This window comes from Akebia trifoliata, chromosome 6 (assembly GCF_017979445.1).
Source record: "Akebia trifoliata isolate Shusen 1 chromosome 6, ASM1797944v1, whole genome shotgun sequence".
NCBI lineage: Eukaryota > Viridiplantae > Streptophyta > Magnoliopsida > Ranunculales > Lardizabalaceae > Akebia > Akebia trifoliata.
In genome coordinates, this window is record NC_141380.1 from 23,772,444 (window position 1) to 23,916,622 (window position 144,179).

The 144,179-nt window shown below is 37.2% G+C and overlaps 3 protein-coding genes and 1 long non-coding RNA gene across 6 annotated transcripts; 2 read left to right on the plus strand and 2 right to left on the minus strand.

Moving 5' to 3' along the window:
- Positions 1 to 12,964: 12,964 nt before the first annotated feature.
- LOC147400449 (uncharacterized) lies at positions 12,965 to 15,538 on the minus strand. Its single transcript, XM_086444593.1, has 4 exons — positions 15,428 to 15,538; positions 13,735 to 13,983; positions 13,513 to 13,641; positions 12,965 to 13,414 (listed from the first exon to the last, which is right to left on the minus strand). The coding sequence occupies exons 1-4, from the start codon at positions 15,536 to 15,538 to the stop codon at positions 12,965 to 12,967; spliced, it is 939 nt and encodes a 312-aa protein (XP_086300719.1).
- Positions 15,539 to 15,933: 395 nt separating this feature from the next.
- On the minus strand, positions 15,934 to 16,623 carry LOC147400450 (uncharacterized). Its single transcript, XM_086444594.1, has one exon. The coding sequence runs from the start codon at positions 16,621 to 16,623 to the stop codon at positions 15,934 to 15,936; it is 690 nt and encodes a 229-aa protein (XP_086300720.1).
- A 1,548-nt stretch (positions 16,624 to 18,171) lies between these two features.
- LOC147400451 (rho GTPase-activating protein 7-like) lies at positions 18,172 to 83,608 on the plus strand. Of its 3 annotated transcripts, none has more exons than XM_086446143.1 (22): positions 18,172 to 18,602; positions 19,536 to 19,572; positions 36,325 to 36,409; positions 47,433 to 47,503; positions 47,614 to 47,692; positions 47,831 to 47,975; positions 48,157 to 48,276; positions 49,512 to 49,589; positions 49,758 to 49,813; positions 49,911 to 49,980; positions 55,187 to 55,274; positions 57,564 to 57,807; positions 67,598 to 67,819; positions 71,035 to 71,385; positions 75,370 to 75,419; positions 77,968 to 78,028; positions 78,123 to 78,206; positions 80,726 to 80,839; positions 80,933 to 81,102; positions 82,553 to 82,622; positions 82,859 to 83,065; positions 83,216 to 83,608. In XM_086446143.1, the coding sequence occupies exons 1-22, from the start codon at positions 18,473 to 18,475 to the stop codon at positions 83,399 to 83,401; spliced, it is 2,718 nt and encodes a 905-aa protein (XP_086302269.1). In that variant the 5' UTR covers positions 18,172 to 18,472; the 3' UTR covers positions 83,402 to 83,608. The 3 variants fall into 3 exon arrangements, with proteins under 3 accessions (XP_086302269.1, XP_086302271.1, XP_086302270.1); XM_086446145.1 differs by having other exon boundaries at positions 83,175 to 83,316; XM_086446144.1 differs by having other exon boundaries at positions 18,173 to 18,602; positions 36,333 to 36,409.
- Positions 83,609 to 101,642: 18,034 nt separating this feature from the next.
- LOC147400452 (uncharacterized) lies at positions 101,643 to 108,619 on the plus strand. Its single transcript, XR_015179003.1, has 3 exons — positions 101,643 to 103,147; positions 107,669 to 107,869; positions 108,208 to 108,619. It is a non-coding gene; the product is annotated as an uncharacterized LOC147400452 (long non-coding RNA).
- The last annotated feature ends 35,560 nt before the right edge of the window (positions 108,620 to 144,179 follow it).

Sequence of the window (144,179 nt, forward strand, 5' to 3'; positions counted from 1 at the left end):
GAAATAGAATCAGGTCAACCAAGGACACAACTTACCACCAAATCCTCTAACTATCAAAGAAGTGGAAGACTTGCTAAGGCAAAAAGAAGGCGTTGCAAATAGAAGAGGACAAGTGGGATGACTCGTTCATTTGGTAGTCAGAGATTTGAAGACATCGCCATTCACAAAGGCGATCCATAATACTAAACCACCGAGAAAGTTCCACATTTCGAAGTTTGATTCCTTCCATAGAACCAAGGATCCGGTTGAGCATGTCATGCATAACAAGTATCTGATGATCCTGTATCAGGGAAATGATGCACTCATTTGCAAGATGTTGCCATCCCCTCTAAGGTCGAGACCCATCACTTGATTCCAAGGCTTACCGTAAGGTTTGATCGGTTGAAAAATGTAATTATAGTTATGTTATTTTTAATGATATATATCCGTTATGATATGGTAATTAGAATACAATTGGATATATGAATTTTGATTATACAGGTATATTTCTACAAGTAAAAAAATTTCATAAGTCCGATTTTTTGGAGAAACTCTGTCGAAATTATTTGGAAAAAATTGACATCGTATTTAAGAGTTGAATATTTTGATTTTTGATTTTAGTTTTTCACACCTCCTCGAAATTTGGGAAAATCTAGATTCTAAATAAAGGCGTGACAATACATTTCATGGTAATTCTTTTTTTTTTGCTAAAAATATGAAAAAAAAAATATTTATGTTTTATTTTTTGTGTTTTCGTTTGACAACCAAGCACCCAGAAATTTTCTCGAGACTTTTCGATTGTTACTACAAAAGTCTAAATTTATGTAAATGTAAATCACCACAAGCACGAAATTTTGCATTTGTGAGATTTTGCAGAACAAACAAACATGTGCTTAAGTATGTGCAAAAAGTACAAAAAATTTATATGGTGGGTACGATATTTAGTAAATACATTTTTAATACATGATTTATATGCAAACCGTAAAAAGATTATTCTCAGCTAATTCAAACTTCCATTGGATTTAATGATTTAGAAATATTTGCGAATCTTCGAAGCACAAAATGGGATTGCGTATTATTCGCTAAATTATGAATATCTCAAATAGAATTCGACAATTTTTTAAAAGTTTTAACTTTCAACTTCCAAATCCCAACATTTTCTCTCTTAAGAATTCTTAACAGAAAAAATCCTAAACTCAAAAACTTCATGTCTTTTTTACCTACTTTTTTACTTGCCATTGTCACCTCTGAAAATTACTCGTTGGCTTTCGATTTCAGTTGTGGATTGCGATTGTCCAAGAAAGATATTCAAGTTCAACGGTTCAATTTAATCACACTAATCTCTCCCTCTCTCTATTCTAACCCTATTTTAGATGAAATAAAAGAAATGATAGATAAATGGTTCCCAAAATCTAGATTAAATAAAAAGAGTTACACTCAATTGATATCTCTATTTCATCAATTTTTCTTCTTTGAATTCCTTGAGAGTAATACAAATTGTGTTATTTCTATAACATAGATTTTTTTAATTTTTAATTTTTTCTTTTGTATAATTTAAAATTTAGAATACCCATCCATTTAGAGAAAGCCTTGTGCTGTGTTGATTTTGGAATTGAGGACAAAATTACGTATCTGAGTCTAACTGGGCATCTTGTGGCATAAAAAACATAACCTAAGTCTACAAGGATGTAGTTGGAAAAATTCTGAGAACTTTGGAAGAAAAAATTAAAAAAAAGTTAATTTTGACTTTTGATCGTTGAATTTTTCATTTGAAACTAGTGATACATAGTAGCCGTCAATTTTCCATAAAGTCTTAATAGCCTTACTAAGTTAGTAGGGATTTTACCCTTACTAAGGGTCCTTGGGCTCATCTTTTAGGGTCCAAAAACATGATCTGATGATTCAAGGTTGTAGAAGACAAAATTATACGAACTACAACAAAACAATTCAAAAGAAATTATTTTTCACCATTGAAGTTCAATTTTAAGTTTGAGAGTTATGTGGAAGTTTGGTAGCTATCCATTTTCAAAACCTCGGATTAAGCCTAATAAATATTGCCTGTTTGATTTTTTTTTTTTATATAGCAATTTAGAGGATTGTGGTGTTGGATTGCTAATGTGGTAATCCATTTAAGTAAAATGTCCCTTAATAAGTCTTAAGATCTTTACTAAGTTAGTAAGGAAAATGTTTCTTTAAAACCTTGGATAGATATATATATTTTTCTTTAATTTTTTTTTAATCTGAGTTATTCCATGAAATTTGAAAGGTGCTAGTGTTGGCTTTGTAGGCCAATAACCTTAGTAAGATTTAAAATCTTACTTTTTAGTTAGACTTGCTTGACTCAATCATGAGTCGTGACGCATAAGTTATAATCATGGTATGAAAACTTGGTAAGATTTGAATGGATTTTGTACTCCCATATTTAAAATTAAACATTCTAAATAAGAAAAATAAATTTCTATCTAAATAGTAAATACCATCAAATTTGAGGGTATGGGTAGTATATGTTGTTAACTTGAATCTTGATCGATGGTATTAGATTATTTACCTTGGTTTATATCATTTCCTTGGGGTCAAATATTTTAGAAGACTAATAAAAAGTGATATTGCAAATAAATTGTCAAAAAAAAAAAAAAAAAATCCCCAATAGATTGTATGATTACAAATAATTTTTTTTATATGAAAATGAATTTCCCTTTAAAAATGTGTTGGCGTGAATAATTCTTTTTATTAAATCAAGTTTAGAACTTCTTCCTAATATGATTCTTACTTTTTACCTTAATATTATTTATTATTACTACAAGAAAAATAAAATAGTGTATAAGACAAAGAGATAAATTTTGGGAATATGCCGAAGATCTAAAATGACATTTTTTTTGCAAATTTTGTAATAAAAATTATCTTGAGGGAGTGACAAGGGTGAAATCTCACTTATGTCAACAATCAGGATAGGATATTACAAGTTGTTCTTGTGTACCAGATGTCATTCAAGTTGCAACCCATTTAGTTATTAAAGGAAATGATGATTTTAATAAGAAAATGAAGACTACATTATTTTCATCATCTACTAGGGGGGAGGGGAGTTGAATCATCATCTAATTTTAACATGTCATCTAATAGTTTGACATCAGGTTTACATCAAATTACAGTACCAATAATGTGTCACATGAAAGATAATGAATTACTGGATAAGGCACTTGCTCAAGCATTTTTCATGAATAATATTTTATTTAATGTTATTCAAATCCACCATTTTTTGAGTCATGTAGGACTCTTTCAAGTTATAATGTTGGTTATTCAGTGCCTTCATATTCAATTTTACGTACAAAATTATTGCATAATGCCAAATTAGAAATTGATCAATATGCTTACGACATCAAAGATTATTGGGTTCAAATGGGATCAGGGTGTACACTTATGTTTGATTTGAAAGGATGATCTTTTATTAATATGATCGCATACTCTATAAAATGAGTTATCTTTTTAAGATCGTTTGAAAAATCAAGTGAATAGAAGGCTAGCATATATCTTGAAGACTTATTTTGTAACATCATAAAGGAAATCGGGGGAAAAGAATATTGTGCAAATCATAACAGATAATGCATCTAACTATAAGAGTGCTACCAAAAATGATTATGAATGTGTATCCACATATCTATATATATGAGGACGTTGTAGAATGTTTTTGTGATATTAAATAAATAGTGGATTACATGTACAAGTATACTACAGTCTTAAATTGATGAGTAACATGACAATTGAAAATGATTTGAAAAAACCTTTAAAACTAGATTCACGTATTATTTTTTGATGCTTCAATTGATTTTAGAAGTTGAAGATGGGTTGCGTCAAATAATTGTATCACACGAGTAGAGAAGCATGAAATATAATACTTTTGAATTTGTAAAAAAAATAACAAATTCAATTCAAGGAGTTACATTTTGGAACGAAGGAAAAGAAGTGATTTCAGTATTAGAGCCCATTATTAGAGTGCTCTGTTTGGCTGATGATGAGAGGTTAACTGTAGGTTATTTATATGAAACAATGGAAAGAACAAAGGAGTCACTAAAACATTGATGTGATGATAATCAATTGCGGTACATGAAAATATGGGAATTATTTAATTCAAGAATGGATAGAAATATAATTTATCATGTTCATGCAGTAGTTGCCTTTTTCAATCCATTATTAATGTCCAGTAAAAATGTTAGGTATGATAATCTGAAAGTTAGAAAGGGCATACTTTTTGTTGTTGAAAAAAATGTTTAGCAAAGTGATGAATATAGAGTATTTGGTAGACAAATAATGAAGTACATTACTCCAAGTTCACATATTTTCACCACTCTTACAAGAGATTAGATGGAAATAATTCATCCTCGTAAGTAGCTTATTATACTAATTTAAGATTATTTAGTAATTATTAATATAAGATAATGTGTATTTACATTTTTTTTAATTGCATGTAGTTATATGAAAGTTGCAAAATGGTGGATCAATTCTAATAGTTCAAAATATCTTCATTCGTATCTTAAGTCAACTATGTAATTCTTCATCATAAGAGTAGAATTGGAGTGCATTCAAAGCTACACAAACAAATAGGAGGAATAGTTTGACACCTACTATGTTTGAAGATTTAATTTACGTAAGAATAAGTTCAAAGATTGGAATTCAAATTGTGGTGATCTTGAAAAGTACAATACAAAAGTAATTAATCATGAACAACTTTGGGAGCTTCCATAATACGTAAATGATGATCGTGAGGAGTTTGAAAAGGAAGATGAAGTTATACCTAATCGTGAAGATGTTCTTTTTGACAAGTTATTTAAATTCCAACATTTAGTTTGTGTCCATAGTTTTAGAAACTCTCTCTCTCTCTCTCTCTCTCTCTCTCTATATATATATATATATATATATTATTTTGAATTTATTCCTTCGAAATATGTTGATTTTCAACATTTTCTTATTATTATTTAGGATGTTTAAATTTGAACATTTATTAGATGGATTATAAATTACTTTTTAATTGTATATTTCTATTTATTGGATGAATGTGATTGTGAATTGTTTATTTATTTTAATATTGATAATTTGATTAGTAGAATATAATTATTTTATCATATCTTTATTTATGTAGATTAATAGATGGATATGAATTATTATATATATCAAAATTTTAAGCGTTTTTAAGATTGTTTGTTTCGAATTATACTCAAACCAATTACTTATGATTTGAATTTTTATTGTTCTTTATTTGTTTGGGTTTTTTTTTTTGTTTTTTATCGAATTTTTAAAATGAATAGGTGAATTGTATTTCGAATAATTCTCGATTTGTTACTGTAGAAGCGATTTTTCGCTCTACCTCAAGATCTCCTTTATTTGTTCTTTGCTCGGTAGGCGGCCTGCAACAAAACCACTCCGACAATCAAGTTAAAATTAGTGCCGAGCTAATAAAGAGTTCTCTGAGAAGAATTTTTCTAACATTTGCGTGAGTTGCATTCTGGTATTTATAGGGGTCCTTATTGATGGATTTCCCAAGATATCCTCAGTGATCTCTCTCAGAGTTGTTGAACCTATTCTCTGACCTGACAATTGTAAGAGTAGATACAACTGCTCTAACAGATATGGGGCAATTGAAACCGATTAGCCAGGTGGTGAGTTGTCGCATGAATCCTGCCAGTGATAATGTTGTCACCTCTGTTACATCAGCATTAGGTGGTCCAACCTGAACAATATGCTCGACGAACTTCCCACATAACTTGGTGGCTCGAAAATTATTCCCCTTGGAAGCCACATGTCAGAAGCTCCGAGAATTACCCTCCACAAAACCCCCTCTCGAGGTCTTGAATACATATTCGAGGCCCCGAGATACATAACTCTGACATGTGGCTGATTTCAATTGGGTGTTGGTTTTCCCTGCTCATTAATTGTGTTGACTTATGACGTCCGATCGTATATTTTTCAAAGACAACGGGCATTATAATTGCCTTCGAAAAATGTGCTCTTCACTGTTGGTTTGGTGCGGTGCCATTACCCGCCGCCTACACGTGGCGCTCTATGACTGACTAACAGTGCACGCGTGTTCGAACAATCGCCTCACTCTTAGAGCCATTAAATGCTCTAGCGTATTCATTATTGTCTTGTCTTTCGAGGAGATCCTGGCCGTTGATCGTCTGTGATTTGGGTTCATATCTTGAGGCTCCTTAACTCTATATATGCCCCACTCCCATTCACCTCTTATTTTTACCTTTTAGTTCCTCTACTCTCTCCCTTCTGTGCTCTTGCGCGAACTCTCCAGCTCAACAACAACAAGCTTCCAGCACGTTCCTTTGAGTGCCTTAAATTTGATTTTTCGGCCACACTCTCCATCAGGTTAGAATACTAGCATTCCCCACTCTCCTCTAAAAGTTTTCTCCCCATTTTATTTTTGTTTTCACTTTTCTACCACAAATGGCCAGGGGGAAAACTTATTCCGTCGCTCACCCTCCACTACCTAAGGTTAGGAAGGCCTACGCCATCCCTAAAGACGTGGAGATAACTTACACGGATGACCCTCCAACCTCCCAAAGTTCTTCCTAGGTACCACCCTGGTATTTTGGGAGCAACTCAAAGTAGGCCTCCGAGTTCTGCTTAGCAAGCTAACTCAGGAGGTACTGAATTTCTATAGGAGGGACCCAGGCCAAATGAGCAGAAACTTCTTCCGTTAATCCATGGCCTTGAGCAAATGAATGCTCGATTAGATGAGGGTTTGTAGTTCGGAATCCTCAACATCAATGCCCAATTCACCTTGAAAAGGTGCCCCAAAAGGCAAAGTTTCTTCTACTTGACTAAGAAGAGAGGGAAGCCGTTTTTGTTTGAGCCACCTAACTCGGACAAGGAATGGTTCTTGCTCCCGATCAAGTAGTCTGGTAGATGGTAAAATGCTCAAGGGGATAAGCTTCCCCCTTTCAGCTACAATTACTTTAACCATCACAATGAGTCTCATTTTTCTTCTAATTCTAGTATATACATAAGGCCTTAATGCCCTTTCTGAATGTTGCAGACCCAAGCAAAGACAAGTATAGTGGGGACTCTATGATCATTAATCATATTTTGTCAAACCTTGACATATACCACCGGGCCACGGAGTCGTTTCTCCCAGCCAGCTGAGCCGCATTCTAACCTTCCGCCCTTCAACTTTCAGACGACAACAACATGTTTCTCTAATCCAAGTGCCCTGCCCCTACTGTTGATTCAGACGATTCCGAATATGAGGTCCTAGAAGTGGCTCTTTTCGGCGTTCGAGTCGTAAATGAAGAAAAAGACCACCAGTTACTTCTTAAGAAGTTGAAGAGAGGTTCTGATCATCAGCCCTTGAGAGCGGTCCCCTATCCAGCTCAGTCTCCTACCCCTCCAGCTGTTGCCACCCCCAACCACACGCTGAGATGTCTTAAGCCTCGACGTAAACTGTGGGATCGGGGGTCCGTGACGACGATGTTTTTCCCTCCCCATGGGTGGTCAACCCGGTTGGGGGGGAAACCCTGTCACTGACAAGGATTCTGCACTATCCAATCCAAGGGTATCGCGGGCCTTCTTTGAGTGTTCGATCCTTTCGAGGGATAGGGAGACCAACAACAAGAACTTTGTCGAAGACCCTGTTCGATTTTTTAACGACGCCTTCTGAGCTATGATGACGGTAAGAATGTTCTAACTAGCTATTTTCGTTGCCTATACACTGTATTCTTTTGCTAATTAACTCTCATATTTTAGGTTCAACTGGTCGTTGCCAAGCTCGGCCAATCAAGGGACACAGCTTTGACTGAGCGAGACAGAGCTGAAGAACTTGCAAAAAGGATTCAAAGGGAGAGGGACGCTGTTGTGGCCCATTATCTAAGAATTCAATCGTGCTTGGACAACACAGAGTCCGAGCTGGGGGAGTTGAAGATAAAATTTACTATAGTGGAAGGGGAGAATGCTCTACTTTGAGGCTAAGGTGTTGGAGAATGAAAAGGCGTTGGAGGAGCAACTTGCGTCGCTACAAGCGTAGATTGATGCCTCGAAATCGGCATGGGAGAAGGCCTACAACAAGCTTAAGGCAAAGTTGAAGAAAGTCGAGTCGACTGACAAGGCACCCCCCATGCCTCTATCAAGCAAACAACCGACCAAGCTTCTCCTAACGACCTGAATAAGCAAGCCCCTGATGAAACCAACGCTCGTGCTGGTGCCTGATTGCTATTTTTTGTATTTTTCTTCTCTTCTTTTTTGTTTCTACACCTGGACTCGTATTGTCGATATGAAAAGTTGCCTTTTGTGTGTAATCAAATGTTTCCATCAAGAAATATGTGTTTTTGTGACAAATTTGCAATTTTTTTTGCTTCTGAAGAGTACAACTTATAAGAATCTAACTTAAATTTCTCAACTCACCTAACTTTCTGGGTGCTAAGAAAAAAAAACAAAACTTCTGCTCCCAAGGTGAATAACTTGCAAGGATCCAACTTAAGTATTCCCGATTCAAATCACTTTTAGCTCATCTAATATTATATAAGTTCCCTGGATTAAGGCTCCCATGTGCTTAGTAAGGAGGGTTTTCGCTTCCCACGCATGTAACTTGAAAGTTTTTCGTAAGAATGTGATAGTACCGACGTATCAAATTCTCTTGCCTTCTATAATAGGCATTTGCAAAGGGCTTAGGCTTTCTGCACCAGTGAAGGCCAAGGCTTTCTGCTGAACCAACTCTTCGGTTGGGTTCGGCACTAGTGAAGGCCAAGGCTTTTCGCCATACCAACCCATTGGTTGGGCTCGACACCAATGAAGAGCCAAGGCATTCCGCTATACCATCCCCTCAATTGGGCTCGACACCAATGAAAGGCCAAGGCTTTCTGTTATACTAATCCCTCGGTCGTGCTTGGTACTAGTGAAGGGCCAAGGCTTTGTGTGAATGCCAAAATGCAATAAAACTCAAAGATAGATGTTTTATTGATAATATATTTTGAGGTTAAAAGTGTAAAATCTTGAGTTTTCAATTCGTATCTCGAGAAAAAATAAATAGTTGAATTTTGAAAAACAAATCCTGAAAGTGGGACTTAGGGTAAAACTTTAGGATGGTTTGGATTCAAAATGATCGAAAAACATACTTTAACCTGTAAGCACGCTCAAATGCGAATCTGAATAGAAAAATTACAAAATCTTCGATTATCTAGTCGGATCAGGCTAAAATAATGACTTTTTGCTAGAAAAAAAAATTATTAAGATTTGATCTTACCATTGGGTTCGTAACGACAAATTATTGAACATGAACTATTTACTTATCATTTTTGGAGATCAAAAAGTCGAATTATAGTTAAAATTCGAAAACGACGTCAATTTTAGGGTCCCATTGGGCCAAAAATGTAAATTTTTGTTAGAGACAAAATTTATAGAAATTGACCAAACCATTATATCTGAAATAAAAAATTAGACATAATAGAATATTCATTCATCACTTTTGGAGCCCGGATGGTTAAGTTATCGTCAAACGAAATAATAGACAAAATACCGAAATTGTCCCAAACTTTTATATAAATAAATTTTTAAATTTTTTTTACTATTCATCTTCCAACTCGTCCAAAACCAACCAACGAGTTTTTTTTTTTAAAAATAAAATTTATTTTTTCTCTGATTTTCTACCTTAGATTCACCGTAATAAGGTCATCGTCGACTTTCGACGCAGAAGGAGAATAGGTCAGCAGTCACGACATCTATAAAACCCACCCAACTTCTTTTCATTTCCTCTTCTCTTTCGTCTCATATCATCAAAAATTAGTTGTACATATATACGGGGGTTTCGTAACTTCGACCTTGGATTTCATATGTTTCAGGGTCAAATCGTCCTCCGTCGCAGAAAGGAGAAAGGACGACGGCGTCAAGATCTTTGAAATTACAGGGTCAAATTAAAAAATCAGCCACCTTGAAGTGTGATCTACCTCGATTTCTGTGCTAACCACCTTGATTTTCGCGCACACACTTCAATTCATTCGCGCAAAGATTGTAAGGACTCTCAATCTCTATTGGTAATCGTAGATTTATGAAAATTGCATTTAGGATTTTATCATAAATTTATTATATATTTTTAATATATAGAATTCTTTTTCATTATTTTAAATTCATGCCAGAACTTGCATATTTGATATGTTTAATTGTATTTTATAATAAATTATACGTGGGTAGAATATTTCACCGGGTTATTTCCGTTTGTTGGGTTCTGTGCACTACTCGGTCCCCGTTTTGATCTAAGTTTTATATTTTTTTATGTTATTGAAAAAAATAAATTTCATAGTTGGAAAAATAATTTAATATTCAGTGAACTCATATTGAGTTGATGAATATCAGAAAGTGGATATTTTATTTTAGAAATTGAAAATTGTAAAAATCGAAAAAGGGTATGAAACGGTAAAATGTCAGAGTCACACACAAGGGATGATGTCTGCATTTTGCATTGTTGTATTGTGTGTAGGTTAGTGAACGGATATCCAACGATAATGTTACTGGTTGCATGTTTCTTTACTTTCTGTTAGCGCGATGCGCTGTTTACGCGATGCGCTGTTTACTTTTCCGTTCTGTTATTTATTTTAGGCGGGGTGGCCATAGTTGCATGGTAGGAAACTGAATATCTATTCTTAACCTTGTAATGTTAATTTCTTTTTTTATTTTCAAATGAAAATAATATAAATATATATATATATAACTATTTTGTGAGCTATTAAAGAGTCTGTGAATGTTTGAAGGGATAACGCGTCATATCATCCGGAGTGGTATACTATCCTAGGCTGTACGGTAGGGACTACCAAGCTCATATGTGGTATGAAACGCGTATGAGAATGGAGTCAAAACTGGAATTCGGGTTTATTCTTCTCTATCTTTACTAGTGAACTTGTAATGTAAAGGTGGTCGTATACGAATGATTTGTATATTTGAAAATCACATGCATGCGTGATAGGCATAGACGAAGATAATTAGTCAGTGATCGCTAACAATATATAGTAGTCGAATGTTCTGATACATTATGTATTATATATATGTTGCCTTATTTTGATATATAAAATGAAATGCATGTTTATACAAAAATATAATGTTTTCATTTGACCAGTTAGATTTGTATAAAAATAAAATATTATAGTGAGTATTGCTGATCGATATAATGTGAGTTTTAAAATGTTTAGTTGCTCATCCCTGGCTATATGTAACAGTTAATCGTAACTTATTCTGTAAAATTTTATATATGTTAAAATGATTTAGTATGCTTATTCGTTCATGTTAGAAGAAGTTATTGGCATAAATTATTTTCTTCCTTACTGGGTAACCATTGTTACTCACCCTTTCCTTCTCCATTTTTTTTAGTTTCAGATCCGAAGTTTGGCAAGGTAGGTGTAGAAAACGAGTGAGAATCATTTGGTGGGTCAGATAGACAGCTAGAATTCGTCACTTGATGAGTATTGGGTTATACCCCCTAGTGGTATCTATTTGTCCAAGAGTATTATAGATTTTGTTCTGAATGATAAGACTTTTGTTAGAGGGAGAAATTTGTGTATAATCCCGTATATAAATTTCTTCTTCCGCACTCTAATCTATCGTACGTTATTAGATATATATAGGCTTCCGCTAGTATCATGTTTTTGTATGTATATATGTAGGATTGTATATTGTTTATCAGGTGCAGGTTGAACGCCTTGGAATGCTAACATAAACAGAGGAAACCATGTTGAAATTTTGAGACACCACCTTGTGCCTCAAGATCTAACATGGGGCTTTGTGTTAGTGTTTAGCGGGGCGCCACATAAAGTATTTCATGTGTTGCGATTACATCTCCCACTTTTGTTTTCAAATAATATACCCTCCTTCTCCGACTTTATTGACAATGTACGACCCTTCCCAATTAACACCGAGCTTCCCACTATTAAGTTCCTTAGTGTTGGCAAATACTTTCCTCAAAACCAAGTCCTCAACTTTGAACTCCATTTTGTACCTTTCTGTCATAAGACCTCTTTAGTTATTAGTGATATCGTGCCAGTCGTTCTACCATTCTCTCCCGAGTTTCGTCTAACCAATTCAAATTTCATGCTATCATCTCCTTGTTAAGACTTGTTTCTGTGATCTGCATCCTAGTGGTGGGAACTTGTACCTCGGTAGGGATGACAACCTCTGTCCCATAAGCTAGTATGAATATCGTGAACCCTGTTGCCTTTCTAGGTGTTGTTTGGTATGCCCACAGTATACTATGCAGCTCCTCTACCCATTTCTCTTTATGCTCGGCTTACTTCTTTTTCAAGTTGTCGAAAATAGTTTTGTTGGAAGCTTCTACATATCCATTGCCTTATGCATATCTCGGAGACGACTGTAGCGAATGGATCCCGTACTCTCTATAGTACAATTGCACTCGACTTCCTTTGAATTGTGTCCTATTGTCGAAAATTAACGCATAAGGGATCTCGAAACGCGTTATGATGTGCTCCCACGTGAACTTGATAACTTCTTCCTCCCAGATTTGAATAAGGGGAATAGCTTCTACCTACTTGATGAAGTAATCCGTAGCTGCCAGGATAAACAACTTACCTCATTTTCCCCATGGTAAAGGTCCTATAATGTCCATTCCCCAAATAGAGAAAGGCTAAGGGGACTTCCTCGGGTAAAACTCGTTAGTAGGTCGGAGATTCATATGTGCATACTTTTGACACTTGTTGCACACCCTAGCGTATTTCTTGCAATCCTCTTGCATCCTAGGTCAGAAATAACCATGAGTTACTACTTTGTTTGCCAACGACCATCCTCTTGAATGATTTTCACATATCCCTTCGTGTACTTCGACCATTATAAGCTCAGCTTCTTCTGGATTCAAGCATTTCAAGAGGGATCCATCAACTAACATTCTGTATAGCTCCCCTTCAACAAGTGTGTACCTTTCAATCTGATAAAAGAGATTTCTAGCTTCTTTCTTACTTGGAGGTATTCTATGTACTTCTGCATCCACTTTAGCTTACGGCCTATTTGCATACACTCTTCCTCTTGACAGTCGATGCATGCTCTCTGCTGGTATTCCATAGGTATAGTTCGACTCTTCGAATCTCCAAGCATGGAGGCAATGAATGCTAGCAAATCCGCTTATTCTCACCTCGATAAACCATGCTGATAATCTTTTTACTGCTACCAAGTACTTCACCATTCGCTCATCTTTCGCCTCATATTCTCCGTTGCACTGATTCGCGATCAATTGAAAGTCAGTAAATACTGCAAGTCTACCAATTTTAAGGTCTTTGGCCATTTTGAGTCCGCTTATAATGGTTTCGTATTCCGCCTCATTGTTAGAAGCCCCATACCCGAGCTTTAGTACTTTCTCGAGTCTATCGTTGCTTGGGGTCACCAACAATATCCCAACACCTGACTCGAAGTAATTTGACGACGTATCGATGAACAACCTCCATCCTGCCTGTCCACTCTAACGTCTACCTCCTCAATTGTTTCATCTTCCTCTTCCTCCTATGCATTATCTTCAATTAGGAAATCCGCTAGGAAATCAGCCAATACTTGCCCTTTCAAAGACATTTGTGCTTCGAACTGTAGGTCATATTTCCCCAGAGTCACTGCCCATTTTGCCATCCGCCTGGATTTATCTGACTTATACATCATATTTTTCAACGAGTAATCAATCACTACCTGGATTCGGTATGACAAAAAAAAATAAGGTCGGGGCTTGTGGTATAAGTAAACTAAGGACAGACCAACCTTCTCAGTCTTAGTATACCTGACCTTTGATGGGTCGAACGTTTTACTGACATAGTAAATAGGGTATTCTTGATCGAGATCTACCTTGAAGAGTATGGAACTTACAGACATCATTATGGTAGCTAAGTAAATTCCCAACTCCTTCCCTTTCTCTGGAGTGCTGAGTATGGGTGACTGCCCTAAGTATTTCTTCAAGTCGAGGAAGGCTGCCTTGCATTCTTCGTTCATGCAAATCTTTTTCCCTTTTTTAGCAAGCCAAACAACTATCGGCACCTGTTTGAGACTCGAGAAATAAACCTATTCATGGCTGCCATCCTCCCTACCAGTATTTGCACATGCTTCTGGTTATTTGGTCTCGGCATCTCGATCAAGGATCGAATTTGGTCAGGTTTGCCTTAATTCCTCTCCTGGTAACGATATGCCCAAGGAACTTCCTGGATTATACTCCAAATACGTACTTTTTTGGATTTAACTTCATCCGATATCTTCTTAGTCATTCGAATGTCTCCTCGAGGTCTCGCAAGTAATCTTCCGACCTCTTGCTTTTTACCAGCAGGTCATCGATGTATACTTTGACTATACTCATGATCATATCCCCGAATATTTTGGTCACTAATCTTTGATAAGTCGCCCCTGCGTTCTTTAGACTGAACGGTATAACTTTAAAATAAAATAACCCTTGCTTGATTGTGAATGATGTTTTCCTTAACGAGGGGGATCTGATTGTACCTTGAATAAACATCCATGAATGATATTCTTTCATGTCTCAAGGTGGCATCCACTAGCCTATCAATCTTTGGCAAGGGGAAACTGTCTTTTGGGTAGACTTTATTAAGATTAGTGAAATCAATGCATACTCTGACTCTCTCGTCATTCTTCAGTATGACGACCACATTTGCCACCCACTTGGGGTATTTTACTTATCTAATAAATCCTACTTTCAACAACTTGCTAAGCTCTTCATTCACCCCCTACCTCAGGCGCGGTGACAACCTTCTGGGTTTCTGTCGAACTGGCAGAAATGCTGTATCAACATTCAATCGGTGGCATGCAACCAAGGAATCTATCCCCCTCATATCTTCAAATGACCATGCGAACACGTCCTTGTTCACCTTTAACAGTTGCACCGACATTCCCTGCTCTTGTGGTTGCAGCGTCGTCCCAATGCTAACGAGTTGCTCCTAATAGTATCGAGGTCCACCTGGTCTACCTCATCGACTGTCGTTATTCGTTCTTACCATGGTTCATGTTGTAACTGCTATAATTGCTCCTTTTCGACGGGTGGCTCTTTTATCTTCTTCTATGGCTCAGCGTCAGAACACTTCATCGGCTTTAGAGCTAAGTTGAAACATCTATGCTCCATTTCCTGGTCTCCCCTGATTTCCATCACACATTTTTTACTCGAAAATCGAATTACTTGATGATAAATTGAGGGTACAACCTTCATCTCGTGTTATCCATCTTTTCCCAAAAATAACATTATAGGCCGAGTATGAGTCGATCACTACGAACTTTGTCATGACCACCTTTTCCTCTACTGCGACGAGGATAGTAATTTTTCCTATTGAACTATAGGGGCTCCATTGAAACCAAACACTATGGACTGGGTCAGAAGCAAGCTTTTTGACACTCCCATCTTTTTTGCTGCGTTTAAGAAGAGGATGTCTATTGCACTCCTAACGTTTATAAGGATTCTTCGAAGGTCCACGTTTCTGACTAGGAAAGCTATAATGAGAGCGTCCTGATGTGGCATGGTAGTTCCTCTCAAGTCATCCTTTGTAAATACTATCGCATGTTCCCCTACTGCCAGACTTGGCCTCCTCGCCATACTTACCCTCATGGTTACTTGGTTAATACTAACTTCATAACGAATCTTCATTACCCTCGTCCTAGCCAGTTGTCTTGACTGTCTCTCTAAACCATGTACCCCCGAGATTGTGTGCACCATGTTGCGCCCCTATGTTCATGGTGCCTGTCCCCCCTGGTCTGTTGGGGTGGCGATTTTTGGTTTTCTTCCCTCTGGTCCTCTCACCTTCCTCCGTTGGTGGAGGTCACATACCTTCAGAGCTTTCTGTCCTTGACCATATCTTAAATGATATGTCGTAGTCTGTAACAATCCTTGGTTGGGTGGTTCTTCCCTCCGTGGTATTCACAATATGGGTTCCCTGGTTTTCCTCGATAATCCCAAGGGGTTGGACGAAACCGAGGTTACTCCGTATGTGTCTAAGTCTCATCGACAACTTTTCGTTGAGTGGGGTATACACCCGACCACTCATCCACCTTGACTGCTCCTTGTCGTCTCTTCTTGCTACCTCCCTCTCTCAGCTCGATTATTGCTTTTTGGACCTCTTGACCTCCCTCACTGTTACCGATTACTTGTACTCCCCGTCCCCTATTTTTCATCGACTCTTCCACCAAGATGTATTTCTCTACCTTCCCATATAGATCCTCGAGCTGCGCGGGATTTGACTTTATCAGTAACTCATGCAACCGTGTCCCAAGGATGATTGCCACCACGTAAGTTGTACACGCGGTTGCCTCGTCCATACCCTCAACAACTATTGCTTTTGTTCGAAATCGGGTGACAAAGGAACATATACTCTCGTTGACTTTCTGCCGTAAGTTGAAAAACGTGTTGACCTCGACTTTCTTCTTTTGCAGGTGCATAAATTGCCCGACGAACGTCTCCTCTGGCTCAGAGAAACTAGCTATCGACCCAGCTAACAGCCCTTGGAACCAAGACATAACCCCATGCCTCAGAGTAGAAGGGAAGAGTTTGCAAAGTAAACGATCATCATTTTGGTACAAAACCATCTGACTCCTATAGTGGAAGACGTGGTTCATAGGGTCATTTGTTCCGTCGTACGTCTCAAACTTCGACGAATGAAAAGCTCTCGGGGGCTCGGAACTCATAATTGCTGACGAGAATGGTGTATCCCTCAGCTCCTAGATTGCATTCCGAGCCTTTTGCCTAAAGTCTTTCCCCTTGCGTGAGTTCTTCATCCCTCCTCCTTAGCATTTATTCCACTTCTTTCCTAGTCATGGGATTCATGTTTTAAAACTCCCCTGCTGCGTTGTTACCGCCGTAGAGTCAACTGTTCGATTCACCTTGGTCCTTTTTGCTGTACGGAGGGTATGATCCTAACTTGCCTCCCTTTTTATGCCTCCTTTGGTCTCAGTTCCCTCACCTAACCTTTGCCTAAGCTCATCGTTTTCTCTTCGTATTGTCGTGATCTCATCATTCTGCTTCTCCAACCCCCTGTGCATCTCCTCCCATATTTTCGTTAGTAAATTATACATCGCAAGCATGGGATCCTGCGATGTTGGGGATAGGTTTGCTGATAAGGGCTCTTACCATGTTGGTTGTTTTTCTCCTTGTAAGATCCACACAGACGGTGCCAAATTGTAAAAGTGATTTTTTGCTCTACCTCGAGATCTCCCTTATTTGCTCTTAGCTTGGTGGACGGCCTACAATAGGACCACTCCGATGATCAAATTAGAATTAGTGCCGAGCTAATAAAGAGTTCTTTGAGAAGAATTTTTATAACTTTTGATGTGAGTCGCATTTTGATATTTATAGGGGTTTTGATTGATGGATTTCCCAAGATATCCTCAGTGATCTCTCTTAGAGTTGTTGAACCTGTTCTCTGACCTGACAACTGCAGGAGTAGGTACAACTTCTCTGACAGATCTGGTGCAGTTGCAACCGATCTGCTAGACGGTGAGTTATCGCATCAATCTTGTTAGTGATAGTGTTCTCACCTCTGTTATGTCAGCACTAGGTGGTCTCACTTGAATAATATGCTCGGCGAACTTCCCACATAACTCGGTAGCTTGACAATTATTCCCCATGAAAGCCACGTGTCTAAAGCTCCAAGAATTACCCTCCACAATTACCATAACATTTTTATGCCTTACACCGAATTGCTAATTATGGTGGGTATAATAAGCACATTTGGTGTGTGTGCAAATAGCCCAATCCATTTGAAGGTCACGGGCGTGGACTAGCGGAGCGAGGTCTCTCAAATATTTACCAAAAATCAGAGGTCTAAGGTTAAATTACCAGTAAAATAAAGAACTTAATTAATAAAACAAAGCAAGAAATGGACGGGAGAGAGCACGGGACCGCGTCTGGTCCGCCTTGACAGGTGAATAAACAGAAACAATTAAAAATAAAATATTTCCGAAATTCAGGGCCAAACTTACTTCCATTCGCATTGTTACAGTCAGCACCAACACACCATCATCCCTATAATCAAACAACTAGATCATCCTCGAGATTTACCAGATCGAGGTAGTATTGTACTAGGGTTAACGGTCCACCCGCACTGACGACAACTGTCCTATTTGAAGACCAGAGTAAAAAAATACATTTTTCTTGGCTTTCGTTTGAAAAACAAAGAAAGAACGAAATTACCATTTTACCAGCAAAGATAATATATTATAGAGTATTGTTTCTTCACAGACTACTGACTACCTAATCCACTAACTTTCCCAACAAGCAAATATTTGTTACTGAGAAGAACACAAAGGAGAAGTGTAGCGAGAGAGTTGGTACTAAGTGGTTTTGGTTGGTTCTCTCTCTCTCTTGGTTTTCGAAACCCTAGCTTCCAAAATCCACAAGTTTGGGCTTATCTCAGTTCAGATCTCAGCCATTTCTCTTTTGAATTTGGTTTTCGATTCGATTACTTGTGTTCAAGAGAGATGAATCTCGGTTGAATTCACTAAATGGGGGGAAATCCAGAGTTTTATTTGGTAAAAAATGTTCGATATTTGCAGGGGTTCTGGTTTGATTGAGCACCTGTTTGAGGCCCTAATTTCAGTTCTATTGTCGAAAAATGTCAGCTTCAATGGGGCCGTTCGAGCGTCCACGAACTGGAGTTGTAAACACGGTATATTTTTTTCTTTAGTTCTTCGTTTCATTTTTTTTTTAGTAATTTAGTATAATATTCCTAAGATCTTAAAGTAGTGGACACTATTTTTGACTTTCACTCTTTAAATGTTTTTGTTGTTGCTGAATTTTCAGTAATTTTTCAATTTCTTGATTTTCAAAGTTTTAGCAGAAATTCTCTCAATTTAAATTTAATTTTCTCGGTGTAATGTGTACTGTTCGGTAAAATATTTTAAGAAACAAGGTTTCTAGGGATATGCTGATTGAGTTGCATTGTTCTGTGATTCATTCAATTGTATGGCTTTGTGTCTGTTCTTTGATTTTCGTTTGCTATCTTACTTTGATATGTTAAAAAATGTAGTTTTTCTCAATTTTCGACATAGTCTATGTAGTTTGTTTCGATTATGCCATTGAATTTTGCTCCGTCAATGTTTGCGTAATATGCAAGTGCACATATTAGCTTGAACAGGATATTAGGTCGGTAGCCCACCTAAAACATATATCTATATATACAGGGTGACGTTCGGAGGCCCCAAAGAGAGCCAAACATTTTTTCAATGTATGAATTAGAAGTTGCAGAAAGAGCTGATTTTTGGCGAGGATGATCTCTGTGATAAGGAGATCATCCTCACCAAAAATCAGCCCATTCCGAAACTTCTAACCCCATCAAAAGTGGTTTACAAAAAATGGACGGTCCACGGTTCGTTAACTTGTAAACTAGGGTTAGAAGTTTCGGAATGATTTGATTTTTGGTGAGGGTGATCTCTTCACCATAGAGATCATCCTCTCAAAAAATCATCCCATTCCGAAACTTGTAACCCCTATTTTGAAAAATGTTTGGCTCTCTTTAGGGCCTCCAAACGCTTCCCATATATATATTGGAAAGGTGGTATTTTTGAGTTGCTTCTTTCTAATGCATCGGTTTATTCCACAGGTTTTCAAGAGCGGTCCGCTTTTCATATCATCAAAAGGTTAGTAGTTGTCTTTTCTTCTTCTTTAGTAAGCATATTTAAATTTGATAAAGAATCAAACCTTAAAATTCTCTATATCCAAAGTATTAAAACTTTGGATGAATCCAAGGTGACTTGATGAGTCAGAACATGCTCAAAGATCTCTTGGCGATTTTCTCATTGACTTGTCTAAAATGCCAGTTGATTCATTCATTTTTTTTTTTTCTGAAGAATTTTTCCGTTTTCTAAAAACTTGGCCCAGTCGAATTGCTTAATTGGTTTTGGTGTTTTTTATTATAGTATATGTAAATAATATTAAGTTTTTAAATGTTTGTGATTGATGTAAAATGATACTTTTTTTATATTTTAACATCTACTAATCTTTACTATTATCATGAGAGAAGGTGGAGTAGAAGTGTATCGACACCAAAATGTGAGTGGCCATAAATGCCCCCATTTTTATATTTATATTTAATATAATTAGAGTCATTTAGTAAAAAACCAATAAAATTATTGCCCACAACCCTGGAATCACATTGCTTAGTTTTCAAAATTACAAAAATATCCTTTTTTACTATTTAATCAATATTTTAAATTGCAAGTAAACCCTTTTGATACATGTGCGTTTGCACATGCACTTCTAGTCACGATTATAATAATTTTTCAATTTTAACATCTACTAATCATAATTATAACAATTCTTTGTTTTTGATAAGTAAAGCAATTTCATTAAAGAGGCGGTCGAGGCAACCGACCAAAAACAAGAGAATACAAGAATAGAGAAAGAGAAGACAACTCTACAAATTACAAAGGGCATCCCATCTAAACACAAAATCCTCAAAAAATACCCCTCTAAAAGACTTGTCCAACTTGGAACAGTGAAAAAGAAGACCCAGAATGGCCAAACTATCTTCTTGTTCCAAACTTTTGTTCCCGGAGAAGATTCTCCTATTTCTTTCCTTCCACACACCCCAACAAATAGCAAATGGGAGCAAGGCCCAAAGACTCTTCTTCTTGCCCGTGAAAAGCTTATGATTCCAACTCTGAAAAACTGGTAAGGTGGATGAAGGCATGACCTAGGAGGAATTGAACAATAAGAATTTAGGCCTTGCTTAAAACAAATCCTATACATGTACGATCCATTTCTACATGCTTAGAAGTTTGAACATACATGTCCTTTACATGTTCGTATATACTCTCACATGGTGCATAATTTAGGATGAAGAAAAGACAAAACTTGAATAGTTTTCAGTTTTTTAGGTGGGTGGCTAATTGTCATCATCACTGTCATCCTAGCCTCATTTCACTTCTTAGGGTGAAGATGAATCTCCTTTCTTCATTTAGTTCTATCTAGAGCTATGTATCTTCCATTAAAACATGCATGGACCAAGAGACCGTGTAGAGCATGGATTGAGGTCCACATGGATTGCCCCATTGGTCCAAATGACAACCCAGTCTCTTCGTTTGTGGTCTAAACTAGGATTGAAAAGAAAAAATCCCCCCCCCCCCCCCACCCCCCTACACAAAAAAAAAAAAAAAAAAGAAAAAAGAGAGAGCATGTTTTGGCATCATAACTTGAGTTTAAAAATGGACGATCATTGAATTCCTAGATTTAAAATTTAAATCCAACAGTGAAAACATTTCTTTTTCAATTATGTTTTTTTTAAGAGCTCATAAAACTTTATGCTTTACATACATGTGGCACCCGATGGTGTATTTGGTCCCTATGTGAAAATGTGGCCCATAGAGATAGATGGTCCTTTAGTCCATATAACGCCATCTATATATATATATATATATTTTTTGGGGGGGGGGGTTGGGGTGATAAACTTTTTTATTTTATTACCTATTCAAGCCTCTCCTATGTTCTCACAAATGACTTTATTATTGATATATATTTTTTTGTGTTCTACTTATCTGGCTTAACATTTTCATCTCGGGTATGCTTTTTTATTTTTTGAGAAGTAGAGATTTTATTGAGAGAAAGAAAAGAATCACCACTTCTAGGAGGTCAAAAAGACACACCAAAGGAAGCAAGAACAAATATCAAACTTGTTACCCTTTTCCATTTATAGTGAGAACCCAATTTACGGTGAACTTTTCAAAGAAAAACATTCTTCACTATTCTTCATTGCCTTAAAAAGCCCTCCTATTTATTTTCTTCCATAGGTTGCAATCTGTAATAACCTTTGAAGCAAGTGAACTCTAGTAGAAAAGGGTGAAGTGTGCTATCATCGAAAAAGGTCCAACAATAAGGCATAATCCAAACATCCTTAGCTAGAGTGCAACGGATCTAGACATGGTTTTAGATGATGCAAAATGAATTGATCCACTTTTCTGCTACATGGACTGACCATGAATGAGGTGGAAAGCACAATCAACGTCGGAGAACATAGAGGACACATGTTTGGAGGTCAAGAGATTATTGTGATCCATGCGATCGCCCATTTGACACTTTTTTACTTAAGATAGAAAATATATCTTAAGTTGATGATAGGATAAGGGCTTTTAAATCATCACCCCACTTTTGCTGATAAATAACACATTAAGGTTATGAAGGAACCCTAGCACCATTTTTCTCTCACAAAGAGGCTCATTTCTTGCCTTTCATCCTCTTCTTTCCCCTTTTCTCTCTTAGAACCAAACCTCTATCCTATTCCCTTGGGATTTTAGATCCACCTCACCCCATCCTCTCCATTTCATCACTCAACACCTTATCCACCTATAGATTTTGGCGACTCCATTGGAGGACGACCGAATGACGTGTATTGAGTGGATAAGGTCCCCCCTCATGTTGGATCCCCTTTTCCTTTTATAACTTTAAGATATAGGTCATAGTCGCCAGGTGGCATTCATTGATTGCCCATTACATGACTTCTTACATGGCGGTACAAACTCTCACCACAATATCCTGTCAATAGTGCACTTCAATCATGATTCACTTCATATCTTGTATGCTTCTCACGTGACTGCTCACATCCTTGAATCCATGACACCACAATTTGGCTCCATCATGCGGTTTGCCATATTTTCTATGGAACCATTAAGAGAATTTTCACATGTTAATACCCTAACAAAATCGACTTCATGATATGGCTCGACGCCTGGGCAATTGTTGGTTCCACGTCAGCGCCTCGTGTCCCCTTGCATGTGGGCGGCGTGTGAGTTGTACACATGCATTTTATGAGGCTTGTCCTTGGGTGGTGTCGTCAAATGGTACCCAATATCTTCTATCACTTTGGTCACCTTGCTGATGTCGTAAGTCTTTCAAAATTGCCGTCATTTATTTAATTGATGCATATCAGCTGGGGCAGCCATCGTCATCTGCACGGCTTATTCTTCGATTTTTGTTAAATAAGTCAGTAGGGATAGTTTAGTCTTTTTCATTTATTTAAGTTATCTTATGTAATTCCTATATAGCCTAATTAGGGCTAATTAATCAAGTTAATCTTCTTCTCTCTAATTTGAACTTGGTATCAGAGCCAAGTTCTCTGCCTCCATCGAATCCTAAAAAAAAAAAAAAAAAAAAAAAAAAATTCTCTTTCATTCCAAACCTTGATCGCATCATGCGATCAGGCTGTTTTGTCTAATCGAAGCCTGCGATCAGGCTGTATCATCTAATCGAAGCTTGCGATCAGGCTGTATCATCTAACCGAAGCCTGCGATCAACCTATTCTCACAACAATGGCTGTATCTAAGCCCTACGACGCTCAAGGTAGTGATTTGGTAATGTGCGATCATCGTAGTTGCTGTATGAGTTGTGCGATCACAGCAGGTGACCTGGTTTTGTGTTTTTGAACATCGGCAGAGGCTGTTCTGGCTTCTGCGATACAGCAAGTTGCTGTTCTGGTGTCTGCGATCATAGTAGGAATCTATTTGGTGCTTGTTTTTTGTTTTTTTAACATCGTCAGAGGTTGTTCTAGCTTCTACGACACAGCAAGTTGCTGTTCTGCTGTCTACGACCATAGCAGGAAGCTATTTGGTACTTCGGATAACTGCAGAGGAGCTATTTGGTACTTCGGATAACTGCAGAGGAGCTATTTGGTACTTCGGATAACTGCAGAGGGCAGTTTGACGACTTGCGACCATAACAGAAGGTTGAGTTGAGGCATACGATCACTGCAAAGGTGCAGTTAGAGATCTTTAGTCACTACAGAGCGTAGTTTGACTGTTTGCGACCATAACAAAAGCCGGGTTCATCGTTTGGATCTGGTTCGAGGGCTACAATTAGCATAGAGGCTGTTTGGAGCCTATACTAACAGCAAAAGTGCTGTTAAGAGCTTTTCCTTGTTCTCTTTGAACTCCCTTCAAACCAAAAATACGGAGATTTTTTTTTTTACATATTTAATATGGCCTCTGAGACGTCATCTTCCTCAGTTATTTGTAATAATAATGACTCAAGTGGTCTTCCTTCTCACTCGACCGACTTTCCAGGCATTCAGATTACCACCGTGAAATTAAATGGTCCTAATTATCTTCTTTGGGCACGATCGGTTGAAATGTTCATTGGTGGCAAAGGAAAGATCGGCTACCTCACGGGAGCTGATAAACAACCTGCATCGACCGATACGTCCTACTCCCATTGGTTTGCTAATGATTCAATGGTCCGATCGTGGCTGGTTACATCTATGCAACCACACATTGCAGCTGGTTTTATGTTCTCCTCTACAGCAAAACAGATACGGGATTCGGCTAAGAGCATTTACTCGCAACGTCAAAATAACGTTCGGATCTTTAACTTAGAGCGTGAGATTTCTCGTCTTTCGCAATGTGATTCTTCAGTTACCACCTATATATCACAGTTGCGTGCTCGGTGGGAGGAGTTGACCTTCTATTCCTCGTCCTATGTTTGGAAGGACCCTCTTGATGAGATATTGTATGCGTCAATTTTGGATAAGAATCGGGGTTTTTCAGTTTCTGGCTGGTCTCCGTGATGAGTTTAGTATGCGAGAGTTCATTTATTGGGAATGGATCCTTTTCCGTCCCTACAGACTGTGTATTCGTATGTCTTGGCTGATGAGAGTCGTCGCGCAGCTGTCCTACCTCTTTCTTCAGGAGATCACTCCGCTATGGTTGCTCGCCTACCTTCTCTACCTCTACAACCCTCCAGTGGGTCTCTGCCTACCCGTCAGCGACATAAGTGTGATCATTGTGAAAAATTGGGTCATGTGAAGGCTCGCTGCTATGCACTTCATGGTCGTCCTAATCATAATCGTCAACAGTTTCAACGCTCTTCAGCTCATGCCGTTTCTCAGTAGACGACTGACTTAGCACCTCCTTCAGCTCCTACTTCCTCTTCGGATTCGGTATCTCTATCCCAAGCCGAACTTGACAAGTTCAGGAAATTCTTCAATCAGATAGAGACTTCATCTCAACCGGTTTCTACCTTCGCTCACTCAGGTACCTTTACATCTGCACACAGTGTTTCTACCACTTCCTCACCATGGATCATTGATTCTGGTGCCTCCGATAACATGACCGGTACGTCCTCTCTATTTAACACCTATAGTGTTTGCTCTGGTCATCGCAAGGTTCGCCTTGCTGATGGTTCTTTGTCTCCCATAGCTGGTAAAGGTCTTGTACCTGTTACATCCTCTTTATCATTAACTAACACATTACATGTTCCTCAACTCACTACTAACCTTGTCTCCGTTAGTAGTCTTACAAAAAATTTGAACTGCAGTATAACGTTTTATTCCTCTCATTGTGTCTTTCAGGATCTGGAGTCGAAGAGGACGATTGGCACTGGACATGAAGTGAATGGATTGTATCTCTTGGACGTTCCCGATTCACCTAGCACCTATTCTGCTCTTCAGCTTAGTAGTAGTAGTCAGTCTCATAAGGCTCTTGTAATGCGTTGGCATTTACGCTTAGGACATATTTCTTTTGGATACTTGAAACACATGTTCCCTAATTTATTTAATAATAACAGTTTGCTTGATTTTTCTTGTGAAACTTGTCAATTAGCTAAACATGTGCGTTCTTCTTATCCTATTAGTATGCATCCTATTACACCTGCTATGTTTGACTTAATTCATTCTGATGTGTGGGGTCCTTCACCTGTCATATCCACTCTTGATTTTCGTTATTTTGTCTTGTTCATCGATGACTACAGTCGTACCACTTGGGTTTATCTTATGAAACACAAAAACGAGGTTTATGGAATCTTCAAGCAATTTCTTGCTATGGTTCATACCCAATTTGGTTGTACCATCAAGACCTTCCGTTCTGATCATGGTACTGAGTACACTTATAGTGAGGTCTTGAAACTTTGTTTAGAGTCTGGCATTGAGCATCAAATGTCTAATGTTCAGACCCCTCAGCAGAATGGTCGATCAGAACGAAAAAATCGCCGTATTTTAGAGTTAGCCCGTGCCATTTCGATTGGCATGAACGTGCCCCAATCCTATTGGGCCGATGCAGTCCTTACTGCTGTTTACCTTATTAATCGGACCCCATCCAGTGTTCTTCAGTTTGTCGCACCCCTCTCTAAGCTCTCTCCAGATCGTCCCGTGTTTCCACTTCCTCCGCGTGTTTTTGGGTGTGTCTGTTTTGTTCAAATTCTTGATCGAAATCGAACTAAACTTGACCTAAGGCTATAAAATGTATCTTTCTAGGTTATTCCTCTACCCAGAAAGGATACCGTTGTTACCATCCTCCTTCTCGACGACGTTTTATTTCTCGAGATGTTTCCTTTTTTGAGCATACTCCTTATTATAGTGGGTCTGTTGGCATTCAATCTGAGTGGTTTCCTTTAGATTCACCTGATGATCCCTTTCCTTCTTTATTGCCCCTTCCCATGCCTGTTTCTCCTTCTCCACTCCCGGTCAGTTCTTCCCTTCCTCTATTGCAGGTTTACTCTCGACGTCCACGTGATACTACCATCACTCCTATGTCTGACCCGCTCGCCTCCTCGCCTCCAGCTCCGCCTCCATCTGTTCCCTGTGATGATCGTCCTATTGCTACTCGTAAGGGTAAGCGCACTTGTACTTATCCTATTTCTAATTATATATCTGATTCAGCACTTTCACCCTCCTATCGGAGTTTTCTTGCTTCTGTTTCCGCTGTTTCTCTTCCTACTACTGTTGCAGATGCTATTGCCCATCCTGAGTGGCGCGCAGCTATGATTGATGAGTTGACTGCTCTTGAAAAGACTCAAACTTGGGAACTAGTTCCTCTTCCGCCTGGCAGGAAAGCTGTGGGATGTCGCTGGGTATTCACGCTTAAGCATAATCCGGATGGTTCCATTGCTCGTTATAAGGCCCGTCTGGTAGCCAAGGGTTATGCTCAGACTTTTGGGCTTGATTATCAGGAAACTTTTGCTCCAGTTGCTAAGATGACCACCATTTGCGTTCTCCTTTCAGTTGCCGCTATCAGAGGATGGCCTCTTTTTCAGTTAGATGTCAAGAATGCTTTTCTCAATGGTGATCTTCAGGAAGAAGTCTATATGGTTCAACCTCCTGGGTTTCTTACTTCTGCTTCGCCTACCTATGTTTGTCGTCTTCGCCGGTCTCTTTATGGACTGAAGCAGTCTCCTCGTGCCTGGTCTGAGCGCTTCACTAAGGCCATGCATCAGTTTGGATTTCATCAGAGTTCTGCTGATCACACCTTGTTCTTGCGTCACTCCCACGGCAAGACTGTTGCTTTGATTGTGTATGTGGATGATATTGTCATTACTGGAGATGATGCCGATGGCATTCTCGAGGTCAAAACTTACTTAGGACGTCAATTTGAGATTAAAGACCTTGGACATCTTCGTTATTTTCTGGGTATTGAGGTTGCCCGATCCCAGTCTGGTATATTTATTTCTCAGCGTAAGTATGTTCTTGATTTACATAGTGCCTCTGGTCAGCTTGTATCTCGTCCAGCTGATACTCCTATTGAGCAGAATCACAGTTTGGCTGATTCTGAGGGGGAGTGTGTGTCAGATATTGGCCAATATCAGCGTCTTGTGGGAAAGTTGATCTACTTGTCTATGACTCACCCTGACATTGCCTATGCTGTTAGTGTTGTAAGTCAGTTTATGCACTCGCCTCGAACATTTCATCTTGCTGCGGTTTATCGTATTCTTAGATACCTTAAGGGATGTCCTGGTCGAGGTATCTTGTTTAACAATCATGGTCATCTTCGCATTGAGGCATGGACAGATGCAGATTATGCTGGTTCAGTGACTGATAGAAGGTCTACTTCGGGGTATTGTACTAAAGTTGGTGGTAACTTGGTAACTTGGCGTAGTAAGAAGCAGGATGTGGTTTCTCGGTCGAGTGCTGAGTCAGAATACAGAGCTATGGCACTTGGAGTATGCGAGTTGTTGTGGCTCAAAATCTTACTAGCTGATTTATGTCTTCCTGTGCCAGCCCCCTTCTTACTATATTGCGATAATAAATCAACTATTAACATAGCTGCAAATCCGGTTCAGCATGATAGAACGAAGCACATAGAAGTTGATCGTCATTTCATTAGAGAAAAGATAGTTTCTGGACAGATTTGTACTCCCTTTGTTCCTACCTCTCAACAACTTGCTGATGTTCTTACTAAAGGTGTTAGTAAAACCTCCTTTGAAGATGTCTTGTCCAAGTTGGGCATTGTTGATATCCACGCACCAACTTGAGGGGGAGTGTTAAATAAGTCAGTAGGGATAGTTTAGTCTTTTTCATTTATTTAAGTTATCTTATGTAATTCCTATATAGCCTAGTTAGGGCTAATTAATCAAGTTAATCTTCTTCTCTCTAATTTGAACTATTTTCATGTCTTAATGTTGGTGCATCAACATTACGATTGCTATCATATCAAACATTGGATCACGTGTGGATATTTGCCTCATTTCTTGTGATGATTGCCATCTTAGTCTTGATAGGTCGTTAAAGGCCACGTTCTTTGTGCTTAACCTTGGGTTACTGCTGGCTGCTCATTAATTCCATCAGTGAGCATCATTATGTTATTGGCCTAAAAGTAAAAAATAAGACCACATCGTTTTCATTCTTGTGTTTTGTATGAAATTTGCCACTATCAAACCAATTGTTGTTTGAAGCAGAAGGGCCTCGACCCACTTGGTGAAAAGCTTAGTGGCCGTAATGATTCATATTTGTCTCTGCGTTGTTTTTGGGTTCATAGGGCTTATCAACTCAAGACCCCAATGGTAAAACGGCCAAGGCGTACCTAGACATTGCAACAATGTTGTTGGGGCATGGATAAGATCACCATGGACTTGGCATTGAGGGTGGTTGAGTCACCCTCCATGGTCGGCCAATAGTATCCCATCTCGATTAGCCTTCTAAATAATTTTTTGCTTTCATTGATGCTTACCTGCACTACTAATGTGGGCCTAATTTTTGTGCATTTGATAACATCACTAACTCCTTGAAGGCAATTTATGGTGAAACACTGATTTGTGGCAGGCCTCGATTTTTAGCACTTGATAATATGTTGCCAATGAATGAATGTGACGCCACCATGATTTGTGACTTCTCATACTTACTAAGACAAAAAATAATTAGTGACCTCTCTAGTTTTCCTAGACCACCAAACTTGCTTGTGGACCTATGTTATTTGCACCATTTACAGTTTTTTTTGATAAGTATAAATTTATTGCAAGAAGAAAAAAAAATTACAGGCGGCGGTTGAGATGACCAACCAAAAGAAAACAACAAAAACCTCATAACTTTCACACAAAGAATCCCATCTAAAAACAAAGTCCTCAAAGAAAACACCCTTGAACTTAGGACATAACTTGCACTAAAAGAACAATAGGGCCCAAGTACATTTAACAAGACCTCCTGAGTTGAAGATTCAACCCCTTTAAAAACTCTCCTATTCCTTTCCAACCACAGCCCCTAACAAGTGGCAAAAGGGAGAAATCTCTACAAGATTCTCTTCCTCCTGAATAACAAGGAAGCATCCTATTAGTGTTTAGAAGATAAAGAGAGAGATTTAGAGGAGAAGTTTAGAGAGAGGCTCTATAGAGTAGTTTCTATGAGCTTCTTCGCTTATATTTATATAAGAGAATTAGGGTTACAGTTAAGTGGGACATGTGGAACTGAAAAAGACTAGTTTGCTCCCACACGTCCTATACATACCAATAACACTCCCCTTTAAGTTGGAAAGTTAATTTGGAACAAACTAAATGAACTACAGAAAATAAACTACTAAAGAAGAGAAAATAAAAGAAACTAAAGAAAATATAACACTCCCCCGCAAGTTGGAGCATAAATATTAAGTAAATCCAGCTTGGAGCAAATAAAATTGAGGCGACTACAATTAAGTGCCTTAGTAAACATATCTGCCAACTGATCTTCAGACTTTACGAATGATGTACTAATTTCCCCACATAAAACCTTGTCTCTAATAAAGTGACAATCTGTCTCAGTGTGCTTTGTTCGCTCATGAAACATTGGATTGGAAGCAATATGAATTGCAACTTGATTATCATAATATAATCGCATAGGAATAGCTATCTTAATACTCAATTCTCCGAGAAAATTCTTAACTCACGTCAGTTCACATGTCATAAGAGTCATTGCTCTATATTCTGCTTCTGCACTAGATCTTGCAACCACATTTTGCTTCTTTGGAAAACAGAAGATTGTGGGTAGGTACCTGGGATGGGAAGTTCACGGTAAAATCATTGTATGATTGCATTTCTCCTAGTAACATGGCGTTATTCCCTCATTTTTTTTGTCTAGGGTTGTAAGGTACCTCCAAAGATTTCGTTTTACCTTTGGTTGGCGGCTCTAGGGAGACTTGCAACTCTAGATCAATTGATCAGAAGATGCTTCATTTCTCCAAACCAATGTTGTATGTGTAGTTCCCAGGTGGAAACGGTAGATCACTTATTCATACATTGTAGATGCATTTCTTGTTTTTATTCGGGATAGTGAGTTGTTTTCCTTGATCAGTTAAGGAGTTGTTGGATTCTTGGTTGGCGTGAGGAGTTTTATTCTCGTTTTCTAAACGGATTTTTTGGTTCTTGATCCATTCTCAATCTGTTGGGGTATCTGGAAAGACCGTAATCGTCGCATCTTTGAGGGGAAAGTCTCTACGATGGAAAGATTAGTTCTTTCTGTTCTGGAGTTCCTGTTCTCTTGGAGTAAACTATACAAAGAGTTCAAAGGGGTCTTTTTCGAAGACTTTGTCGTGCGTTGGGATATGGTGTGTGCGTTTCAACGAGAGTAACTCGGGGGTCATTTATCTGTTTTGTTGTCCTCTCTTTTGTTTTGTTGGTTTTTTTGTTGTGTATCTTCGCTTTGTTTTGGGCAGTCATCTCGACCCCTTTTTTCAATAAATCATCTTTACCGATCCAAAAAAAAAAAAAAAATCAAGTTTCCTCCCAAGAAAGTGCAATACCTAGATGTAGACCTCCTATCAGATGGAGAACCTGCCTAGTCAGTATCACAATACCCCTCTAAGTCCAAATGATCTTTGGACTTATACTACAAACCACGTCCTGGAGATCGTTTCAGAAATCGAAGGATTCAAACAACAGCTTCCCAATGTGGAACCCTTGGCGTTTTCATAAATTGATTTACTACACTTACTGCAAAAGAAATATCTGAGTTTACCAACTAGTCTTCTGTATTTTCCTAGATCATCAAGCAACTCTCCACCATTTACTATCAACTTTGAATTAGGGTCCATTTGGGTGTCCATAGGTTTACTTCCCAACATGCCTGTCTCATAAAACAAATCAAAAACATACTTTCTTTGAGCCAGGTTAGTACCTTTATTGGATTTCGCAACTTCTTTCACTAAGAAATAATGCAACTTACCAAGATCTTTTGTCTGAAGGAAGGCTTTCAGCTCCTTTATTCCATTAGTGTCATCACTTGTGAAGGCTATATCATCAACGTAAATTACTAGAATAATAGTCCCTGGAGAATTAAAGCGAACAAATACAGAATGATCTGTCTGACACTATTTAATTGAACTACTACCTCACTGAATTTTTCAAACCAAGCTCATGGAGACTGTTTTAGGCCATAAATGACTTTTTTCAACTTACACGCCATGTTAGACTCCTCTTGAGCAATAAAATCAGGAGGTTGCTCCATATACACGTCCTCCTCCAAATCATCATTCAAAAAGCATTCTTAACATCCAGTTGACATAAGGGCCATTGAAAGTGGGCAGCAAGGGAGATGACAATAGGAACAAAGGTCATTTTTGCCACAGGAGAAAAAGTTTCTGAGTAGTCCACACCATAAGTCTGAAAATAACCTTTAGCTACGAGACGAGCCTTCAACTGCTTAACAGACCCATCAGGCAAATACTTCACCATATATACCCAATGACAACCAATAGTGCGCACACCAGCAGGTAAGGACACTAACTCCTAAGTACCATTGTGATGAAGAGCATCCATCTCAACCTCCATAGCCTATCTCCAACCTGAATGAGACAAAACATCCTGTACACTACGAAGAATAGACATAGAAGAAAGAGCAGAAACAAAATCACGATACGAAGCAGACAAATGAGATAAAGAAACAAACTTAGAAATGGGGTGCTTAGTACAGCTACGAGTGCCTTTCCTTTGTGCAATATGAAGATCAATATCAGAAGAAGTGCTAGATACCTGATCTCCAGATTGTGAAGATGATGGTAAGGTGTTTGCATCTAGAGGAGGATGGGGGTTTGAAGGTGCCAGTTGCTTCTTGCGAGTATAAGTGAGTGGAAATGGAACAGTGGGAGATAAATCGACTACAGGAAGAGGAAGAGAAAACACAAGATCATCATACTGTACTGGATCTGTAAAATATGATACATAATAAAAAAATGTAACATCTGCATTGACATACACACAACGAGTTGAAGGATCATAGCAACGATAACCTTTCTAGGTATGAGAGTAATCTTGGTATACACACTTCACCGAACGTGGGTCAAATTTGTCAAAACTAAGAGACGACTGATGAACGAATGAGATACAACTAAAGGTCAGTGGAGGTAAGGAAAATAAATGACTCGAAGGAAACATAACAGAATAAGGACATTGACTATCAAGAATAGGCATAGGCATACGATTAATTAAATAACATGTTGTAAGAATTGCATCCCCCCAGTAAGGTTTGAGAACTTGCATCTGAAACATTAGAAAACGTGCAATTTCAAGAAGGTGCTGATTTTAACGTTCAGCAACACCATTTTGTTGAGGGGTGTGCGTACACGAAGTTTGATGAATAATACCAAAGCATGAAAGATAGTCATTCAAAGGTCCAGAATCATATTCTTTAGCATTATCACTATGAAATAACTTGATTTGCACACCAAATTGAGTTTGAATTTTAGTATGGAACAATTTAACAATAGAAAATAACTTAGAACAATTGTTCATTAAATAAAGCCTTGTCATTTTTGAAAAATCATCTACAAAAGTAATAAAATATCGAAACCCATAACGGGAAACAATCCTATAAGGACCTCAAATATCAGAATGAAATAGATTAAACTGACTTGATACTCCACTAATAGACTTAGGTGGATAAGAAACACGATGATGTTTAACTAACTGATATGACTCACAATCTAAAACAGAAATATGACTCAAAGTGGGAATCATCTTTTTTAAAGAGCGGAGTGAAGGATGACCAAGTCGACAATGTCATTGTTGCGGAGTGATTGTGGCATGAAGAGCAGGCCAGCCTCCACCACCATCCAAAAAGTAGAGATCTCCAGATTTATATCCCCCACCAATATTCCTCTTCGTCTTTAGATCTTGAAAAACACAATATGAGAGGTAAAACATCATGGAACAATAAATAGATTGAGTTAACTTACTAATGGACATTAAATTGAAAGGAAATTTAGGGACATATAGTACATAACAAAAAGAAATAGTAGAACAGGGAACGATAGTTCCAATACCAGAAGCCCTAGAAGTAGTACCATCTGCAAGAGTGACAAATGGAGATGAAGAGGAAGAGGAAGAATGTTAAATGGATGAACATACACCTGATGACCCAGTTATGTAATTTGACGCCCCTGAATCAATGACCCAAGGGGATGAAGATGAAGCAAGACAGTATATACCTGAGTGAGCTTGAGTCGCAGTGTTGGAGGACGAGGCACTAGACTGAGGAGGATAAAGTAACTTGGAACACTTATTACGAGATATAGTAACCATATTTGCATGGGAAGCTAGCTGAGGAGGATCAATAGAACCACCACCATTAATGTCATTAGAAATAGCTTGATTGGCCCAGCTTGTGGGCGGACCATGTAAATCCTAACAGAAATCCACAGAATGACCATCAAGTCCACAATGGGTATACTTTCTGGGTGCACTACAACCACGACCCCCTATTAGAATCACAACTTTCTCCATTGCCTCCACCGCAGTTACCACGATACCCACGACTATCACCTCGGCCACAACCACGATCTGTACTTCTAGAAACAGTCAATACTGATTAGTTAGATTCAGACACCAATGATGTACCACCAGAACCACCAACAGAAACTTTTTGAAGGTGAGAAAAAACTTCAGTAAGTGAAGGCAACTCTTTACTGGTCAAAATATGAGATTTAACAGAATTATACTTAGATTTCAAACCAGAAAGAAAACGAACAACATCCATCTCTTCCCGTTGTCGATGTAGTACGGTCAAATCAGTAGTAAGGGGTTGATACACATTGAGCTCATTCCGTATATTTTGAACGCGAGAGTAATATGTTGGTAAACTTTGGTTACCTTGCTGAATGGAAAAGAAATCTTTAGCCAACTGATAAATCCGAGAAATATTATTCGCTTTAGAATACATCTTACTAATTTGAATCCAAATCTCCTTGGCAGAAGATAGGAACATCAAGTTCACAACAATGGTGGAATCCATACAATTTCACAACCACGCCATAATTTGAGCATTTTCTTGAACTTACTCAAAATAGTGAGGATGTTCAGTCTTAAGAGAATCATCTTTCGGAACTTTCCCTTGGCAGTAAGGAACACCTCAACAGATTTCGATCAAGGGATAAAATTATCTCCATTTAATTTGATCGAGGTCATCTGAAGATTAAAGAACTCGGGAGGAGATAGAACGTTGTACTTCATCTCCATCGAAAATCACTCCACAATAAATAGATCGCACCAAATAATCCAGATCTGAAATACCAATCAGATTTGTGCAAATCTCGAGGATTCACAGCGGTGCGGTTATATTTTGGAGAAAAAATTCGATCTGATTCATAAATCAGATTGCAATAACCAGATCTAATCGAATATGGTCTATGTACTTATAGATCAAATCACAGATGACTAAAGTCTCAGTTTTGATAAATTGTGGATATTTGAAAAGTGGATCTGAATCTCCTTAGGAAAAACACACCACCAAACTACAACTTGCACCGCCAAATTACAAAACACCAACTTCATATGTACTCACATACTGTGAGTATTCACCAATTAGAAGATTGAAACCCTAGGTTGTACTCAGAAGCCTAAAATTTTAATACCAAGTATATCGAAGAAGAAGAAGAAGAAGAAAGGGAAATAGGAAGAGAAGGTAGGTTCTCAAACTTAATGATCTAAACCTTACGTTGATACCATCTTGGTGTTTAAAAGAGAAAGAGAGATTTAGAGGAGAAGTTTAGAGGGAGGCTCTATAGAGTAGTTTCTAGGAGCCTCCTCTCTTATGTTTATATAAGGGAATTAGGGCGACAGTTAAGTGGGACATGTGGAACTGGAAAAGACCAGTTTGCCCCCACACGTCCTATACATACCAATAACGCATCCCAACTCTTGAAAAGAGAAGCACCAAACTTGGGACCACCCAAAACTCCTTGAGAAGCACAAGGAAGTCAGACCACACGAAAAGAGAAAACTCACAATGAATCAAAATGTGATTCACCGACTCCCCACTCAAATTGCAAAGGAAGCAAAAGTTTAGAGTCACAAAACTCTGAATAATTAGTTCATATAAAATGGGTAATCTGTTGAGAACGGCTAGCCAAATGAAGAATCACACTTTTAAGGGTGACTTTGAACCCCAAACGGATGCACACGGGAAGTAGTCGAAGGTACTAGGTACCTTAGACAAAGCTGAGGCAAAAGAACAAAGAGAGAAAGCATTACCTCTGGACACCCTCCCATCGTCTTCCATGGCCTCTCAATGGGTGTGATCAAGTTGATTAGTTCGGTCTACGAGCTCTTGGAACTCCTAATTGTTGAAATCCCTCCTGAAACCCGAATCCCACACGGGCACACTTCCATCCATATAACCTCCACAATTGTGTTCCTTTAGCAATTTGATTGTAGCTCCCTTCTCGTATTTGTCTCCTTAACAAATGTTTCTCCGTGCTTTCTTCTGTTTATTTAATGAATTCTTTTTCGACTAAAGAGAAAAAGATGCGTAGCAGTCGACATTTTGACACTCTTAAAACTGACTTGACTATTTTGAGGTGATTTTTACCCTTGAGATAAGCAAGAATTTATTTCCATGTCTGAAAGGTTAGGTAGAAAAGGAAAATGCACTTAAAATCCGATATCTAATTCTTTTGATGCAATGTTTTGTGTTCTCCTATAAAGTCAATGAATACAAGCTGCTTGTCTATTTAATAATTCTTCAAGTCCAGCTTACACAAAAAAATAATTTTTTTCGTCCTAATCATTAACTCAATTCTTCTGCAAGTAATATAATTCTGTACATTATGAATTATTTTTTATTGCTGTTGAAATTTTACTATTTCTTGTTTTTTATTGTTTACTTAAAGTGCTGCAATACCTGCTTTGTATTGTGAAGCAGTACATAGTAATTTTACTCATGGAAATTCATGGGAAAGTCTTGCAGGGATAGGTTGGAAGTCTTGGAAAAAGCGTTGGTTTATCCTCACACGAACGTCTTTGGTTTTCTTCAAAAATGATCCTGTGAGTTGATGCCCATTATATTGTGTGCATTTTGTTTGTGGCTTTAGTATTTTTCTTTGCAACTTTTTATATTGTGTGTAACGTTATTGCTCATCCACAGTGCAAATATATGTTGGCATACATGAACCTTATTTATTTATTTATTTTTTGATAGATTTATTTATTTATTTTGTTAAGAGTTAAACTTTGCTTAAGTCGATCTATTCATGGGGGTGATACCGAACCATACTGCTCATTCATGTTGACTACCATGTTTTTGATTGTAACTTGTCATCAACACGGCCACTTCTAGGGGACACTACTTCGCTTGATTCCTACCTGATTGGTACTTGTTACAATCCAATGCCCATTTGGAAAAGGATCAATTGGTGGAGCTTGTCGGTGCTCTAATTTTGTTTAATTCTCGTAAGTCCTAATCAAGGAAAGGTCTTGCCATCATCATACAATGTTTTTGGATCAAAATGACTGACCTCAAGATTGTGTCAGAAGAAAGCAGATACACCATGCTAATATTGACATAATCATTTAGCTCCAACATCAGTCAGTATCTTTTATTTGTTGATTCAAGAACACAGCCGACTAGTGACTTAATTTTATCATCATCATCATGTACGCGTTATCCCAAATTTTGGTGTTTGATTGAGACGTGAAAAGATAGAGAAAATTGTACTTGGAAGCAGAAATCATGTACACAATCTCACCCAGAAAAAGTAGAATCTGTTCTTGATACTCCGACAATTGTGTCAAGTGCTTTTATACCAAGAGAAGGCAGTACACGAGACTTTAAATATGTTAAGGCTGATGGGTCTAGATGTATAATGTGCTTTCCTACTTAAACTTCAATAGGGAATGTGAATTGCTTAATCTATGATAGTGCTTTTTGGACCTGTACCCTTTTATTTCATTAAAACAAAGGTATTTGCATTAAAGGGATGAATCCCACAAAAATAATGTAGAACTAAATGGTCAAGGCGACCCTTTAAAATTACATCCAGATACGAAACGATCGAAGAAGAGAGCATTGTACTTGAACAACCTAGAATCAGGGGTGTGACATACCTTTGGTATGTGCAGATTAAGAACCAGGAAGGGATACAAGAAAATCAAGGAGGTTGGGAGACCTACCATAGATAAAGGAGAAACAAGGAAAACTCAAGGATCTACCCCACATCATTTACAATCATGCCCTATCACGTTTTCCAAAAAGGTTTAATCACTGGAATAAAAGTGAATTGATATTGAGAATTATATCATAGATCCATTTTTCTTGCTAGAAGTTTTCCTATCTATCACATTCCAAATGCCTCACAAAATCACAATGGGGAGGAGCCTCTAGTAGGCCGTAGAAGGAACATGAATGTACGGGAGATGGAATTGATAACTAGTCTAGTGGAAAGTATTTTGACCATTTAGATTTCCTCTTGGATGAAAGACAAGCCAAAATGGAAAATCAGTCGAGATGGAAAGTTCTTGCATCGTTTTGTACCTCACTTATTCACTCGTCTAATAATCCTTCCTAGGTGTTCTTATTTGGGATCAAAAGTCCTATTCGAAAATAGCATTTTTTTTTTGTTTTGTTGTCCACCATCTTTTTAATAGGCAAGCAAATGAAGGTAGGTTAAGATCCTGGGTCCATGGTAGTACCATCGAGAGATCATCTTGGACTTTTGAATAATGCATGGAGAGAGTGATGAAAATGCTAACCACTTCCTCATTCATTGACCTAGAACAAGTTTAGTTTGGTCTCGTTTGTTTTTGTTTTTCTATTTGTGTTTGATTTTTCCATCTTCTATTTTGTCTCTTTCTTGTTGGTTTGTCTAGTTATACCTTTGATGCTAGGGGTGGAAAATATTGGAAATAATCTAGTTATTTTAGTTCTAGTTGTTATTTAGATATAGCTTTTTATTGAGTTTTTATTTATTTATGATTTGTAAGGGTACTTTTGTCTTTTTACAAATTTATTAATATAAATTTCTACCAAGCTCTCACAAAGAGCCTTGACAATAATTCTTCCCAAATTCTTCTTGGTATTAGAGACAAGGAATTTTGTCCCCCCTCCTTGGTTCCCCTTCCTCTTCTTCTTCCTCCCTTTCTTCTCCTTTTTATTCACTAAAGCTTAACCTTGAGCAACTTTCTTAGACCTTCTCCACTTCGGGGGGCTTTTATTTTTTTATTTTTTTTTATTCCCTTTATCGCATGTTGCGATAGGGATTTAATCACATGCTGTGATAACTTTTCTGCGCTGTGATACTGTCCTACGCTAGGGTTTGTTAATTCAATTGGATAGATTTCTGTGCTGCCGACAGCTCCTATTAGTAGATTTGTGCCCCACTACAACTTCTATTCATAGATTTGTGCCCCATGACAGCAGCAGTTGCTGTGTTTGGTGGATTTCTGCCCCACGACAACTGCTATTATCAGATTATTGCCCCACGACAGCAACAGTTGCAGTGTTTGGTGGATTTCTGCCCCACGACAACTCGCAGTAGCAGATTTGTGCCTCACGACAACAACAGTTGCTGTGTTTGGTGGATTTCTGCCCCACGACAACTCGTAGTAGTTGATTTTTACCTCACGACAGCAGCAGTTGCTGTGTTTGGTGCATTTGGGGCTCTCGTGTGACTTGCGATAGAGTGTGGAGGCTGTGTTTGGTGTGCCAACAGTGTTTGGGGCGTTCTTGTGACCTGCAACAGAGTATGGGGCTGTGTTTGTTGCTGCTGACAGCAACTAGGTGATTTGTTGGGATTGTGATAACCTTGCGAGAACAACTAGGTGGTTCTTTGATGATTTATGACAGCAACAGAGGTGCTGCCATTATTTCTTTTGTCTTTGTTTTTGGCTCTCGACAGTACTATTATAGTAGATCTCCCTTCGATCCAAAGTTTTATGTTTATAGTGCGTCATGACAACTCACGAGACCAAGGATTCCAATACAATTCTTGGGGCAAATTCCTCAGTTAAGCATATAACCAATGCCCTATTAGATGGTATGAATTTTCAGTCCTGGTCTTTGTCTGTGCGACTTTATTTGGGTAGTAGAGGTATATCTGGATGGTTTTTGGGCACCGTTAGTAAACCACCTCTTACTGATCCCAAATTTGAACAATGAGAGATCAATAACTGCATTATTCTTGGATGACTATTTAATTCAATGGAGTAGCGAATCTATACAATGTTTATGTATCATGAAACTGTTCTGTCTTTGTGGTTAGCCCTCACTCAGACATATGCTCACGATAGGAATGACTCAAGGATTTATGAGCTTTATCAAGACATTGCAGAGGCTACCTAAGGAACACAGATTGTAGTTGATTATTTTGGGTTTCCCCAGTCTCGTTGGGAGGAGCTCTCTCATTATGAGTCTATGGTTGAGCTACTGCAAAAGCAGTTAGGTTTGTGGCTAAGAGGATTGCTCGACACCAGACATATCAGTTTACGTCCTATCGTTATACTTGTTTGGATCTCAGCCTATTGTTGTTCCGGTTTCTGTGCTTCCTTCCTCTGGGAGTCCTGTATTCTTTTCAGATTCTAGATTTATGGCATGCTCGCTTAAGACATGCCAATTTTCAGCACTTAGGTCATTTATTTCCTCTTTTAAAAACTGCTTGTAGTTGACACAAATTTCAGTGCTGTGTGTGTAAACTTTCTAAACACACGTACTTCTTATATTTCTCGTATGCATCGAGTTAATGAAATATTTGATTTAATTCACTCTGATGTGTGGGGGCCTTCCCTTATTACTGCTTTTAATGGTCATAGATATTATGTTACATTTATTGATGACTATTCTCGCTGTACTTGAGTTTATTTGATGCGTTCTCGTTCTGAGGTGCTTCTTATTTTTGTTAACTTTCTTAAAATGATTCAAACTTAGTACAATATTATTGTTAAATCTCTTCGATCTGATAATTGGGGGGGGGGGATATATATCAGATGAGATTCGCTCCTATCTTCATGAGCATAGTATGTTTCACCAGTTGACTTGTCCTTATACTCCTGAGCAGAAGTGGGTGGCTGAACGTAAGAATCACCATCTCATGAATATTGTTCAATGTCTTCTCCTAAGAATGCATGTTTCTAAGGCATATTGGAATATGACAGTCCTCACTGCGACTTATCTTATTAACTACGTTCCTAGTCGCACCATAAAGGGACAAGTGCCTCTTCATGTCATTCAATTTGATAGTATATTTTTTCCCATTACACCTCGAGTCTTTGGGTGCACGTGCTTTGTTCAGGATAGGACACACAATTGTACAAAATTGGATGACAAAGCCATTCGATGCATTTTCTTGGGTTACTCCTCTATGTCCAAGGGGTATTGGTGTTATGATTCAGTTTCTCATCGTGTCATACACTCTCTTGATGCTACTTTCTTTGAAAATGTTCCATACTTTCATGCCACATCTACTTTGTAGGACCCGTCTCGTATAGTGTTGTCATCTCTCATTTTTTCTCCATCTTCGTTGACGCTTAAGGTCTACATTTGTCGCTTTTGCCCCCCTACACCCTTGCCAATCTCTTCCTTGGATTCAGGTATATCATCTCCTACCTCCTCACATATACCTGTTCTTATCCCTTCTATTTCTGATTCTCATTTACTTATTGCCTTTTGCAAAGGTAAGCGGGGGTGTGTTATTGATCATCCTATTGCCCAGTTTGTTTCCTATCAGGGTCTCTCTTCCTCTTATTAGGCTTACCTTGTAGCCACTAATTCTATTCGAATTCCTTGGTCTGTATCCGAGGCTTTGCGAGACCTTAATGGACTAAAGCTATGACTGCTGAGATGGATGCTTTGCAGAAAAATAATACCTGAGAGTTTGTCACTCTTCCATCTAGGGAGCAAACCGTTGGTTGTAAATGGGTTTTCACAGTGAAATACCTCGCAGATGGTACTGTTGATCGGTATAAGGCACGCCTAGTTGCTAAGGGGTTTACACAGACTCCTAGGAAAGATTTTGGTGCCACGTTTGCTCCTATCGTCAAACTCTCCATTGTTTTGACTTCTTATCTCTCTAATTGCGTGTAACTCTTGGCCATTTCACCAACTTGATGTAAAGAACACCTTTTAAATGGTGATTTGACTGAGGTTATTTATATGGACCTTCTTCCAAGGTTTCATCTTCAGGGGGAGTATTTTGGGAAGGTATGCTGTCTTCTTAAATCTTTTTATGGCCTTAAGCAGTCCCAGTGAGTCTGGTTTCAACGGTTTTTTGAGGTTATTTTATCTATAGAGTTTTCTAAATGTCACTCAGATCATACTTGCTTTGTTTGTCGAGGAGTGGATGATCGTTGCACCATTGTTTTGGTTTGTGGATGACATTATTGTGATTGGAGATGTTGCACAGTGGATTGACAAAGTTAAGGTGTTATCGGGTTGTATTTTTGAGGTTAAGGATTTAGGTCTACTCAAGTACTTCTTGGGAATAGAAGTGATCCGTACTCACTGTGGTATTTTGCTATCTTAGCGTAAATACACATTGGATATTTCTCAGGACGTTGGGATGTTTGGTTGTCATCCTGTTTCCTCACTTATGGATCATAATCATTATCTTAATGCCAATACTGGTGATCTTTTATTGGATCCTTCTTATCAGAGACTTGTAGGTTGTCTGATTTATCTGACTAATACTACACTGGATTTTTTCTTTGCGGTTAGTGTGGTCAGTCAGTTCATGTATATTTCGCGTACTTCTCACCTTGATGCCGTTTATCGTATCCTTTGTTACTTGAAGTAACGCCCTGGTTTTGGACTTTTCTACTCTTCCACTTCTCAATTGCATTTGTCTTATTTTACAAATGCTGATTATGCTGGTTATCTCACAGACAGGAGATCTATCTCTGGTTTCTGTACTTTTTATAGTGATAACCTTATCTCGTGGAAAAGTAAGAAATAGAATGTGATTTCTTGCTCTTCTGCTGAAGCTAAGTATCGAGCTATGGTTCTTGACATGTGAGCTAACTTGGCTTCGTTCTTTGCCGGCAGAGTTGGGATTTCCTGTCTCTAGTTCTTCTACTGTGTTCTTTGACAACAAGTCTGCTATTATGCTAGTTTCTGACTCAGCCTTTCACGAAAGAATTAAGCATATTGAGGTTGATATTCACTTTCTCAGGGAGAAAATTCGATTTGGTAATCTTCAGACAGTCTTCGTAGCTTATTCAAATCAGCTTGTCGACATGCTTACGAAGTCTGTTGGTCCGTCTATTACTAATTCTCATCTTGTCAAGTTGGGTTTAGTTGATATATTTGCCCTAGCTTGAGTGGTAGTATTGTAAATAATCTAGTTATTTTAACTTTAATATTGGAAATAATCTAGTTATTTTAGTTCTAGTTGTTATTTGGATATAGTTTTTATTTATTTTTGATTTGTAAGGGCACTTTTGTCTTTTTATTATTTTAGTAATATAAATTCTTGCCAAGCTCTCACAAAGAGTCTTGACAATAATTCTTCTCAAATTCTTCTGACATCTTGGGAGCCTCCTATCATTCCCAATTTGTTCGTGTATATAGAAAGAGAGGAATTTTAGAGCTTTTGAGGGGAAGAAGAGGTGAATGCTACAATTAGAGATACTAAAGCAATATTGTTTTATTGGTCCCAAATTCAAGCGGGATGTGAAGAAATCACATGGTTAGACCAGCCTTACTGTTTTCAAGAAATTCACATGTTTGTGATATCTTTATAGGAAAAAAGGCCTTGATTCTTGTGTTGCCATGTGGATGCTTCTTTACACATGTTTGTGGCACGTATACTTGTTGCTCGTGATCCTCCTGGAAGAGGTGATCTCTTACCATGTTTATGCTTTTATGCTAAATGATGACTACATGTCTAATCTAGGAACAAGGATCGTCTTACTGCCCAAATTTGAAATACTTGAAAACCTGCCCCAATTGCATTTTGTGTTCTTTTAGAGTGGAAATTACTTATCTTAGAAGATAATCTAGTTCTATAGTGAAAGTCGCCTTGCCTACTCCAGTGAATCGTGTCCAAGAGTGCACCTAAACCAGCTACTCATCTCTTGCAACAACCACCTTTCACCTGACTAAAATCAACTTTGTTTTGAAATGACTGTTGTACTCAAGAACTGTTTTTCCAATTATCCTCTTCTAGATATTTGTGTTTTCAAATTGTTGTATAGAGCCCAGGTTGTTCTATATTTGTATTCTGTAGAAGTCTTTTATTACTATTCTTATAAAAAGGTCAACATCCAATTTTCTAGGTCTACAATGGCCAACCTACCTTTGGTCTTTAGACTCTCTCCAGATTTGTCCTTGGAGTAGGACACGTGGCTCATTAGCCACACCATTGTTTTCTCTCCTCACTCTGTTGTTACTTTTTCGGAGAAACATAGTATTTTGTGTTCTATGATAATCCCTTCTGCCCTGCTTACCATGTTAGAACTTGATCCATGCCCTAATTGTAGTAACAGGAGAGGGAATTCTGGTTTAGGAGCAAGGAAAATGCTATTGTAAATTGATGTTAGTTGAATTTTTTAGGAAGTAGGAGTGGGAGAAGGAGATAGAAAGGGAGCAACACCTAGGGTATTAGTTCTGGCATGGTTGCAACTATAGTCCGATGCTCATTTAACTATCATAGAGGAGTGGCAAGACACTAAATCTTTGCTCCATCAACTTTATGATTGAGGCCTCATTCAGTTCTTGATTTCTCAACATGGGAAATATATTCTAGGTATCAGAAATATTCACTTACTTGGATATAAAAATGGGGTTGCCGTTAGATTTTATCCTATAGAAATTTAGGACTTGGGATCCAAAAGAGTTCTGATCTAGGGCTGCAACTTGGGCGGGCTAACCTGAAGTCAGCTCGAGCTCAACCCAATTGATGGGTGAGCCTAGGTTGGGTTATATGGAAAATGAGTTGAGCTTGGGCTAGGAAATCTCATCTCGAATTGAATTCGGGTTGAGCTCTAGTTGAGGTTCCGGACAACCTGACTCAACCCAAACCTGATGCTATATATTTGCATATATATATATGGGAAATGTTCAACACCCTACACTTTACCCTACACTTTACCAAACGTGTTTTGTCCTACATGGGTTAGAAGTTTTGGAATGGGCCGATTTTTGTGAGGATGATCTCCTACATGGGTTAGAAGTTTTGGAATGGGCTGATTTTTGGTGAGGATGATCTCTACGATTAGAAGATCATCCTCACAAAAATCAGCCCATTCCGAAATTTCTAGCCCCATGTTTACAAGTTGAAAAATTGTGGACCGTCCATTTTTTGTAAACCATTTTTTATGGGGTTAGAAGTTTTGGAATGGACTGGTTTTTGGTGACGATGATCTCCTCACCATAGAGATCATCCTCACCAAAAATCAGCCTATTCAAAAACTTTTAATCCATGTAGGACAAAACACGTTTGATAAAGCGTAGGGTAAGGCGTAGGGTGGCGAACGGGACCCTAGATATATATATATAGTGTGGATTTGGAGGTTTGTAAATTTATTTACTAATGATTTTGTTTTTTTATATGGTATTTATTTTTTAAGATATAAAATTAAATTTAAGCGTTGATCAAAATGAAATTAGACTTGCTCAATGAGCCCAACCTGCCCAAAATTACCTAACTTGGGCTAACCCGAGCTCAACTTGATTTTAGAAGCTCAATCTCGGGTTGAGCATGGGTTAATGAGCTCTAACCCGATGGTTGGGTTGAGTTGAGCTCGGGCTGAGGGTTCTACAACTTGGGTTGAGCAATGGTTGACCTTCCAACCCGCCTAGGTTGCAGGCCCTATTTTGATCTGCCTCCATGAATCCTAACTAGCTCTCGATTGTGCCTAGGATGTTTGGAGGCCAAGAGTAATAAGGTAGACCATGACTGCGAACCTAAGAACTCCTTAAACCAAATATTCAACAACACTTTAGGGTCTATTGAATTAGGCATGAACCATCTTCTTCGTCAAGGGAAAACATAGATCACACAAGAAACTGAGTTTATTTATCTTTAGCGAACAACCTCTTGTAAGAACGAGAAGGATTAATTGGACATGGAAAGCAGAGCCATTGATTTGAGCCAACGCAATTCCAAGGATGGTCCGACTGGATTTAAAGATTGAAGAATCCCTTTCAATCTAAACATTCAAGGGTTTGTTAGATTAAGTAGTTATGATCCTTTTTATCCTTATGATCCTCATAGGTTCTTGTTTTACACGGAGAATTAGGGTTACTCGTACTTAACTTGGGAAGGGGTTGAGAACTTCCTTCCTTTGAGGAAGCAAACTTAGCTTAGAACCCCCATATTTGACTTTTGTGCCCTTTCCAAAAATTCATAACTTTAAAATTGAATGAGGTGAAATTCATATGTTGTAATAATCTCCCTCTTTCATCAAACTTCATCTCAACTAAATCTGAATTTTGCTCTAGAAAGGCTTGCCTAAGAGCTCACAAAGCAAACCCCAAGGGGTTGGCCTAGTGGCAAGTAGCAAACCGAGCCTTGATAAGCTCCTCAAGAAGGGTAGGTCAAGTGTTCGAAACCCCATGAAGTAATGAATTACTTGGGGCCACTCTCCAGGGTTCGGTTGACCCTTTGATGGGGACATCGAATCTTAATGAGTAAATTTTAGTTTTTATTTAAATTTTTTGTTTTAGGGCTTTATTTTCATGTTTTTTGCGCTTATTTTGTTGTTTTATTGGCCCATGATCTTAGTTTAATGTTTAAATGTAGTTTAGTAACTTTACTTTTGTCTTTTATGTAAGTTTATTAGGGTTTGAAAATTAGGAGAGAGAAAGTTACGAAAATTAGGTTTATTTATTTGGTATTTTAGCTTGACTAGGATTCTTGATTTATTTTCTTTATATAGATTGTATTAGGGTTTATTTATTTATTAACGAACAATGCTGAAAAAAAAGAAAGTTTGAGCTTGATCTTCCCAACAATGGGTGTGGTGTGAGGCTATTTTGGAGTGAGTCCAATATCTCTTTCTTCTTCTAATCTTTATTTTTTTTATTCTTTAATTTTTCTTGATTTTTTTGAAATTTTGAATTCTTGAATTCATCAAGAATCATTTTCTTGATTTTTTTTATTCTTTATTCTTGGAACCCCTTTTTTGATTCTTGATTCTTGAAAACCTACAAACCTCAACCCTTAATCCTTTCCCCATTTTCTTTAACCCTTATTTCATTCATCTCTTTTCCAAATTTTTTACCCTTTATCCTTTTTTTTAACCTTTAACAATTCTTTAACCTTTTTCATCTATCATATTGAAATTGTTGTAATTACGAGAAAAAAAAATATTTTACTTTTGGGTTTACCCTATCTTAGCCCAAATCCTTAACACAATCCTATACCAATTTTCCTAAATTCCCCAAATTTTCTTTTTTGCAGTCACTGTCCTGCATCACCTTGATTCAATTAGTTGCACGTGGGACTTTCCGAGGGTGTAGTGTGTGTGGCCATGGGATTAGTCTCACCTGAAGGGGGGGATACCTCTGATAAGTGAAAAAAGAGAGCCCATAGAGCACATCATCCAAGGATTTGGTAGGCAAGCACCTTCCTTTGTCAAGAAGACCATAATCTTGTCCCAGTTCTTATGGTTTTAGAAATCTAGATTCCTTTGCATCATTAGCCATCCACGTTGAATACTTTATTCTCTAGGTACAAAGATTGAAAAACCTTAGCTCTCAAAAAAGCATGAAGGAAATCTCTCCCATAGATTTTTCCTCAGCTTTGGCCATTTGGAGGATCTTGGGGGAAGACTAGTTAGAGAATGCTCCAACAAACTCCAATAAACTAATCTTGTTTGCAACAGATGTTACTGTTTTTACATGATTAAGGGAATATATTTCTGAAGCTATCTATGCTAGTGGTTTTTTTGGGACTTATATAGCTCTTTTTGGCTCTTCTTTTTGTTCTCTTTTCTTTTTTTGGAGATAAATGTGAAGTATTGATGAAAGAAAGTTAAAAACAAATGTTAAGGAACAATATACCATGTGCAACAAAGTTACTGTTCTTCAAATGATTATGGGAGCGGCTGCTAACTCTTTTTTTTTTTTTTTTTGTAGAGTGCGCTTCCCCAGAGAGGTGGTGAAGTAAATTTGACTTTGGGTGGTATTGACCTGAACAATTCAGGAAGGTACAAATGTTATTGGTGCACATATCATGTTGTAATAGCATCGTAGCCGTTTACCTATAAAAAATAGTGTCTTAGCCTTTTAGCTGATAGCATGAACTATTTATTTGCAGTGTTGTTGTCAGGGAAGATAAAAAACTTTTGACTGTGTTGTTTCCCGACGGACGTGATGGGCGGGCCTTCACCCTTAAGGTTCGTCATTGAGCCATTTGATTTCTGTTCTGTTTTGGTTTCTCTTAGGGTGTGGGCAACACTTCTTGCTCATCTCATAATTCTCTAGCACTGGCTACACTTACAATCGAAGTCTTTCTCTTTCTTTCTTAATTCCAGGCTGAGTCATCTGAGGATTTGTACGAGTGGAAGACAGCACTAGAACAGGCTTTGGCACTAGCACCAAGTGCTGCTCTCGTGATGGGGCACAATGGGATTTTTCGGAATGACACAACTGACACAATTGATAGATCTTTTCAACAATGTTTGTATTTTTCTTCTCAGCCACTATCTCTGAAGTAGTCTATTGATGAACTTCATATGTTTGTCTATTAGTTCCATATCTGCTGCGGTGCTCTTTAATGTCAATTCTTGGACACTGAGCTAATGATATATAAATTTATTTAATACTGAAATGGACTAAAAGTTCCTGTTATTTCATTCAGGGAGGGATAAGCGGATGGTCAAGTCATTGGTTGTTGGAAGACCAATTTTGCTTGCACTAGAAGATATTGATGGAGGCCCATCCTTCCTTGAGAAAGCTCTTCGCTTTCTGGAGAAGTTTGGTGAGTTATCATTCTTTCCTCCGTTGAGGTTTTATGATTTTTGATGGTGTTTATAGGATGAAGTGAGTCACTAGGGTTTAAGTGATTAAAGTTACATTCTTTTAGTTATAATCTTTTGCCTTCTATTCCATGTTTTTCTTAAAGTGCACATCACAATGTGTACATGCCACGGTTGTTGAGTACTGTTCTATACTGGTATTTTGTCAGGATGATCCATTAGAAAGATAATATCTAATTACTATTATTATTATTATCGGTAATTTCTGATATCAGATGTTATACACCTAGGTGAGGTGTTAAAAGTTTGTGTGTGGTAATCCCACAGACCTGAGTCAAAACCCCATCTCGCACTTAAACCTATCGCAAAAAAAGAAAAAGAAAAGAAAAGAAAAGAAAACAAAGAAAGATATATAAATTATATAAACATCTGGTTATAGCTTATTAGATTGCTTACATGGTTGACACTTAACAGTGTCATCGTCAGCTGTTGGTGCCCTGTCCAATTGATACCCCTGATGACATTGGCTTTTATGGTCAACTGGCATTGCTAGAGGCAAAGCATGTCCTCTATCACCAACAACCCATGTAATGGAGCACACATAATCTGAAAGAGTCTTCTCTTCCTGAGTGATTTGCTTGTGTACCAGGCCCAGACGTGGGCTTTGTTCATGGTCTCTTCGTATCACATGATAGGTAAATGATAACTACCTATCAAGAGTAGCATCCCTATAATATCTCAAGGTATTGTAATGGATATCAATTAATTGATAATGGTGCCATCCTTCTGCAACATTTCCATCATCCTTGTTACTTGCTATTTTCGTAATGGAGGGCAAATATGTGACCACTGTACAAGGTATGAGGGCATCAAAAACAGTGTTTATCACATACAGTTTAGCCAAGCAATGCAGATACTACTTCTTTAGGAAAATGTCTTTGTTGGAATGAAAACGTGAGTAACAAAGGACATAAAAATATTTGTTGTGTTTTACCAAACTGTTTACAACTATTATTTTGCACATATTTTTAAAATATTTTTATAGACCCTGCGTATCCGAGCCTGTTAGAGCACCCAAGTAATCCCATGGGGCACACATGTCACCCCTTCAACACGTTGAAAGATCCTATGATTGTTTAATTGGAGCTAGTGATCTTACAATAGGAACAAAAATTGAATGAATTTTATAAGATCATACGATAATTTGGTTGGAACTATTATCTTATTTGTTCAATAGGAACAAAAGTGGAAGGAATTTTGCGACAATCTGCGGATGTTGAGGAGGTTGACCATCGAGTTCAAGAATATGAACAAGGTATTTGTGCTCTTCAAACTCATATGCTGCCTTTTGATTTGTCATGAATCGTTTTCTTTTTCTCCATATTTACTTGGGTTCAGAAGATTTGTTCGTTGTGACATGCTTATATATTCCCTGTTCGTGTGAATGCCTTATAAACTGAACTTGCTGTTTATTCATTATTAGGAAAGAATGAATTCACGTCTGACGAGGATGCTCATGTTGTTGGTGACTGTGTCAAGGTATTTCTCATCATCAATAACCTATCTTGCCATTGTCGTCTCAATGCTTCTCTTGGAATTCATATGGATTCATGCTAACCCTATATCTTTGTTTCAGCATGTTCTTCGGGAGCTACCCTCTTCTCCAGTTCCTGCATCCTGCTGCACTGCATTGCTAGAGGCATATAGTAAGTTAATTTAGTTGTATTGTTATGACTGCTGTTGTCTTTGTTGTTTTTTTCTGTTGTTTTGTTGATTAAATTATTATTCATCTTCAATGGAGGATAGGTTGCTGTCAGTTAGATTGTTAATAGTATTGTTTTTACTTGTTCTCATGATTAGCTTTCTATTGGAAAATTATCATAAGCCTAAGAATTAGATGGTGGAACCTGAAAGGAGAAAATTTAGCCTTGTAGGAAAATCTATACAATAAAACACAACTGTAGGGCCCATTTTGCTACAGTTTTGTGAGTGCGAGGGGCGGGGGGATAAACGTCCCCCACTTTGCTACAGTTTTGTAGGGTCCACCCTACTCACTTGATTGCCTTTCCTTTTTACCCCTTCAACTTTATTGTTTTTCCTCTCCTCCCCCCGCCCTTTTTACAATAATCTCTCTAATTTTATTATCTTTCCTCATCTTCCCGTTCCTTAATAATACCTCTCCAACTTTATTAATTTTCTTTTTTTACCCTCTTAACCTCAAAGATTTTTAATAAGACCCCTTCAACTTTATTAGTTTTCCATTTTCACCCCTCTTAACCTTATAGAGGATGGCTGTGTTGTAGGCACGGGCAAACACTAGTATTGATAAATGAAGGAATACAAAACTTTGACTACAGAAGCTATAGTCATGTAGGTTGAAATGACAGATTGCAGTAGAAGCTCGACGAAAGAAGTTCTCCTTTCGAAAAAACTTATCAAAAAATGAAACTCTCTGGCGGGACAACGGGGTTCAAATCATTATTGGAGAAAAAAGAGGTCATGGTTCAGGGCTTGGGAAGAAAATTGAACTGTAGAAAATTTTGAAAATATAAAATGCTTAAAAACTACAAAAAAAGTTGGTGAGGCAAAATAAGGCATATGATGATTAACATCATAGGTTTGGTACACTTGAGGATGTGAAAGATACTTAAAAAGCTGCAAGAATGAGAGAAGAATACTAGATATACAAATTGAGTTAGATGCATTAAAAGCAAAGATACAAAATTTTAATAAGGGAGAAGGAAATTAAAGAAAGGTATGATGGGATTTTTTTTACTAAATAAAAATCATATGGAGAGAATAAATCTAGAAGAAAACACTACGCATATAAAGGGCAAAACGAGTTGGATCTGCTATAGGATTAGGATTATGAAAGTGATGGAAATTTTTTCTAAGCTAAGGGTGTTCTTTGACGATTTGGTTTTTAGATGGAAATCATAGTGAATAACGTGTTTAGTGTTGTTTTACGTTGCTTCTTTTTAGCTTGCTTTGTCTTTGCCTTTGTTTCTCTATCTTGTTAGGCAGTTCTTCTAAACCTCAATCTAATTATGCACTTCCTTTCCTTCATATTGAATAATTTTGTTGCCCTATCATTAAAAAAAGGTGATTATAGGAAAGGTTTTAGGCCCAAATGAAATAGAAGTTTGGAAGTACAAGGGAGAAACTTAATGGTTTTCGTCAGTAATTAATCTAATGTGATTTGGGGACCTAAGTGAATGCTAGATGATCGGAAATGTTCTATGGTACCTGTGTTAAGAATAATGGCGATGCCCTTAATAAGTTAATTTGTTGGGTAAAGGTTCCCAGTTTGATCCTGGGAAGCATCGATTGGTTTTTAGAGTGAACTTATTTTATGCTTGCCACCGTAGTTTTCAAAAGGTTTGTAAAATAAGGGATTTTCCCTTTTTATTTTTCCACTAATATACTCTTTGCTTCCTTAGCAAAAAATTTAATTTGTTGGGTATTAGGAAAAATTGTTCTAAGCAAGTATATTTACATTGTTAAGGATATGCATGCTGGATTTGTATCTAGTGGTAAAACATTTGGTGGTTGGTCAAGGGAGTTTTCAAAGGTTTTTCAACAAGAATTTTCGTACCTTATAATAAGACAAAAATTATAATCGATTTATGCAACTGAATGTTGGGTTGTAAAGATACATGTTCATATAATGAGTGTGATAGAGACATGGATGTTGAGATGGTTAAAATGGTAAGACTAGAAAAGTTAAAATAAAAAAGAAATAATTTTTTATTTATAGGGTGTGTTTGATTGCATGAAAATCAAAATCCATGGATTATGTAATCCATGGAAAAATGACTAGTATGAAAAATTTAAACTCATTGTTTGATGTTACTTTGGAAAAAATAATAGGGGAAAAAAAAGAGAAGAGGAAGAGGAAGAGGAAGAGAAGGGATGGGAGGGGAGGACGTGGTGGTGGACATGAGGGAGGAAGAAGAAGATGAGAGGACGTGGTGGTGGCGACGGCAGTGGTGAGGGAAGAAGAAGAATAAGAAGAGGAAGAAGAGAGAGAGAGGAGGTGGAGAAGAAACAAGGTTGCTGCCGCTGCCGACGATGGTGACGGTGGTGGTGGTGGTGGTGGGGAAGAAGAAGAGATGAGTTAGGGTTTTAATTTGGGGATGGAAAATAGAGGTAGATTTATGGGTAGGAAAGTGAAATCTAACTTTTGTTGGGCTTTTGGATGTGGGTGGAAAATGATTTTCTATTGAAAAATGCAATCAAACACATAAAAATATCATTTTCCATGGACATTGATTTTCCACCCTATTTTTCATGTGCAATAAAACATAATTGCATTTTTCCATGGAAAGTCATTTTCCACTCACATTCAAAAGTCTAATAAAAGTTGGATTTCACTTTCCCACCCATAATTTCACTTTTCCACCCATATGGGTGGGAAAGTGAAATCCATCTCTGTTTTCCATTCCCAAATTTATGGGTGGAAAAGTGAAATCCATATCTGTTTTCCATTCTCAAATTAAACCCTAACTCATCTTTTCTTCTTCCCCACTACACCACCATAGGTACCACCACATTCAACCTCAACCTTACCATGTTTGGTGCTGTTGCCATTGTTGACCACCTTCTCTCTTCTCCACCTCTCTCTCTCTCTCTCTCTTTCTTCTTCTTTTTCCCTCCCCTCCACCGCCACCATGTCCTCCCCTCTTCTTTCTCCCTCACCTCTACCGCCGCCACCACCACCACCACCACATCCTCCTCTCTTCCTCCTCATCTTTTTTTTTTTTTTTTTTTTTTGTTTCCTCTTATTTTTCCAAAGTAACATCAAACAATGGATTCAAAATTTTTTCCACTACCATTTTTTTTTTCTTCAGATTTTGAATTTCCATGCATCAAACACACCCTTCAAGGAAATTTAGGAATAGTTCCAATAAAAGATAAAATGAGGGAAAATTATTTGAGATGGTTTGGGCATATGTAAAGAAGATTGTTAAAATGTGGTTGGGGGCAAATTGGTGCAATAAAGGGATCTAAACGAGCAGCATAAACATTGAAAAGGACTTGTATAGAGGAAATAAGAAAATATATTTAAGGCACTTTCCTTGTCTGAAAATACGCTTCATAATAGAGTTAGATGGAGAAATAGAATTCATGTTACTGGACCCCATATTTGGGATAAGGTTGTAGGCAACAATAATTATATTTTTCTCTTTTTTGCTGTATCTTTCCCTAAATATATATGTTAGCTGTACTTAATTAATTACGTATCGATCTCTATTTTTTCATCACTTGTCAGTCTTTATTTGTTTATTTATGTTTTAAACTCTATAGTTTGCTGATTGCTTCCATGACAACTCAATTCCATTATTCGTATCTCCTTTTTTCCGAAAGTTCTATCAATCCTATGATACCTTTTGTGCTTATATATGTTTAACGTTGGCACCTATGACATAGAGCAGCTGGAAGGCAAAGCAGCATAATAAGACAAATGCTCCATGTGGAAAATTATTATGTTCACAAATAAATACTTGAAACTCTTCCAGAACAATGTGGCTTCCTTTATATTCTAGAAATTATGCTTGAGTTCACATTTTCTTGAGCTTCAGAGTTATTTAGTTTTTTTTTCCTCTGCCTATCCATGCCACCCCTTGTGTTTTTATAACTTGAAGTTAAGGTAATCGTTTGATTAGGTATAACAAATATGCGAAAATAGCTTAGAACAATAGAATGTTTATTATGGCATCTTCTGGTTGACACTTATATTGGCTTATTAACACTTTTTGTTGGTCAATATTAATATAGACAGCCTCATTCTTATGAATTTACTATGATTTCGTCCGATATCGGTGACATCAATTAAACTTTCTATAATCATGGTTTACGAATAAACTGGTGGATTCTATGTGGAGAAAGGTTCAAATGGACCTAATTGAAGACGAGTTTGAGGCCATGATTGAGCATGCAGAACCTGTTCAACATTGTTTGACAAGCTTCTTTTTTATTGATAATTAATGGGTAATTTGATAGACTGGTCAGTGTATTAATATAAGGATTTCTGACCATGAAATAATGTTTCTAGTCTTATCCTTCAAGTCCAAAAGGCACAAAGAGGACTTGAAATACTTATGTTTCATCATTTATGAAGATATAATATGTTGATGTCATCTTCTTCTTCTTACCATTAATAGTGGGCCCAAAAACACTCCTAAGCGTTTTGAGAACTTTTAGTAAGATTAATGTAGGTCAATAACTTTTGTATGATGGCTGGTTATCTCAACCGGTCTCTTCTCTTTTTTAATATAATTTAGTCTACTTATCAAAAAAAGAAAATGTAGGCCAATGTATTGATGTTTGTGTTTAATGTTGTAAATTATACTCTTGCTTATCGTAATGGAAGGAGAAAAAAAGAAAAGAAAACTTCAGCGAAAATTCACGAGATTTCGAGATTGGGTATTTCTTATCAGGATTCTATGACTTCGTAAGTAAAATTATTAGATGAAAGTTATGGAGCTCAGTTTGTGTTAGAATGCACGGTGGGACCTAGCTTGATTTTAGGCTAGGAGATTGTTTGGTAGTGAGCAAAATGGTGAGAAACTTGGGTCTGACAATGGAATATTGGTGAAATTTCTTGAGAACATAGATCGATTATGTTTGTTAAACTTTCAAAAGTGATGTTTGAGAATATTCTTGGTCAGGTTACTTCTCTGGATCCAAGTATGACAAACAAACTGTTGTCTGTGGTATATCCCATGCACACGGTATTCCATAATTGGAGGTTGATGTTCTACTTTATTCTTATTATGTATATTAGTCCTATTTTTATTTTTAATGTGTTTGTTGTGTATATTATTTCATCGCATTGTTTTTTTTTTTTTTTTCCTTTTATAGCTGTGTAAGATTTATCTGCTCTGCTGCATTGTTGTTGCTCTTGATTAGGAATTGAACGGAAGGAAGCTCGGATTAATGCTTTGCGATCTGCAATATTGGATACATTTCCAGAGCCAAATCGACGATTATTACAGAGGCAGTGCTATCTTTCTTTTCAATTATCTGTCATTTCTTCCAGCTATTTGCATCCTTGAGCGTTCTCTATGTTCTGCACTTTATCTGAAATGTCTGTGATATGCTTTCATTTCTTTTGCATTGAATATTTCTTTTGAAACGACTTTGTTGTTTAATGGGTACTAACTTTGTCATATTAACTACCTATTCCGCCAAATTGTTTTGGGAAAAAAGAAAGCTAGGTAGTCGTCTCCCCTTGTCTACTTAAATTCCACTTTCTATGGAGGCTAGTATTACCTTATGACATGGGTTTTTTTCTAAGGGTTTGTAGATGCTTTGGTTACTCGTATCATTGGCTTTGTATGATAGCGCAAGTTTGAGTGACTTTTCACTTTGGAATTAGCTTCTTTTTACTATTGGAGCAAGTAATTATGGTCTTCGACTGATAAAAAGAGAATTTTTGTTTCATGGACATCAAGAATAACATTTGGGAATCATTTTTAATAATCATGCCTTGAGATGATTTTTATGGTTAATACTAGCCTACATCCCTCTCTCTCTCTCTCTCTCTATATATATATATATATATATATATATATATATATACATGGGTCAGGTTCAGCAGCCAATGTTAAGGATTCAACGCGTTTGTCCTATATGACTTAAAAGTTTTGGATTGGGCTGATTTTTTGTGAGGATGATCTCTATGGTCAGAAGACCATCCTCACAAAAAATCAGCCCAATCTAAAACTTTTAACCCCATAAAAAATGGTTTAGAAATTGTGGCCTGTTGATTTTTTTTTCTGAAAATTAGTAAACCACTTTTGATGAACTTTGAAGTTTCAGATTGGGCTGATTTTTGCGAGGATGATCTCCTCACTATAGGGATCATCCTCACAAAAAATCAGCTCAATCCTGTAAGCCATATAGGACAATGTTGGCTGCCGAACGCCACACTATATATATTCTCTAGCCCGCCATTTCTCTCTGTTTATTATTCTTATTATTAGTATTATTATCTTCCTCATCATTATTTTTCTCATCTTCTTGTTATTGCTGCTAGACCTTGAAGATATAATAGTGGGAGAGGAAGGTGTTCTACCACTAACTCTACTACTATTCTTCTTCTTCTCCTCTTTGCTGTGTCGTCATTGTTATTTTTGCTGCTGCTAGACTGTGAGCATATCTGAATAGATAGAAAAGTGGGAGAGAAAGTTGTTCTTGATTCATCTTTAGATTTGCTAAAAAAAAGTACAAAATGCCCTTTCTATGGTTATATACAAGTTGTTTTGACAAACGCTTACATGTAAAAAAAAGTTTATTGATTTACATTTTTCTATGCTATCAATATTACTTATAAAAAAGAATTTGAGAGTGTCAAGAGAGAAAATGGAGCATGCATGTATTTATATTTATATATTAGGAAGAAATTCCCACTGGACAAAAGATACTAAAGAAGCTTTAAGACTGGACCAATGAGAAAAAATTGACTTTCCTATCAAAAATATTACATCTCTTCTAAGAATTGGTTCTGGTTATTAAAGTTATTTTATTTTTTAGTTTGAGGTTTATGCCTCGAAGTCATAGATTTCACCTTACAAGGTAGAAGCCTTGTACACGGCTAGTGCTTTTTAAACATTGGTTTGAATGAAAATGCCACATTCTTATCATATTCAAGTCTCTGGGATATCTTTTGATCATAGGGTAACGTAGAATGTTAAGAGCGCCAATCAGAGGATCCTAGTGAAGGAACCTTTTAAGGATGCCAAGATATAAGATGGGTACTCACATAGGATTGACACTCAAATGCTAGGTCAAGAACTTCCGAATCATGAGATTGGTGCATCAATCATTTGAATTCCGAAACTACCTTCTAGTTTCGACTGCTTGTGTTATGCTTGTTGGATTTCAAGGAATTATATGCCCAGTATGTGTAAAATCACCAAGGATATTGACAGCTCACTCAGTATCACACACATACACACACACACAACATGCATTCACACATGGGGAATGCTAACGTCCAATGCAAGGATTAAATGTTAGCAACTTCCAAGTAATATTTTTTTGTCTTCTAGTGGTAAAAGCAAGGGTTTTATTGTCATTTTGTAGATATTTCATATTTCTTCAAAAGTTATTTACAAAGATTCCATTGGGCAATGGCAATAAAGCCCTTGCCTTTTTCACTAGAAGATAAAAATTGATAGCTTTATAAGGGTGCGTGCTTGTCCTGAGAATTTGTCAATTAATCTCATAGCGTTCCCTGAATTTCTTACTCAAAACATCTCACTCTTGCATTTTTGGTATCCAGAATTCTGAAAATGATGCATACTATTGCTGCTCATGCGTCTGAAAATCGGATGAATGCATCTGCCGTCGCTGCTTGCATGGCACCCTTGTTATTACGACCACTGTTAGCTGGTGAATGTGAGTTGGAGGATGAATTTGATATGAATGGTGATAATTCTGCTCAGCTTCTTGCTGCGGCCAATGCTGCTAATAATGCTCAAGCTATCATTACAACTCTTTTGGATGAGTATGAGAATATCTTTGATGTAAGGTTCTTTCAAACTTTTCTTTGTTGGTATAGGAAATAATTTTTCTTAAGTTTGGTACATCAGTTAACTGCAATATAGCAGAGTCGTGTATCCTTAATGCCTGCCATTTTATGATCCCTTTTTGTAAATTTTCCAAGCTGAAGATAGTGAAGTGTCTCAAATGTGGTTACTTTAGTATATATTAAAGTCAAGTTGATTTAAGTTACCGCCTATCATATTAAATCTGTTTTGTACGCTGAATGGTTTTCTATTCCTGATTTGGCAGGGGTAAAATATTGGTTTTTCCCCCCTCATTATGTTCGTGCTTAGAATAGAAGAAAATAGAGGAACTAAAGAGTCCAAAATGAATTTAGAATAATTACAAAGTTTAAATTTTGATTTTGTTGTATATTTAGTTTTTCTTGGAATCGGAGAATATTTGGTTTAGATATTTCAATTGGCTTGGTGATACTATAAATTTCTTTAAAAAGAAGTACAAAAATATTATGAAAAAGATGAAAAAACATAATTGAAATTCTAGGAAATTACAAAATAATCATGAAAACACCTAAAAACAATCATTTGAAGTAAGAAAAGGCTGATCAGTAGCAATGCATACATCAATAGACTTTAATTAGAATAGGTAGTTTTGGAATGGTTTTGGTTGCTGTTGAATGCAATGATTTAGGCTCTGATAAGGTACCTCGAGTATCATTGTAAGATCGATTCGAAGATAAACTATGACCATGTAAATTGGAGATTCTTGGCCTATGTTCTTGATAGGATGGATTTTGGTTAGAACTGGGGATGATGGACTCAAAAATGCATTTTCTCTGCCTCTTTTTTTTTTTTTTGTTACTGTTTTTGTTTTTTTTCTGCTGAGTGATACCTGGTTTGGTTATTTCAGAGCTTTAGAGTCCTTAGATAGAGGGACCATTGTCCTCATTCCTTTTTATGATGGTTGTCGAGGCCTTGGTTATGATTGTGGATATTGATGTGTTGAAGGATTTCTTGGTCGGGGTTGTTGGGTGGAGACCTGCATACATTACTCTTATTTTTTAAGGCCTATCAAATAATTATCTGAGATTCCTGAGAGGTTTGTCATGCTATTTCAAAATGGCATCGAGTTTGCATTTAAATCTCAAGTAGAAAACGGACATTTCCAAGTGATTCGAGCCCTTTTGTGTTTTTTATGCATGATCTAAAATCTTTTTGGTCAGATGTTGTTCTTACAATCATCACATCTCATTAATTGAATGAAATTTCTGTTATCAATGATAGTTCTTTTTATTTATTTATGTTTATATCATGTCCTTTTTTGTCTTTTCTTATTTATCATGTAATATATAAATAAGAATGAAGAAATAATAAAGACACTTTTTTGGAATTTCTTCTTCTTCTCTAAACCCTAGATCAATTTCTACATGGTATCAAAGCATTGGTGATGACTGAGAAGATCGAAGAGAGTTCCGAAGCAAGTAGAGGGTTCAATTTCCAATCTTCTGTAGCCCTAGGGCTGTCGCCCACCCTCCTAGGGTTGTTGCCACACAACAACCTTCTAGGGCTGTTGGAAGTCAGCAGCCACCACCTAGGGCTGCCGCCCCAGCCACCTTCTAGGGCTGTCGCAAGTCAGCAGCAACCCCCTCAAGGGCTGTCGCACCACTTAAGCCACCTCCTAGGGTTGTCTCCAGTCACCTAGGGTTGCCTCCAGCACCTAGGGTTTTGTAGATCTCCATCGAGTCATTCCTCACACCTGATTGGCTATTATATTCTATGTCACAGTTGTAATAGCCTTCAAGGTGAGTCAGATTTTCTTTCTTTCATTAGGAATGTGGAGATAGATCCCTATCTTATAAGTGATTCGTTAGTGTTTCCGAGTAATCTCTCGTGTGATCTTGATTTGGATTTTTTCTTAGTAGTTTATTGCTCCCAAGTCATGTTATAAGTAACTTTAGGATAGTCAACCAATGGCGGTTTTGGATCCTTGCAAGTCAGAGATGAAAATCTAAACTTCCAGATCACCATAGTCAAACTCGATGGCACAAACTACCTGGAGTGGGCCCAGTTTGTGAAGCTAGCCATTAATAGAAGGCGGAAGGCAGGCTATTTGAATGGGAAAGAGAAACAACCAAATATCTCAGATGCTAAGTACGAACAATGTGATGCTGAGAACACTTTGGTTATGTCTTGGTTGTTGCTTTCAATGTAACCTCATATTAGTAGAGGATATATTTTCTTGAAGACAGTACAACAAATTTTGAAATCAGTGAGACAAATCTATTCTCAAACTCATAATAGTGCTAGAATCTATCAGTTGGAACAAAATATATTGCATCTCAAACAGGGGGAGAAGACATTGTCGGGCTATTTTTCTGAATTGCGCAGCATGTGGGAAGAACTCGATCACTATTTACCCTTCAATTGGGAAATCTTTAAAGATTGTGCACAATTCATCAAACATGTTGAGACACGTCGATTTCAGTTTCTTGCCGATTTGAATCCCGAGTTTGAGATGGTTAGAGTTCAGATTCTGAACAGAGATCCTCTACCTCCTTTGAACATTGTGTACTCTTATGTTCAAAGTGAGGAGAGTCGACGTTTGGCTATGGGACATCTGGATATACCTGTGAGTGATAGATCTGTAATGGTAGTTTGTAGACATGGAGAAGGACAAGCTCCGAGAGTGAAGAGGTTATGTAAATCCACTTGGGCACCCAATAATAGGGAGAGGCTGGAGTGTGACCACTGTGGAAAATTTAGGCATATTTTAGCAAAGTGTTGGGACTTGATAGGTCGTCCTGATTCATTTTAGCATAAGGGTAGATCTTCTTTCGCTCATTATGCTTCCAATGTTGACATGCTCAATGATTCCCCAAGTTCTGAGCTACCGCTTTCAATGGTACATGCACCATTCTCCCAGGAGGATTTTATTTGTTTGGGGGCTCTATGGGATGGTTTCACTAGGACCTCTTCCTTCACATATGTGGGTACCCCTTCTACTGCTCATCATGTTTCCTCATCTCAATCCAACCCCTGGATTCTTGATTGAGGAGTTTCAGATAAAATGACAGGTATGTCTTATTTCTTTTAGTCCTATAGTCCCTATTTAGGCAAAGAAAAAGTACATCTAGCTGATGGTTCCCTATCATCCATAGCCGGTAAAGGAACCATCAAGGTTCCTCAGAGTTTTCCTTTGTCTAATGTTTTACATGTTCCTAATCTCACTGCTAATCTTGTGTCTGTTATTAGTGTTAAAAAAAATCTAAATTGTTGTATTACCTTATCTTCCCTTTTATTGTGTCTTTCAGGATTTGACAACAAAGAGGGTGATTGGTAGTGTTTGTAAAGCATATAGCTTGTACCTTCTCAACATCCCAACTTCTCAGCACATTCTACATCTCATACTTCTCAGAGTAGTAATAGAGTCGTCAATAAATCTCGAATAATGCGGTGACATATTTGATTGGGTCATGTTTTTTTCAGTATTTATGTCTGTTTCATTCTTTGTTTTAGTTTATGTCATTGTCAGAGTTACAATGTGAAGTTTGTTAATTGTCAAAGGATTGTCGTTCTTCTTATCCAACAAGTTTAAATAAAAGAAGTTACTTTTTATTTTCTCTTGTGCATTCTGATGTTTGGGGTTCCTCCTCTGTTACTTCTTTGTTGGATATTTTGTTACTTTTGTGGATGACTATAGTAAATGTAAGTGGGTGCACTTAATGAAAATAAAAGATGATGTCTATTCCATATTCCAAGATTTTCATACGATGGTCCTAACTCAATTTGGATTAAAGATCAAAATCCTTCACTCAGATAAATGAGGAGAGTATTCCTGTGGAGGTTTGAAACAATTCTGTGCTACTCATGGGATAGAACAACAAACCTCATGTGTTTTCACACCCCAACAAAATGGTACCGTCGAAAGAAAAAAATCGTCATTTGTTGGAATTAGGAAGAGTTTTGTTGATATTGATGAACTTTCCTAAGCATTTTTGGTCTGAAGCAGTTGTTATTGCATGTTACATTATCAATCGTACTCCCTCTAATGTCTTGAACTTCCAACCTCCTCTGTTGTTCCTTTCTCCTAATTGTCCTTTATTTTCGGTGGTTCCATGTGTCTTTAGGTGTATTTGTTTTGCTCATATCTTAAGTCTGGCTCGCTCTAAACTTGATCCTAAGGCGTTGAAGTGTGTGTTTCTTGGTTATTCTAACTCTTGAAAGGGTTATAAATGTTATCATCCACCTACCTGTCGTCGATTTGTCACAAAATGGACATCACGTTCTTTGAAGGCTAGTGTTACTTTTCGGATGGTGCCACAATCTGTTCTACGTACAACAATGTGTTGAACTACTTCAACAAGTTTGCGTGTGAGGTATCTAGCATCTGATGTTCGCACAACAGTATCCACAACCCCTTTACGGGCTCCATAGTAGGAAATAAGCAAGTCTTGATCAATAATCTCTTCAGGGGGAGTGATTCCATCCATCCACTACTCATGAGTCCCTTCCAGAGTCATCTTTCCTAGTTTCATTACCTTTATTAATATTCCAGAATCTAACGTGAAAGCTGTGCGACCAACTGAGTTGGTGCCTAATCGTTTTGGACGCACTTACACCAAAAAGGGAAAATAGGCCATTGTTGATCCACTATGCCACACCACTAAGGATCCAAATCCAATTTCTTCAGATTCCAATGTTCCCATTGCTCATCAAAAAGGTAAATGTACTTGTATTTTGCATCCTATTTCTCAGTTTGTTTCTTATTATGACGTGTCTCGATCCTATTGCTCCTTTGTAGCTACTATGGCTTTTGTTTCCATCCCATCCAGTGTGAAAGATGCTCTCTCTAATCCCAAGTGGATACAAGCTATGGATGAAAAACTGAGAGCTTTAGCAAAGAATCATACCTAGGAGTTAGTCTCATTACCACAGACAAAGAAATCTTTTGGGTAAGTGGGTGTTCACAGTAAAGTACAAGTCAGATGGATCAATTGACAAATATAAGGCTAGGTTGGTTGCCAAGGGCTATGTCTAGACTTACGACATCGACTATCAAGAAACCATTGCCCCAGTAGCAAAATGAATTCTATTTATGTCCTCTTTGGCAACACTTCTCTTGGGAGCTTCACCAACTAAACGTGAAGAATGCCTTCTTGCACAGTGATTTGCAGGAAGAAGTCTACATGGATACTCCTCCAGGAGTTCTCTTTTCCAATGCTGATGCGTAAGGGTGTCGTCTAAAGAAGTCCTTATATGGTCTCAAACAATCCTAGAGAGCATGGTTTGAGCAATTCCGCTCTGTTATGTAGGATTTGAGTTACAAACAATGTCAGGCGGATCATACACTATTTGTCAAGCATAATGGACCTCAGTCTACTATTCTTATTGTGTAAGTTGATAATATTGTTATCACAGGAAATTGCCCTACTGAAATCCAAACCTTAAAAGTGTTTTCTTAGAAATCACTTTGAAGTACAAAAATCTAGGACTTCTAAAATATTTTTTGGGTATTGAGGTAGCTCGTTCCAAGACATGTATTTTTATCTCACATTGCAAGTATGTGTTAGATTTGCTGTAGGAGGTTGGCAAACTTGGGGCTAAACCAATTGAGCCAAATCATCGATTGAGTGAAAATGATGGTGAGGCTCTCAAAGTTATTAGTCATTATCAACGTTTGGTTGGTAAACTATCTACTTATCTCTTATGCGACCCAGCATTGCTTATGCAGTAAGTGGTGTTAGCCAATTCATGCATGCTCCTTGTACAACACATCTTGATGCTACCCTATGCATCCTTTGATATTTGAAAGGATGCTTGTGGAAAGGCTTACTATTCCGTTCACATGGACATATGTTGATTGCGTGGTTTCTATTATTGATCGTCGTTCGACTTCTGGGTATTGCACTATGGTGTGTGGTAATTTGATAACTTGGCGTAGTAAGAAACAGTTTGTAGTTGCTTGTTTAAGTGTGGAAGCTAAGTTTCGAGACATGATTCTTTGCATATGTGAGTTACTTTGGTTACGACTTTTGCTTCGTGAGCTAGGTCGTTACCTCCTACCCTTTTTTCAGTTGTACTGTGATAACAAGGCGGTCATTAACATAGCTCATAATCCAGTTTAACATGATCGCACCAAGCATATTGAAGTCAACCATCATTTCATTCGGGAGAAAATTACTTCCGGTGACATCTGCACCATTTTTGTTCCTACAACACAACAGTTAGCCAATGTCCTCACTAAATTCTTGGGTCGTGCAAGTTTTGACAATCTTATGGGCAAGCTGGGAATGTGTGATACCTTTGCCTAGCTTTTTTTTTTTGTTTTGTTAGGGGGGGGGGGGGGGCGGGGAGTATTATCAATGATAGTTCTTCCTTTTTCGTTGTTTTTCTTCTTCTCTAAACCCTAGATCAATTTCTCCAATTTCAGGTATTGAACTTTAAATCTCCATTTGAGCCTCCTTTGTTCAAATTGTTCTTCTTTCCCTACCCTACCAAAAGTTTTTGGTTTTGTATGCTACATCATGTCCAATATTTGCGTTCTACCAAAATTGATCCAAGGCATTAAATGCATTTTCCTTCTACAACTTTTCAAAAGAGGTATAAATGTATCATCCAAAATCTAGGAAGTTGTGTCTATGGATGATACTTTCGACTCCTTCATTTTTCTTGTTGTGGTACATGTCCAAAGAGTGAATAGTGGTACAAAGATCTCCTTCTTATGCTTGTGCCCTTGTTTCCTTGGCCATTAGTGGTGGCCGTCCTACTAATTTTAAACATGATAAGAATGTTTTGGGGTACGCAAAAGAATTGAGAATTTACACAAGAAGACGTTTGCCAATCCACCATTTTGAGAGCCCCCTCTTAAGGACTCAATAACTACTCTTTCAAAATTCCATTTTGTAGTGCTCTATGGTTGATGATTTGCATCTCATTGTTTGTCATGTGGGAACATGTGTTTGTACTCAATATGTAATATGTAACTTTGTTTCCTATCGTTCCTTCTCTCCTTATTATCAATCTTTCATAGCTTTTACTTCCTTTGTATCCTTGCCTGTTAGTGTTTTAGATGTTTTCTTTTAGTCCAAGCAAAACGAATGTGATGTGGGAAATGAAAGGATTGGAAAAAATGCAACCTGAGAGTTAGTTGATCTATTCACAGAGAAGAAAATAGTCGACTGTAAATGGGTTTATACACTGGAGTATAAGCCCAATGGGCCAGTGGATAAGTATAAGGCCAAACTTGGTCTAAAGGCTACACACAAACGTATGGGATGGATTATTATGCGATGTTTGCTCCAATTACAAAAATGAACTCCATTAGAGTAGTTTTGTCTTCTGCCGCAAATTTTTAATGGCCAATTTACCAATTGAATGCAAAGAATGATTTTCCTCGTGGAGAGTTACAACCTTACAGGAGGAAGTGTATATGAAGGCATCACCTAGTTTTCGATTTACTGATATTAAAGGCAAAATCTCATCAGAAGAAGGCATTATATGAATTGATGCAATTGCCCAGGGTATGGTTTGATAGGGTTCTAGGGGCCTTGAAAAAGGTGTGTATGTACATAGTCAAGTTGACCATACGATATTTGTTACGCATTCTTAGAGTGGCATAGTAGCTCTAATAGTATAGATGATATCATTGTGATAGGAGATGATCAAAGACATTCAAGAATTCAGAATCTTTGCGAAGAGATTCAAATTAAGGATCTTGGGATATTATGTTATTATTATTATTATTATTATTTGATTTGTAAAGATGGGTTAGTGGTAAGCATAAGAAGGGGGTTTGAACCTAGGATGTGGGAACAACTTTCCACACATCTTACCTCTCAGCTAAGTTGCATATTATGATATTTTCTTGGAATTGAATTTGAAAAAGGGATAATTATTTCTCAAAGGAAATTCATAGTACATTTCTCAAAGAGATGGCAAGTCTTGAACCTGATGACAGCTTTCTATTAAGATTATCGGTTAAATGAGAGGATGGGTATTCTTTTATTGATGTTCAATTTCTCTAAGGTGTTAGATTCCTCTATTTCTTAATTGTGTAGATGTTGCATGTCGTAAGTGCAATAAGCCAATTTATTCGTTCACATATGATGACTCATCTTGAAGCTGCTCATAGTCCTTCGTATCCTATGTTATCACCAGCAAGAAGCCTACAATATTCTCAACATTGACATTTGAATGTGGAAGCAGATGCAAATTTTTGATCAATGATCTACCTTAGGTTATTATACTATGGTTGGTGGTGATCTGTTGACATGGAGAAGTAAAAAAGCAATGAATTGTTGCTCTACCGGAGAGAAAGGATGAATACCATTCCATGTCACATGGTCTTTGTGAGTTGCTTTGGCGCAAATTGTTATTTTTTTTTACAGTTAGGATTCAAAACGCAAGGCACTCTAAATTTGTGTTGTGCTAATAAGGCTGCTTGCAGTATTGCTCACAATCTAGTCCAGTATGTGTGAACCAAACATATCAAAGTGGATAAATACTTTATTAAGGAAAAATGAATTATGGACAGTTTTCATTCCATATCACTACAGAATTTCAACTGGCTTATATTTTTCATGCAACTTGAGGGGGCGTATTGTGAAAATGAGGTTTTATCAATACTTTTCCTTTTAATTAATTGATGTTAGACAAATTTTTTTTTGTAAGGGAATTATTATCCCATGTTGGTTATTTCAATTGAACAAGAAGTGATTTGTCTTAGGGGTCCTAACTAATACAGTGTCAATGTTAAGTTTGATAATGCCAATGGCAAACTCTATGTTTATCTAAATTAGTTTTTAATTCTAACCCTAACCATCTTTCTAAGATGATAATTGGTGGTGACGAATCTTTGGAATGGTACCTCTCCCCTCCATCCAGTGAGCAACGTTTATCGAATCACCAACTTCAAACTAAAGGTGCCTAGAAATTATCCTCTAATACTTTTGAGGCCTTGATGGAGAGATTTACTCTGGACTTCACTTGAATATTCTATACTGACTGGGCTCATAGATTCTGAAAATACTCTCACAATCTTGACCCAATCATTTCAGAATTCACATATTTTAGTCAGATATGGATTACTCGGAAGTACTTCCATGAAAGTTAAACTTTCACCATCCCATCCAGTTTTCTCCAGGAAGGTAACGTTAATTAATAATTTTATTGGCTAGTATGTTCTTCCAATTGCAGAGGATAGTGGGCATAGAAACGTCTCGAAATTCCCATGAACCTCTATGTATCAAGTTGTTTTTATCATCTCTCTCGATTGGGAGGTGTTGGGCTTCTTTCTCTCTCTCTCTCTCTCTTTTAATATATATATATATATATATATATATATATATATATATATATATATATATATATATATATATATATATATATATATATATATATAAATGGGCATTCAAAACATAATTGGGAAAGTTCTCTTGTTTTATTATGTCGATGAAGTAAGACTCTGACGGTGCTTTACTATGCCTTCTCTTGAGGTACTTGGAAAGTGTGCAATAGAATGTTTTTCAAGATTGTATTCATTTGGGATTGGGAGTTCGCAACTTTATTTGGATACTATTGGTTGAGGGTTCCAATAGCTTAAAATGTTGTTGTCGAGGCAGATGATTTTGTCCATGGGGGTCTGTCATTCATGAGGCGATACAGATTCTTGCCCCATAGCCAAATTCTTGTATAGTTTTTAAGGAATGGTCTTGCATTAATGTGATGAATTCCTTGGTAATATTACAAAAAAGTCCTTGTGTTTACTTTTCTTTGGGTGTTGCTTAGCTATTGTGCCGTGTCTCTGTTTCAGGATGATAACCTACATAGATGCTCTCTTTCGGCTGATTCTCGGATGGAAAACAGTGGGAGTGAGGTCTCAAGTGATGACGAGAATATGGATGCGAAGGATGATGGATACCACGATGCAGAAAATGAAGTTGATGCTGAAATAGATGATGACCCTGAGCGTGTACTCAGTGGAAAATTGAGTGAAAGCAGTGGTTATGCAGGCAGTGATCTTTATGACTATAAGGTTTTGCTTCTTTTGCACTATCAGAACTTGTACCATATCTTTTCTCTTTGTTGCATGCTTGCACATTTTAATTTCTCATCTTTAATTTTCTGTTCTAATAACACTTCTAATACCAAAGAATGAGATCTTTATATGCTGGTTGGATGGAATGAAATCCACTTATCTGTTTTTATAGATTCTGTACTACTTTATGGTACTAAAATGCGGGCTCTTGCTACATTCTAGTTTCTCTTTTTTCTTATTGCTCAATGTCTCAGAATGTTTCTCGTTAGCAGTCTTAAAGTACTAACATTAAAATTGTGTACATAATATAAAAAATGTTCTCGTTTACTGATGCAAAATCTAGAATTTGTTGTACGTTGTTTGTAGTTCTTTCATTTCAAGGACTGTTGGGTCTTTTTTGTGATTATACGGAGAACCATATATCAAGAATCCACTATCACTCTTGTAGCAGGCTACCACAATGAACACGCTACCAGTGAGCTTTTTGCCGTGTAGTTCCGTTTTGTTTGGGTGTTGCTTAGCTTTAAGATACCTCAAATAATTAAAATAATTTATCAAAAACTCTATGAATGTAACATCGTAAAATGAGACTTTTTGTCTAATATAATTGAGGAATGAGTCTTCTATTGCATTCCTGATCCATGCTAATGATGCAAGCGTTTTTTTTGATAGATAAAGATAAATTTATTGAAAAAGAGAACGAGGGGATTGAGATGATCAACCCAAGAAACAAAGAGAAGCAACAAGAAAAAATAAAACAAGGAAGAAAAAGCAAACAACACGCAAATGACGAGAAACTCTCATGCCAACGAACAAACACTATCCCATCTCACAATAAAATCTTCAAAGAAAACCCCCTTAAATTCCTTATGGAGTTTGCTCCAAGAGTACAAGAGCTCCAAAATAGACATAACTAGACCTTCCGTTGAAAAACCTTTCCCCTCAAAGATGCATCGATTACGTTCTGTCCAAATACCCCAACAAATAGCAAAAGGAGTCAAGAACTAAAGAATCTGTTTCGAAGCCGAGAATGAAGCTCCCCACGTCAACCACGATTCCAATGCCGACTTGACTGAGCAAGGAAAGCAGCCCACTACCCCAAATAAAGACAAAAATAATGATGCAAGCGTTGAGACTACATATCAGGTTCCTGCCCTTTGCCTGTAAATATTAACATTGTGATGGCTCTTGCTTAAGGAAAAATTTATTCTACTGGTGGAAGCAACATTTATCCTATTGGACATGGTTTAAAATATTAAATTTGTGGTATTCTTTGGTAAATTAAAAAACCGAGACAAATTGAACCGACAGCCCTGATAATTGATAGGTGGCCGGCAAATTGAACCGACAGCATATTACAAATCCCAAATAATCAAAAAAAGATTCCCTGGTATTGACGTTGCCGAAGAGTTTTGCCAAAGAGTAGTTAATAATATGATTTTTAGTGAAATGACATTAACTTCTGTAGTACATTTAGTATAAATATGCATTGTCATATATGTATTGTACTGTTATCCAAATAGGGGGATGGTTTTGTTTTCAGATTCTAGTGTTGTTGGAAAGAAAAAAAAGAAAATTCCTATTCCCTCATCTCTGAAATCATCTTTTTAAAATGATTAGGGTTCTGAAAGAGAGATGAGATTCTTTTTCCACACAAAATCCTAGTCGAAGTTAACTTATTTAGGGAAAATTCGACTGTGATTATAACTTACTATGTAGGGATTGATGTGTTTTTGTAAGGGAACTTATATTATAAACCTGAACTTGCATCATGTGCTTCTATGTCATTACCATGTTTCAAAATTTTGTCCCATTTCGGAATGTTGAAAAACATTCCTTTTTCGACATAGACCAGAATGAAATGTTGAATGTTTCGGGAATGTTTTGGATTGTCTTGAACTGTTTCGGTTGAGACCATCTCGGTTTTCCTTCTGATTAAAACGTGGCCTTGAGACAAGATTTTAAACCTTGGTTGTAATGATAATGAACTCTTGTGTGGATTTCGTATGGGGAGAGTTGGAATGGTTGAGAGAGTGAGGAGGTAAAAATGTCGTATGGGTGTAGTATGTGGAAAGGGATAATGAGAGTTGGCCAAATTTCAAGAAGTAGGTGAGGTTTAAAGTGGGTAAGGGCGACTAGGTCGGATTGGTAGTGTGGTGACTCAACTCTTTGTTACCGCTTTCCTCGTCTCTGCAATCTCTCTTTAAAAAAGGTTTTGCCTTGTGCTGTGTTCTTGAACTTTGAGGGAATCGAGCTAGGGTGAGATTTGGGTTTCAGGAAAGATTTCAATGATTGGGAACTGCAAGATCTTCAAGACCTGATGACTCAGCTGGACTAGGCTCATTGGGCAAACATGGAAGATGATGGGAGGGAGTGGACTATTAGTAAAGGTCTTAACTTTACTGTTAGCTCCTTTGCCCCTCGGGGTTGTCCATTTCCACCCCTCATTTGAATTTTCATTTACGCTCATCTGGTGGGTTTGAAGGCTCCCTTTAAAGTGCATTTTTTCACTTGGTTGGCAACCGTTAATAAGTTATCTACCATTGATCACCTAATAAAACACAGTTTTGTAACTCCAAACTTTTGCCTTCTTTTTAATTCAAATGGTGAGTCAGTTAACTACATTCTGATTCATTGCAATTTTTCACATTCCATTTGGTTCTACTTCTTTGGACTTTTTAAAATCTTCTGGGTGAACCCAAATTCAGTGTTTTCTTTATTACGAAGTTGGGATTGCTTGTTTTCGGGTAGAAAAAATATTCTTTGAAGGTTTCTTCCTTATGCTATGACCTAGGGCTTATGGTTGGAAAGGAATGGGAGGATCTTCAAAGGGGTGGATTCCCCTTTCTGGGATGTTGTGCTTAATGTTTTGGGCCTGCTATTTTTTGGGTGCAAGTTGTGCCCTGAATTTAAAGGGGTATTTTAGAGGTTTACGTCTTTAGATGGAGTCCCTTGTGCTAGTTAGGTGATTTATTTTGTTTGTCATCTTGACTGACTGTTGTATTTTCTCTCTATTTCTTTAATAAAATTTATACTTTTCAAAAAAGAAAAATGAACTGTTGTGCTCTTGGATGATATAAGTATGTAATTCAGGTTTGCAGTTCTCATGTTCATGGTTCAAGAGAAACTACTCTGATTTGTAGTCTTTGCTAGTTTATCTCCACTTAATGGTTGTTTTCTTCATTTTGTGCATTCATTTTTTGAACTTACAGGCATTTGGACTCGATGATTCGGATGGCGAATCCCCTAGAGAAAATAAAAGTTCAATAACAAACCCGACACCACTTATAGATTCCCATCAATCAGTTAAAGATACCAATCTTCAATTTAGTGGTCATGGTATCTTGCAGAAAGGAAATGAGAATTCAATTCCTGAGATGGAAACTCCAAATATTTTACCTGAGAGTGGGTCCCACCGATCAATGGGAGAGATTTTGTCTTCAATGGATCCGGGATTGACTTTACCTGTGCCAGGACCTGAAATATGTGCAGAAAAGCCTACCAGTAAATTAAGTGGGTCCAACTTCAATGCCAAGCGCTCAACCTTTTGGGGAAGAAACACAGTGAGTTGTCCCTTTTTTTTTTTTTTTTTTCATAATTTTGTTAATTTTAACTTGATGTCAATATGGTTTCATGTATCATTATGTGAGTTGCCCTTGAGAAGCATGATATATCAAGTATGCCCTACTTTTAGACTTGTTTTTCAAGATACTCCTTGCATAAGGTTTGGGCTTTTTTTTTCCTGTTTTTTTTTTTTCCTTCAGCATATGCTAACAATATCCTTCTTAGAGACCAGAAATTTCTTCTTTACAACCGCTTTCTCTTCCATTCTTACTGTTGATGTAGCCAAAATATGTCAGTAATAAACCTCACAATACCTTATTTTATTCCCTTAATATTATTATGCGACAGGCTGGTATTTGCTTTCCACATTCCAGTTAGTTGCCCCTTCAGTCAATAATTGTTCATCTTGATGGAATATTTATTCAAAATCTCTCTTTAATGTTTTCTGATTCTTCTTTTCTCATTTAGGAAGATGATTCCGTCATTTTGGAAAGCGTATGTTGTCACTTGTGAGGAACAGTATCATTATTGACAATATGTTGTGTGTAAAAGGAGTGGTGAGAGTGTTAATCATCTTTTCATTCACTGTCATAGGGGAATTAACATTTGGTTTTATTTCTTCTCTATGTTGTAAATTCATTGGCTCCTTGGATTCTCTTTCAGTAATGGTCTGACAGATGGATTAGTTGTGTATAGGTAAGATTCTTTGGAGATTATTGCTGTTCGTTGTGTCTTTAAGCTTCCTAAAGAAAGAAATACTAGAACCTTTGAGGGGGAGGAGAAGCTTCACGACATTATTGTGGCACTTAAAGGGTGTTTTTGGGGCCTAAAAACTGAGGAGTTTAAGGGGACTTTTTTATTTTTTGAAAGACTGTTTTACTGATGGGATCACTCCCCCCATAAGTGGTTTTCTTACATAAAGAAAAAAGTGGGGGTCGAGCTTACCAACCCAGAATACAAAAACAGAAAGGAAACCCACATCCTAACAAGGTACCCACTACTTCAAAGTTCGCTTGTCAACAAACTCAACTCAACTACCACACATACATATGACAAATCCTGACCCATCTAACAAGGAAATTGTTGAAAAAGATTCCCTTGAATTCAACAACTATGTACTCCCCCACCCTCCAAAAAAAAGAAAAGAAAAACAAGGCCGGGATTGATAAAACAATACCATGGATGGGGAGCTCCTTAAAAAACGTGATTGTTTCTCTCCTTCCAAAGACCCCCGCAAGTTGCAAATGGTAACAAGCCCCACAAAATGCATTTCGACTTAGAAAACGAGCTACCCAAGCCAACTAGGACTCAAAAAGAACTCGCACTAAAGATGAAAAGAAATGAAACCACCATAAAGGGTACTCTTGACCCTCAGATTCTGGAAGCAATAAGGGCTTTTTCCAATAATTGGATAGGGGTTGATAAAATTATTTAACTTGAATATAGCATCAAACAAGTTTACTACAGTGCGTCTTAATGTATCAGTGAGGAAAAGTCATTTTTTTGTTACTATATAGAAAAGCGCACAATATGAAGCTATATTGTATGCGTACATTTGAAAAACAAACAAATAGAGCAGTAATAAGGTATGATTCCGGGTTTGGTAACTTGATGCTTTTAATGTTGAAAAAATGAAAATAGAAAGCGAAAGCTATAGGAAATAAATAGATTTCCTTAGAAGGAAAACTATCATTCCCGGTGCAAGGGGATTAAGGACTATTTGATAGTTCGGATGTTATAGTTGGGGAAATCTTGATTATGACTCTCTGAGTACACCACAGACTAGACAATTGGGTCCTTACGCATTTACTGACTTATGAAACCACTTAACAGTGATCCAATAACCAAGTACCACTGAGAATACTTAATCAGAAAAATATTGCGATACAATGCTGTAATTAACCGTTTAGGTTTGTCAATGAAATAAAGTTTATATATTTATCGAGTACCCAGGCTTATGGTTTTTGTCCTTACCAATACAAATCTTTTTTTTTTTTTTGATAGATAAAGCGAAAAAGGAAAAGTACAAAAGAAAGGGAAGGTCGAGATGACCAACCCACGAAAATAAAAAATAAATAAGAAACAAGCGAGTTTCAACTCTGAAATATTACAAATACTATCCCAACAAAAAAACGTAATCTTCAAAGAACACCTTTTTGAACTCTTTATAGATCTTGTTAAGAAAAAAAGAGAATCCCTAGAGCCGAGAAAACTAATTCTTGGGTTGTTTGAGACCTCCCTTCACACATCTAGCATTTCTTTCTTTCCTAATACTCCCCAAAATCGAAAAAGGTTAAACTTCAAATCAACCTTTTCATATTACGAAAGCTCATCCCCAAATGTAGCCACTCACTAAAGATTTCTCTTACCAATACAAATCTTGATCAATTGCCGCATATAGTCATCATATCCAAGTGTTAGAATTTCTTTTCCCCAAAATTGAAGAACAACAGCTGGTACATTTGTTTGTATAGAAGGGTATTCTTATCATTTTTTTCCCTCAGAATTCATGATAGTTTCGTACATGTTTCAAGGCCTAGACTTGCATTAAGAGGGCTAAAAACAATAACTGATTGTGTAGGGGGGCATTCTTGCCGTCTTTCCAGAAGTCAGGATGGTTCCCAAACACATATTTAGTCCACAACACTTCTTTTTTTTTTTTTTTTTGTTGAAAAGTATAATATTTAGTCCACAACATTTCTCTAGTTCCTTCTAAGAGCACTTCAATTCCAGCTCTTTTTCGAAGAGCTTTTGATTTCGCCATCCACACTGGGACTTACTCTTCTTCCGTAGGGTACATAGTTTCCAATTAAATAATATCTGTTCCTATATTTACGGTTTCTATGTAATGAAGCTCGCTAGCTGAAAAAACCTCAGAATGAGGGAATAGAAAGATAGTAAATGCTTAAACACTTCCATGAATGGATTCATCAATTTAATGTTAAATATGCAGAAAATCATCAAAATTTGAAGGGGAAGTAACACGGAAGCTGAATTAAAGAACTACGTATTTTTCTTGGATAATAGCATCAAACATTGTGTTTAATAAGATCTTCAACTTCTTTTCTTTATGTAGAATAATTTTAAAGAGCTCTTAAATTATTTGTTTTCAGGTTTTAACAGCTTAAATGAACAAAATAGCTGTTTTCCAGATATACAATGGGATTTAAACTTCCTCTATGTAATTATAACCTTCACGACGAGATTATATATATATATATATTGTGCTGTTTCTCGTTCTTGTACATGTCACTGGTTACCAAGCATGAATAGAAGGAAGAGGAAGTACATGGAAGCAATTCAGGGGGACAATTTCTGGTTCTTCTCATGCTTATTCCTTGAGGAACATGAGAGGAAAACTGGAACATGAATACTCCATTTTTTAAGTCAAATCTTCTCAGTGGCTCATATCCAATGGATCACTCTTTTAAGTGGGTCCAATGATCAAATACTTGAGGATCGTGTCATATATTTGCTATTATCAAGTTGAATATTTTCCCTATCGTAAATTATCATCATTCCTTTTTGGTTTTTTTTTTTTTGCCTGAATCAGTGATACTGGTAAAAGAAAACTTCATTTACAAAGAATTAATCAAATCTGCCTAGAAAAAAATAAAAAATAATCAAGCCCTATTGGCATAATTTGAATGTTGGGTTATAACTAATCCTTTTCTGATTTTCCAAACATTTAAGGAGCTTGATTTTTTGCTGGTTGTTTTAGTTTCCACATGGATTTTTTTCCTTTTCAACTATATATGGCTTTGACCCTGTCCCTTATTTCTGCTGTTAAGTTGATTATTTACTGTCTTAGGTACTTTGCTAAAATAATTTCTTTCCAGTCTTTTGTTTCATGAATATAACCAGTTATACTTGTTTCCTTGGGGAAAAAAAGAATACTAAATGTTCCTTCGCATCTTTGTTATCATTTATGCATTGGAAACAGAATGTTCATTTTTATTGATACCGTTTCTATTTTCTTACAGGCCCGAAAGAATCCATCAGTGGAGTCAGTTGATTCTTCTGGAGAAGAAGAGTAAGTTCTCTCCGCTGAGAGTTTTCACTTTACATTCTTATTTCCTATGGCATGCAGCTTTTAATAACTTCATAATTCCTGCCTTTGGCTTAGAAGATGTGTCTACTTCCACCAGTAAGAGAAACCATTAGGAAGCTCTTTCTAGGGAGGTTTGTAAGTTGTATGCTATATAAATTTCTCTGCATAGGACTTGAAGGTTTGGGTATTTTCATGTGTCCTAGTCATGGACGCTTGTTGGTGATGGAAGTAGATATGAAGCTCTAGGAAACTGTATTGGGGACAAACTACAGGTTTGTGATGCATCTGGACAACTAAAAATACATTAGCAGAATATTAATAACATGTAAATAATGCCAATGAATGAGGAGGAGTTATCCTAAATATCCATTATGATATGTTATACTTTTTTGGCATTCATGATCCATACCAAATACTGAATCAATATGGTGTGGATATGGACATTTGGCATTTACACTTGAAACAAAGTGTCGAAGCACTGGCTTACAAATTGCCATGAAACACTATAAGTCTATGCTATGAAGAAGAGGCCTTTAAAATCTTTGAAGACTTTGCACCAAAAGAAGATGAGCAAATGATAAAAATAATAACTTTTTTGCATTGATTACTTTTTTCCTACGAAAATATGTAAGTTCCTCTCCTTTCAAATGCCCCAACACATGTCTCGGAGTTAATAGCCCAAAGGATCCTTTTTTTTTTTGTGTGGCATTGGAGAAAGAAAAATCAAGCCTATGCCAACCCTAAAAAAGGAAAGGATAAGGTTAAAGGCAAAATGAAACATCAATAGGGAAAAGAAATAAGTCCAAATGCCACAAGCTAACGAACAATGTAGAAGGAGATGGTCAATTGATTCTCCATCATATAAATTGGGTTAAACAAATGCTAGAAAAGGTGACTATCCATTGCAATGACTAGTTAAAATAGTCAACCAAGTAAAGAGAGAGATTTTTGGAGGTACATTAGTACCTGAAACAACTATATCAGGGAACTGTAGGATAGGATCAATAGAGAGAGCGATAGAAGGAACTGACAAAAAAAATCCCCATCACAGCTACCATCCCATATCCAACAGTCATCGGCATTTGGGGAATATTGATATAAGTGATATAAATGAAAACAGCTTGGACACTGCATCTACCTCCATGTCATTGAAAGCTTTTCTGAAATTTATTTCCCTTGCTACTTCCAATCCCGACCGTCTTATAAAATTCACCACTAACATCATATTATCAGATTTGTGAGTATTTTAGTGTTAGTTAGAGTAGTTGTAGGAAAAAAGGAAATGGAGAGACGTTCTCCTTCTCTTTCTCTCATGTGTATTAGTCACTTAAGAGAGGAACTAATTACAAAAGAACCATTAGAAGACTCAAAATGCCCAGACCACAAAGAGTACATCTACATTCCCCCTCAAGTTGTGCATAGATATTTTGTTTGCTGTTGTTTAAAGCCAGTTGGGTCTTTCCAAATGCCTGTATGTCCCTTTTTAAGAGCTGGAATTCAACCATGTTCTCTGGTAGGAAAAGAATTGCTTGGGGTTTGCTCCCTTTTGCAATGTGCTGGGGTACTTGGTTGGAAAGAAACAGGAGAATCTTTTAGGGGGTTGAAAGGCCTCACCATGAGATGGTTTTGGTGTAAGGTGGATGTGGCTTTCAAAGGGGTCTTTTTTGAGGATTTTGTTTCTAAATGGGACGCTTTGTGTTCCCTGTAAGGTCCTTTTTTTTTTTTTTTCTGTTTGTATTTTATTTTTGTTCCTGTTGTTGGTCATCTCGACTGCCTCTTTTCTTATTATCTTAATATATTCCGTTTACCTATAAAATAAATAAATAAATAAATAAAATATATATATATATATATATATATATATATATGAGTGAAGATGTGAGACCTTCTCATTGTACTCTGAGAAAATCTGAGCGTGTATATAACAGGAGCTCAATGTAATTCTTATTAATTGATTGTCTTACTTTGTTGACATGGATATACATTTTAAGTGTTGAATAAGCTCAACTTGAACCCACGACCTCAAAGTTGCTTTGCAATGTGTCAAACCAACTGAGCTATGGGTCTAAGCCCAATAATTAGATATATGTATATATAAGGTGTTTGGAGAATTGTTATTTTTAAAAGTATGACAATGGAATTCTCAGACCATTTTCAAATTAAAAATTAAATTTTACGCTGCATAAAATTCCTTATTCTGGGTCAACCTCCTCGATGCTTGGGACATTAGCACATCATAGATAACTACCTCACAATTTAAAAAGGAATCCTCCACTGTAATGCCTTAGAATTCTTTAGTGATAGACGACACATGTTAATTAGAAGTATCATGATTTTGATCATCAAGATCAATTGGTGACATTTATGCTTGACCTACATTATATGCTATTTGAGCACTTTTGTGTGAAGATATGTACTTGGGAGTTGAAGAAGATTTGTCTTACTTGAGTGTTTTGTATCTTACATACTCTGAATTGGTTTCATGGATTTCCATTTTTCCCTAGTAATTAACCCAATGTCATGTACATAGGCTTGCTATTCAGAGGCTTGAGATTACTAAAAATGACCTGCGCAATAGGATCGCCAAAGAGGTAACACTGAACTTTTTTTATTGAATTCGTGTCCATGTCGGATTACTAAAGTTGGTGCTGTTTCTAAACATTAATTGTCTGGTTTCTATATCAGGCGAAAGGAAATGCAATTTTGCAAGCAAGTTTGGAGAGAAGAAAGCAAGCTTTGCATGAGAGGCGATTAGCTCTTGAACAAGACGTATTCAATTCTTTTCCCTCAATAAACACAAATTCTTTAATTTTGGTGGTAATGTTCACAGGTTAAAAAAATAAAAAATAAAACTCCTATTATAAGGACACTGACACGTCTCTGTCCAGCTTGGATTCGTGATGAACATAACGTCTTTGAGAAGTCAAAATTGTTGACACATCCATAAAATTTTAATAATATAATTTTTTAGCTGTGTAACTTGGAATTTTTCCTAAAACAAATCAAGGAAATAAATACATTTTTTTGAAAAGGTAAAAAGTAGTTAGCAAGGTGAAGTTGGGCTCAAGAGGGTTTGAACCTAGGACGTGTTAACAACTCTCCAATGTCTTAGTGTCTTACCAATTTAGCTAAGTTGGCACTTCTGGGAAGAAATACTTCAGAAATAAAGAATCATCACAAAACAAGCTATAGTTCCAGATGACCAGCAACCACTGTAGTCACATAAAACAAGTCTATCATTTTAAATTGTCTAGCATTAAAGATAAAAAATCTGTCTCTTGACATAAAACCAGTCCATCAGACGTCTTTTATCATTTATTCAATTAATGCCATTGAGTATCGGTTCTCTTAAACATGCCAAGTGACCAACTCAAGGATATATCAGTAAGTTCAACCTCCTTGTTTCAAAATTGAACCAATCTGATAACTTTAAAGTTCAAACAGAGAAATTTTTATTAAAAAAGATGCTAGAAATGATCCCCATATCTATGGAATGTTTGTGTAAACAATTCCAGTTGATTTAATGTGCCTATTCCTTACCACTTTGGAGTTCCTTGTTAGAGGGCCTATTAACTTATTTTTAAGTTTTTAAGGACCCTTAATCCTTAAAAAAAATGAAGAAGAAGAATAAAAATGGACCACAGTTGTTCATGAGACAAGACAAAAGGATTTTTGTCTATTGAAACATGCAATATGATAGATTTTTTAACTTTTTTTTTTAATTGGATAATCTGATTGTCTGTGGGTGGATTACTCCCAACTTTTTCCTTCTTTATATGAGATACGGGGAGTCCGTGGATCATATTTTACTGCATTGTTCTTTTTCCCGTGGTATTTGGGCTTCATTTCTTCACCGGTTTCAAATGCATTGGGTTCTTCCTAATACCTTCTTGATGATGCTAGAGGAGTGGTCTTATAATATCTTCTCCCATAGAAAAAGACTTTTGTGGGCCATTCTTCCTTGGGCATTGCTTGGGGGCTTGGAAAGAGAGGAATAACATTGTGTTCTATGGTAAGGAGGGTAATGATCATACCGTGTTTATGGGAGTTCTTGGGTTATTGTTTATTTGGGTGAAGCTTCATAAGGAGTTCTTCGGTGTTTCTTTTGATGACTTTATGTTTAGATGGGACTGGCTTTGCAATTTGTAACTAGTGGTTATTGCATTTTTCTTCTTTTGTCTGTTCGGTTTCTTGTTTGGGGGCCTCCTCAGCTTCCTTTGTAATCTCTTTTTGGTATTTATAAAATTTTATTCTTACAAAATAAATAAATAGTAAAAGCTGATTTGCCTGTTAAGTTCAAGATTTAGGTTCCATGTGAAGGTTCCTCTCGGTGGGGTGGTTAAGTCTCTGTGTACTGGCCTTCTCATTAATCATTTCAGAAAAAGGGGAAAAAATGGAAGAAGACTTAGTTCCATGTTTTTTACATGAATCATAAGGTTTAACCAAAAAGAGAACGTAGAACTTTTTTCGAAAAGGATTCAAATGTTGTAAGTTTAAGGTTTCATTTTGAATTGTAAGATCTTATGTAAATTGTTGGATTTTAGAAAAACTTCTGATTTTGTCTTTTCATTCATCTAATCAACGTCCTTTCTTCAGCTATGCTTATTCTTTGCTTTGTTTTTTCTTGATTGCCCAAAATTTTAAATTCATTGTAAAAATTTCCCTTTACTTTGATTGGTATTGTCAGTCACATAGCAATCTGTAAGCACATCTGCTTTTTAGCTGCTAAACTCCATCTGTGGACAACATCCTTCTTGGGAATTAATATTTACCAGTACATCATCTCTATGTGTCCTTTCTAAAGTTGTGGTTCATACTTATTTTAGAGCCCCAAAGTATCCTTCCTCAGTTTTTAATTGACTCCCTCGCTCGTCTTGTCCTAATTTATTTCTTCTCTCTGCCCTCATTGAAGTTGTGCTCCAGATACTATTTTCTTATTTTAAATCCCTTGGGACTGAAGAGCATCCCTCCACAGTTCCAAGTTGGCACTTATTCCCTCTCTAGTCTGATCAACCGATGTTTCTCTTTTCTTTGTCATGGCCTGCAATGAAATGGATGTTAGTGGTTGTTATAATTTAGAGAGATTCTATTGCCACACCAACTTTTGCTAATGCTACCCCAAGCTACCCCAATTCATATTTAAATCACCAAAGAAGTAGCACACATCTTGGGCTGGCATTAGCAAAAGTTTGTGTGGCAATAGAAGCTCTCATATATCCATATTATTGTATTTAGTATAGTCCGCCTGTCAGATGTATTCACTGCATTGTATTTGACTGTTTCCATAGGTTTCAAGACTACAAGAGCAGTTGCAAGCCGAAAGAGATCTAAGAGCTGCGTTAGAGGTTGGTTTGAGCATGTCTTCAGGACAGTTTTCTAGCTCGAGTGGTATGGATTCTAAGGTTTGTACTTTTCTCTTCTCAGAATTTTGTTGTTCATCACTCTTGCATATCTTTTCCATACACATTCTTATATGGTTTTGACTGTTGTTGAAGACAAGGGCAGAACTCGAGGAGATTGCTCTTGCTGAAGCCGATGTTGCCAGGTTGAAGCAGAAAGTTGCGGAGCTTCACCTTCAACTTAACCAACAACGTCAACATCACTATGGATCTCTTTCTGATGCATGTGATCGATATCAACATGTCCAAAATCTTCATTCTCAGCAGTGAGTTATCTAAATTTCTTATATATCCGTTCATGTATTTTCAGGTTTTCATTATGTGTCTATCGAGAGATGTTTCAGTTGCGCATGTATGGAAACCCCAGTTTAGTGTCTTGAAACTCCGATTGTGACATAATATTCAACAATGAAGGATGCTCCATTAAGAAAAAAATTAAAGTTCTAGAAGAGAATGGTTCAAAATTTTATTCTGTTTCAGAATGTTTCCATGGCACATTCCGGTTTCAGCCATGATCAGAGTGAAATCATTGATCCTTATACATTCAGTGTTTTGAGAAATATATCAAATTGTTTTGGAATGTTTCAGTCTACACAATCTCTGTTTTTCTCCTAACCTAAACATTGCCTCAAGATGAGATTTTTAAACCTTGGCTGGAACCAGTGTTTTGAACACCGGACCGATGGTTGAACCAGGTTCAACCATAAATTTTATAAATGTCAGTTCGGTTCATGAGATACTGATAAATGGTGTAGAACCGATGGTTTTGTTCAAACTGTAGGTTCAACCGCATGAAACGACTGTTCTACCAGACCATCGGTTCATTTGAAGCCTCGATCTCATCCTCTCCTCTCCTCTCGGTTCTTTCAAAGCCTTGATCTCAATACATGCTTGAATATTTGGTGAGAGAGAAGACTTCGTTTGGATCAGATGCAACTGTTAACGAGATCTCAAATCCCCAATGAAGCAGTTTGTTGTATTGAAGAGAAATAAAAAAGATTACTGCTATCAAAGTTGGAGGAGTGTTGTGTGCATCGAAGCATGGCCAGATATGGATTTTCAACCAAGAAAATTGCATGAAAACATGGGTTTTTTACCTATGAAATCCTTGGCCTCTATTGATGGAGGAACTGCAGAGTTTTCTTAGCAAAAAGCCAAAAACCAGATGGGACTTTTCTTTATCCTTTCTTTCACTTTCTTTTAGAGCATTTGTATTCATCTGCTCAGCCGGACCAAGATTTGTGCTGCTGCATCCATGGCATAAAATTAGTGGTTTGTACTTGATATGAAACTTGTATTCTAAAAGTGGGTTAATACAAGTGGTCCGACCAATTAGGTAGAAAAATCGTTTGATCATCGGTTTGGTTTTCAAAACACTGGCTGGAACTGTAGTGTTCTTATTTACCTCATATATCTGTTTCAAAATTCTGAAACCAGCTTTTGTTTAGTTAGAAACAACAGAACAGCTTATGAGTAGTAGTGCTCAGAGCATAAAAACTCGTTATGCATACAAGGTTTCACCCCGCCTATTATTGAACTTGAAGATTTATGTCAGCCTTGTATTCTAATCAGTTACCAATAATACATGTATTTGTAGAATGCATATATGAGTGCTTATGGTAGAATGCGGAGCTATAATATATTTATACAGATGAAAAAATAATGTGTATACTTAATTGTTTTTGTTTTTATTCACTCTGAATATTCTGTCTGCAGGAAGTTTCTTCAACAAGATTTTGATATGACCCTTGCCTTTTGTAATCATGAAAGGAAACAAAGAAGTGAGGTATGTCTCTTCAAATACCTTCTATTTTAGTTTATTATAATGTTTATTGGATGTAACTAGCTATGCATGGTATCATGTTCCACCTTTTTTTTTTTTTGAGTAAGGATTTCATTTACACATTCAGAGGCTTGTGTTGCATATGATTTTGTCAGAATCAAGGCTTGATTATGTTAGTTCTAGTCAGTCGAAACCCTTATGTTCATTTTCTTGAACTGTATTGAAATGGATTGATACAGGAGAGTTCATCAGGAACTGAGTGGAGAAACATTAAGGGTCAAGTTTTACCATCGGCTACTAATGACAAACAGATTTCAAGGAAGCAATGTGTGGATTCCACAAGCCCAAGTGATTCAAAAAGTACTGAAGCATCCACAAACATTTCTATGGATGATCCTTGTGCTGTTGATTCCGCCGCCATGCCATCCACATCAAGGGCAACAGTGGTAAGAGGACTGACCCATAACTACTAAATCTCTTTTACAAGTTGATTTGTGTCAAGTTCACATTCACAGCCTTGGCAAAAAAATAAATAAATAAATTCACACAATGTAGGCTTCATGACAAGAATGGTTGGTTGGGTTGCATTCTCACAGGGAATGGAGTATCAGAGGCAGCCTTCTACAGGATCCTCAGCTTTGGTAGAGTTAACAACACGTCTTGACTTCTTCAAGGAGCGGCGTTCCCAGCTCATGGAACAACTCCACAATCTTGACTTGAGCTATGGGACAGCATCTTCACAAGGATTAGTGTATAAAGCATCTTCCCCACCATGGAACTAAAAGAGGTTGGAGGATGTGCTTGACGAGTAGCTTAAGTAAGGATTGATGATTTCTCTTAGTCTCTGTTTTTATGACAAGTACTACGAGAAAGGATTGACGATTTGCCTTGACGTATTCTCCATTTGTATATCCTTGCTACTGTTGCTTTAATCGTGTATGCTGTAATCACCTTTGCTTCATTTTATAATTTTCTTTTATTGTGCTTTCCTTGATGAAGCTTTTATTCTTGTTCTTTCCGTGTTCCTCTAGTGTCATGGTTTGTTCAGTGTAGAAAGTATTATTACTCTATTAATAGTAGATTTGGGGTGTTATGTTGATAACCATCTTTGTGAATACTTGTATGAGGTGAAGAAGAACTTTTTCTTTTGTGAGAAAGATTGACACGGCCTTTCTTGTAACAATATGGTACGTCATGTGTTAGTGGGAAATTTGTTCTTTTTAATTTTCTTTTCCTACTAAATTTGGAGGCTTTTTCAGAACAAGTGATTTTGACATTGTGGCAACGAACTTAAAATCCTAGAAGCATTTTGGGAGAGTTTCATTCATCTCTGCTTGGCAAGTCATGGATTGGTTTTAGTGCTTATGAATTCATTGATTCAATAGTGCATTCTGAAAATCCTTGAGTCAATTTTAATTTTATTTGTATGGATTTTTTGTACAAATTTTCATGAATAATTAAGTGTCATTCGATTATTTATTTTAAGGTTAAGCCTCATATAAGAATTATTAAAACAACACAGCTACAAACCTCAAGTAAAGGTGCCCAGAGGCATCCTCTAACAATGCTACAAATCTCTTGTGAGAGATCATCCGTAGGCAAGGACACCACTTGAGGAGAGGTTAACGTCGAAGCTAACCTTTCGCTACTCTATTACTTTCCCTGAAGACGGTTAAAAACAACAATCAGGAACTAGGCACACACGGTCCTAATCCTTCTGACAAAAAGCTTTACCCTCCAAGGACAGTCACTTATGTAGTTGGGAATCTTGATAGCAATTAATGAGTTGGAGGAGACAATTAGTCTTTGGCCACCATGCGTAGCCAGGAAGTCCCTCCTTGTTAGCACCTTGTTTTTGTCAATCTTTAGATTTTGGTGTTTGTCAGATTGGTTCTGATCAAAATATTAGGAATCAGTTAGGATGTTTTTCTATTCAATAAAGTAACCGAATAATTTAGAATAAAATCTTCAAATTCAATTGGTTAATCTTAGATTTGAGGGTATTGTTATGTTTGTTAGGAGGTTATTCAATCAGTTAATTAGGTCATAGATTTGTGGGTTATGTTATTTTTGTTAGGAGGTTGAGATTTTCTGCTCAATGTCTTGTTTTTATATATTTTGATGTATCTGTTTCATTTTAAAATGAACAAGGAAAAAAAAAATAATATCTTTTCTTCTCTCTATTACTGCACTCATGGTATTAGAGTTGGATTATTTACAATGGTAAAGACATCGTTTACTGGTGACAAAAGCACTATGAACCCTAATGGATTTGAACATCCATCTTTGCAAGTGACAGTTCAGAAATTGAACGGGAAAAACTATTTGGAATGGGCTCAATCTGTGAAGCTCATGATTGATGGCAGGAAAGAAATTGGCTGATGATGATCCCTCCCTCAAAACATAGAGGTCCGAAAACTCTTTGGTGATTGCATGGTTAGTGAATTTGATGGCACCTGCAATACGAAAAACATGTCTCTTTCTACCAACAGCCAAAGAGGTCTGGGAATCTGTACATGAAACATATTCAGACGTGGAGAACTCATTCCAAAATTTTGAATTAAAAATCAAGTTGTGGCAATCTAAACAGGGAGATAGAGATGTGACTGATTATTACAACGAGATGGTTGCTTTGTGGCAAGAGTTTGATTTGTGTTATGATGAAGAATGAGAGTATGCTAAGGATAGTGCAAGGCATCTGTGACGAATGGAAAATGATAGGGTCTATGTATTTCTTGTAGGATTAAGCAAAGATCTTGATGAGGTAAAAAGAAGAATTAATGGAAGATGACCTTTACTTTCATTGCGAGAGGTGTTTTTTGACGTTAGGAGAGAGGAAGGAAGAAGAAAAGTGATGTTGGGTGAAGATAATCAGTCAATTGCTGAAGTTTCTGCTTTAGTCTCCAAAGCTGCACCATATGGCCCATCTGGACCACCACGACAGAACAAAAGAGGTGAGAAGATATGGTGCGAGCACTGTCACAAGCCACGACATACATGTGAGAATTGTTGGAAACTACACGGGAAACCACCAAAATGGAAGCCACGACATGACTCTAGAGCATTCCAAGATGTAGGTTTTGATGAACAGACACATCTAACTTCTTTCAGTAATGTTGAAGGTCCTATACAGATAACTTCTTTTAGTAAGTGAAAGCACCCTTGATCCGCGTGATTGCAGATAAGCTTTTTTTTTTTGTGTTTATGAGTCGCTACTTAGTTTTATGGTCTAGGAACTGAAATATGACTCAAAATAGAAAAGAAAATATTGATTTCCAAAAAGAAACTATAGGTCCGGGGATCACGTTCTAGGATTGGAAGGTGTTAGGCACCAATCCCGCTCGGCAAATGTCGGTTTCTACTTTTTCCAAAAAAAAAAAAATTACATTACTAAAACAGACATAAAATAAAATAAAAAAAGAACTTTACTTAGATGATTGCGACGGACAATTCCCTCAAAACTGGCGAAGTGTGTTCCTCGTGTGAGTCTTCCTACTTTTATCTCCGTCACTCGATCTACTTTCGATCTTCGAGATGAGGTATTTCCCTCCTAGATCTGATTATTATTATTATTATTTTTTTTGGCTTTTTGGGTGTTTTGAGAATTTTTGGGTATTTTTTGAGTAAAAAAATGGGATTTGGGTGTTAGGTAGGGACTTAGGGCTTCAGAATTAGGGTTTTGAGAAGGTTGCGGAGAGTTTTTAGTCTTTCTTTCGTAGGATTTTTCTTAACCTACGAGATTAGGTTTTAGAGGCTCCTTTTTATAGAGTTTTTTGGAAGTTTTTCAGTTTAACTAGGTTTCTTTAAAATAAGGTTAATTAGGATTTTAATTCTTACACACAATAAATATTTTTAAGTTTTTTGGAGAGCCCCCCCCTTAATTATATTTTTAATTTTTTCGGACCCCAGATGGAATGGTCTTTTATTATTATCTGGTGGGCCCCACTTGAATAAGTGGGCCGTCACTTAAAATTTGACCTGTGGGCTTGATTGATTGATTTTCTTTGTTCAAAATTTTAGTTTAATTTATTAAGATTTCACTTCACGTTAATTAATGTTTTAATTATTAATTTTGAAATTTTAAATTTTTAGGGTTGGAAAATTATTGTTTTGCCTTCAAATAGGATTTTTGCGTTAAGATGTTGTTTTTTGATGTTTTGGGATGTTTTGAAATCTGTTTTTTCATAATAAATTCAATGTGAGTATTAGTTTGTGTCATATTTTTCGGCATGAAATGATCGTGGACCCTATGAGGGCGTTTTCATAATTTTGTCGATTTGTGAAAATTGGCAAAATGATTTATTTGATTTTAATTTGTTGTTTTATGTGTTCAAAAGGGTTTTCCTAAGCGTAATGTAGGCTTTAAGGGTGTTTGATGTTAGGGGTATTTTGGTAATTTGATTATTTTTCTTGTAAAGTTTTTTTTGTACCAAGAATGATGATTTCTAGGTTTTGGAACTATATTGTCATAGCATAGCGTGGTTTCTAAAGTTTTTCTTGCTTGAAATACATCATCCAAATTTCTGAAACATATCTAGTAACAAATAAAAACATTGGAATATTTATCTATCTTTGGGAATCGTCACAATCGGGTTGACGAGTTGATTAATCAGGTGTATGCAAAAATGGGGTGTCTATAGCAAGGAACAACTAGACCAATTATATAAACTTCTATCATCCACACAATCCTCAAAAACAACGTTCTCTTGTTTTCTAGCACAATAACCCATGGATTATTGACTTAGGTGCAACTGATCATATGACTGGATATTCTAAGTTATTTTCATCATATAGTCCTTGTGCAAGAAATCAAAAAAGTTAAAATAATCGATGGTTCTTGTAGACATGGGAATTTTCATCATTTTTGAGACATCCCTTCACTTTGGGGTGTTTTGGAGTCGCCACCATTCATTTTCTGAAATGGGTGTGAATGGTCACCCGAAGTTGTATTTTTTGAAAAATATGTCATTTTGACATTTGAAGACTCTCGTATGATAAGGGTACATGGTCCAACCTTGATTCAAGGTAAGGGGGTCCATTTATGGAGTAGGGAAGGTGTTAGGCACCCTACTCCATCCACCGTAGGTGGAACCTCGAATTCGGTCAACTTTAAAAAAAAAATGATAGATATTGAAAATTTCGATATGTGCCCTCAAATATGAGGGTCTTTTAGTATTGGTTCAAATCACTGGGGCACCCTTATTGAAAAAGGGGCCCTTTGGTGATTTAAACCGTTGTGGTGTGTGCAAAGTGTAGAGAAGGGGGTGAGTAGAAGAGGGAAGTTAGAGGGGGTGTCCCTTTTTCAAATCCACCTTGATCTTCATAGATCTTCAAAGATGTCCCCCTTTGAGTCTTCTTTTTTCTTTTCTTGATTTGTTTGAGAGAAGGTTGAGAGTTGAGAGTTGAGAGTGGTGAGATGAGTTGAGAATTGATGGTGGTTAGGGAGTAGAGTAAGAGTAGAGAGTTGAGGGTTGAGTTGAGGTGAGTTGTTGTTTTTTGAGGTATTTTTCTTAATTTTTCATTAGGTCTTGTGAGGAGAGAATGAATGGGTTTTTATAGAAGTTGGGGGTTATTTTAGAGGTATAATGGGGTGAAGGATTGGAAGAATGGTTAATGGCATGGGTTTTAGAGATGAAGGGTATGAAATTTGAAATGGAAATAAGGGTATTTGTGTAATGAGAGAAATGAGTTGTATTTTGACCCAAATGGTTTGAATCTTACCCAAATCCATTTGGGTAGAGTGTTTGGTGGGGTGAGATGAATGATGGTTGATGGGGGTGATGGGGGTGTAAGAGAGTTGTTTGGAGAATGAATGTTAAGTTGGTTAAAGGGGTGAGGTGTTTAGATTTAGGAGAATGAGTTGTATAAGGGGTTAGGTGTTTGGATTTTTGGGAGGGGTAGTGAGATGATGACATGTGTTAAAAGGGAGGAGTTGATATGGTGATGAGAGGAATTGATTGGTGGTGATGATTGGTTGATTAGAGAGAAAGGTATGGGTTAGTTTGGTGATGATGGTGGGAGGTATGGGTTGATGTGATTTTGTGGGAGTGTTTTAAGGGAAAGTGATTAGTTAGGGTGTAGGAGATATGGGTTGTGATGTGGGTGGTTGATGGTGTTAGAGAATGGTGATAGATTATGTTAGGGTAGGGTATGGGTTGAGGTGATTTTTGGTGAGAAGTGATGTAGTTGGTTGATTTTTTGGAGAAAGGTGATGGAGGTAGGTGATTAGATGAGGGAGGTGGAAGGGGATGATGACATATGTCATCTTTTGGTGTTAAATTGGTGATTGGTTTGATGTGGATGATGGGTTAGATTGGGTTTGGGTAGTGAATTGGGCTTGGGTAATGAGTTGGGCTTTGGGTGATGGGCTTAGGTTGGGTTGGGTTTATGTTGGATTGGGTTTAGGAATATAGAATAAGATAGTTTTGGGTTTTATGTGATGGGCTTAGGTTAGGTTGGGTTTGTATGTAGGCTTGGACCATTTATGGAATGAGAGGGGGCTTTTGGGCTTTGAGGGCCCGATGCAACTTTTATTATTTTTTTGAGTATTTTTACGTCGAGGGCCCGCTCAAATTTGGGTGTCTACAGTTCTTTTTCAGCAATTGTTGGAAAATGATCAGTGGTTATCTCAAATACTTTTGTTATTAGAGATGTCCTTCATGTTCCAAATCTTTCCTGTAATTTACTATCTATTAGTAAATTAACTACAGATCTCTAGTGTTCTGTTAAATTTTTTCAATCCCATTGTGTTTTCTAGGATTTGAATTATGGGAAGATAAGAACAGTAGACTTTACTACTTTGAAGATGGAAATGCAGTGCATGGACAAGCTCAGTTGACTAGTTTTGAACTTCTTTTTGTTTCTAGTGATAATAAAATCATGCTATGGCATTTTAGTTTAGGGAATCCAAATTTCCAGTATTTGAAACAATTATTTCTAAGTTTATTTCATAATAAAGATCTATCTTCTTTTCATTGTGATGTTTGTCAAATTGCTAAGGATAAATGTGCATCTTTTTCTATTCAACCATATAAACCATCAAAGCCATTTACACTAATTCTTAGTGATGTTTGGGGTCTTTCCCGCATATCCACAGTTTTGTGAAAAAAAAATGGTTTTTTACATTCATTGATGACCACACAAGAATATTTTTTTTGTTTATTTGATTAAGGAAAAATCTAAAGTTGAATAGATTTTTAAATTTTTTTATGCTATGATAGAAACACAGTTTCAAAAATGAATTTAGGTCTTTAGAAGTGACAACGGAAAATAATACTTTAACAAAGTGTTGGGGCATTTTTTTTCAAACTAAGGTTTATACATCAAAGTTCATGCATAGATATGCCTCAACAAAATGGGATAGCAGAACGAAAAAATAAACATCTCCTTGAAGTAGTTAGATTTCTTATGTTTACTACTAAAGTTTCTAAATACTTATGGGGAGAAGTTATACTCACTGCTACATACCTAATCAATCGAATGCAGTCAAGAGTATTAATGTTTCAAACACCACTGCAAAAATTTCAAAGTCTCTTTCCTAGATTAAGACTTATTTCTGACATTCCACTTAAAATATTTAGCTGTATTGCTTTTGTGCATATTCATGATCATAAGAAAAGCAAGTTAGATCTGAAAGCTTTAAAATGTGTTTTTGTTGGTTATTCACCAATACAAAAAGGGTATAAGTGTTTTAATCTTCAACCCATTTTTTTTTGTTAGCGTGAATGTCGCATTCTTTGAGTGACAAAGTGTTTTTGATACCACTCCTCTTCAGGGGGGGGGGGAATTCTTGTGAATACTCGACTCATATTTTTGATCTTGAACCTGAAAATACTAGAAATAATACATTTGTCACAAATTCTAATGAGAAATGAAACAATTTTGATCCTAATCTCATGGAACCAAAAACTTCAATTCCTAAGTTGGTTCCATCTTCAATGCCAACAGCAAGTGATGTTAACAATAGAACATAACCAGATTTGAGACCTCAATTTAAGCTCGTTTATTCACGACACAAACATAAACAAGGTCGAGAAAAAATCGTTCCTTTGCAAAATCAATCATCTGATCTAAGTACAGATCTAGAAAATAGTCTCATCGAGTCAAGGTAATCAGTCCGAGCCAAACTCATCTACTCTTAATTCTGATGATCTCAATGTACCAATTGCCCTTAGAAAAAGAAAGAAAGATCATGTACAAAGTGTCCATTGTATCATATGTCAAAGTATGTGTCTTATAAAAATCTTTCTTCTTCATTTCTTTCACTCACCTCACAAGTGTCAAGTGTGGATGCTTCTAAGAACATACATGAGGCTTTATGTGTTCCTAAATGGAGGAAGGTAGTCTTTGAAGAAATGGAGGCATTAGAGAAGAATGGTATATGGGAGAAGGCTAACTTACCAAGACAAAACATATCTGTTGGATGTAAATGGGTATTCACAGTGAAATTCAACTCAGATGGGTCCTTAGAACGCTACAAGGCATAGCTAGTCGCAAAGGGCTTCACTCAAGTATATGGGATTGATTGTCAAGAGACCTTTGTACCGGTAGCAAAACTGAATACAACATGAGTTGTTTTATTTATTGCTGCGAACTTGGAGTGATCTTTACATCAATTATATGTAAAAAATGCATTTCTCAATGGAAATTTAGAGGAAGAACTGTATATGGAGGCTCCACCCGGTTTTGAAGATAAATTTGGAACCAAGGTATGTAGATTGAAGAAGTCTTTGTATGGATTGAAATAGTCCCCAAGAGCTTAGTTTGAGAGGTTTACAAAGTCTGTGAAGAACCAAGGATTCAACCAGGGATAATTTGATCATACAATGTTCATTAAGCATTCCCGTGATGGTAAGATAGCAATTCTAATTGTCTATGTGGATGATATCATTTTGACAGGAGATGATGAGACAGAGATAGCCTGATTGAAGTAAGGTCTTGCAGTTGAAATTGAAATTAAAGATGTGGGACAGTTAAGATATTTCCTAGGGATGGAAGTTGCTAAATCAAATAATGGAATAACGATATCCCAAAGAAAATACGTCATGGATTTACTCCAAGAAACTGGGATGACTAGATATAAGCCAAGTGACACTCCTATGAATCCAAATCAGAAGTTGGGGGAGAAAACAGAAGGTACTCCAGTGGATGTAAGAAGATATCAACGTCTTGTCGGAAAATTGATCTATCTTACCCATACAAGACCAGATATAGCCTTTGCATTTGTGTAGTAAGTCAATTCACGCACTTGACTTGCAAGGAACATTTGGAAGCAGTCTATCACATTTTGAGGTACCTTAAAGGCACTCCAGGAAAGGCCTCTTGTTCAAAAAAGGTGGACAAAGAAGTATAAAGGTGTATACAGATGTAGACTGGGCTGGTTCAATGATAGACATAAGATCTACCTCAGGGTATTGCACGTTTATTTAGGGGAATTTAGTTACTTGGAGGAGCAAAAAGCAAAACGTTGTGGCTCGAAGTAGTGCAGAGGCAGAATATCAAGCTAGGGCACATGGAGTTTGTGAAATACTCTGGCTAGTGCAGAGGCAAAATATCGAGCTATGGCACATGGAGTTTGTGAAATCTCAGAATTCGATTCGAGAGCTAAAAGGGACACCTTTCTCAACAGCGATAATGAACTCAGATCCCCCAAAGATGTTCCACCCACCGAAGTTCAACACGTATGACGGAACAAGAGATCCCCTAGATCATGTACTCTAGTACAGGAGTCAGATGATTTTGTATCAAAACGATGATTCCTTGCTTTGTAAGCTTTTTCCCTCTACTCTAAGGCATGGAGCGATGGCATGGTTTCAAGGGCTACCACCTAGGGCAATAGCTAGTTTCCTCGAGCTAGAGGAAGCGTTTATCGCACAGTTTGTGCATTTGAGGAAGAAGAAGGTCGGAGTAAATGCTCTCTTCAACTTACGACAAGAGGTTGGGGAAAACATACGATCTTTCGTCACAAGATTCCGAGCTAAGGTTACAACGATAGATTGCATGGACGAAGCAACGACGTGCGCAGCTTACATAGCGGCGGTTATCCCTAGAACTCGGCTTCATGATTCATTGATAAAATCAGACCCGGTCAGACTCGAAGATCTGTACTCAAAGGTGGAGAAATATATCTTGGTGGAAGAGTCCGAGCTTAACAGAGGTCGGAGAACTCAGACGGTGGCGAATAGTGAAGGCGGCCAAAAGAAATTATTGAACCAAAAAGAGGGAACGACAGGAAAAAGCCCCGAGAATCAAAGCAACAATCAAGGTAGAAAAGAGGCCGCGTGTACACACCGCTCAATGAGAAGTTGTCTGTGATACTCAGATTTATCAAATATGACCCTGGTTTCGTTCAGCCACCCCGGGATTATCGAGGAAAGCCAGGAAAACCTTATTGCGAGAACCACAAGGCAGAGGACCACCCGACCGAGGATTGCTATTGGTTGCGGCACATTATCCAAGATATGGTCGAGGAGGGAAAGCTCAGAAGATACATATCCACCAACGGAAGGGGAGCTAAGGAGGTACTAAGAGGTGGAAGTTGAAGAACGTCACCAACTGAGGTTGGCAGAAAGGGCCGTAGGGAGTCCGGGAAGCGCAGGATGATACATACGATCGTGGGAGATCACGAATTAGGACAACAATCTCGAAGCCTCTTTAGAGCTAAAGTAAAGAAGATCAAACACGAGGTTTGCATGAACCAAGTTACCTCGGGTGTCCATGAGACGAAGGTAACTGGCTCTGCCGGAGAGCAGGAGGTGATAACATTCACCTGCGAGGATTTGAGAGGGACAGTCTTGCCCCACCAAGACGCCTTAGTCGTGGCCTTACCGGTTGGGGACGTGGATCTAAGAAGGATACTGGTTGATGCCGGAAGCGTAGTATCCGAGCAAAGAAGATGGGGATATTTGACATCTTGGAACCTACCCAGTCCACAAATTGAATGTGGACAGTACGTTCCGACCAGTTAGGCAGAAGCCAAGGAGACTCTCACCACGATTAAGGCAAGGGGTGAATGATGAAATAGGCAAACTCTTAAAAGTGGGGTTCATCAGGGAGATCGACTACCCAGAATTGATAGCAAACATTGTCGCAGTCCCGAAGAAAGACGAGAAAGTTAGGGTTTGCATTGATTTTACGAACTTAAATAAAGCCTGTCCAAAAGATAGTTTCCTGCTACCCCGAATTGATAGACTGGTTGATGCCACGGCGAGACACGCAAGGATGTCGTTTATGGACGGTTACTCGGGATATAACCAGATCCCTTTAGCTAAAGGGGATCAGGCGAAAACCTCTTTCATAACTGAGCAGGGTTTGTTTTGCTTTAAAGTCATACCGTTCGGTCTAAAGAATGCAGGGGCAACTTACCAACCAAAGGCTCGTGACTAAGATGTTCGAGGGAATGATCGGGCAAATGGTAGAAGTTTACATTGATGATCTGTTGGTAAAGAGTAAGAAAGCAGAAGACCACCTAGAGGACCTCGGGAAGACTTTTGAAAGATTAAGAGAATTCTGAATGAAGCTTAACCCCAAAAAATGTGTTTTTGGAGTATCTTCCGGAAAGTTCCTTCGGCACATCATCACCAGAAGGGGCATCGAGGCCAATCCTGATCAAATACGAGCCTTGGTAGAGATGCCAAGCCCGAGTAACCAAAAGCAAGTACAAACTCTAGCGGAAAGAATTGCAGCCCTCAACCGATTTATTTCTCGTGTGTCTGACAGGTGCCGACCGTTGTTCAACCTATTAAAAAAGGGGAAAGGCCTCACATGGGATGAAGAGTGCGAAACAGCTTTCGCAGGATTAAAAACTTATCTAGGACGAACACCCATACTCAGTACACCAGAAGAGGGGGAAAAACTCGGAATTTACCTAGCTGCCGGAGTACAGTCAATAAGCTCAGTTCTGTTTAAGGTCGACTTAGGAAGGGAGTACTCGATCTATTACGTTAGCAAAACGTTGGGACTATCGAAAATCAAGTATACCAGAGCTGAGAAGATCGGGTTATCCCTTGTTTACTCAGCGCACAAGTTGAGGCCGTACTTCCTGTCACATCGAGTTCGGGTGGTGACAGAGTACCCGTTGAAAGATATGCTATCCAGATCTGAAAAGTCTCGGTAAATGGCGAAATGGGCCGTAACCCTGGGAGAGTACGACCTGCAATTTGAAGCATGAATAGCTCTAAAGGGGCAAGTGCTAGCGGACTTCCTAGCAGACTTCCCGGTAAAAGACCCCTATTGGGAAGAATTGGAAGAAGAAGATGAAGCAATCAAGGAATGAGGTTTGTGGGAAAGACAGGCAGGATGGAGGATGTTCGTAGATGGTTCATCCAACTATTCGGGCTCGGGCGTTGGCATAGTACTGCTAACTCCGAGCAATGATCGGCTGGAAAAAGTGATTAAGCTCGGGTATGGTGCATCAAATAATGAGGCGGAATATGAAGCGGTTATTAATGGTCTCAAGATGGCAAAATAGCTAAGCATCGACGAAATCGCCGTATTCACAGATTCACAACTGGTTGCAAATCAATGTAACGGGGAAAATGAAGCAAGGGATGAGCGAATGGCCAAGTATCTATCAGCAGCATGGCAAGAAATCGAGAAATTCTCGAAAGTAAAGATTGGCCGGATCTTGAGAGAGGAAAATAGACATGCAGATTCATTGGCTTTCATTGCGTCCATGCTCGGAGAAATGGAAATACGAATGCTACCCGTAGAATACCAGTTAGAGGCCTGCAATGATTGTAAGAAAGAAGAATGTGGGCAAATAGGATGAGTGTTAGGGTGGATGCAGAAGTACCTGGAATATCTGCAGAACAAAACACTACCACCAGACAAGAAAGAGGCCAGAAAGCTGTTGTACCAGGTCGGAAGATACACGATTATCGACGGAGAACTGTACAGAATGTCCTTTGGAGGACCTCTATTAAAATGCCTAAATATGGAAGAATCCGAACTCGTGATGGCAGAAATACACGAAGGAATCTGCGGCAACCATTTAGGAGGGCGGTCTTTAGAAAATAAGGTAGCAACTCAAGTTACTTCTGGCCAAGAATGCAGGAGGATTGCAAAAGGTACGTCAGAGTTTGTGATAAATGTAAAAAACACGCACACATGCAACTCCAACCACCGAGCGAGCTGCACTCGATAACATCTCCCTAGCCTTTCTCTATGTGGGGGATGGACATTGTCGGACCGTTGTTGTGAGGAAAAGGGGGTAAATTCTTCATTTTAGCAGCCACAGACTATTTCACCAAGTGGGTAGAAGCAATTCCACTTACTCAGATAAGGGAGGAGGAAGTCATCAAATTCGTCTGGGAACACATCATAATAAGATTCAGAATCCCTTACGCGTTGATCTCGGATAACAGGATGCAATTCAAAGGTAATCGAATACAGTCATATTACAGGGAATATGGGATTAGATCACTTCAATCCTCTCCGCGGTACCCACAGGGCAATGGGCAAGCAGAAGCATCCAATAAGATGATTATCAACAACTTGAGGAAGAAACTAACCGAGCATAAGGGGGGATGGGTAGACGAGTTGCATAGCGTTCTTTGGGCATATAGGACGACACTTTGAAGAGCCACGGGATTCTCTCCGTTTGCATTAATGTATGGAACAAAAGCAATCATACCTACCGAGATTCAAATTCCCACTACCAGAACACACGTTGTCGAGACAGAATTGAATAAAGAGATGCTAGCTCGGAACTTAGATTGGTTAGACGAAACATGGGACAGAGTGGACGAAAGATTAGCACGATACCACAGCTTGTTGAAAAAATCCTACGATAGGAAAGTACGAAGGAGGGAATTCAAAATAGAGGATATGGTATTACGAAAAGTGTTCACTAACACAAAGGAGGTAAATAGTGGGAAGCTGGGAGTGAATTGGGAGGGCCCATATGTTGTCAACAAGGTTGGAGGAGCGGGGGTATATTACTTAGAAACAACCGCAGGGGATGTAATTCGGGCACCTTGGAATGTATTCAATCTAAAGAAGTTCTATCATTAAGTTGAAAGTTAATATATTTCAAGAATATTAGCATTTTTTGTTGCTAGGAAAGCCTTGGCTCTCCATTGGAGCCGAGCCCAACCAAGGGGTTGGTTCAGCGAAAAACCTTGGCTCTCCATCTCTCCATTGGAGCCGAGCCCAACCAAGGGGTTGGTTCAGCGAAAAGCCTTGGCTCTCCATTGAAGCCTAGCCCTACATATCAAAACCTACTAAGGTCAGAAGTAGAACTGGAATGAATAAAAGACTAGTATTCATTTTGACCTTTAAAAGACCATCAAGAAACCCAAAGGCAACACATTGTGAAGGTCATACAAAAAAGGAAAAGAGATAAAGAGCACAAGGAGAATATTTGCAGCAAAACCATGTTCTTAACATTAGATAAAATGTTTACATACATCAAAAAAAAAAAAAACAAAAAGATCGGACTTTGTACTAAATTACATATCGCCTTCGCGGGTTACATTAGCATCCTCGGGGACCTCAATGGGAAGGTTGGACTCCTCAGGAACTTCAGTGGGAAGGTTGGACTCCTCAGGAACTGGTTCGGGAGTAGCAGTTGTCTTCTTCGCAGAAGCCTTGGCCTTGGCCTTCTTTAGTTTAGCTTTCAGCTTATTGTAGGCTTTTTCCCAACCTTCTTCTGAAGCGTCCAGCTGTGCCTGAAGGGAGACAAGCTGGTCCTTAAGGGCTTCTGTCTTTTCCCTCTCCTTGACTTTGACTAGCTCCTCTAAGGAGGCTATTTTCCCCTCCGCCAGTGCAAGCTTTTCTTTATTAAGCTCCAGCTCGGACATGGCATTGTCCAGGCTACCTTGGAGTTTGAGGGAATTTGTGGTGGCAGCGTCCCTTTCAAGCTAGAGCTACTTGATTCGACCCTCTGCTATTTGGAGATCAGTCATTATTGTGTCTCGGGACTGGCCTAGTTGAGCAACAGCGTGTTGCACCTAGCAGATAAGAAGTGAAGAGAAAATAATTAAGTGTTAAAAGGCAAGAAGGAACTGCCAAATAATCAAGGAGGGGAAAGAAACTTACAGCTGCTAAGGCCCGAAAGGCATCATTATAAAACCTGGCCGGATCCCCGGAGAAGCTCTGACCGGTTTTGACTACGTCCCTAGGTAGCGCGGATGCCTAGAACATGGCATACGCAACCGTAGGATTCGAAAGTGTGGAATCCTGATCAGTTATAGGTTTTCCCCCCGCTCTATGGCTTACTACCCATGAGGAAGGGGGGGAATTTCCTCTCTGACCCGACCCCACCGAAGAAGCTTGGGACGGGTCCACGGGCAGCACACTTGGGCCTGGAGGTGCGGGTGCCGAGGAAGGGATAGATCGGGGGTTCGGTCCCCTTCGAAGCCTCTTCAGCAGAGGCTGGTGATCTTTTTCTTCCTCTTCCTCTTCTTCATTTTCCCCCATCTCCTTCTCCGGTACTCCTTCATCTGTCGAGGGAGGGGTTGGAGAAACCACCCTGATTTCCTCGTCGTCGGAGTCGGAATCAGCTGTTGGGGTTGGTCAGTAAGAGCGAAGAGCCATATCGTCCACCCCCGATCTTAAAACCTCTCTACGGTTCTGGTGGCTGGACGCAGGGAGAAAATAAGTTGCTTGGTGGAGTATCTCAGGGTTCGTGAGCAGATGAGTAATTACCATCGAATTCTCTAGAAACCTGTCCTTGCTCGGACCTGCAGAGATTAATCGAAAGGTCAGGATACAAAAAAAAAACTTACTTACCGTGGTAATTGAATGAAGGGTAGTTCAAGGAGGGAAGCTCGTTCCCCGGAGCGCTCTCCCACCGACCAGTCAGTTGGATCAAAAAAATGAACCACTCCTTGTCAGAGTCGGGGAGTTCGATCAAGGAAGGCTTCCCCCTCCTTTTAGACAAATAAAAGAAGCCCAGTCTATTTGGGCATCTTTTTAGGATGAATTGTGCCCTAATGTCATAGAGCCCGAGCTTGAGCCCTTCTTTAAATGTTCGTTCATTTGCTTGAAAGCAGATAGGAGGCGAAAGAAATTCCCGCTCATTTGACCAGGAGCCCTCCTATAGAAATTTAGTACCTCCCGAGTCAACCTGCTCAAAGGAAGACAAAGGCCTGCTTTGAGCTGTCCCCAGTGCACAACGGTTGTGCCCTCGGGGAAGTCGTTGGATGTTGAGGCTTCATCCGCGTAAGACAAGCCCACATCGCCAGGGATAACGAAAGCATCCTTGACCACATCCAGTGGAGGACGAGCGGGGGAATAAGATTTCCCCCTTACCATGGCTAATGGGTATAAAAGAAAATGGAAAGAAAAAAGAAGTCTAGCGGAGAGGGAAGGAAGCCTTGACCTGGTACCTTCAAAAGAAAACAAGAGGGAGGAGAGCCTACATGGCCTTGAATGCTAATCTTTTGCTGGGAGGAAGCTTGGGAGAGTGCACGAGAACGCAGAAATGGCAGAGAGGCAGAGCGTAGGCAAGAGAGAAAAATGACAGAGTTACAGCGAGGTAACAGTGAAAGTAAAAAAAAAAAAAGAAAGGGCAGGGATATATATAGACCATAAAAACCTCGAGATGTGCATTAAAAATCAGCAGTTGGGATCTCGTCAACAAATAATAACGAGGCATTAAATGACGAAAAATCAGATATGATTCGATATAACCGTTTGACCCATACACGTGAATCAAGCAAACCGCAAAGCGCCATGTGTATATAATACATGATTGCGCCGTAAAAACCAACATGCAAGTCACGCCTTACGAGAACAGTCCCACCAATCGTCGCCCTTGAAAAACAAACGGGCTAAGTAGTGATTCGTCGCGATAGAATCATTAATCCAACTTAAACCCCGCTAAGAAATTGCCACGTGTCAGCTTTGCACATTCTAAAAAGTTATATCTCGAGTACCCGAGCGATTTGCCCGAGCCCTTGAGAGGGGGTATTGTGGGGGGAAATTCTCGAATGGGGATATGTGGCCCAGAAAATTCTCGGAAGGAGGGATTCGAGGCTCGGATGAACCGCTTGACGAAACTCCTCGGATGCATGGACGTTCAGCTCGAACATACACCTCCAACTTATCAAGTAGCTCGGATGGGATACTCCGTGGATATTTAATATTAGTATAGATCGGAAAGATGGATTGACAGATTAGCTATTGATTGACAGCTTTGACAACCCATATTGTGTCAGATCTGTTCTGATTGCATCAGGATTGCAGGGCAGTTGTAACTACCCCTGCACCTGACATGCCAAATAGTGAGTCACATCAATGAAGGGCACAGAAAACGATCATCATGAACATCTATATAAGGGAGAGAAGGGCAAGGGTAAGGGGGTTCTGTTCTTCTTTTTCTCTCTAGAAAATAGATTAAGTTTTACTAGATTTAACACATTCTCTAATTTGATTGTCGGAGTGGGCTAATTCGCAGGTCCGCCTGAGCAAAGAAAGAAAGGGAAGAGTGTAGAGTGAAAATCAGGCGAATTTACTCAATCTTCCAACAAAGTAGCTCACCATGAAAGACTCCTTAAGCCCTTCAGTACGGTTGGCAATCTCTTCGAACTGAGTTTGATAGTCTTCCACCAAAATAGTTTTGTCGAAGCTTGGAGATGAGTGTTGTGGGTCTTCATACTGAAAGGGACCAAACCGTACAAGCAAAGCCACAACAAACTCTTCCCAAAATGCAATCGCCTCGGATCTTTCCATCCACCTGAACCACTAGAGGGCCTTGCATTCCATATGGAATAAACCCAGCAATAGTCATCAAGAAATCAAAATTTGTTGGTGGACAAAAAATCGTTCTGCCCGATATAACAACCCAAAGGTCCTGACCCATCAAACCAAGGGAAATCCAACAAAGTTGTTTGAGTATGGTAGGGATATCTTCAATTTGGTTAATAGACTTCATGTTCGAGCTCTCCCCTTTCTCTTTGTTTTGGCCACTTTAAATTCCTTCAATTCTAGAGTCGACGATGGTGACTTTTTGCATCAATTTTTCCTTTTTTTTCTCTTTTTAACAATTTTAACACACAAGGTTACTTCTACGGTAACCAATCCTCCAGAGACTCTCTTTGAGTTAAAGAAAATGCGACATATAGATTTCATTATCCAAGGAGGTTAAATACAATACAACTCTTTTAAAAATAAGTAACTGCGTTGCACAATCCTACAATAATCAAATGACTCACTTACCACATCTACATATCACCCCACATTTCAATAACTTCCCAACCCTATTAGTTATTGTACGTTTTGCACTACGTGTTTTATCCTACATGAGTTAGAAATTTTAGAATGAGTTGATTTTTCGTGAGGAGATCATCCTCACCAAAAATCAGCCCATTCTGAAATTTCTAATCCCATAAAAAATGATTTACAAAAAATGGACGATCCACGATTCTTCAACTGGTAAACATGGGACTAGAAGTTTCGGAAGGGGTTGATTTTTGGTGAGGATGATCTTCTCACAATAGAGATCATCCTCACTAAAAATCAGCCCATTTCAAAGCTTATAACCCATGTAGGACAAAACATGTAGGGTGCCAAACATTTTCCATATATATATAAACTAGTCACGTAACAATCTTTTACTTTTATAGATTTTGGAAACAAGATTAACTCAAAAGACCATAAGTTTTCATTGTTTTGTAGAAAATAAGGGTATTTTAGTGATTTATGTAGTTCCATCGGTCAGCCATGGATTCTTGCAAGAGGGGAGGCGACGGTTAGGGTCTTATGTTTAAAACACATTGCAGATTGCTGTTGAAGATGATGAACTGGGCCTATTCATGTAATTGGGCTAGGGCCGAAGTTACCCATTGTTCGTTTTAATAGTACCAATCTGCTTGGACCTGATCCGAACTGACTTTACAACCACCCAATCTTACGACCATCTAACTGTGTGTGTGTTAGATTTTTTAAAATTACAAAAATAAATTTTATTATATTTTCTTAGAATCACCTCAAATATTTTAAATTACAAAATAACCCTTACAATATAAAAATTTCAATCCTAAATCACTTTGGTTTGTTTTCTAAAATGAGTCTGGTTCTCCCATGGTCGTTCATGGGAGAGTAGTATGCAAACTACCTCTAGTGCCGTCCGATTTAGTTAATAAATATCTCAAGATAATTGCCACGTCACCTACTTACCACGCCATTCTCCCATGCACTTCAACTAAAAGTCGTGCGGCGGTGACACAGAATTTACTGTGATTCTCACAAATCTAATGTGGAGATGCATACATAACTATAGATGTTTTTACTCATATCGCAAGGAAACACCTCAATGGTTATGCGCACATCCCATGTCAGAATTGTGAGAATTGCAGTAAATGCCTTTTGTCATTCTAGATTTTTCACTAAAATAACCCAAATTATTAGGGTTTCTCTCCCAAAATCGTACTAGCAGCCAACCTTTCTTCTCTATAATGTGGATCAAGCTCTGATGAACGTAAAATCAAGCTTCAACTATAGAAACTAACGAAGCCTATGCCATTAGAAATCAAGGTTATCTCTTTCTCTATTTGGATACATGATTTGGAACAAAAACACCGTTGGTAACTTGAACTCTTCTTCTTCTTGCTATATCTGATGAACCTTTTATTTAGTTTCTCTTATTTGCTCTCTAAGTCTAGATGTTTTGAGTTTCTTTATTTGGTATTTGATAATTGGATTTTTCTTGTTCTCATGATCTTGGGTGTTTTGATTATGATTTTGAAGTTTTGGGCAGATTTAGGAGATTTTGATGCTTGGTTTTGGATTTATTCCTGAAATAGCTAATAGTAAGAGACCCATTTCTCTTTTTTACTATCTCTGGTTAACTTGTATATGTTCATGTATGGATGAGTTTAAGTTATTTCCATGGTTTGGAATTAGAATGATAAATCATGAATGTTCACGGGGAGTTTTTGTTAGGGGGTCTTGTTTTTAACTAGCTCATGTGTACTCTATTCAATTGGTTTAAATCTGTTATATACCTTCAAGTGGGCAATGTTTGGGAGGTATCTTGTGGACGTGTATCCACAAGATGTTCCCATTAAATACATAACGAAAGTTGGTACAAGCTTTAACGGTACTCAAAAGAGTAGAGATCATGCATTTCATGGTGGAATTTTTCTAATGATTCATCAAGAGAAACATATTCTATCATGTGAAACATTAGTCTTCTATTAATTATGAATATGTCATACCCATCTATATTCGAGAACTCCGTTCATTTTTTTAAAACAACTATCATTGCTCTTAGTGGAGTGTGAACCAACCAACTGTTAGCATTATCTAGACATTGTTAAGCTTCATTTTCAGAGTATGAAATTTGAGTACTTGAAGTTGACTACTTTGTAGTATTTATAAACTAAAAATAATCAGTGAAAGAAACTAGCACCAGATGTATGTGAGCTTTTTGGGTGTTCTCTCAAAAAGTAATCTTAATAAATGAAAGATTGTAAATTTTAATGATATATTTTGATGATGCAGAGTACTTTTGGACATACATGAGATCTGATTCTGAAGGGTTAGATGAGATTCACTTGCTATTGGAAGTTGGGAAACTAAAGGTACTTGGTAAAGTAGTGTTGGAAGTGGACAAAGACAAATCCAAAAACTATAGTGACACCATTTGTGATTAGAATCATTTAGAATTTAGCTCTTGCTTTTCTGCAAATTTAAATGTTCCTGTTTGACAACATCATAATTCCACCTGAATGTAAATAAATGCAAAGATGTGCATAGCTAGAATATGCTTTTTTGTTATATTATATGACAGTTAGTTCATATATAGTTTGGGAACCCAGGTACCCTCAAAATGTATTTCCTCTGTAAATATATACTAATATTGTATAAAGAGGCAATGATAAGAATGTGTCTCCATGTGACTTGCTTTAATGGAGATTTTGAATGACAAATTGGCAATTTGCAAAAATTATAAAGTGAACGGTAGGAAAAATAGAATATATTGATAGAAAAAATAAGTAACAATTAATGAATCTAAAGTGTCATACTTTAACCAATTTTAGATGATATAAAGATGTCTTTCTCTCAAAACTATATAACATAGATAATCCATATGAAACCTTTTAGAAAGAAAAATTTATTTCTGGACTTCCCTAATTATTTGCAGAAAAAATTAAAGAATCTCTTGTAATAATCCATAGAGTATTTGATTATGATCGATTTACCATAGGAAAAATAATCCAACACGTAAGTATGACAGGATTAAAACTATGTAACGCTATGAAATTACAAAAGAATCTCAAAAATCAAAAATTAAAATCTAAAAAAGAATTTGGAGATTTTTGTTACCAATTTGGATTCGATCTTATAGTAACTCCTTCTAGAAGACAACATAAGTCTGACAAAACATATACTAAAAGAAAAACCTTTAGAAAAACAACAACCAATAATACCTCCTATTATCAAAATCACTATAGAAATCCTTTTTCAAAAGGAAAGTTCTAAAATAAAAGAACTCAACAATCAAATGAAAAATCCAAAAATTGTTACAAATATGGTCAACCAGGACACTTTACAAATAAATTTCATTTCAAAACATTCAAAAAGAAAGTCAATAAGATCTAACTATCTGACCAATCAAAAATGAAGAACCAAACCAAACTTTTTCAGATTCTTCACTTTGTGCTTGTCCTTGGCATTTTAAAAATAAAAATTCAAATTGTTCAAATCTTGAAATCAATGTTTTGACAACAAACGAAGAACTAATGCTAGAATTAATCGATAAAATAGATGACCCTCAAGCCAAAAATACCTATCTTAAACAAATACTAAAAAATTCTAACTCATTTGGATAAAAAATAACCCATGTGCACCACTTTCCATATATACCCTTCCCCTGACCTTAAATTCCAAATACCTCACCCATAAGTCTCATGTCATTCTCCACTATTTCACACTTTCACCCCATCTTACCCCTAAAAGTCACCTCAAGGTCTTATAAAAATCCCCTATTTCTCACAAACCTCCAAGACTTGAACCCCCTATCAAGTCCCAACTCTCCCATCACTTAACTTTTTGGGAATCTTAGGATTGTTAGGAAATTATAGTTGGATTTATCATTGAGGTGTCGTGTATATAAAAATCCTCATAGTTACCAAAGTGATTACCCTACGTGAACTCATTCTGCTAGGTATGGTATCTAAGGAAAGTCAATTATCTATGTGGTATGGTTGGTTGAACGAACTAAGTGTCAGTATAAAATAAGAATTTTGAGAATTATGCATATTGGCCTGTCGTAGCATGGAAGATGAACAGACTCGGACAACACTCGGGAGAATGACTATAATTATCACGTAGGACACACAGGATTCATGATTTTCTCCTAAACTCGATGACGATGTAAATCTGCTTGAAGTTTTGTATCTATTTTAACATACACTATGGACTCTCATAGAAAACATGGAGGAATTCATACAGTACTTTATGGGTTCTATAGACTAGATAGACCGTAACTATTTCAAATGAATAATTTGAGCTTCCAACCTAATTCTATGAAATCAGAATCAACCAGTTTAACCCCAGATGAGAGACGATGCACAATGTGAAGCAAGGGCACCTTAAATTACCTCTTCATCTAGAATAGACATAGTCTATCCTTTTAGTACATCGGGACAGGATCTCGCTTAGGCATCGACCTTGATAAAAAATTACAATTGGGACAACTCAAACTAATTTTACTTATTGAGTTTGAAAGAACTTAAAAGTCAAGTCTAACCAGATTTTAATTAATTTTTGACTGTGAATTTAATTCTCCCCAAAAGGGTAAGAAATCGGTGATGAAATCTAATTCTTATCTTATAGTGTCATCCTCATAAGGGTGACTTTTTTAACTAAGTGTAATCCAACGTGTGCACATAATTACCTAAAATCGATATAGGATCCCACTGACAAGAATAACATAGGGGCTTCGAATCTTATCTCTCATATTAGACAGGGGATGAACGAGTTGAGTTGACTTTGGCTGTTGACACCAATTTCAGTGTATGAACCTGATGGATCGAGATAGTTACGTTTCACTGTCTTCCTTCCCTAAATCTATTACAATCCGAACCTTCTCGGATTAATAAAATAAGCTTTAAGCTTTAAACTTTGAACTTTATAAAATTAAAACCTACTACAAGTTTAATCTAAAAAGAAAAGAAAAATTGTTTTTTTTTGTCAAAGAACCAATTCTGGATGGTAGAATAAATTCTTTAACCATGTCGCTCCTTGTCAAATCGTTTAGCTGAAAATAGAAAACAAATCCAAGTAAATTTTTTTAAAAAAAACCACTATTTCATTCAATTCTTGGAATCTGCAAAATTTCACTGTAAAACCCCAAAATGCGAATATCAAGGTTTAACCATGCCACCTAGGTTGACCAATGCGTCGTTGTGAAATTTTAACAAAAAAAATATTAGGGTTTTGCTTGCATGTAATTAAAAAATCCAATGATTTTTTTTTTCGAATTTTCTAGAAAATAAAATTTTGATTCGTAGAAATCCTAATTGGAATTTTGTTAAAAAAATATTGGATCAAACTATCGTCCCTGACAGTTGCACTAATTTTTTTGTGTGCAAATTATCAATAAAATAATAAATAAAATAAATCTTGGCAAGCAAAGATTGATCCACAAAGACAATGTTGATTCGACAATTCTTTTTAACTCAAAATCAACTAAGATTGAAAGCAACTAAATTAAAATAGTTTTAGGAAAGAGTATCACTAATTAACTAAAAGAAAAATAAGAGATAAAAATGCAATGTAAATCCTAGATCGGTCAAATCCACTGAAGTAAAGCTTAGATTAATTTTTCTTTTACTTGTCTCTATCCTCTCAACAAAACTAATATCGATGGATCAAAATATCGAGCGGTTAAATCCAAAATAAAATCTTAATATTTGTAAATAAATTGATAAGATGAAATTAAAGGATTTATATTTGATGTTCTTGGTAAAACATGGTTTAGCTTGAACTTATCTAAGAGTAAACCATCAGAATTAGGAAATCAAATACTCAACCCAATTATCCATACTTAAGAATTCTCGCAATGAAAACTATGAAGCATAAGATAAACAGAAAATTAACTATGAGAGAAAATATTACTTCGGCTTTATTGACATCTCTAATGGAGGGTCTAGTCGATGATTATCGCAAGAAATAACAAATAAGAAAATAAAATAGAGATGAGAGATTAGAAAAATAAAAGGTTTTTTTCATTGATATTGAGTCTGAATATTAACTGGATCATTCTTCATTATAAAGCTTCAAATTAAAAACCCAAATTAAACTAAAATTAAAACTAAAAGAATAGAAGAAAACTAAAGAAGATTATCTCAGAAGAGATGAGATGAGCAAATTTGACTCTAGTCTGGTCTCTTATTTATAGAGATCAGATTATGATTCCTTTAGAATTCAGAACACTTTCGTATTTTACAAGGATTCTAAACCCTACCTCGTTAGGTTATAAATCATGCCATCTTACTAGTATACAAATTTTGAGGTATATGTTGTTGATGTCACCTCACCGCGGTGCCTGTGGGGCCAATGGACCTAGATCTTGGTCTACAACCTTGTCTTGGGTCCTAAATTGCAATGAATGCTTTAGATTTTTTTTAATTTGTCTTCAAAAATTTCTGATTTTTCCTATAACATGAAAATAATTGTAATTAATTCCAAAATACATCATTTAATTAAAATTAGTAATTATTATGGACTAACAGTGAATTATATCTAATTAAAGGATTTAATAAGATTTTATTCATTAAATTTATGAAATTAGGGCTATAAGACCCTGATCACCCACCTAAGCCCATTTTTAGGATTGTGATGGTAAATGAGTATCTAGGGTAAGAAAAAGATGTAGATGTTGTTGGCCTAGTGAGAGAAGGTGACTTCAAGACCTGGTTTTGAGAGGCGTCCATTTGATGCATTATGCCTGCTATCATTATTTGAGTTACCAAGATTGTACGTGTCCTGATCCAAGAGCATGCGGTCAAAATATATATATTTTGTTCTTCTATCTCATTACATTGTTAGTTTTAATTTATAGTTGTCCTTACTATCTTTATATTTTTCGATCTCAGGCTGATGATCTTCGTTGCCTTCAAGAGGGCTATGATGTTATCGAGGCACAAGTTTGTTCGATCTGTGTAGATAGAGAACTGGTGAAAGGCGTCCCAAGCCGAGGTAGAATTTTAGGTTGCTCGCATTGAGGAGCAGGCAACTTGCATCTGTGAGCTGGAACTAGAGATGGCCATGCGAAGTCTCATTTGCAGGCTGAGATCGTATGTCTCCTTACCCTTATCTTGTGTAAATTATAATTGTTCTTTCTATGGTTGTTTCAAGACTATCATCATCATCAGGATGGTACGAGCACTTCTCCCTGTCCTCTTATACCTCATCGAGTAAGAAAGTTCTTGAGTTATTTCATTTCATAGTCTATACATATATTTGTCTATGCTTGACTTGTTTTTTTTCTTAGGCCTTTGCTTTTGCTAAATCTTTTATTCCGGGTATCGATTTTTTTTGCGAGGACTACTGAACATGATGTTGTTTTGGAAGTTGAGCTTTTTTTTACTAATTCGGAGGGACAGTTGCTGATGTGTGGCTTTCCCTCCTCTAGTGTTTTCAGATCTGGTACGGTAGTCGGCTCGTCCTCGGGAGCAGTCCTTAAGATTTAAAGTGTTAGAGATGAGATTGGGCCCACCTAGACAGATGCTTGACATACCTTGCATAGACATTTATTTTGTATCATTGATTGATGTTTATAAAACATTCTGCATCATTTGTGTTGACATGTATTTTTTTGAACATGCTTGATGTATTTATTACCCATTTTATATACATATTTAGCGTTATGACATTCTTGACTATGCTGGATGATCGTGAGCCTCCAAAAGGTCATGAATTTGTGGTTGGGGTCTCTAAAGAACTTTTTATGGGTGATTTGAATAGATTTTGCAGTGGTGGGTCTCAAAAGGCCCAATGTATGTGTGTGTGTGTGTGAGGAGAGATAGAGTGTGTGTGTGTGTGTGAGGAACGAGGCTTCAAAAGAGCCTAAGTTGAATGTCATGGAGCTCAAAGGTTTAAGGTGAGTGAAGCATGGCTTCGAAGAGCCATTGTGGGATACAAGGACTGATTTGTGAGTGTGATTAGGCCTCTGTCCTTGGAAACGAGTATCATAGTTACCCTTGGCTCACAAATGGCCCCAAAACATGAGGTGGTGAAAAACCCAAGCCCTAAAGGCTTAAACATGTTGGTCCAGGCTTGTAACACGGATCGCTTTCAATCTATTTCATTCATTCTTTAAGCACAGATGACTTTTAAAATATTTTATTCGTATTACGAGTACGGTTAAGCCTTCCTATTGATCCATGCTTGGACAATAGACCAATACGATTCCTATTCTTTCTTAAAGTTGCTATAGATCTGGTTTTGCCAAAAAAAATTCACGATTTTTGGGTCCCCACTTCTTATTGTTTTTGCAGATTTGTATCTTCATGTCTCAAGGAATCTTCCCCTGCTATATGGAGGTGGTACCTATTTTTTCCAACTTGAAAAAGTATAGTTTTATGGACCATTTTTTGAAAAGTTGGGTAGAGTATATGAACTATGAAGAAAAAACTAAATGGGGTTTAAACAAGTTAAGGTTTACTCTATCTTTACCTAAGGTCCCATTATAATAGAACTTGATAGGGCAATGATGGGGTGTTGGGTAATCAATCTCAATTTCTTTCATTTTGAGAAGCATGAGATGACTCCCACCATATAAGAATTTGAGGTGCTCTAGGGGCTTGGTATATCGAGTGTGGTGGTGCTTCCACCCATAGATAGTTATCGGGGCGAGACCTCCAAATTCTTGGGCATAAATCGAAAGTTCTTGAAGATCCCAAATGGCAAGTCAATCTTGAAAACAATGTTCAAATCTTTCTAGATTGAATGTCTCTCGGATCAATCGAGACTATTGGTTCGGTTTAATGTTCTCACTTGGATAGTTATTAGTCAAATCTTATTTCTGGGGGGTGGAGACATCAATGGACCTCTCCCTTATCCATATGATTTAACAACTCCGCAAGGGACGTTGATTGGCTCCCATGCTCTTGAGTGAGATGTTTCAATCTCTTACGGTGTGCTCAATCGGACATGAGCAGATTTTTCATGGGTGTGTCCCACTTTTACAAGTAAAACCAATTTAATCCTAAGTTCAAACTTTGAATTACTTTTCAAATTTCGAGTTATGAGTTTAGAACGTTTCCATTTTCCTTGTAGCTTTGGTTTATGGATCACATGGCCTCGATCGAAGCGGTCAATCGTCCGTTTTATGTTAATGTTGATATCATATTTATGATGTTGAAGTGAGAAGTCCCTATATTCCTAGGTGGAAAAGAGGAATAGTATGCCTTCATTTGTAATATTAATGATAATATAGTGAGATAGGTTGATCTTCATGAGGATACCATTACACGCTACTTTGGGTTCTTCAATAGTTTGATTATGATCAAGAGGTAATCATTCCTAAAAACTTTGACAAATTGGTCAGCCCTTTTTCTTCGTCTTCTACTACATTTTTTAGTCAACTCGTGAAAGAATGGGGGTGAGTTCAGGTTTTGAGTCAATCAATTTTTGTGGCAAATTTATTCCTATCATACATTCAATAGATTCGAGATCTCATCTCTGGACGGCAATCTATGTCAACAGTGCCACGAGTATGTAATTGTGTTTTTTTGTTCTTTGATTATCGAGATTGAGTAGAGGAGACCCAAGTCGATCATCGTCGAATTTAGGCTATTTGACTTAAATCCGATAAAAGGATGCAAAAATAGATCACTCGATTGGCGTTGAAGCTTGCACTCTTATCTAGTGATACTGGTGAAGTAACTAGGCTTTGAACTAAGGTTATTGATTTAAGAGAGGGGCTTGCCTAGAGTCCCCATCTTAATGACTTCGTAGCATATTTGGTGAACGTGATGCTTTGGATGCTGAGAGAGCGATGATTGGTCAAACTGCTTGCATTTGTGCCTTAGGGAAGTGATTTGACTCCTTTTTTTTTATTTCTTATCACGATTTTGACGGGTTGTGGATTGTACTTCTGTCCTTTCTGTATTTTCTTTTCATTATCTGAATAAAATGCAAAACATGTAAGCTATAAAAAATAAGTTTTATATTTACTTGGCCTCAGGCATATATATTGCTTTGAAAACATGAAGTTTTGTTGAATAAGTTTTACATTTTTCATCATTGGCCCAAATAGTATTTTTGAAAATGTTGGGATTTTCATGAATTTTCTTTATTAAATGAGTATGATAGATTCAGAGTTTGCAAAACCTTTTAATTGTTACAATCTTGGTATTTTTACCAACCATAGAGGATATAAATGTCGATTGCCCTTTTATTTCCTTTAGAATCATACACAATTTCTTGGTACTGGAAAGAAATTGTTTGTTTGAGACTTGGGATTTTGCAAAATTTTTGCCATTCACAATTTATACTCTTGCAAGCCAAGAGTTTATATATATATTTTCTCATATTTCCCCTAGTGCCAATTATAATTTTCATTAGACTTGATTTCCACATTTTTGTACATCAACGCCCTTTCGAGTTTTTGTAGTGCCGATGGTTTTGATCGTGCCATAATCTGATTCTTTTTACTCACAGTGCCCTTGTGGATTTTTATTATGACCTTTTAGACCACGTTCGTATTTTTTTTATTTTTTCTGCTATAATTCATGCTCTCGAAATCCTTGTGTCTCTTTGGTTTGGTAACTTAAGTTGAGCAACAAGATCAGCAATTTTATTTTTATAGTAGTGCCCTTTCTTAAGTAATTGATTTGGATTACCCTCTCGAGTTTTTCAACAACTTCTCATGATTCGATAACTCAAGTTGTGATGTAAGATCAATGAATTTACGCTTCAAGATATAATTTTTTTCAAATATCCAATATATATTCTTCTCTCAAACTTTCCAACGACTAATAAGACTTGAGATCCGAATTGAACAGTAAGATCGATGTTATCTTCGTGTTTTACTACCACCACTATCATTATGCTGCCTTGAACCATTTCTTAATTTGAAAGGACTTCAAGTGAGTGTAGACACCCCATTTTTGCACTCACCTGATTAATTAACTCGTCAACCCGATTGCAATGATTCCCAATGATGGATGTTTATTCCATTGCTTTATTTTGTTCCCAGATATGTTTCAGAAATCCGGATGAGGTATCTCGAATTGACAAAATCATAGAAACTACGCTACGCTAGGAAAATATGACCTCAGAAACATAAAAATGATCATTTTTCAAACAAAAAGAAGTTTCACGATAAAAATCACTAAAAATTGATCAAATTACCAAAATACCCCTAACATCAAAACAACCCTAAAGCCTACGTTACGATTAGGAAAACTCATTCAAATACATAAAATAACAAATCGAAACCAAATAAATCATTTCGAAATTTTTGACATAATTCGATAAAATTACGAAAATGCCCCTCATAAAGTTCACAACCATTTCACATAAAAAATTTCATAAATGACACAAACCAATATTTCCATTGAATTCCTTATGAAAAATCGATTCTAAAACATCCTAGAACATTAAAAAATGACTTAAAACGTAAAAAATCCTCTCCGAGGGTAAAATGGTAATTTCACAATTTTCATTATTAAAAATTTCAAAATTAATAAATAAAATATTAAATAATTAAAGTGAAACATTAATGAAAATAATTTAAAATTTTGAATCAAAGAAATGGATCAATCAGGCTCTCAGGTAAAATTGTTGAGAGTTGCCAATATATTTATTCAAGGACCCCTTCCATTTGGGGGTTCAAAGAATTAAAGATATAATAAAGGGGGGTTCTACAAAAAATTAAAGTCAACCAAGAAAGACTAAATTCAAGGTATTAAAAGTCAATAAGTAAGACTAAATTCAAAATTAAAATCAATTAAGCAAGACTAAAGTCAAAATCTTAAAGTCAATCAAATAAGACTAAAGTCAAGGTATTAAAGTCAATCAAATAAGACCAAAAGTCAAAACCCTAATAGAGTTCTAATTAAATAATAATTCTACCTAAAAGAATTCTAACTAAAATGTAACTTTACCTAAAACAGTTCTAACTAAAATATAACTCTACCTAATAGAGTTCTAACTAAAATACAACTCTAACTAAAAGAATTATAATCAAACACTAATTCTATCTAAATCAACCCTTAAAAAAATCTATAAATAGGGGTCCTCACACCCTATTTTCGTATCAAATCATAAACTCTAAGAGAAGTAGGTCAAAAAGCCTCCCTAGCATCCCACAAACCCTAATTTTGAAGCCCAACTCCTTACCTAACACCCATACTTCAATTTTAGCTTGAAAAACACGTAGAAACCCTTCAAAAACACCTCAAAATCCATAACGAATTCGAAGAATCCAAATCTAAGAAAGAGATACCTTGCCTCGGAGATCAGAAATCAAATCCGGAGACAAAACGAAGCAAGGAGTATGGTGCAAGGAGTAGTTTTTGTCAGATCTGAGGGAACAAGATCTTTGCGTATCAAAGGTAAAATTTCTGTTATTTTTCTATCTAGGTTTTATTATTAGCAATGTAATCTTATTTGAGATAAGTAGAGACCGACATTGACCGGGCAGGGTTGGTGCCTAACACCTTCCAACCCTGTAATGTGATTCGCGGATTCAGTTTTTTCTTTAGTAGATTAGTTTTTTATCCGTTTAGAGTCATTATTCGGTTCCTAAACCGTAATAACTAGGTGGTGACTCCCAAACCTCAAGGGTCAAAAGTGGATTCGCGCATCCCGCGGATCGAGGGCACTTTTAGTGACGACTCCACTGGGGACATTGAGGATTAGACTTGAAAAACCCCAAGTATGGGAACATTGCCAACAACCTAGTTTTATTTTATTTTATTTAAATTTTAGTTAGTTTCTTTTTCTTGTTTGTTTATCGATTTTTATTTATTTATTATGTTTATTGGTCCAATCATTAATTTCGATTCAATTTTGGGTATGTTAATCTGGCATATTATTATTTTTATATAGTTTAATCGAGAGTCACTTAGGGTGACTTTAAATAATATCAAATTTCAAAGGACAATTTTGTTGAGGATGGAATAATGAAGCGAAAAGGATTTTTTTAAAGTCATTATTCCTTTTAAGGTATGTCGATCCGGTTTCTGATAACAAAAGATTTTTATAAAAAAAAAAGAAGAAACATGTTTGATATGTCGTTTGATAACGTTTTCTTTTTTGAAAGAAAAAAAAAAAGAAATTTTTTGTTTTTATTAGTTGTTTTTCGCTTATTACTTAGGTGTTCATTATTTTAGACATGTTGCCCATTGGCAGCATATAGAAAGAAATAAAAAAGAAAAAAGAAAAAATTTTGACATGTTTTTATGGTTCTGTCAACAGCAATAACAAGCTGTTTGCGTGCTGTGCCGTGAGTAATATTGCTTTTGTTTTTGTCTCACACCCCCTTGACAGCAACAACATTGATGTGTGAGTGGTGTGTCATACATAAAATAAGTATTTTTGTCTTTTTGCACACCATCTTCTTTAAAGGATCCACCCTGTTTCAGCATCATTTAACAGAGAGGCCGAACATGTCTCTCTGTTCGATCGGCTGAAATCTCAGCCTGATCGTTTGTAACTCTTGATAGAAATCGTTGATTTTTTCTTGATTCCGAGTTTAGAACCAAAATTCCTTTCGAAATCGACTCAGATTAAGTGATTTCTTTGAGAGAAGATTGATCTCTTTTCCTTCAACCAAAGAGAAATTCGGAGTTTGTTGGTTTCGAGACATTTAAAGATTCAAAGATTCGACGGAGGGATGGTCGAAATACGGACCATAAATCGGTTCCTTTTCATACCTTAGCAAAAAAAAACCAGGAATTGTTGCTTTTGGTGTCCATTCAGCCTTCATCTTTGGCACGCTTGTTGCATCTTCTCTAGCTTATTCGACCGAGTAAGGGAATCCAATGGTTTCCTAAGAGGGGATTCATGATCGAGGTGTTCGTTTGAAAGTTTTTTTTTCTTTTTCTTTCCTTCTCCTTTCTCTTTCGATTTTTTTTACCCAATTTGAAATTGGTGAACCTTTTCTATGCATCTAGAATAGCGGCTGTTTCTAATTTTTTTTTTAAGATCTAAATTTCGACAATCTAAGTTTTGAAACTTTAGAAAAGCATTAATTCTTGTCTCGGTTTTTTTTCCTGCACGGTTCAAGAACACTGACTACACTAAACCGATTTAGGAGATTCGGTTCTTAGTCTCCCATCATTGAAGAGAGTTCTGCGAGCACTAGTGATGGACCGTAGATCAGTGTAATCGAAATAAGAACGACGACACCTAATTCAAAGGGGTACAGTGGGATTGAATCTCAGATTCATACGATTTAAATCGGTTTGATCCCAACCATGAAGAAACTAATGATTTGGTTGAGTTTGTTAATCGGAAATTTGGATTTATATAAAAATAAATAAATGAATAGAAATTCTACTGGCACACCAATTTTTATCTATGGCATTGGAACTCTACTTTGCTTAAAAAAAAGGAAACATAGTCGGTATGGCAATAGAATATGTATTTATTTATTATTATTATTTTTTAATTTTGTTTTATCAGTAATAGTCTCTTAAAAAGGATTTTTTTTTGTTTTGTTTGTTTTTGTAATCGATTTTCTTATAAAAAAAAAGAGTTTTTTTTTTTTTTGCGTTGCTTGGCAAAATAGAAATCAACCTGTTTTTTTTTTTTTATTTAAAAGGGGGTTATCCTCTCCCATTTCCTTATATTAGTCTATCATCAATCCAATGTTCTTTGAGAATCTCGTTTCGCGTAGGTCACCCAAAATAATCTCGATGGGACCATATAAAAAATAATATATTTTGGCTTGGACTTGAAACTATGTGCTTAATGATTGGATCCAATTATTATTCTTTGTGTTAATTGCACTTCTAACAGGCCATAACATTGATTAAAATGCATGTTTGATTTTGATATTAATATTGATGTGAGGGGGTGTGGTTGGATTATCATGTAATATCAATGATATGATTGGGCCCATGGGCCGATTGTTTAAAAAAGGCCCTGGGCACACCCCACCCTATTTTGCACACACCACATGCACGTTTACTATTTTGCACACTTACACGTCCTATATAGCTAACGTGGCATTAGTGCATGGCCCGGTCTCTTCGGAGATGCGACGTCATTCATGAAAATCACAACTCCAGTGATGTACCTTAGGGTATATCAAACAGGGGCATCAATACCGTCTGATTAGGTGATTCTGAGAGATATATTGATGCACTCAGGCTGGAGCGACCTGAGCCTTTTACCTATTGTGAGCCACACAGTCACATGTCCCGATTGCAAACATAGTACTAGTACGTGGTCGGTCCCCTCGTGGGATGCCAAACTATTTATGAAAGCTACAACTCTTGATTCGTACCTATAGGTATGTAAAAGATAATCTAAGTATATCAATTGCACTTCTTGGTCAAAATCAGTGCCTAAGCGAGATCTTGCCCCGCTGTACCCTACTGTACGAGGGGGATAGACTACGTCTATTCTAGACGAGAGGTATTTAAGTGGGCCCTTGCTCAGCATTGTACGCCACCTCTCAACTGGAGATCAAACTGGCTGTTTTTGACTTCAGAGAAGTGAGTTGAGGTTTTAGATTATCACCTATACAGTATATCAAACCAAGTCACCACGTATCGAAAAGTATATAGGTATGCTTGGGCAAGGGTGGCTAGATAAAAATGCATTGCACGTAGTAAGCTTAGAGTCTAGAAACCTTCCCTGTAGGTCACGACTCGAACTTATCGTGGGTGTTCCCGGGTTGTTTATTGAATAGAACCTTTTGATTGATGAATGTATGTGAATGATGTGAATGATGAGATCAGAGTGTATGATTGTCCTCAAGAATAAAAAATGTTATTTTTGAAAATTAAAATGGGTGCACCGACCCAATAAAGAATCCATTCTTTTACAATAATGACCCAGTCCATCTCGATCCAACAATCATGATAGGCCGGGCCATTTAAATCAAAATGGAAATCAAATTTTCAGAAGAAGAAAAATAGTTTATAGGAGGAGAATATTTTTCAGAAAAGAATGTTTTCCAAAAGAAGTATTCTCTAAAAAAAATGTTTTCCAAGAAAAAATATTTTCAAAAAATGTTGATATTTTACATGGACCTTGGAAGAGTACTAAAATACCCTTTTGTGTCAAACCAGGATGCTAGTCACAGGCGATAACCCAATCGATCAGTTAGTCAAAACAACCGTCATAGGAATGCACCCTGTAGAGAAGATCAATTTTGGGAGATTCATGTTGAGGAGTGCTCTTTACTTCCATGAGTTTGAAATAGACTGTAACCTCTTATGTGCTATGGCTAAGCGATGGAACCCTTATCTTCATATATTCCATATGGGGTATATGCACTTGTGCCCCACTCACGAGGATTATTGTGGCATCATGAGGATATCCACTTCAGGACCTCTAGTCAGGCCCTCATTAAAGACCGAATATTCTGGTGACCTTGCCACATGACTGAACATTTCCAAGGAAGAAGCCAAGGCCCTAGTTCATGACGGGAGATTGGATTTAATACCTTTATTGGGCCCGGATCGCTCCCGCAGTCATCTATCAATGTAAAACCCGAAGCCTGGCGAGCCACTAGAGACTATCGATTATGCCTAGGAATCCTAGCCCAATACATACTGACCTCTAATAGTAATGGCCAAACTATCCTTGAGTCCTTAATAGATATAGCCTCTCAACTCTCAAGGAAAGCCAACCCGGTACATTTCATCTTAGTTGAAACTTTCTCAGGTTTAGATGCCATAAAGAATGGCGAACGGGAAAGCTTCAAAGGAAGCCCCTACTTACTCTATATGTGGCTTTGTGATCATTTTAAAATCGTAGATGTTCCCTCAAACCTCGAATATGGGCCAGAACACTTTTCCAAAAGAAACCTGTTAGGCGTCACAACTCAGTCAAAGCTTGGAGCAAATGGTTAGATTCTCGCCTTACCTGTCATATCGGTTTTAAGTGCCCTTGGTGGATGACTGATCCCCCTGTTCTAGGAACCAAAGGATCCTACTATGTCTGTCTGATTGGTTTAGAAGAAACATCTTTTTACCATCCTAATCTGATCCCAGAACAGTACGACGTACCTGTAGAGTTATCTTTACCTCAGCACAAAGCTTTCTTTTCCCCCGAGCCTTTAACTGAAAAGTTAGTACACCTCATTGAGAAAGCTGGGAACAAGCGCACCTTAGGGTATCCAGACGGACCAGCAGAATTCAACGAGCCAGTTGTTAGAACAAAGAGAGTCAAGCCTGACAACAATCCTGAGGACCATCAAGACAAAGCCAAGCGTCCATGTAAAAATAGTTCACGTCAAATTTGTTAAAAGTTGTTTTTAATAAGAACATCTCTTTGTCAATCATTGTCAATAAAACTATTTTTCTTTTGAATAAATATTTATTTCCCTTTTGAATATTCATTGTACGAATGGATTAATTAATGAATTGGTGCACAAACCTTAATAAAATGATTCCTTAAAATGTTATCAAGGGGGTTATACTGAAATTGACTAAATCTACCTTTGATGGGGTCATATAGGATTATCATTGCGCCCAAACTTAAGTGTCCACCTCCTAGTTAGAGTCGTAAGTTCAGTCGGTTAGAGCGAGCCACAGTACCAAGTCAACAAGTAGAGATGGCGTCAGAATCTGAGCTCACAGAGATCCGTAAGATCTTGGCAGCCTTTGCCAATGATATCAACAATATAAAAGGCAAAGTGGAAGTGTTAGAATAGACCTCGAAATCGACGAGAAATCCTCTAGATGACCCAAAGGGAAAAAAGGTAGAAGAGAAACCTCCACGTGAAGTCTTCGAACTCAACAGAGATGAAGAGTATGTTGATGAAAATCCGACATTATCTAACAGAATGTCTCAATTGGAGTAAGTTATGAAGAGTATAAAGGGTATTGATGAAATTACAGCAGGCATTGGAGCTCTAATCGTATCCCTAGAATCCATTTGCCAGAGAAGTTTGTGAAGCCTGAAATGGACAAGTTCAGTGGGACAGGGTGTGCGAAAACACATATTAAGGTGTATGTTACCAACATGCACACTATGGGGCTCAGCGACAAACATATGACATTATTGTTCCAAAGAACTTTATCAGGATCAGCACTACGTTGGCTAATGTCTCAAGATCGAGTTATTGTGGGTACATGGGAGAACATGTCAAAGGCCTTCTGGCATCAGTATAAATACAGTACTAAGATTGAGACCTCAAGAAGGGATTTAGAAGCAACTAAACAGAAAAATGGGGAGACATTCACTGATTTCATTGGTCGCTGGAGGGCCAAGGCTACCTAAATGTGGGATAGACCTTCAGAGAAGGAACAAGTAGCGATTATCCTAAAGAACCTCTCTCAAGGATATGCTCAGCACCTAGTGGCCCAATATCTCCCTACTTTTGAATCCTTGTTACAAGCCGAAAGCCAACTCGAGGATGCATTTGCCTCTGAGGTTCTTTCTAACCCCTCAGATAACAAGCCTAAGAAACCATATGTTCCCAAACCCAATATCAACCATACTTACATTGCCAATACCTCAGTTACCCCAGCTCAACCCCCGGCCCGGACTAATAACCAGGTTCACCCAAGTCAACCCCGACCTTTACTAAATCCCTTGCCAGCCAGACACAACCCCAACTTATTCTGTGAATTTCATGAAAATCCTGGCCATCACACGGATTGATGTATCACCTTGCGCCATGCCATTCAAAACCTTATTGATAACAAAAAGATCACAATCCCTAACCCACCAAATGTCACTACTAATCCACTACCTACCTATCAAACTCCACCAACCCTAAACATGATTTCTCACGCCTCATTGCCATTTGATCCCGTCTCTCTTATCCATCCAATCCAAGTCAAATCGCCTAGTTACCCCCTTGCTGGGATAGCTTTCACTGATGAGATTTTTACTACGAACTATGAACCATTTGATCTAACCTCGGATGATACATATTGTTTATCCCCGCCTCACTACAGTAGTCCCACATTCACTAGTTACCTGTTGGCCCAAATGAATCTGAAAAGTCCTGTACCTTTGACAGACGAAGATCCATACTTGTTGACTGAAGAAGATGAGCCTTTCTCCCTTTCCTGTGATGAAGTTAGACATATGACTTGAGGGAGAAGAGTTTTTAAGCCACGGGAACTCTGTGTTGATAACCCTGCAGCCCTGACAAAAAAAGAAAGAGAAGATCCCACCAAGGAAAGCATCGAAGAAGATAATTCCGTGATCAAGCAGTTGAAAAAATCAGGGGCCAATATCTCAGTATGGGGTTTACTTATGGCTTCCACTGCTCATAGGAAGGCTGTTCTCAAAGCACTAAACACAACCCAAGTCTCCCTTGATACTTCTCCAGATCAACTGGCCAGTATAGCAGGGGCAACTTACGTGGAGAATATCCTATCTTTCTCGGACTCAATTCTCCCAAAAGAAGGGGCAAGCCACACTAAGCCGTTGCACATTACAGTTGACTGTAACGGGATGAGGGTACCTCTGGTTTTGATCGATAACGGGAGTGCACTGAACGTTTGTCCGCTGAAAACGGCTACTTGTCTCAGCTTTAAGGCTGAAGATCTCAAGTCCACTGATCAAGGTGTTAGGGCCTATGATAACACCAAGAGGGATGTACTGGGAATTTTACACCTTCGATTGTCCACAGGCATAGCTGAATTTCCTGTGGAATTTCAGGTTATTGACATTCAGTCTTCTTTCAATTTACTGTTAGGGAGACCATGATTACACTAGATCAAAGTCATCCCTTCTACGCTACACTAGAAGGTCAAGTTTATCAAGGATGGGCTAGTGATTACTCTCCATGGAGATGCTGAAATTGTAGGGATTATAAACAGTACTGAAGCTAAGGATGAGCCGTTACTTGAGATTCAACCAGAACAATAGGGAGTAGAGCTCAGTGGGTTCAAGTTTGAAAAGATATGCTCAGTCCAATGGGATCAAGCCATGAAAGAATATTTTCCAATGAAAATACCTCTAATTGCTACATGGCCAATATATTCAAGAAATTGAAATTTTTCCCTGGTATGGGCTTAGGTCGCAAGTAGCAAGGTATTAAAGAGGCACCAGTGATTAAAGAGGTCATCGACACATTCAGACTAGGATATAAGCCTACTAAGGAAGATTGGGCCCAATACTGGAAGACAAAACGAGACAATACCATTATAAAAAGGCAAAGGTGCACCACGGATCTCATTAAAATGAAGCCCTATGGAAAGATCCTCAATGGTTATTTTGTGAAAGAAGGAGAAGACTTCCATTACTGTGGGTTCTCAGAGCCTTTCATTGATCACATCATAGGTACTCGTCTGCCGAGGTTTGAAATCTTCTTTGGCATGGAATGACCTGAAAAGGAAGCAAACACAGAAATTAAAGAGAAGAAAGTTGAAGACTGGCAGCTCGATCTGGACTCCCTCAACATTGATCAGCTATTCATTGAAGATCATAGTGTCTTAGTGTTGTCAGTTGAGAAAGGGATCCCAAATCCTCAATTTGTAATCAAATCCGCTGTTGGGTGTCTCTCAAATTATCATGTAATTAGTCCTGTGTTGCATGTCAAGGCTGGGTCTGTCGGTCCCATTAGTCCTGTTCAGTCTGACATGCCAGTTGAGTCTTTTATTTTTGTTGAGTCGAGTAAGTTAGTTGTTTCTGCTGAGTCTGTTATTTCTAGTGAGTCTGTTTTTCCTGCTGAGTCAAGTGAGTCTGTCAAGTCTGCAATGAGTCCTGTTACCCTATCTCTTTTCAATGAAATGAAAGAAATTTTTGATTATCCCGAGCGCAATAATAATTTAACTAATAATCTGGCTTCAGAGGGAGAATTTTCTGACGAAGAACCTCTCCCTGAAATAATCAAATTACTTGAACAAGAAGAGGAACGTCGGGCTCAACCTCTAATAGAGGAAGTAGAAGTTATCAACCTCGGAACAAAAGAAAGTCCTCTAGAGAAATTTGGATAGGGGTCACTTTATCTCCCGATGAACGCAAAGGGATAGTAGACTTGCTCAGAAAGTTCAAAGACGTGTTCGCGTGGTTTTACGAGGATATGCCAGGGGTAAGCACAGATATTGTTCAACATCGGATTCCGTTATATCTTGATGCTCGACCAATCAAACAGAAACTTCGACGTATGAAGTCAGAATGGACTCTGAAAATTAAAGAAGAAGTTACGAAGCAGATTAACGCTAGATTTTTGGAAGTAGTAGAATACCTTGAGTGGATCGCTAATGTCGTCCCAGTGCCGAAAAAGGATGAAAAAGTTAGAATGTGTGTGGATTTCAGAGACCTAAACAAAGCAAGCCCAAAGGATAGTTTCCCTTTACCACACATAGATGTTCTAGTGGATAGTACAGCAGGACACGCTTTGTTGTCCTTCATGGATGATTTTTCGGGGTACAATCAGATAAAAATGGATCCTCGAGATATACAAAAAATGTCGTTCATCACACAGTGGGGGACCTTCTGCTACAAGGTCATGCCTTTTGGTTTGAAGAACGCTGGAGCCACCTATCAAAGAGCAGCCACGACTTTACTACATGGTATGATACACAAGGAAGTCGAAGTCTATGTAGATGATATGATAGTCAAATCTAAGGAACGACTAGGGCATGTTACAACGTTGAAAAGTTTCTCACAAGGATTCAAAAGTACCAACTCCGCCTCAACCCGCGGAAATGTGTATTTGGAGTAACTTCTGGGAAATTGTTGGGATTTGTGATAAGTCAAAGAGGGATTGAAGAAAACCCTCTAAAGATTAAAGCTATCCAAGAGATGCCGCCACCTGAGACTGAAAAGCAAATTCAAGGTTTTCTGGGCAAAATCCAGTATGTTAGCAGATTCATCGCTCAACTCACCAACGTCTACGAACCTATTTTCAAACTTCTCAAGAAGAATGAACCAACAATTTGGAATTAGCAATGTCAAAAGGCTTTCTACCAAGTCAAGGAGTATCTATTGAACCCACCTATTTTGGTTCCACCTACACTGGGTGAACCAATTCTTCTTTATCTGTTAGTCACAGAAGAAGCTATGGGATGCATGCTTGCACAGTATGACAAAGATACTCGCAAAGAGAGGGCTATATACTACATCAGTAAAAAGATGTTAGAGTATGAACGAAAGTATTCGACCCTCGAAAAAACTTACTTAACACTGATATGGGCTACTCAGAGACTCCGGCACTATATGTTATCTCATTCAATTATCCTGTTATCTCGGATGGATCCTCTCAAGTATCTTTTCGAGAAGCCGGCATTGACAGGGAGAACTACGCGATGGTTATTGTTGCTATCAGAGTTTGACATCACGCATGTTACATAGAAATCTACCAAGGGGAGAGCTGTAGCAGAATACTTGGCAGATCACCCTGTAGTAGAAGGAATAAGGCCCGTTGATCAATTCCCAGATGAGAACATCTTGCATGTTAAAGAAGAACCGCAGAACTAAACATGGCAGTTGTACTTTGATGGAGCCGCCAATCAGAATGGGTATGGAATAGGGGCAGTCCTGTTTTCTCCGGAAGGATGCCACATTCCTATCGCTATTAAATTAACCTTTTCGAATGCCAATAACACGACTAAATATGAGGCATGCATCGCAGGGCTGGAAGTTGCTTTGAACCTGGGCATTACAGAAATTGAAGTTTTTGGGGATTCAGCCTTGGTCATACATCAGTCATTGGAAGAATGGAAGACTAGGGATGAAAAGTTGAAACCTTAACATGAGTATTTGTTAAACTTAGTCAGTAAGTTTAAAGCTATCCTGTTCCAACATTTGTCAAGGGGGGATAATAGATTTGCTGACTCCTTAACCACTTTATATTCAATGATCCATTTACCCCCTGGCATGAAATTGAGGCCGATCACGGTTGAAGTCAAAGACAAACCCGCATACTGTCATCAGATCAACATTGTTACTCGACTACCCGATGGAAAGCCATGGTACACAGATATAAAGAGAGTGTTGGAAAAATAAGAATTCCCGGAAGAAGCATCGAGGAAGGAACGACAAACCCTACTAAGATTAACATCTCGATTCATCCTGTGTGCATGAAGTTTATACAAAAGGTCTTATGATGGGATTCATTTGTCGTGTGTTGATGAAGATCAAGCTGAACAGATAATGGTTGAACTACATTCAGGAAATGTGGCCCACACATGAGTGGGAAAATGTTAGTTAAGAAAATTTTGAGATAAAGGTACTACTGGCCCACGATGGAAACACATTGTCACACATGGTCAAGACCTGTCATAAATGCCAAATACATGCGAACCTTATATATGTGCCACCATCTCAATTAGTTGGTCTGACTTCACCATGGCCATTCTCAGTTTGGGGAATTGACATTATTGGTAAAATATCACGTAAGGCATCAAACGGGCATGAATACATTCTAGTTGCTATCGATTATATTTACCAAGTGGGTCGAAGCTGCCTCTTATGATGTCCTCATTGCGTCTCGAGTTGCAAAGTTTATCCAAACAAATATCATCAGTCGATACGGGATACCTTCAGAGTTGATCTCTGATAACAAGTCGTACTTCAAGGCTGAGGTTATTAAATTGTGTTCAAAGTTCAAAATCTCACACCATAAATCATCTCCTTATCGCCCTCAGACTAATTGAGCAGTCGAAGCAGCTAATAAAAATCTTAAGACTATCCTAAGGAAAATGTGTCAATCACATCGAGATTGGTCAGAAAAACTACCATTTGCAATATGGGTATATCGAACTTCAATCCGATCCTCTACTGGAGCTACTCCCTACTCCTTAGTTTATGGCATGGAAGTAGTCTTGCCAGTTGAAATGGAGATTCCGTCTCTCAGGGTCTTGTTGGAAAGTCAGTTGTCAGAAGTAGATTGATTTCATCAACGGTACGAAAATTTAAGTTTGATCGAAGAAAAACGACTAAGAGCTTTGTATCACGTGCAAGCTTATCAAAGAAGAGTTGCCCGTGCGTTTGACAAAAAGATCAAGGCCCGTCACTTACAAGTCGGGGATTTAGTACTAAAAGAGAATTGGGCACCTATCTTTGACCCTAGAAGGAAGTTCAAACCAAATTGGGGAGGTCCGTTCATCGTCAAGGAAATATTACCTGGAAAAGCTGTCAGGCTTCAAGATCATGATGTAATCGAATTACCGGAACCATCCAACCTTGACCAAATCAAACGGTACTACATTTAAGGAGGCCATCTTTGACCGAATCAATCCTCATATTACCCAGTTACCCAGTTCAACATATCCTTTCTCAACCCCTTTGCAGCCTTTTCAAAAAGAAAAATTATGCCTTTTTCTTTCTCAGCCCGATCACCGGCATGAATACTTCTAGTTGCTATCGATTATATTTACCAAGTGGGTCGAAGCTGCCTCTTATGCTGTCCTCACTGCGTCTCGAGTTGCAAAGTTTATCCAAACAAATATCATTAGTCGATACGGGATACCTTCAGAGTTGATCTCTGATAACGGGTCGTACTTCAAGGCTGAGGTTATTAAATTGTGTTCAAAGTTCAAAATCTCACACCATAAATTATCTCCTTATTGCCCTCAGACTAATGGAGCAGTCGAAGCAGCTAATAAAAATCTTAAGACTATCCTCAGGAAAATGTGTCAATCACATCGAGATTGGTTAGAAAAACTACCATTTGCAATATGGGTATATCGAACTTCAATCCGATCCTCTACTGGAGTTACTCCCTACTCCTTAGTGTATGGCATGGAAGCAGTCTTGCCAGTTGAAATGAAGATTCCGTCTCTCAGGGTCTTGTTGGAAAGTCAGTTGTCAGAAGTAGATTGATTTCGTCAACGGTACAAAAAATTAAGTTTGATCGAAGAAAAACGACTAAGAGCTTTGTATCACGTGCAAGCTTATCAAAGAAGAGTTGCCCGTGCGTTTGACAAAAAGATCAAGGCCCGTTACTTACAAGTAGGGAATTTAGTATTAAAAGAGAATTGGGCACCTATCTTTGACCCTAGAAGGAAGTTCAAACCAAATTGGGGAGGTCCGTTCATCGTCAAGGAAATATTACCTGGAAAAGCTGTCAGGCTTCAAGATCATGATGGAATCGAATTATCGGAACCATCCAACCTTGACCAAATCAAACGGTACTACATTTAAGGAGGCCATCTTTGGCCGAATCAATCCTCATATTACCTAGTTACCCAGTTCAACATATCCTTTCTCAACCCCTTTGCAATCTTTTCAAAAAGAAAAATTATGCCTTTTTCTTTCTCAGCCCGATCACCTAACCTAGGAAAGGGAATATTTGAACTACGTTTTGGTCTGATCCCAAAATTCTGGGGTACGTAGGCAACCTGAGAAATTACTTCAGGTCGGACCACATCAAAATAAAAGAATAGATTCCCCGACAAAGAAAAAAATCTAAAAAAAATTTTAAAAGAAAAAGAAATATCATCCAACATGAGGAATAAAATTCAAGAAAAAATTTTAAATGAAATGCCACACAAGGGGCATTTGGGTTTTTAAGCCTCAAAATTTCTTTCTTTTTATACCCAGTCCTAAGCTTACCTATACAAGTCCTCCCAAGTACCGTACGAAAAGTCAAGGAAGATAGCAAAGCATGATCAGACAATAAGTCTAGAAGTTTAGAGGAGAAGAAAAAAAAATAATGAAGCCTGCTAAATTGTAAATTCGAAAAGGGCGACTTAGGCAAAAATTAAGGCAAGTTCGCTAGGTTGAAAATTTGAAAGGACAACTTTGGTAACAATCAAAGCCAAGAAAAAAAGAAAAGCTCGCTAGATCGAAAACCTGAAAAGATGATCGAGGCAAAAGCTAGATCAAGCTCGATAGATTGAAAACCTGAAAAGGCAATCTAGGTAAAAGTTAGAGCAACAAAGAAAAATAGAAGAAAATCCCAAGCTGAGAGCGGTCCGAGCTGAAACATCAGAAGTCCGAATAATCAAGTTCAATACTTAGCTTAAACTAGGCATAGACTCAGAAGCCACAAGTATCTTGTCTACGATCGATATGAAAATTCTTACTTCCCCAAGTGAACCAATGTAGAGAAGGGTGAATTCTATGATGAGTCTCAAAAGGAGATATTTTGTTTTCTTGAGTCGGACTCAAGATCTTTCAATAAAATTAATAAAATTAAAAGTTGGATCTTTATTGCGCTTATGGTAATCAAATATTTCAAACCTTCATACAAGGGGCATTTTCTTTTTCCTCTAAATATGTAATTTTCCTACTTGTACTAGGGGCATTTTTTAATTTTTGCATGATGTGTTCAATTATCTTCAATGCCATGTTTATTGTCAAACTAGGGGCATTTTGTTTTTGAGCAATGTTAATCCTAAAAGATAATGGGAACCTCAAACTTAAGGTTACCCTCTTGATAATAGTTTTTCGAAAAACCTTTGAGGTTCAAAAGAAATAAAAACTCAGGTTTTAAAATTCATAAAATTTTTTGGATAAAACCTTGAGGTTCAAAAAGCACTTCAGATCTCACATTTGACTGTGCCCAGAGATTGACTAATAATTCATTTACCTAGAGTTGGAGATATGGCATTCTTTCGTTCCCAGATTCTTTTTCAGATCCAATCATTCTTGGAATCAATCATTTCTCTTCCAGATTTATTCGTTCTCCGATTCATTCTAATTAGTCTTTTCCAAATTCATTTATTCTTTCGCAAATTCCTTCATTCATTTGCCAGTTTTGCTCAGATGCCGCCAAGGGTTATCTTAGATTTTGCTCAGTTGCCGCCAAGGGTTATCTTGGATTTTGCTCAAATGTTGCCAAGGGTTATCTTGGATTTTGCTCAGTTGCCGCCAAGGGTTATCTTGGATTTTGCTCAGATGCCGTCAAGGGTTATCTTGGATTTTGCTAGATTTTGCTCAGTTGTCGCCAAGGATTATCTTGGATTTTGCTTAGATGCCGCCAAGGGTTATCTTGGATTTTGCTCAGATGCCTCCAAGGGTAATCTTGGATTTTGCTTAGTTACCGCCGATGGTTTTCTCGGAATTATGATCAGTTTATGTTCAGATTATGCTCAGTTATGCTAAGTTTATGCTCCGTCTATGCTCAGTTTATGCTCAGATTATGCTCAAATTATGCTCAGATTTTACTCAGTTCCAACTTAAACTCTTTGAAATTTATCTTAGGTTTTAAGTCACACACTTGCACAGTTGTTACATCAGTCAAGGAGAATTTTCTAAAATTCAAGGATTTGACACTACCAGTGAGAGCTCGCGCTCAAGGACCTGAAATTTTCTTTTAGTTCGGGAGAGTTTACGCTTAAGGATCCGAACACCTCGACGAATTGCTAAATCAGGCTGCAAAATGAACTGTCACTAGCTTTGCCATTCGGATATCGAACTATCTACCAAAATAGATTTGCTATTTAGTTTGCTTCAACCCTCTGCCAAAGAGGGACATCTGTAGACACCCCATTTTTGCACTCACCTGATTAATCAACTCGTCAACCTGATCGCAACGATTCTTAATGATGAATGTTTATTCCATTACTTTATTTTGTTACCAGATATGTTTCAGAAATCCGGATGAGGTATCTCGAACTGACAAAACCTTATAAACTACGCTACGCTAGGAAAATATGACCTCAGAAAATATAGAAATCATCATTTTTCAAACAAAAAGAAGCTTCACGATAAAAATCACTAAAAATTGACCAAATTACCAAAATACCCCTAACATCAAAACAACCCTAGAGCCTACGTTACGATTAGGAAAACTCATTCAAACACATAAAACAACAAATCGAAACCAAATAAATCATTTCGTCAATTTTCACATAATTCAACAAAATTACTAAAATGCCCCTCATCAAGTTCACAACCATTGCACACAAATTTTTTTATAAATGACACAAACCAATATTTCCATTGAATTCCTTACGAAAAATCGATTCTAAAACATCCTAGAACATTAAAAAATGACTTTAAACGTAAAAAATCCTCTCCGAGGGTAAAATGGTAATTTCACAATTTTCATTATTAAAAATTTTGAAATTAATAAATAAAATATTAAATAATTAAAGTGAAATATTAATGAAATTAATTTAAAATTTTGAACCAAAGAACTCGATCAATCAGGCTCTCAGGCAAAATTGTTGAGGGTTGCCAAGATATTTATTCAAGGACTCCCTCCATTTGGGGGTCCAAAGAATTAAAGATATAATAGAGGGGGGTTCTACAAAAATTAAAGTCAACCAAGCAAGACTAAATTCAAGGTATTAAAAGTCAATCAAGTATGACTAAATTCAAAATTAAAGTCAATTAAGCAAGACTAAAGTCAAAATCTTAAAGTCAATCAAACAAGACTAAAGTAAAGGTATTAAAGTCAATCAAATAAGACCAAAAGTCAAAATCCTAATAAAGTTCTAATTAAATAATAACTCTACCTAAAAGAATTCTAACTAAAATAGAACTACCTAAAACAGTTCTAACTAAAATATAACTCTACCTAATAGAGTTTTAACTAAAATACAACTCTAACTAAAAGAATTATAATCAAACACTAATTCTATCTAAATCAACCCTTAAAAAAATATATAAATCGGGGTCCTCACACCCTATTTTCGTATAAAATCATAAACCTTAAGAGAAGTAGGTCAAAAAGCCTCCCACAAACCCTAATTTTGTAGCCCCAACTTCTTACCTAACACCCATACTTCAATTATAGCTTGAAAAACACGTAGAAACCCTTCAAAAATACCTCAAAATCCATAACGAATTCGAAGAATCCAGATCCAAGAAAGAGATACCTTACCTCGGAGATCAAAAATCAGATCCGGAGACAAAACGAAGCAAGGAGTACGGTACAAGGAGCAGTTTTTGTCGGATCTGAGGGAACAGGATCTTTGCGTATCAAAGGTAAAATTTCTGTTATTTTTCTATCTAGGTTTTATTATTAGCAATGTAATCTTATTTGGGATAAGTAGAGACCGGCATTGGTCGGGCGGGGTTGGTGCCTACCACCTTCCAACCCCGTAATGTGATCCCCGGATTCAATTTTTTATTTAGTAGATTAGTTTTTTATCCGTTTAGAGTCAGTATTCGGTTCCTAGACCGTAATAACTTGGTGGCGACTCCCAAACCTCAAGGGTCAAAAGTGGATCCAAGCACCCCGCGGATCGAGGACGCTTTCAGTGAGATGAAACATAGGCTTAAGGTAGTGGAAGGGTACAAAAAAAATCAAAGGCTAGATTTATTTATAGTAGTTTGGATACAGAGTTCATTTATTTTTATTTCGAAAATATGATCTATGTCTCCTCGTAGCATTTCACGAATTTGTTTAGGTTAGAGGTTTATGTCGAGCTCAAAATCAAATGTTCAAGTTTTTTTTTTAACTTTTTTAAATTTTTTTGTATTTTAGTCATTAACAATTTATCCTTATGCGGACCAAGAGTACTTTGATATTTTGATGGTTCTTATTTTTTTTTCTTTTTGGTTTGTTTTCTTACTCCCTTTTTTTTTGTAACGGTGACCTACCCCAATCTTGCGTGAAGAAATGAATATGATGGCTCAAAAAGGTTGAGTAGGGTTAGATAATTATTTTAAGATAGTAGAAAGATGGCCTTTCGTCATTTCAGGGTTTGATTTCAGATGTGGTATTTATTGATAGTGTTGACATTAATTGGTTGATGGAAGACTTCAGTATCAATCTTTGTATGGATTAAGGTTCATATTGTGTCACTTTTTGGATGATGAACAATCCTTCATAGTTTGGTTGAAACTTTTCTCTTACATCTTCTTGGATCAATAAAATTTTTTTTAAGACAAATCTCCTAATAAGAAATAGTGAGGCTTGACCTTCTTGTTGTAAGCATGAGTTATTCAATGCTGGTAAATTTGACCACGATAGATGGTTGTAAGGCGCTTCTCTTCTTTCAAATTTAACTGGTCAAATTGAGTTTGAACCCATTCTATTTTATCCAATTATATTTTCCTCAATATTTGAAGGGAAGGAATCTTTACTACAACGGATAAGACTACTTCCATTTCATACACCAATAAGTAAAAAGTTTCCCCAATTGAAGTTTAGAATGATATCCAATAAGCATGAAGTGCAAAAGATAATATATCGTGTCAATCCTTGTAGGTAACTACCATTTTCTTGATGATTATCTTAATGTTCTTGTTGGCAGTTTCAACTGTTTCATCCATCTTACGTCTATAAGGTATAGAGTTATGGTGAGTGATTTAAAAGTCCTTGCACATTTTGGTCATGTCTTTGTTTTTGAGATTCTTGACATTGTCGATTATTATTTAGTTGGAAAGACCATATCGATAGATGATGTTATTATTGACAAACTTCATAACATTGATCTTGGTGATATTGGCATAGAATACAACTTCTAGCCATTTCATGAAGTAGTCAATAACGACTAGAATAAAATGATGTATGTTTGAAGCTTCTAGAGCGATCTATCCGATAACGTCCATGCCCCTAAGTAAGAAGAGCCAATGAGTAAAATGTTGATCTTGTTAACATAAATTCTTAAGGTGGAACATTGATGTTGTTAACATAGATGGCATTTTCGGATATGTTGTTTTCCATAGTCGTCCAGTAATATCCCATTCTCATAATTTTTCTGGCTAGCATGTGAACATTCATGTGGGGTCCACAAACTCTACCATGTACAGTCTATATTAATCTCTTAGCATTTCCTTCTACTACACATCGGAAAAGGATCTCATGACGTGACTTCTTGTATAGAATCCCATTACTTAGAAAGAATTAGCCTACTAGTTTCTAAACAATTCGTCGATCATTTGATATTATATCTGGTAAGAATGTTCGATCCTCTAAGTATGACTTGATGTCCGAGTACTATGGTTTCTCTTCAGGGTCTTCTACTTCCATGGGTAAATAGTAAGCTAGTCCATCTTGATTGCTAATCTCAATAAGGTCGATGACTAGGTCTTTCGAGATACTAATCATATAAACGAGTATGGTAGAAATATCTGCGAATTAGTTCTTGGTGAAATTTGAGTTCATTTCTTAGAGATACTCATGATAAGGAATCAATCTCTATTCTCGAGTCTTCTACTCTCTAGTTATCTGATAGACCACTAGGCTTGAATCTCCGAAGACGTTGATTTCATATACCTCGAGATCAATTACTACTTTCAATCCTACAATACATGCTTCGTATTCTATCTTGATGTTAAAATATTAAAACTTCAATCTGATAGCGATCAAAACATAGATCCATTAGGTTTGATCAAGACTACTCCTATTCTATTTCCCTTATATTTCATCGCTTCATCGTATTACACCTTCCAATTTGATTCTTTATTCTCGTTTTCAACTTCGATAAATAATATGGCTATTGTTAGGAATGTTTATTTTCAATGGTTCATAATCGAACAATGGACTCTCAGCTATGGCTTGCCCCTTGATGGCTTTTTAAGTGATGTACATCATATCAAACTCAAATAAAAGTAGTTGTTATTTTACAGTGCAACATGTTAGTGCTGGTTTCTCAAAGAGATACTTTAGAGGGTCCATTCGAATGATTTTCATAGTCGAGTAGCTGAGCAGATAACGACGTAATCGTTGAGATGCCTAGACTAATGCATAATAAGTCTTCTCGAGTGTTGAATACTTTGTTTTATAGTTAATTCACTTCTTGTTGAGGTAGTAGATGGTTTTCTCCTTTTGACTTGACTCATCATGTTTCCTCAGTATGCAACCCGTTTGATATTTTTTGTATCGAGATATACATTAGTAGAGGTCAGCTGAATGTTGGAGGGACCAAGACCTATGGATTAAGTAGATATTTTTTGATCTTGTTGAATGCTTCTTGACAATCTTTGTTCTATTTTTTGGCATATCATTTCTGAGTAGTTTGAAAACCAACTCGTAGATAGGTGTAAATTGAGCAATGAACCGACTAATACACTACATTCTACCCAGAAATATTTTGACTTTCTTTTCCGATACATGTGCCTTCATTTTGAGAATGTACTTTGTTTGCTGGATCTATTTCAATGCCTCTTCTATTGATGATGAATCCTAATAGTTTACTTAATGTTATCCCAAATGCATATTTTGTTAGGTTGAGCCTCAGACTATATTTTTTCAATCCGTCAAATAACTTCTTAAGATTCACCAAGTAATCTTTTTCTAGTTTAGACTTAGTGATCATGTCGTCCATGTAAACTTTCATCTCCTTATGGATAATGTCATGAAATAACACCTTCATTGCACACTAATAAGTTGCCTCGACGTTCTTTAACCCGAATGGCATGACTTGTAATGAAAAGTACCTCAAGATGTGAGGAATGTAAACTTCTTTTGGTCTTCTTCTGACATTTTTATCTGGTTTCATCTTGGGAAACCATCCATAAAGGAGAACATGTAGTGTCATGTTATGATGGTGACTAGAGTGTCGATGTGCAGTAGTAAAAAATTATTCTTAAGACTTATTTTATTTAAGTCCCGATAGTCAACACACATGCATACTTTTTTTATCTTTCCTAGGTACTAGAATAACATTAGTAAGTAACTCAGTGTATGTAGAAACTACGAGAAACCCTAGTTGGAACTGCTTCATGACTTCTTCGTTAAGCTTGAGAGTTTATTCTGATTTCAATCTTTTCAACTTTTTCTTGATTGGTTTGCTTCCTAGAGCAATTGGTAATTTGTGAACAGTAAGATCTATATTTAAACCTGACATATCTTTATAAGACAATGCGAAGATGTCTTTGTAATTGCATAATAGTTCGATCATTTCTTCCTTTGTTAAGATGTTAATAAGTTTTCAATTTTGACAATTCGTGGGTCCTCTTTAGTACGAGATTAATCGAGTTTATATCCTTAATGTTTGATTGAACACATTTCTCGTGACATTCTACCAGTTTTTTGATTTTCTTAGGAGGGTATTCCATTTCGTCTTTTGACTTTTCTTCGATCCCTATGAGGTCAAAGTCGAGTTCAAGATTGAAGTCATACTTATCCTTCTCAAACTCTACTACGTCTAATTGCTTATTTGATAAAGACAAATTCCTTGAATCTTGGAAATTTTTTTTTTTTGGTTTTTGAAAAATATCTATTTTTTAGGTTTTAAAAGTTTTTTATTTTTTTAATACTTTTTGGACATCTAAAATAAGAATAACAATCATAAAAATTCATTAGTAAATATGGGAAGCCCTCAAAATACTTTCCTTAAGGATGAGGGCTCGTTATGACCCTCGGACGAACTAGGATCATCTAATGGCATTTTTTTGGAGGCCTCTATAGCCTCAAAGGTTATAGGAAATTCCTCTCAATTGCTTAGAGTTTTCCCTATTTTGTAGAGTAGATGAGGTGGGATAGTGGTTTCCATGATGATTCAGAGATGATCATCACATCCAGCTGACTGTTTTTAGGGCTGGATAAAGCACTCCTAAAGCTTGGGAGAGGGACAATTGCATCCCAATAAAACAAATGGGAAAAGGTGATCCTCTTCATTTGTTCTTGGCGACTTCTACTTTCATACACTCTTTTCTATCTTTTGTAGACTTTTGCTGGAATCGCTATTGAATAAGTTATCAACACGATCCACAAAAGTGGATTGCGACTCAACAATCGAGACTTTCTAGATACGTCTTGGTTTGAGATTTATAGTCTTTTATTGTATTGTTGGTTTTGGTAGTAATTGCTTGGATAGGTTGTCGAGTCTGACTTATAACGTTAGGAAGTTGATACTAATATGATGAACCTTACCTAGGTTCCAAAAGTTTGGTTCACAGTTTTGTCTCTTTGTTAATCGAACTTCTCTATTTTTGTCATTCATGTCCGAGATATCCTTTTTGTGGGCCTGAACCTAAAACCAAAGTAAGAGTATGTTTTTTTCCAATAACCAGAGTGGCCATCCCTTTTCTTTTTGAACTTAGATTCTGTTCAGGCCAATAACCTACATTCTTTATGACTTGTCCGATCATTAGATTTGCTCTCGATTTTATCTTTTAATTTTTATTTTCGCTGTGGTTGACAATAGTAAATTGATAGGAATAGTACAATACTTTGTCTTTCGTCATTTCTGTTTATGAATGGGACATTCGGAGACCGCCAAACGGGATTAGGCTTTTTGCTAAAATTGATATCATTCTTTGTCCCATGACGAACTTGACCTTTAGGTATAGGAAAAAAGGTATTACCCCTATAATATGAATCCAAGGTCTCCCTAGAAGAAAGTTGAACGTTTATGATATTTCCATGACTTCAAACGTTACCTCATAGGTGCAAGGGTTGATAGTGATTGAGAATTCCAACTCTCTTAGAGAATCCCTTCTTGAGTTATCAAAACCTCAGACAACCTTGTTGTAGGACTTGACATGTGAAAGCATCCTCGATCCGCGGGGTGTGGGGATCCGCTTTTGACCTTGAGGTTTGGGAGCCACCACCTAGTTATTACGGTCTAGGAACCGAACTTGGACTCTAAACAGATAAAAAAATTAATCTACAAAATAAACTAGGTCCGGGGATCATGTTACGAGGTTGGAAGGTGTTAGGTACCAACCCCACCTGGCAAATGCCGGTCTCTACTTATTCCCAAATAAAACTACATTGCTAAAAAGTGCTAATTAATAAAAAAAATGTACCTTTACGAATGCAACGGTTTTGCTCCCTCAGATCCGATAGAACAGCTCCTCGTATAACACTCCTCGCTTCGTTATATTATCGGATCTGATTTCTGATCTCCAAGTTGAGGTATCTTCTTCTTGGATCTGTGAGTTTTCTGATTTTTTGTTATGGATTTCAAGGTGTTTTAGAAGGGTTTTTGGGTGTTTTTTGAGCTAAAGTTGGGGTATGGATGTTAGGTAAGGAGTTAGGACTTCAAAATTAGGATTTTGGGGAGGTTGGGGAGGCTCCTTGACCTACTTTTTCTAGGGTTTATTTTTTGATACGAAAATAGGTTGTAGAGACCCCTATTTATAGATTTTTTTATATGCTTTTTAGATAGAGTTAGTATTTAATTAGAATTGTTTTAAATAGAGTTATAATTTAGTTAAAATTATTTAAGGTAGAGTTATAGTTTAATTAGAATTTTTTTAAATAGAGTTAATGTTTAATTAGAATTATTTTAAATAGAGTTAATGTTTAATTAAAATTCTATTAGGATTTTGACTTTTAGTCTCACTTGATTGACTTTAAGATTTTGACTTGAGTCTTACTTAATTGACTTGACTTTAAGAATTTGACTTGAGTCTTACTTGATTGACTTTAATTATAATTTTAATTTATATTAATTAATATTTTAATTATTAATTTCATAATTTTTATTTATTAAAATTATAAAATTATCATTTTGCCCTCGGAGAAGACTTTTTGCATTTTAAGTTATTTTTCAATGTTCCAAGATGTTTTGGAATCGATTTTTCGTAAGGAATTCAATGAAAATATTGGTTTGTGTCATTTATGAAATTTTTTGTGCGAAATGATTATGAACTTTATGAGGGGCATTTTCGTAATTTTATCGAATTATGTGAAAATTGGCCAAATGATTTATTTGATTTCGATTTGTTGTTTTATGTGTTTGAAATAGTTTTTCTAAGCGTAATGTAGGCTCTAGGGATATTTTGAGATTAGGGGTATTTTGATAATTTGATCATTTTTTAGTGATTTTTATCGTAAAGTTTCTTTTTATCGGTAAAATGATGATTTCTACATTTTTAGTGTTATATTTTCCTAGCGTAATGTGATTTCTATAGTTTTATCATTTCGAGATACCTGATCTGAATTTCTGAAACATATTTAGTAACAAATAAAGCATTGGAATAAACATCTATCATTGGGAACCGTTGTAATTGGTTTAACGAGTTGATTAATTAGGCGGATGAAAAAATGGGGTGTCTACAGATGCCCTTCTTTGACAGAGGGTTGAAGTAGACTAGATTGCAAATCTATTTTGGTAGATAGTGCGATATCCGAATGCCAAAGCTAGTGACAGTTCATTTTGCAGCTTAATTTAGCTATTCGTCGGGATGTTCAGATCTTTGAGGGTAAAACTCTCCCCGAACTAAGAAGTTGTCAGGTCCTTGAGCGCGAACCCTTACTGATGGTGTCAGATCATTGAATTTTAGAAAATTTTCCTTGACTAATGAAATAAATGTACAAGTATGTGCATTTAAAATCTGAGATAAATCTCAGAGGGTCTAAGTGAAAATTGAATAAAATCATAGTAAAATACGAGAAAACCCTCGGCGGCAACTGACTAAGCATAATCCGAGAAAACCCTCGGCGGCAACTGGCTGAGCATAATCCGAGCAAACCCTCTGCGGCATCTGGCTAAGCATAATCCGAGCAAGTCCTCAGTGGCATCTGGTTGAGCATAATTCGAGCAAACCCTCGACGACAACTGGTTGAGCATAATCCGAGCAAACCCTTGGCGGTAATTGGTTGAGCATAATCCTGGCTGAGCATAATTCGAGCAAACCCTCGATGGCAACATAATTCGAGAAAGAATGGACAATTCTAGGAAAAAATGACTAGATCTAGGAGTTCTACTCTACCTACTCGGGGTGAAAGAATACTGAACTATTTTTTTAAGCAAAATCAAATATGAGATCATAAATGTTTTTGTTTGAACTTCAAGATTTTTTTTTTCAAAATTTTTATGAATTTAAAACCTGAGTTTTTATTTCTTTTGAACCTCAAGGGCTTTTGAAAAATTGTTATCAATAGGGTAACCTTACGTTTGTGATTCCTTTTATCTTTTAGGATTAACATTGTTAAAAAATAAAATGCCCCTAGTTTGACAATAAACATGGCATTGGAGATAATTGAATACATCATGCAAAATTAAAAAAAATGCCCCTAGTATAAGGGGGAAATTACATATTTAGAGGAAAAAGAAAATGCCCCTTGTATGAAGGTTTGAAATATTTGATTACCACAAGCGCAATAAAGATCCAACTTTTAATTAATTTTATTGAAGATTTTGACTCGGACTCAAGAGAACAAAATATTTCCTTTTGAGACTCATCATAGAATTCACCCTTCTTCCCCTTGGTTCACTTGGGGAAGCAAAATTTTTTAGACCGATCATAGACACGATACTTGTGGCTTCTGAGTCTGTGTCTGATTTAAGCCAAGTATTGAATTTGATTATTCGGACTTCTGATGTTTCAGCTCGGATCGTTCTTAGCTTTTCTTCTGTTTTATTTTGTTACTCTAACTTTTGCCTAGATCGCCTTTTCAGGTTTTCGATCTAGCGAGCTTGCTCTAATTTTTTCCTAGATCGCCTTTTCAGATTTTTGATCAAGCGAGCTTTTTCTTTTTTCTTTGCTCTGATTGTTGCCAAAGTCGTCCGTTCAGATTTTCAACCTTGCGAGCTTGCCTTAATTTTTTGCCTAAGTCGTCCTTTTCAGATTTTCAACTTAGCAGGCTTCATCAATTTTTTTTTTCTTTTTCTTCTATTTTGAACTTCTAGGGTTATTTTTTTATCATGCTTTACTACATTCCTTGACTTTTTCACACAGTACTTAGGAAGACTTTCATAGGTTGACTTAGGACTGGGTATAAAAAGAAAGGAATTCTACGGCTCAAAAACCCGAATGCCTCTTGTTTGACATTTCATTTTAAATTATTTTCTTTTTTTTTCTTTGAATTTTCTTCCCCATTTTGATAATATGTCCTTTTTTATTTTATTTTATTTGATTTTTATTCTTTTTTGTAGGAAAATATATATTTTTAATGTGGTCGGGCCTGAAGTAACTTCTCAGGTTGCCTACGTACCTCAGACTTTTGGGATCATACCAGAACGTAGTTCAAATTTTTCTTCCCTTGGGTAAGGTGATCAGGCTAAGAAAGAAAATGTATATATATATATATTTTTGAAAAGACTATTAAGGGCTTGAGAAAAGATATATTGAATTGGGTAATGAGAGAATTGATTCGGCCAAAGATGGCCTCCTTAAATGTAGTATCGTTTGATTTGGTCAAGGTTGGTTAGTTCTGGTAATTCAATTCCATCGTGGTCTTGAAGTCTGAAAGCTTTTCCTAGTAATATTTCTTTGATGATGAACGGTCCTCCCCAATTTGGTTTGAACTTCCCTCTAAGGTCAAAGATATGTGTCCAATTTTCTTTGAGTACCAAATCCCCGACTTGTAAGTAACGGGCCTTGATCTTTTTGTCAAATGCACAGGCGACTCTTCTTTGATAAGCCTGCACGTAGTACAAAGCTCTTAGTCATTTTTCTTTGATCAGATTTAATTCTTCATACCGTTGACGAACTCAATCTGAAACTGACAACTGACTTTCCAACAAAATCCTAAGAGATGGGATTTCCATTTCGAGTGGCAAGACTGCTTCCATGTCATACACTAAGGAGTAAGGAGTAGCTCCAATAGAGGATCGAATTGAAGTTCGATATGCCCATAGTGCAAATGGTAGTTTTTCTGACCAATCTTGATGTGATTGACACATTTTTCTGATGATTTCTTTAGATTCTTATTGGTCGTTTCAACTGCTCCATTGGTCTGAGGACGGTAAGGAGATGATTTGTAGTACGAGATTTTGAACTACGAGCACAGTGTACTAATTTCGGCTTTGAAGTGTGATCCATTATCAGAAATCAGTTTCGAAGGTACCCCGTACTGACTAATGATGTTCGTTTGGATAAACTTTGCAACTCGAGATGTAGTGAGGACAGTATAAGAGGCAACTTCGACCCACTTAGTAAAATAATCGATAGCAACTAGAATTTTATCATGTCTGTTTGATGCTTTAGGTGATATTTTACCAATAATGTTAATTTCCCAAACTAAGAATGGCCACGGTGAAATCAGACCAACTAATTGAAAAAGTGGTACATGTATGAGGTTTGCATGTATTTGGTATTTGTGACAGGTCTTGACCATGTGATGACAATCTGTTTCCATCGTGGGCCAGTAGTACCCTTGTCTCATAATTTTCTTAGCTAACATTTTTTCACTCATGTGGATGCCACATTCTTCTGAATGTAGTTCAACCATTATCTGTTCAGCTTGATCTTCATCAATACACGACAAATGAATCCCATCATAAGACCTTTTGTATAAACTTCCTACGCACAAAATGAATTGAAATGCTAATCTTAGTAAGGTTTGTCATTCCTTTCTCGATGCTTCTTCTGGGAATTCTTGCTTTTCCAACACTCTCTTTATATCTGTGTACCATGGCTTACCATCAGGTAGTCCAGTAGCAATGTTGATCTGATGGCAATATGCAGGTTTGTTTTTTACTTCGACGGTGATTGGTCTTTGTAGACATGAGAAATGTTCACTTTGAACCTCAATGCTACGTTGTTTGGAGTCGCCACCATTCTTTTTTGGAAATGGGTGTGAATGGGCATCCGAATCAATTCTTTTGAAAATCATTTTTTATGGCATTGTAGTGACTCTCAATCATGAAAAAGGTATGGTCTACCTAAGATCTAAGTAAGGGGATTCGGTTAGAGAATGGGGAAGGTGTTAAGTACCCCATTCTCTCCACCTATGGTGGTTACCTTTAGATTTGGCCATTTTTGAAAAGAATAATATAACAAGTAAAGTGCATGGGATGCGTGAAGTGGGTGGGTGCACATGGTGTGTATGTATCTCTTTAGAAGAGGATTTGATGTTGGTGTTGACATAAGAAATATCTTATGGAGCCAACACATTTTTGCATGAGTTGAAATGTTGGTTTATAATTTTAGAGAAGTTCCATGAAAGGAGTTCTCTTAGATCTATAACCTTAGTGCATGCATGTTTAGCTAGAAACTTAGTGTTTTAATCCCATCAAGAGAGTTACACATTTCTTCATCATAGCCAACATGTGTGATGTGTGTGCATAGTGTACATTATGATGCATGATATGAGAATGGGTTAAAAAAAGGACTTCAACCTCCATCCTTTCGACCAAACCGCCTCAAACATTCCATGCCTAAGGTTGAGGTTGAATCTACTCGGGATGAAGGAGGGTTCTCCATTACATCCTAAAGGCTTCTAAAAATAAAAAAGAGAGGGATAAAATAAGAAGATGCAAGTTAAAGAATAAATAAATAACTATTGTCCCACCTTGTCCTTTTTGGAAGTCTTGAAATAACTTGAGCTTGAGTAATGAACTTGAGAGTTGAAGGATGTAGTTGAGGGTTGAGAGATGAGAGATGAGTAGAGAATTTGGTAGAGTTTTAGGTTGAGAAATAGGGGCTTCAGAGCATCCATTGTTCTTAGAAAATGAGGGTATTTATAGAATTTTTGAGGACTTTTGGGGATAAAGTGATCCAACCCTAAAAATAAAGAAAATGGACATGAGATTTAGGTTGTTTCTTTTTGGATTTTTCAATTGTATAAGGGTAAAGATGACATTTGTGAAGAAACCCTAAAAGCATTCTTTGATCCTTGATTTTTTGGTAAATAGAGGTGATAGAACAAAATTACTTTTGGGAGGGTGAATAAGGGAGTGACATGTGTAAAGGTGGAGTGGTAGGTAAAAAGTAGATCTTGGTTCATTTGTAAATAACAAATAAAGCAAGGGTGGAAGTATAATTTTGAAATGGGCCAATTGGAGAACAAAAACACTTTTGGGAGGATGAATAGGAGAATGACATGTGTAAAGGTGGAGTGGTAGGTAAAAAGTAGATCTTGGCTCATTTCTAAATAACAAATAAAGCAAGGGGTGGAAGTATATTTTTGAAATGGATCAATGGGATAACTCCATGTATGTACTTGAAGATTCCCACCTTTTAAGGGTATAATGGGAAGTTCTCTCACCTTTATGGATTATTACCAAAGACCAAATAACCTTTTTGATTTGACTAGACTTTTTGAGAAGGGCATTCTTGAGTTTTCACAAAAGGGAAGTTGACCCTCCAATTAGATGATGCATTGGGTATTGGGGGCTTATGAGGTATCAACATGTGTCATCTTGTGAAGGGATGAGCGAATGGACTTGGAGTGGACTTGGTGTTAGGCTTGGGTTTGGGTTAACATATAGACTTGGATTTGGACTTAGAATGGACTTGGCTTTGGATTTAGGATATGGACTTGGGTTATGTTGGAGGAGGAAATGGACCTTGGTTATGGTATGGGTGATGGAGTGGTGAATGGAAAATGGTTACGGGTTAGGGACAAGGTTGAGCATGCGAACTATATCACATGATATATGTATATATGCATGAATAATGATGCCAAGTGGCAATGTAGGTCTGTCAAAGAGCTTGAGTTCTAAATCGGAATCAACTCGAGGAAATTTGGCTCTTCCTAACGGGTTCGTGCAAATTGGGTTGTCTACAGCCTCAATTACATGCCAAAGGGCAAATGGATCATTGAAGAGAGAGTGGCTAAAGAGTCAGCAAATCTATTATCTTTCCTTGATAAGTGTTGGAATAGGATAACTTTAAACTTACTCACTAAGTTTAGTAGATACTCATGATAAGGTTACAATTTTTCATCCCTAGTCTTCCATTCTTCCAATGACTGATATATGACCAAGGTTGAATCCCCGAAAACTTCAATTTTTGTAATGCCCAGGTTCAAAGCAGCTTCGAGCCCAGCAATGCACGCTTCATATTCTGTTGTATTATTGGTGTGAGAAAAGGCTAATTTAATGGCGATTGGAATATGGCATCCTTCCAGAGAAAAATGAACTGCCCCTATTCCATACCCATTTTGATTGGCAGCTCCATCAAAGTACAGCTCCCATGTTTGGTTCTGTGGTTCTTCTTCAACATGTAAGATATTCTCATCTGGAAAGTGATCAACATGCCTTATTCCTTCTACTACCGGGTGATCTGTCAAGTATTCTGTCACAGCTCTCCCCTTGATTGATTTTTGTGTAACATGCGTGATGTCAAACTCTGACAACAACAATAACCATCTTGCGGTTCTCCCTATCAGTACTGATTTCTCGAAAAGATACTTGAGAGGATCCAATCGAGGTAACAAGATAACTGAATAAGATAGCATATATTGTCGAAGTCTCTGAATAACCAATACCAATGCTAAGCAAGTTTTTTCGAGGGCCGAATACTTTCATTCATACTCTAACATCTTTTTGCTGATGTAGTAAATAGCTCTTTCTTTGCGAGTATCTTTGTCATACTGTGCAAACATGCATCCCATAACTTCTTTTGTGACTGACAGATAAAGAAGAGTGGTTCACCCAATGTAGGTGGAACCAAAATAGGTGGGTTCAAGAGATACTCCTTGACTTGGTCGAAAGCCTTTTGACATTGCTCATTCCAAACTGTTGGTTCATTCTTCTTGAGAAGCTTGAAAATAGTTTCGCAGTCGTTGGTGAGTTGAGCGATAAATCTGCTGACATATTGGATTTTGCCCAAAAAACCTCGGATCTACTTTTCAGTCTCAGACGGTGGCATCTCTTGGATAGCTTTAAGCTTCACAGGGTCTACTTCGATTCCTCTTTGACTGACCACAAATCTCAATAATTTTCCAGAAGTTATTCCAAATACACATTTATGCGGGTTGAGATGGAGTTGGTATTTTTGAATCCTTGTGAGAAACTTTTCTAATGCAGTAATATGCCCCAGTCGTTCCTTAGATTTGATTATCATATCATCTACATAGACTTCGACTTCCTCATGTATCATGTCATGCAGTAAAGTCGTGGTAGTTCTTTGTTAAGTGGCTCCAGCGTTCTTCAAACCAAAATGCATAATCTTGTAGTAAAAAGCTCCCCACTGTGTGATGAACCACATTTTTTGCATATCCCGAGAATCCATTTTTATCTGATTGTACCCCAAAAAACCATCCATGAAGAACAGCAAAGCGTGTACTGCCATACTATCTACTAGAACATCTAAGTGTGATAAAGGAAAATTGTCTTTTGGACTTGTTTTGTTTAGGTCTCTGAAATCCGTATACATTCTGACTTTTTCATCTTTTTTAGGTACTTGGACAACATTAGTAATCCACTCAGGGTATTCAACTACTTCCAAAAATCCCACGTTAATCTGCTTTGTAACTTCTTTAATCTTTAGAGTCCATTCCGGCTTCATACGTCGAAGTTTCTGCTTAATTAGTCGAGCATCAGGATATAATGGAATCCGATGTTGAACAATACCTGTGCTTACTCCTAGCATGTCCTCATAAGACCACGCGAACACGTCTTTGAACTTTTTGAACAAATCTACTATCCCTTTGCGTTCATTGGGAGATAAGGTGATCCAAATCCGAATATCTTGAGGACTTTCTTTTGTTCCAAGATTGATAACTTCTACTTCTTCTATTAAAGGTTGAGCTCAATGTTCATTTTCTTGTTCAATTAATTTGATTATTTCAAGGGGAGGTTCTTCATCAGAAGATTCTCCATCCGAAGTTAGATTATTAGTTAAATTATCATTGTACTCAGGGTAATCAAAAATTTCTTTCATTTCATTAAAAAGAAATGGGGTAACAGGACTCATTGCAGACTTAATAGACTCACTTGACTCAGTAGGAAAAATATACTCACTTAACTTAGCAGAAACAACTAACTTGCTTGACTTAATAGAAATAAAGGACTTTTCAGACATGTTGAACTGAACAGGACT

Excerpts from the sequence above, each read along its gene's own strand:
- LOC147400449 (XM_086444593.1), bottom strand. The coding sequence starts at position 15,538 with ATGGCGAGGAGGCCAAGTCTGGCAGTAGGGGAACATGCGATAGTATTT. Across the intron at positions 13,984-15,427 it reads CTCTCATTATAGCTTTCCTA|GTGCCGATAGTTGTTTGGCT; the intron begins GTCAGAAACGTG and ends AGTCTCAAACAG. Across the intron at positions 13,415-13,512 it reads AAATGTCTTTGAAAGGGCAA|GCAGGATGGAGGTTGTTCAT; the intron begins GTATTGGCTGAT and ends TAGAGTGGACAG.
- LOC147400450 (XM_086444594.1), bottom strand. The coding sequence starts at position 16,623 with ATGAGTTCCGAGCCCCCGAGAGCTTTTCATTCGTCGAAGTTTGAGACG.
- LOC147400451 (XM_086446143.1), top strand. The coding sequence starts at position 18,473 with ATGTTCGATATTTGCAGGGGTTCTGGTTTGATTGAGCACCTGTTTGAG. Across the intron at positions 47,504-47,613 it reads GACCTGAACAATTCAGGAAG|TGTTGTTGTCAGGGAAGATA; the intron begins GTACAAATGTTA and ends ATTTATTTGCAG. Across the intron at positions 55,275-57,563 it reads AATCGACGATTATTACAGAG|AATTCTGAAAATGATGCATA; the intron begins GCAGTGCTATCT and ends TTTGGTATCCAG.